This window comes from Mercurialis annua, linkage group LG6, assembly GCF_937616625.2.
Source record: "Mercurialis annua linkage group LG6, ddMerAnnu1.2, whole genome shotgun sequence".
NCBI lineage: Eukaryota > Viridiplantae > Streptophyta > Magnoliopsida > Malpighiales > Euphorbiaceae > Mercurialis > Mercurialis annua.
In genome coordinates this window covers 6,840,481-6,984,659 of record NC_065575.1, presented here as the reverse complement: position 1 = coordinate 6,984,659, position 144,179 = coordinate 6,840,481, and the positions used below count along the sequence as shown (strand labels likewise).

General features: G+C 30.6%; 12 protein-coding genes, 1 long non-coding RNA gene and 1 other non-coding gene across 24 annotated transcripts; 8 read left to right on the top strand and 6 right to left on the bottom strand.

The window, feature by feature from the left end:
• Window positions 1-7,017: 7,017 nt before the first annotated feature.
• Window positions 7,018-13,269, top strand: LOC126686306 (uncharacterized). Of its 2 annotated transcripts, none has more exons than XM_050380346.2 (4): window positions 7,018-7,168; window positions 7,782-8,170; window positions 8,560-9,628; window positions 10,014-13,269. In XM_050380346.2, exons 2-4 carry the CDS (start codon window positions 8,055-8,057, stop codon window positions 12,933-12,935), a joined length of 4,107 nt encoding a protein of 1,368 aa, XP_050236303.1. In that variant the 5' UTR covers window positions 7,018-7,168; window positions 7,782-8,054; the 3' UTR covers window positions 12,936-13,269. The 2 variants fall into 2 exon arrangements, with proteins under 2 accessions (XP_050236303.1, XP_050236302.1); XM_050380345.2 differs by having other exon boundaries at window positions 7,018-7,286.
• A 37,150-nt stretch (window positions 13,270-50,419) lies between these two features.
• On the top strand, window positions 50,420-51,269 carry LOC126686413 (PRA1 family protein G2). Its single transcript, XM_050380450.2, has one exon. The coding sequence runs from the start codon at window positions 50,524-50,526 to the stop codon at window positions 51,106-51,108; it is 585 nt and encodes a 194-aa protein (XP_050236407.1). The 5' UTR covers window positions 50,420-50,523; the 3' UTR covers window positions 51,109-51,269.
• A 637-nt stretch (window positions 51,270-51,906) lies between these two features.
• On the bottom strand, window positions 51,907-54,889 carry LOC126686411 (uncharacterized). Its single transcript, XM_050380449.1, has one exon. The coding sequence runs from the start codon at window positions 54,887-54,889 to the stop codon at window positions 51,992-51,994; it is 2,898 nt and encodes a 965-aa protein (XP_050236406.1). The 3' UTR covers window positions 51,907-51,991.
• Window positions 54,890-56,221: 1,332 nt separating this feature from the next.
• On the bottom strand, window positions 56,222-63,109 carry LOC126686138 (uncharacterized). 3 transcript variants are annotated; one of them, XR_007643792.2, is made up of 4 exons: window positions 62,827-63,109; window positions 62,355-62,725; window positions 57,683-58,074; window positions 56,222-57,053 (listed from the first exon to the last, which is right to left on the bottom strand). It is a non-coding gene; the product is annotated as an uncharacterized LOC126686138 (long non-coding RNA). The 3 variants fall into 3 exon arrangements; XR_007643791.2 differs by lacking the exons at window positions 56,222-57,053; window positions 57,683-58,074 and adding an exon at window positions 61,254-61,686; XR_007643790.2 differs by lacking the exons at window positions 56,222-57,053; window positions 57,683-58,074 and having other exon boundaries at window positions 62,248-62,725.
• Window positions 63,110-72,892: 9,783 nt separating this feature from the next.
• LOC126653872 (transcription termination factor MTERF5, chloroplastic) lies at window positions 72,893-75,410 on the bottom strand. Its single transcript, XM_050347863.2, has 2 exons — window positions 75,313-75,410; window positions 72,893-74,492 (listed from the first exon to the last, which is right to left on the bottom strand). Exon 2 carries the CDS (start codon window positions 74,400-74,402, stop codon window positions 73,227-73,229), a length of 1,176 nt encoding a protein of 391 aa, XP_050203820.1. The 5' UTR covers window positions 74,403-74,492; window positions 75,313-75,410; the 3' UTR covers window positions 72,893-73,226.
• Window positions 75,411-77,677: 2,267 nt separating this feature from the next.
• LOC126687494 (putative F-box/LRR-repeat protein At5g02700) lies at window positions 77,678-78,976 on the top strand. The gene has a single exon (XM_050382055.1). It carries the CDS (start codon window positions 77,678-77,680, stop codon window positions 78,974-78,976), a length of 1,299 nt encoding a protein of 432 aa, XP_050238012.1.
• Window positions 78,977-79,654: 678 nt separating this feature from the next.
• Window positions 79,655-81,237, top strand: LOC126686038 (uncharacterized). 3 transcript variants are annotated; one of them, XM_050380049.2, is made up of 3 exons: window positions 79,655-80,559; window positions 80,658-80,808; window positions 80,884-81,237. In XM_050380049.2, the coding sequence occupies exon 1, from the start codon at window positions 79,858-79,860 to the stop codon at window positions 80,518-80,520; it is 663 nt and encodes a 220-aa protein (XP_050236006.1). In that variant the 5' UTR covers window positions 79,655-79,857; the 3' UTR covers window positions 80,521-80,559; window positions 80,658-80,808; window positions 80,884-81,237. The 3 variants fall into 3 exon arrangements, with proteins under 3 accessions (XP_050236006.1, XP_050236008.1, XP_050236007.1); XM_050380051.2 differs by having other exon boundaries at window positions 80,881-81,237; XM_050380050.2 differs by having other exon boundaries at window positions 79,655-80,569.
• A 6,658-nt stretch (window positions 81,238-87,895) lies between these two features.
• On the top strand, window positions 87,896-91,703 carry LOC126686616 (WPP domain-interacting protein 1). The gene is made up of 3 exons (XM_050380748.2): window positions 87,896-88,143; window positions 88,334-89,565; window positions 90,850-91,703. Exons 2-3 carry the CDS (start codon window positions 88,428-88,430, stop codon window positions 91,548-91,550), a joined length of 1,839 nt encoding a protein of 612 aa, XP_050236705.1. The 5' UTR covers window positions 87,896-88,143; window positions 88,334-88,427; the 3' UTR covers window positions 91,551-91,703.
• Window positions 91,704-91,800: 97 nt separating this feature from the next.
• LOC126686617 (high mobility group B protein 10) lies at window positions 91,801-95,043 on the bottom strand. 4 transcript variants are annotated; one of them, XM_050380751.2, is made up of 6 exons: window positions 94,683-95,043; window positions 94,097-94,175; window positions 93,701-93,863; window positions 93,534-93,611; window positions 92,463-92,815; window positions 91,801-92,133 (listed from the first exon to the last, which is right to left on the bottom strand). In XM_050380751.2, the coding sequence occupies exons 1-6, from the start codon at window positions 94,877-94,879 to the stop codon at window positions 92,053-92,055; spliced, it is 951 nt and encodes a 316-aa protein (XP_050236708.1). In that variant the 5' UTR covers window positions 94,880-95,043; the 3' UTR covers window positions 91,801-92,052. The 4 variants fall into 4 exon arrangements, with proteins under 4 accessions (XP_050236708.1, XP_050236706.1, XP_050236709.1 ...); XM_050380749.2 differs by having other exon boundaries at window positions 92,463-92,824; window positions 94,683-95,042; XM_050380752.2 differs by having other exon boundaries at window positions 93,540-93,611; window positions 94,683-95,042.
• Window positions 95,044-97,165: 2,122 nt separating this feature from the next.
• LOC126653643 (photosystem I reaction center subunit V, chloroplastic) lies at window positions 97,166-97,744 on the bottom strand. Its single transcript, XM_050347579.2, has one exon. The coding sequence runs from the start codon at window positions 97,641-97,643 to the stop codon at window positions 97,179-97,181; it is 465 nt and encodes a 154-aa protein (XP_050203536.1). The 5' UTR covers window positions 97,644-97,744; the 3' UTR covers window positions 97,166-97,178.
• A 172-nt stretch (window positions 97,745-97,916) lies between these two features.
• TRNAW-CCA (transfer RNA tryptophan (anticodon CCA)) lies at window positions 97,917-97,988 on the top strand. Its single transcript has one exon. It is a non-coding gene; the product is annotated as a tRNA-Trp (tRNA).
• Window positions 97,989-99,507: 1,519 nt separating this feature from the next.
• Window positions 99,508-105,744, top strand: LOC126653515 (actin-related protein 8). The gene is made up of 12 exons (XM_050347423.2): window positions 99,508-99,941; window positions 100,043-100,131; window positions 100,459-100,529; window positions 100,700-100,767; window positions 101,000-101,061; window positions 101,573-101,670; window positions 102,350-102,431; window positions 102,787-102,929; window positions 103,807-103,955; window positions 104,235-104,368; window positions 104,752-104,870; window positions 105,433-105,744. Exons 1-12 carry the CDS (start codon window positions 99,613-99,615, stop codon window positions 105,508-105,510), a joined length of 1,422 nt encoding a protein of 473 aa, XP_050203380.1. The 5' UTR covers window positions 99,508-99,612; the 3' UTR covers window positions 105,511-105,744.
• A 2,591-nt stretch (window positions 105,745-108,335) lies between these two features.
• Window positions 108,336-111,149, top strand: LOC126653653 (GPI-anchored protein LLG1). Its single transcript, XM_050347589.2, has 3 exons — window positions 108,336-108,636; window positions 108,745-108,801; window positions 110,595-111,149. Exons 1-3 carry the CDS (start codon window positions 108,537-108,539, stop codon window positions 110,954-110,956), a joined length of 519 nt encoding a protein of 172 aa, XP_050203546.1. The 5' UTR covers window positions 108,336-108,536; the 3' UTR covers window positions 110,957-111,149.
• Window positions 111,150-112,448: 1,299 nt separating this feature from the next.
• LOC126687151 (phosphatidylinositol/phosphatidylcholine transfer protein SFH13-like) lies at window positions 112,449-117,962 on the bottom strand. 3 transcript variants are annotated; one of them, XM_056106229.1, is made up of 15 exons: window positions 117,745-117,962; window positions 117,184-117,280; window positions 116,767-117,073; window positions 116,540-116,639; window positions 115,944-116,210; window positions 115,365-115,442; window positions 115,179-115,283; window positions 115,039-115,088; window positions 114,865-114,961; window positions 114,643-114,741; window positions 114,446-114,556; window positions 114,207-114,351; window positions 113,611-113,990; window positions 113,448-113,522; window positions 112,449-112,750 (listed from the first exon to the last, which is right to left on the bottom strand). In XM_056106229.1, the coding sequence occupies exons 2-15, from the start codon at window positions 117,188-117,190 to the stop codon at window positions 112,730-112,732; spliced, it is 1,842 nt and encodes a 613-aa protein (XP_055962204.1). In that variant the 5' UTR covers window positions 117,191-117,280; window positions 117,745-117,962; the 3' UTR covers window positions 112,449-112,729. The 3 variants fall into 3 exon arrangements, with proteins under 3 accessions (XP_055962204.1, XP_055962203.1, XP_055962205.1); XM_056106228.1 differs by having other exon boundaries at window positions 117,764-117,962; XM_056106230.1 differs by lacking the exon at window positions 117,745-117,962 and adding an exon at window positions 117,417-117,507.
• Window positions 117,963-144,179: the final 26,217 nt, after the last annotated feature.

Here is a 144,179-nt window from a genome sequence, read left to right as displayed (position 1 = left end):
CAATGTGTTGCATGTCCCGTAGATAACTGTAATTTTGTGATTGTTTAAATATAATGCCATGCATTCATTATTTATTTGCATCGTTTTTAGTTGTTGACATTAGATGATTGTATTTATGTCTTCATTGGTCGGGAGTATGTTTGTTGACATTCGAGGTCGCCAACGTTGTTAGTTGTGTGTTGATAGTTAGATTTATTTCTTGCTTGGGAAAAGTAAGGAGTTAGTGTGAGGAGATTTGATAGGAGCATAATACTTCTAGTATTTAAGTGGTTTTTGCATCGTTTAGTTATGCTTTAGTATGTATTTATAAGTGTTTATGTGTCTTATTACGTGTGTAAGTGTTTCAGACATAACAGAGCGGCTGCAGAGCAAATGTAGTCAAAAAACACAAAGAATCAAAAAATTGTCGAAGTTGCAAAAGCCTTTAGTGAAGAAACGTTGGCAGATGAATTTTCATGTCTTGATCTAGAAGGTTATGTCTTGATCAAGACAATGTGGAAATATTTTATTGAAATTATCAAGAAGTGAAGATAAATCGAACAGCTTCAAGTTCTCGATCGAGAAGGGGTTGATCAACACATGATTCGATCGAGACATGTCCTTCTCGATCGAGAAGCACTTTAAATAAGTGTTGATAATTGAATTGAGGAGCAATAAGACATGAGGGAGTACCACTTTTTCTTTTGGGCCAACCTTAGACTTATACTAGGAGAATTCTCTTCTATTTTGTAGCCCTATTTAAGACATTTTATCTAAATTTAGGAAGACTACACTTAACATATTCCTACCAACTTTTATATTTCTTAGTAAGTAATATAATATTTTTATGGCTTTGAGCCATCTTATTCATTGGAATTTCCAGCATTTTTATATTTCAGCATTGTTGAGATCTTTGAATCTCTATTATATGAATAAATTTATTTTCTAATGCAACTTATTATTGTGGGTTTTACATCTTATTGTGAATATTCCTTAACTATGTCTTTTCATTGTAGTATTGCTAATTTATCCCTTAATATGTGTAGCTAATCTCCCATGTTTGGGGATTGAGATGAATTCTTTTATGTTATGTTAAGTAGTGTGCTTGAGTGGTTAAATATTTGTTCTAATTCCAGTTTCTAATATTTGTGTTAGATTAGCTACCTAATGCATGATTCAGTGTTTGCTTGATTTATTGAGAAATGATTAGGTGAATAGAATTTTGGAATTAGGAGTCTAGATTGTAATTTCATGAGAGTGGGTTAAGATTAGGTGACCATGCGTTTGTTGATTAATTGATGTTGAGTAATTGGTTGTGTTTAGTATCACGAGAGTGAGTTGGACATTAATCGATTATTAGTTTTTTCGTTCTTTGAGACTCGAGAGAGCGGAAACAGTGTTTTAGGCACAACTTAGCACTTGCCATACACCAACTCATACATGACTATGAATGCATGACATAGGAATACTTTCAACCCCAAAATGATTTTCCTTTATTATATTACTCGTTCGTTTTAATCGTTTCGTTTAAGTGTTGCTTTGTGCCTTTTAACTGATTGAAATTTTGTTAAGTGAAAGTTCAGTTTAATTAATTAGTTACTCTTTTAAAATTTGTAGTTGTTTAATTGTATTTCAAATTAAATCATTTTCCTTTGCTAAACAAGTAGGATTTTAACGTCGTTTTCGTTCTCATCGAGTCTCTCATCCTTGTGGGTCCGACAACCCGGACTTAAGTACATTTTATTACTTGTGACAATCCGTAAACTTGCAGTAAATCATCAACACCTACCACGTCCACGGCCTCGACATGACACCCAAACTGGTTCATTTTCTCTTCCATGAACAGAGGCCTCATCATGAGCCTCCTCCACATTTCGTGCCTCAGCATCACGAGCTCTTATTTATCGTTAGTCAGACATTCTAAAAAATTCATAAATCGTTCAATCTACTATTGAACCATATGTCAAAACTACCATAACATAATCACAATTACAACATAATTTATATTATTGACACACTTTCTATAATAAAGCTGGAAGTTTTGAAATTAAATGAAAACGTATCGAATACATGACTAGAATTCTATGTGGCGTAGTAGTTCCCAGGTATCAGACAACATTTAATACAACACGCACCAGTAATGACCTAAGATCCTAAACTATTACTCTAATACCACCTTTGTTACGACTCGAAATATCGGGCTGAGACCGACACTAGGGAATGTAGTTGGTAGCTTCAAAACCCGTAATAATATTAAAAATCAACTATAAATTTTTCTTTTTTTAAAAAACGTTGAAGTATTATATTCTCAACAATCTCGACATAACTTGAACATAACATCAATATCGCAACTAATGACAACACAATATTGAGATAAAACATGTTGTAAATACAATATTCACTTCAAACCAACACGCAGTATTTTAAACATCATCAACGTTATAACCATCCAAAATTAGAGTATAGAAGTTATAGACTAAGTCTATAATTAAACGCAACATATAATAATCCAGTTCTACTGCAGCGCTAGGGTTAAATCATTGTTTCGTTAAATTCCGTTTACCGGGCAATACGCTTGTTTTCGGCTGAAGCGTGCGATCGTACACACCACCGGTGTGCGAGTGCACTTCGATACTATCGAAGCCATATCTAATTCATAGCTTAAACTCAACAATTAACATAAATTATTTGTCAAGTAAAAAAATAAAAAATAATCATAAAAAATGAAAAATGAAAAATTCAAAAACACTATCAAGTATTTTGCCATTTTAAATTTTATCGCGATTTTTACTCCTTTCGTCCTAATAGAATTGTAAATTTTTTACTATAATTTTTTTGTATTACTTTAATTTAAACTTATGAATTAATATTTATTACTATTATTTAAATACACAAAGAAAAAAAAATGACTATATTAAACAAGAATATTGAAAGAAAAATTAAAAAAGCAATTATAATTTTTTAAAATTAATTGTATTTTTAAACTATGATATAAATAAGTTTACATTTCTATTAAAACAGAAAGTGTACTATAGGGATGTAAATGAGTCGAGTCAAGTTGATATTAAAAAAATTGAAATTGACTTGTTTATTTTCAAGTGAAAATATCAATTATTTTTCGTGTTTATAAAAAGTTTATGAGTTTAACAAATTAAATCAAGTTTTATTAAATTTTAACCAAAAATAAATTATTTGTCACTTGAATAAAAGTTTAAATACTATATTTATATATATATATAAATTTAAGTTATCCATAGCAATAAATTATCAATAAATATATAAATAAATATTTAAAGTTAAAAAAAATAAACCAATTTATATCCAACTAATGTATGAATATTCATATAAAATAATAGTTTATAAATAAATGAACAAATTTATTTGAAAATTTTCAAGTTGAATATTAGTAAAACTGGGATTGGTGTGTTTCCAAAATGAGCCTTAAAAGTGAAGTTCCGATCAATTTTATTGAGCCAAATTTTGAAAATGTCGGGAACCAGATTGAGTGTATTATCATCCCTAGTATAAAATCAGACGGATCATGGGAGGCAGCCGGTTTGATATTTAATCAGCGACAGTGGATGTTTGTTGCATAATGAGGTATAATGAAATATGGAAAGAAAATAAAGGACAAGAAAGGAAAAACAAGTTGTAAAATAGACCCCACAAATTTGATAAAAATCAAGAATAAACAAATCACATACAATTTGAAGTGTAGGGTAGGTATAGGATAGGACAGCTTTGTATTTGTGTTTCCATTATTTTTCCCACAAAATTTAATATATATTATTATTATATTAAATAAGATTAATACTCTTGCTATTTAGAAAGTGACTTTAATTTTACATATATATATATGATAAAAAAAACACATTAAATGAAATATGTATAAAGGATAAATACCCCTCAATTTAATGATACAAAATATTAAAACGATCATTCTCGAATGAAAAAAAATCAAACAGACAAATAAGGTGAAGACGGGCTAATAATCACCCATCCTTCTCTGCTTTTACCTTAAATTTTCATAAATTTTCTATATTTTCAAAAGTTTCCCTAAACCCTCCAAATTTTATGGAAAGCGCTCATTCATAGTATTTATGGATAAAACTACCCCTGCAAAAAAGTTTAGCGGCTGGCGACGCAAAAAAAAAAAAATGAAAACGACACGTCATCATAAATCCAAAAAACAAAAATATTCAAAATCCCTAAAACACCTTTAATTTAACCAAATCAAAATTAAACAAAATTTAATCTAACCAAACGCAAAACTCCCTAATCAAATCATCTGGCCAACAACCATCGCTCGTCGCCGTTCCGGCCACCACCTCTAGTCACCACCATCTATTCTTCAAGAACAGATTCACATCTGTTCTTAGAACAGATCTGGAAATCAGATCTATTCTAAGAACATATCTGGATCAGATCTATTCTAAGAACAGATCCGTTCGTTTTCTCAAACGAACTAAAAAGACGAACGCGTCTTCTCAGCTCGCCTGAGAAGACGAACGCGTCTTCTCAGTTCGCCTGAGAAGACGAGATCTGTTCTTGAGAATAGATGGTCACCGGAGATGACGGCCAACGGTAGACGGGGAGGTGGTGACTGTACCGGTGGCGCATGGATGATGGTTTGATTAGTTTGGTTAGGTTTTGGTTTAATTGGATTGAATGTGGTTGAGTTTTGGTTTGATGTCCTTTAGTTTAGTTTGGAAGTCTTCTTTGGCTTATTTCAGGGGTATTTTAGGTCTTTTAATTTTTTTGAATTTTTATGACATGTCAGATGACATGGCACTGCCAGCCGCCAATTTAATTTTGTAAGGGTGAGCCGCCATAAAGTCCGAGGGGTGGGGTTTAGGTAAGCTTTTAAAAGTATAAGGGGTTTAGAGAAGTTTAAGGTAAAAGTCGAGGGGGATGGGTGATTATTAACCGGTGAAGACAAATAAACGAGGTGAAGAAGAATTTCAAAGGAGAATAGGTAGACTGGATGAACAGACGAACATAGAAGGTGAAAAAGAAGATGGACATACACGACAAGTCTTGGGGATGGCGGATCATCGACGAGGTGAAGAAGAAGGAAAATTTATTTAGAATTATTTAGGCTTAAGTTTTTTTATTTTTATTTTGATAACAAATTTGATTTAAGTTAAAAATTGAAAAAAATTTAAAAAGATAATTCAAATTCTATCTGAATATTAGTTTAATTTTTCAAGTTTAAAAATATAAGGATTATAAATGAAAATTTAAAAATATTAAATGTCTATTTGAAAAATTAAATAAAATTAAGAATCAATTTAATGTTTTTACATTTTAAAATGGAGAATGTATCTAATTTGAGAAGGTGGGAGTGGGGAAATACCTTTTTAATACAAAAGAGATAAATTATAAATTTTTTTGAGTTTTTTTTTCAAAAATGATCAATTTAATATTTCGTGCCAAATTGAAGTTGTGAATTAATCCTTTGTTTAATTATATAAAATATATATTGTTGGACTTTAATTCTTTAGCTTCTAGAAATTTTAAATGTGTAAATGAGAAAATATTTTTTGTTTTTATTTAATAACTGAAAGTTTATGAAAAAATATGAAACAAATTAAATTTTTGTATACTATAATTTATCTATTAAATTAAGTAATTTTTATAAAAAATAATATAATTTTTTCTGTAATTATTGATAATATATATTTGAAAAAAATTATTAATTCCCCCCTTCACATTAGGTCATAATGTTAGTTCCCCACGACTTAAAATGTCAATTGTTTATCTTTTGATATTTGATTAAATTAAATATAAACTCTTTCTGTTAATTAACTCAGTTATTTGACCTAATTAAAGGGTTTGATTGTCAAAAATATAGTTCGTTTAAACCCTTAAACTTATTTTTCTTTCAAAAAATTCATAAAATTACTAAATTAAAATAATTCATAAATAGAATGAATGAAACATATTGTCTAATTCATTATAAATTTTAGATTTGTTTTACAATTCTATGAATTTGTAGATTTTTTTGAAGAAAAATAAATTTATGGACTAAAATAATATTTTAATTTTAACCAAAAGACTCTTTAACTAACAGAAGGAGGTACTAATTAATTAATTTAACCAAATGTCACGAGATAAATAATTAACTTTTAAAAGTCATGGGGTAACTAGTAATTTTAACCTAATATCTGAGGTAAATAATAATTATTACTATATTTTATAAAAAATACTAAAAATATATTTTACTATTTAAAACTAATAATAAAATATATATTCTATATACAATTAAGCTATGGGTGAACATATTCGGTTCATTTAATCAAAATTGAACTTTTTTTTTAAATTGAATTAACATATCAATTAAGTTTTTAAAATCAAAACCAAAAAATAAGCAATTCTAACAAAAATCAAACTGATCGAATAAAATAAAAAAAGAAATCAAATCGATTGGTAGGTAATTTGTTTAATTAGGTTAAGACTGATAAAAGTATAAAAAAATGAAGACAAAAGCTCAAAATTATAATTTATTCGATCATTCGATTAATTTAAATAATTCAAATCTCAAATTAATCCGATAACCAAAAACCAATAATTTTTTTATCAAATTCAATCCGACCGAATACGAATTTATAAATCGAATAAAACCTATCAAAAATTATAAATATAGCCGGTTGGTATTTTTGCTCACCCTCTAATTTTAGTTATTTGTCCATAAATTTCAACATACGAATAAAATTATGATACTACATAAATTTAAAAATAAAATTTACATTCTGAAATTAATAATAATCAATTAATTAAATAATATCTATAGGTGTATCTCTTAGCTAAAAAATAATACTACTATTAAAGAAAATACAAAAATCTCCAATCTATATCCGTTTATTTCTTTTGTGAAAAATAGAATAAAAAGTGGTAATATATAAAACGGATATTCAGAGAAGAGAGGTGAATCATGGGCGTAAAAATCAGTACTTTATTAAATTTGCTTTTATTTTCAATGAGAGAAATAAAATAATAAAATAATAAAATAAAAAACAAAAAGAAGAGAAGAAGAACCTGATGCCCTTTTGATGTATCAGTGGGTGGTGCTCCTCTCTTTTCTTTTCTTCTTTATTTCCTTTCTTTTCTCTTTCTCCTAACTTCTTCATTTTCTCTATCCCCAAATACAAACTCTTCCAAAAATATTAATAATTAAGCTTTTTTTAAGGTTTGTTTCACCACTAGCTCTTCCATTTCTTGATCTTCTTTATATTTTCTTGGTTCTTGATTCTTGTTTTCTTGCTTGTTTCTTGATTTCATGGTCTTTTAGTTTGTTTGTTTTGTTGGTAAGCTTCAATACTTTCAAAGTCTTGTTCTTTGTTTTTTAAAGACTTGTTCATGGAGTTTAATTAATCTTCTTCTCACTTCAAGATTTATCTTCAGTTTCTTGAACTGTTCATTACTATGTGAAGAAGAACACAAGAAATTTCATGGGCTTTCTTTGATTTAATTTTGTGCTTCTAATCTCTTTTATCACTCTTCATTCACTGATTTTCTTGAATAATCTCTCCATATATATCCATGATTATCACATCTTTTACTTTTTGACTCTAAGATTTGATGATTCTTGAAACTCTAATTTTTTTCCCAACACTTCTTTTACATAAAATAACAGTCACCCACTACACTTTTGCTTAATTTTATGCTTTGCTTGATCAATCAAACATAATATATGTCCATAGATGCTTCAATTTGACTCATACCCATCACATAAAATAACGTTTTCTTTTTGTTTTCATCTCTAGAATATTCAATTCTTGATGTTCTTGTTTGATTTGCAGGCTGTTTATAGCTTGATGGATGAAGATTCTAGTGGGTGGTGGTTGTCTGATCTTGAAAAATAGCTAGCTAATTCTTTGGGCTGTGGTTGGCTGTGATGGTGGTGGTGGTGGGGTTGATTGGAAAGAGAAATACTACAAATTAAATTATAAGAGAAAAAATTTAAGTTGTTGTTTTGTTTATGTTTATATGTTGAAGTTAAAGATAAGGCCCAGCTTTGGAAGTGGAAGCAATAGAATTAGTAGTAGTAGTAGAGGCTGTGAGTACTGTTTCAGATGTTATCCATTGATAAATCTCCACCTGCAGATCCCTCATCTTCTTCCCAATCTCCTCAGTTCAACTCCACAAATAGTGATGAGCCAGCGGTAGATCTACCTAAGTTCTCCATCAGGTAAAAAAAAAAACCTTTCAGGTTGATGAACAGTGATTTTATGGGGTTTTAATACATGGGTTTGGTTTAAGATCTTTTGTTAGGTCAGATCCAATGAGTTTTTGCATGGGTGATTGTTAAAAATTTGATCTTGATGATGATCTGATTCTTGGGTTCTATGTTTTTGTTTTTGTTTTCTTTCTTGATGAGTGTGATTTCATGTAGACTTTTTCATGCTTACTTCATTATATTTTTGAATCTAATTTGTGTTTTCTTGATTGTTTTATGATTTTACTGTTCATTATCATATGATATAAAGGTTTTATAGTTTGAACTACTGTAGATTTATCTTATTACTGATGCTGTTTTTTACCTAGCTTTAACAAGTACTGATTTTGTTGGTGATGCAGAGATTATGTATTTACAGCCCGGAGTAAAGATATCAAGAAAAACTGGCCTTTTTCTCTGGAAAATTTGCAGCTTTGTTTAAAACATGGCGTGAAGGACGTTTTACCACCGTTTCAGCTTCTTGATTCAGTAAAGACTCAGTCTTTTAAGAGATGTACGGTTGACAAGGAAAAAACAAGCAACTCATTTGATGATCCCCAGTTGAAAATTGATGAATCTTGCATAGATATTATAAGTTCATGTAGATCTGGAGAAGAGAATGATTTTCCATCCACAACTACAAGTGTTTCTCAATCTGAGATAGAGTCATCTGAGAAAAAACAATCTAGCTTGCCAGCTGAGGCTCGCCGGAAAACCACGGTTGCAGTTGAAGCTGCTGGGAACAACAAGACGGAGAGCGTTTCCCGTCCGGTAGGCAAGAAGTGTAGGCTGATAGTGAAATTTGGCTGCAACTCGGATCGAAACTCGGGGGAGGATATTGCTTCTAATTCTACTACTGTATCAGAAACAATGGCTTCCAAAGTTTGCCCTGTTTGCAAAACATTCTCATCCTCGTCGAACACGACCTTGAATGCTCATATTGATCAGTGCCTTTCTGTGGAGTCACCACCTAAATGGGCAGCTGATGATTCTAAGCTCACAAGACATAGGATTAAGCCGAGGAAGACGAGGTTGATGGTAGATATATATTGTACAGCTAAACCATGCACATTGGAGGAGCTTGATCGAAGAAATGGTACGAGCTGGGCAACGATTACGAGCTTACCTGCTCGAGAGAATGAGAGAACTGAGAGTGGTAATGAAGGGAAAAGGCAAAAGGTGTCGACAAATCATCCGGAGGATGTTGGTGATGTAGGGCCTGTGTATATTGATGCAAATGGTACTAAACTTAGGATTTTATCCAAGTTTGATGACCAACCATCAGGTTCTGAAGTAAGGAGATCTTTGAAAGAATATAAAGAAATGAAAAAGAAGAAGAAGAAGAAACACCTTGCTCAAAAACATCAGAAGTATTTGGAACTTGCTTCTCAAAGCAAGAAATTTTTCTCTCACAATACCCTTGGATCTCAGGTTCAACTCTTCTGCTATTTGTGTTTTTGTTTACGTTTTCATTTACAATTTTTGCTTCTCCTGATTGATTGCTTTAAAAATTATTTTCATGTCACCTTTGCATGTATTATTGCCATGAGAGACTTCATTCTGCTGTTCTTTTTTGGAGTAAAATATATATTAAATGTTCCCGATAAGCTAGATCTTTAGTCTTTGGAATTGATTTCATGCTAATTCTTTTGACATGCATAAGTTGATAGAAATATATCATGTTGCCCAGTCATTACAGTTCTTACTTGTGATGTGTTGCACACTTTGAATAATTAGTCTTATATGATTTTATTTGTGAAAATTTCGATAGCATGAATATTCAGCGATATATGGTTGTCAAATTTGCTTTAAACAGAATTCTGGAGGTGAAGACGAACGTCCGGAAGAGGAAAAAAGCTATGAGAAACATCTGATGTCAAAACAGCTCAAATCCAATGATTCGGGAACTTTAAGACCATGGGTTTGCTCCAAACAAAGAGGTTTTTCTAAGAAGACTGCTAGTCAAGAGGGTCATCAACCTGTCAGATGTAATTGGCATTTGCCTCGGGATTTGCTAGTCGAGGATAGTCGACCATATTTGGGCGATTCTCTTGCAGAGAGAACTCATGTTAAGAAATTTACTAATATATCTTCTTCTGGAAACAATGAGAGGACGGAGAAGTTAATTCGTAAAATCCAAATTAGCGATAAAAGGGAGCAGTTACCTGGGAATAAACTAATGGGAGATCGCTTCGTGGAAGACCGGACCAGCAAGAATCCGGAGAGCTCTTCTCCATCAATGAAACAAAATTCCAACCGATTGGGTAGATGCGACACTTCAGCAAATGATACCGGTATGTTGAGGCCTTTAAACTCTACAAGGAATCATGCATCTTTGTTGAGGAAGAAGACGATTTCAGTTCGTGAAGACTCGATCAATGGTTCTGGTATTTCTTGTATTGCTAGCTCAAAATCGTCTAGAAGTGCTCATGCAATTGTATCTAAAGCAATGAAGTTCTCGTCTTTTAGGAGAAACATTTCTGTCAACAACCAATCATCTAGGGATGAATCTATGCCTATTAAAATTAAAAAGTGGTCAGCCCTTAAGAAGCCTCGAGTGCGCTCCATGAAAAAGAGAAATGAAGAGGTAGTGAATTGGCATTCTGAAGTTGACAAACAACATGAAATGATGCTCAATGATGCTGATAGTCGCGTTGAAAGGAACAAAGTGGCTGAAATGGATTCTCTCAAGAGAAGCACTGTCCCAGAAACTAGGCAAGCGAGAAGATTGTCATGCTTTCGTCAAGAGAAGGAAGGGTCAGCTTTGAGGAGCTCAAAGTCTGCAACTCAATGTTATGATGATGAAATCCGAGTAAGTGCAGATTCCATTGGAGATGATGATGGTTTTCGATTGACAACTGAATGCTTGGACTCTTCTAGAAAACATACACATGTCTATATGGATGAGCGTTTTGTGGAACCATCTTCCAGAAATTGTGACAATAGGAGGGCAGCTAGTTTGATCAAGTCGGTAGATTCGGAGTTTTACAACCTCAGCAATTCCTTGAAGGTCCAATCTAATTATCGAGGGTTGCTATGTGGGAATGATGTTCCAGCAGGTCCGTCAGAGTCTGATTTTATCAGTGACCAAGAGATGTTTTCTGCCGATGAAGTTGGCCATGATTTGGCGGGACAAAATGTTGAAATTGAGGTGGACTTGGATGCTGAAACGGGACAAGGAAACTCTTTTCCGGAGGTTGATCCAATACCTATCCCGGGACCACCAGGGTCATTTTTGCCGAGTCCTAGAGATATGGGCTCAGAAGATTTTCAAGGGAACTCCTCCTTAACCACAAGCCGGGTTCATTCTTCTCCGGATCATCATGACGTTGTTGATGGAGATTCCTCGGATTCCCCAATGTCTGCAGCCTCTACCATATCCAATCCCTCGGCAGGTAGATCTGAATTCAAATATTCAGAACCATCATCATCCTTCGGACCTTATGCTGTTCAAGACAGTAGATCAGCATTTGCTAGTGCCGAGCCTTCACTGCAAAATGCAGGTTTTGTTCCAGAGTCGATAGGTGCTGAAATGGAAAGAACTAGTTTTGATGGAGACTATTTGAAACTTGATAGGATCTATATCGAGAAGGGATCTGTCAATTTCAAGAATGATAAACCATGCTGTTGCCAAAGGAAGGAGAGATTTAATCACGGCGTTACTTTAAATTACGAAGAATCACAACTATTAAGGCGACGAAGAATGACTTCAGTACCTGCTAATGGAAAGCAGACGGATTTCAACTGCAATCTGATGCCTGTCGAAATGGACGTGAGGTCCGAATTAGCTCCGCCAAGCAATTGCCCAAATTCCGGATCTGAGAATTCTCTCCCGGTGATTAAGCCACTGGCAAGTTCCATTCTGTTCAAGGATTCTCCCAATGGTGTAGGGAGGCTTTTAGCTCGTTCGGAATCTGATGCTGCCAGTCCATCTGCTTCTAATCCTATACTCAGGTTGATGGGGAAGAATTTGATGGTTGTTAACAATGATGAAGATGCATCTGTGCCATTTGGAGGGAGGACCGTTCAGAGTAACAATCAGCAAACCTCTAAATTTCCTGATTTCTCGAGAAACTCTCCTGATAATATACAGAATCCGGACTCTCACCCGTTGCATCACATGTGCCCCCAACCTCCTGTCGTTTTTGGTCAGAACTCGCATACAGCAGGAGGTCAATGCTTTGATGGTGGACTATTGTCCAACAGTTATAGAACCCAATCTGATTCTAGGCGGCTACCTGTGCATGTTCGACTGCCAGCTGGCATGTTTCATGACCAGCGGGCAGATTTTGGTTTTGCAACGGCCATGGACTGTCATGATTATAATGTTTCAAGCCGACATAATATGGAGAAAGTGGTAGCTACTCCTGACCGCCGCCATTTTCAACTTTCAGCTTCCTCCTTAAGTCCGGTTAAAGAAATCTTCATCATCGACAACATTCCTGAGAGTGAAAACAATGTGCTCCGCGATGTTGCCAAATACAGTGAAAGCAGGAGGGAGAGCTCGCATCCTTATACCTGTTATCAGCCGCAAGAACGTTCTCCGATGGGTGAATCGCCATTTCGTGCTGCCAGCTTTCATGCAACAACCCCAACTGAGCTAGGGAGCACATGTCCTATTAGGTGGAGTAGCATGTCGGAAAGTTCAAGCGTGTCGCAGCAGAGTCCTTTTACAGCTCCATCTTCCTCACCTAATCATCGAAGATCTGCGCTACACTATTCTCCAGGTTTTTCATAATGTATATGCACCTGGTTTAAATGGCCAGATGGATCCCACAGCAGAAACTAATACCGGTTTGATCAATGACCGGCCGGTGGCATAAGCTTTAGCAGTTGGGAGAACTCAGAGGGATGCATTTGTGATGTAGTGGATCATGTTGAGTCATATCTTAAGCAGTTTTAAAGGGTTCTGCTTAGGCAAATCTCAAACTTTTTTCTTCTTCTAAAGACTAGATAATGTATAAGCAAAATGTTGGAATAATAGTTAACAAAGGAAACTTGGCTGAAACACTATATAAAGAAATTCTCACCTTTGTGTTTTATTATCAATTTTATGCCATTTTTCTCTTTAAGAGCTGTTTGTTGGTGTCAAAACTACACATTGTATAAAGTTTCAAACCTTACTCATTTTGAATTTTTGCATGTCACTTGTTCTTTTAATTATTTGTTTCTCGTATATTTAAATTATTTGTTTCGCTAAAGATTTAAACTCAAGATCTAACAGTGTGTGATCTTATAGACTTGATACATTTCTGTGATTCTGTATCTATTTTAACTTTTCTTCTCATTCCATATCGGAATTAGGAAAATAAAACGGTTGATAACTGAAGAAGCAGAGTGAGATAATTAAAGAAAAAAACGATACCGTAAAAGATAAAGAGATAAGAAAAGATAACCGGCGATCGACGGTTAAAGAAATCGATGTCCGTCCCGTTCCTTAAGTTCAGCACAGTGCGTTTTTCATCGCCATTGGAATAATCCATGCAAAATAGCTAGGTAACAATTTTATTTTCTTGCTTCTATAATTATTATTTGGAACATAGGTAGGTGATAATTGAAGGTACTTTCTTGTCTCTAAAACTTAGTCTAAAGTCATGAATGGATGTCTATGTCTACATTTTGTTTTTATTTAAATAATGTTAGTGCCTTGGTGGTTGTATATCAGCCTGATATTGCCATTTTGGAGGATTGATAGATGAGAATAATTTATTGAGGGTCATTGTCATAGATTAACCAAAAAAAATAAAAAATACTAGTCATATTAAAAATTGTTTTTAAGTTCCTTATTATCTGAATAAATTACTAATACTTCAAACATAATCTACAAAACATTGATAATAGATATAAATAAATAAAAAATACTATTCGGTGTTCAAAATAAACTATTGTCGTTACAGAATCCGATAAGATCTATTATGGCGATAAATTATCTTTCGGAAATAAAACTTTACCGTTCCATTCCATCCCGTTAATTAAAAAAAATTGCCCGTAAAATAAAAAGCGACTTCTAAAATAATTCTCAAACATTTGTGAATAGGTGCATGCATAGTATCTTTGGTGTGTATGGTAATGATATGACTAATAGCTAGAAGTTGGCACATGAGTTGCCTTGCCTTGAGTACACTAAAGAAAAAAATAGTACTCAATAATAAGCATATTGCCAGCTTTATTTTCCATTATTGTATATGCTCCAAAACATACACTATTTCTAAATATATTTATATGCTTTTTTAATATAATTTTACTCTTTATATATCAAATTTACCATTTTATTTAGTTCTTTTTGGTATTATATGGTGGTGGGAGAAAAACTGAGATGGGTATTTATTGAAAGAGTTAGAAATTAAAGAAAAAGGAGAGATGTGTATGAATATTATTTATTATACGTGGATAGAATTGCAGAGATGGAGACCGACATATTAACTACAGTAAGATTTAAATAGGAAACTCTTTAATTTTAGTATATTATTATCATATTTTGAGGTTTTAAAAACATTTTTTAATGGAAGTTTTAGAAATGAAAAATAAGAAGAGGTCATATGTAATTTTACTTATTTATTTTGATGTGGATGTGAGGTAGTAGGAGAAGAAAATAACGTATAGATGGTAGGACCTTAGGGATGGGGTAAAACAAGAGAAAAAAATTAAAAAAATTAAATGAAAGTTAATGAATAAGGACAGTCCTTGTAGATTTTATCACTCAGTACCTCTCGATTTTCTTCCTGTCTGCTTTTAACACAATATATAAAAATTTAAAATTTAAAATGAAAAATTTGATTAATAATTAATAAAAATAATATTGAGGTTTTTTACTACATCCATGAGTGTTAATGGTGGTTGGTACTCTAACTCTAAGTGACAACCTGAAATAGAAAAAGATGAAATAGGAGAATGCGGAAAAGAAGTTGATCATTTATTCTGATGCTTAAGTTAGGATAATAATAAAAAAAAGAGTATGAGATAAACTAAAAGATGATTACTTAGGATTTTGATGTTATCTTTGTTATAATATTGATACTAATTGTGGAAATTATAGTACCAATTGTCATGACCGGTTCATAACCGCGTGCAGCAGAATTGAAATCATTTGATATTGTATTTAATTATAAATTTGATAAACAAATAATAGTATATCAAAATTAATAAATAACACAAAAGATTTACGTTCAGCATTAAGTAAGCATACATCTACGGACAAAATGATCGATCCATCCACTAATCATCAAAATGAGTATAAAATTAATGGAGAATCACCTAATAGAAAACATACCTAATAAATATGCCATTAAAAAAATCAACAAAATGTTTAACTCTCTACAAGAAGTAATCAAAAAAGAACAAAGGGTCAACGCGCCCTCTGAACTTGTGACATGGGGTCAATTAACGCAATTTATACTTTTTTGAGCAAATAGCCCCAAAACTCTTTATTTTTGGGTCAAATAACCCTATAATTTATATTTTTGTTTCAAAAAATGAATTTAGAATAATTATATCGCAATAATTAGGGAAGTATTTAATTACTTTTTTTGCATCTCTTACCTCCGATTTGTATTTTACGCGTTTTAAAAATACAATTATGGGGTTATTTGACCCAAAAATGAAGAGTTTTGGGGTTAGTTGTTCAAAAAAGTATAAATTGGGTTAGATGATCCCGTGTCACAAGTTTAGGTGGCTCATTGACCCTTTGTTCAATCAAAAAAGGTTAGAATTAACTTATATTCCTCACATCACATACCCCCTTCCCCCCTCATTCACATCAATGTTTAATCTACATTACGTGTTCGGTTTTTTGGCACTATTCTAAAAGATGAACAAGTTAGGATGTTTATAGTTAATAAATAATTTATTTAACATCAGAAGTATTAATTCTAATTAAATTATGTTTCCTAATTAGAAAATAATGACAAAATTATCCTCCATCTAAATATTTTAGAAATAAAATACTAATACAAATATGAATATGAATTTTAGATATATTACAACAATCTTTAAAGGTTTGTGCATGTTCAACAGAGTAAAAAAAATATTTGTGTATGTATCCTTGGTGCATGTAGAGTCTGTTTCACCAATCTCTATATTAATCAGTGAAATGTACAATTCAACCATATTTTTTTGAAAAAATGTGTACATGTATGGAGCTGGAGACGTTCTATTACAACAGAAAATCTATATTTTTTAAATTTTTTACGCTCTAATGTGGTTCGAGCTAGTTATATTCCAATTATAGACTTCACTTTGTATTAACTTAGTTATATCTTGATAAGGCGCTCCGCTATGCGCAAAATTATATATTATGTTGATAATGAACTTTGTTGTATTTTGTTATTCTCTTTGAAATTAATTTTTGTTTAAATTTCGAACTATCTATAGCTCGGAAGTTTGGGGGTTAGCTTAGGCTTATTTTGATCGAATTCGACATGTTGAACTTGATGATTTTTTGAATGATTTAGCGTTGTTTTTCTTTGTTATGTTATCACCAATAGTAAAATGAACAAATTAAGAAAAAGATAGAATTTCATGAAATGATAATGTATCAAAAGAAAATGGAGACAATACTAATGAAGGTTGATCCAAGTGGTAAGCGGCTTGATATCGCTTAAGTAAGGTCTCGGGTTCGAGTCTTGGAAATGCAAAAAATCCCCACTAGAAGACTCACCACCATGCCAGGTGCGCGATGCGGGTCGGATCTGGATTAGTCAGGGCGAAATCTTAAAAACCGGATGGGCTTATCCAAAAAAACAAGGGCTTTTTATATGTTTTACGGGTTTTTTCAGCCTAATATCTTTTATACGGGCCAAACAATTTCTTTATTTTTCATACCGGATTTTATTACTTTGTTGACCTAGAATTTTAAATTCTTCTCTTTTTTACGAACTTTCTTCTCTTAGCTCTGAATTGGCGGTTTCTTTTTCTTTTTTCTCTGAAAATAGCGGTTTCTTTTCTTCTTCTCCACACGATTTATTCTTCTGATAGTCGTCGCTCTTCATAAAGTCTCAGTGCCGCTCCACTGCCGCCTTTGTTGTGCCGCCGCCGTTTTCTTATTTTTGTGTTTTCTTTTTCAGATCTGAACCGGAGTTTATTGTCGGAAGGAATAATAGATATCAGAAGTTTTTAACGATTTTAAAAAAAAATTAAAGGCATATGATCCGATTTTGAAACGAAAAGATTCGCCGTTCTTCTTATTCTTCTTTTTCATTTTCAGATCTAGAAATTGTTTTATTAACTGTTTTTAAGTCACAGTAATTCTTTTACCATTAAACATGTGTAAAGATTATCTTTAAGGAATGTAATAATAATTTTTTTATGATTTTATGTAATGAAAATATGTTATTTCTGCAGTTTTACCATGTTTGGTTATATTTCTGCGTTTTTTTAATTCTGCAGCACGATTTGTTGATGATGGTAGATTGATAAAATTATTGTAATGTTTCAGTGTTGTTGATTTTATGTTAATTTTATGTTGATAATCGGTTGATATTTATTGCTTTTAACATTGACAAATAAGATAATGATGTCCGTGAAATAAACTAAAAAAATAAAAATTTAACTGAGACTAGATAATGATATGTTAGCATTGGGAAAGAAGATAAATAAAGATGTTGAATTATTATAATGTTACAATGTTGAAATTGTGTTGATTTTCGGTTAATATTTTGTTGATTTTAACATTGGTGAAAAAAACAATAATGATATTGCATTATTATAATGTTATAATGTTGATCTTGTGTTGATATTGTGTTGATGTTATGTTGATATCAACATATGTAATAAACTATAAATTTTTCAATCTTTTTTATACTAATTTTTATTTTTTCAACATTTTTTCAATTTAATTTCAATTTTTTTATTTTATTTTCACATATAATGTGTTTTTTTCGTTGATGATAAAATCAACTAAATATCAACATAATATTAACGCAATATCAACATAAGATTAACATTGTAACACCATAATAATTTAACATCATTATTTTCTTTTTCACAAATGCTAAAATTAACAAAATATCAACCGAAAATTAACACAATGTCAACACTATATCATTACAATAATTCAACTTCGTTATTTGTCTTCTTCCATGATGATACCATATCATTATCTAGTCTCAATCTAATTTAATTTAATTTTTTAGTTTATTTCACAGACAATATTATTTTATTTGCCAATGTTAAAATAAAAAAAAAAATCAGTTGATAGCAACATAATATCAACATAAAGTCAACATAAAATCAAAAATACTGTGATATTACAATAATTCAGCAATCAATCATCATCAACAAATCGTTCTGCAGAATTAAAAAAAACGCAGAAACACAAGAAAAATGCAGAAATAACATAATTTTATTCCATAAAATCACAAAATTATTCTACATAACATGAAATGAGTATTAGATTCTCTAAAGATACTCTTTTATACATGTTTAATGGTGAAAAAACAGTAAAAAATTAACAAATTACAGATCTGAAAATAAAAAAAAAGAACAAAAAAATTCAAATCTGAAATCAAAACGATAAAAGAAAGATGACGGCGAGACGAAGACGGAAAGGCGGAGGCGGAACGATGGAGGTGGAACGACGGAGGTGGAACGACAGAGGTGGAACAATGGAAGAGAAACGATGGAAATGGAACGGCGGAGGCGGATTGGTGCGAAGAACAAAAGGTGAGTTGAGAGAGAGAAAGGAGAGAGAAAATTGAGGAGAGAGAAAAATATTTGGTTTATGAGGATTTGACTTGGAGTAGAAAATATATTTTTTCCGTATAAAAGTAATAATTTCCAGCGTGGATGGTAGTTTTCATATTGAAAACTCTTACCCGTATAAAAGATATATTTTTGTAAATATTAGATGTTTATGTAAAAAGCCAAAAAAACAATGGAGACAATGAAATGTAGCAATTACGTACAGTATCTTATGGAAAAATCCTTAAGTGGAACTTGGGGCTTGGGGCCTGGCGCATCCGAGAACAAAAATTTCTGTTTTATTTTATTTTTATTATTTTATAAATAATTTATATATCTATGATTTTAATGCATATTTAGAAAATTATGCACATTCTAACGACATTTATTGTTTAATCTCTTCTACTTTTATTAACAGTAATTATTTTGATTATTCATTTTACTTGACTTTTAGAAACAACGAATATCCCATAAAAATAAACAAATAAATTAAATGAATACCAATTAGTATATATATATATATATATATATATATATATAATAATTTTGATTATTCATTTTATTTTTCTAAGAAACAATGAATATCCCATACGTTTTTAATTATCTCAAGACCTTAACATTATTATTCATTAATTTTTTTATCATTAAATAAAATCATAGTCATTGATCTTTCATTATATCTATTTTTAACTAATAATGATTATTAAATAAAATTAAATATAAAATTTAAAATATAAACAATTTACATATATCATAATCCAAAAAATAATTTTGGATGATAAATGTATTATTTATCGATAATATTATAAAACATTATTATACAAAAGCAATTTACAATCATTTTGAGTTTTCTGTTTATAGTAGGACAATCTTATAAAATCCAATTCATATTAGAAGCCATTTTATAAAAATACTTTTATGAATTTGTTTTATAAAATCTATTTTTTCAGAAGTAATTTTAAAAATCTACAAATATTATTAAATATATAGGAAAATTTCACAAATTTCTACATGAATTAGTAGTAATTAATAACAAAATTTACTTTAAAGGATTACAATGTTCAATGAAATGTTTTTTTTAATTAAAGGGTTATTTACCAAAAAATACCAAACCTTTACGGTTTGGGTCAATTTTAGCCAAACCTTTAAAAACCACCATATTTAGCCAAACCTTATATATTGTGTTTCTTTTTCAGCCATTTTTAAATCGAACCAGATTTTGTGCCTACATGTCATCCATGTCACTGCCAACTCAGCAAAACTAGCTGACATGGCACATTCACTAACCCAAATGTAACCAAACCAAAGACTAAACAAATAAAACCAAATCCAACTAAATCAAATCAATTCAAAAATTATCTAAAACTCATAAATATTTTAAAAAATAAATATTAATTTATATTTAAAATAAATGTTTTAAATAATTTTTGAATTGATTTGATTTAGTTGGATTTAGTTTTGTTTGATTTATTCTTTGGTTTGGTTAGATTTGGTTTAGTGATTTGGAATGTGCCATGTCAGCTAGTTTTGCTGAGTTGACAGTGACATGGATGACATGTAAACACAAAATTCGGTTCGATTCAAAAATGGCTGAAAAGGAGATACAACATAGAAGGTTTGGCTAAATATGATGGTTTTTAAAAGTTTGGCTAAAATTGACTTAAGCCGTAAAAGTTTGGCTTTTTTTGGTGAATAAACATTAATTAAATTATATAGAACATTCTAAAATTATTATTTATTATATAATATTTCTGAATTAAATAATACTAGTTTTGTATTACATGATACGCACATGACTTGCAACATGATTCGTCAATTTAAATATCAATTAAATTTATTATAATTATATCAATTTATTTTTTTTATAATAAATATTAAATTAGTTAGAGTAACTAGAAATAAATATAATACATAAATTTAGTAATTTTTTTGGTAATATATTTTATAAATTTATTATATTAATTTATTATAATTATACTAGTGTATTTTACATAGAAGTAGTCAGAGTTTTTATTTGATTAAGAAATATATTCATGAGTTGAATTAAGACTATTAGTTATATCGATTAGGCTATACTAATAATTAAAGTAGTATTTAGTGTAATATTATATTAATTTTAGTATATTATTTATTATACGTAGATAGAATTGCAGAGATGGATACCGACATATTAACTACAGTAAGATTTAAATAGGAAACTCTTTAATTTTAGTATATTATTATCATATTTTGAGGTTTTAAAAACATTTTTTAATGGAAGTTTTAGAAATGAAAAATAAGAAGAGGTCATATGTAATTACTTATTTATTTTGATGTGGATGTGAGGTAGTAGGAGAAGAAAATAACGTATAGATGGTAGGACCTTAGGGATGGGGGTAAAACAAGAGAAAGAAATTAAAACATTTAAATGAAAGTTAATGAATAAGGACAGTCCTTGTAGATTTTATCACTCAGTACCTCTCGATTTTCTTCCTGTCTGCTTTTAACACAATATTTAAAAATTTAAAATTTAAAATGAAAAAATTGATTAATAATTAATTAAAATAATATTTAGGGTTTTTACTGCATCCATGAGTGTTAATGGTGGTTGGTACTCTAACTCTAAGTGACAACCTGAAATAGAAAAAGATGAAATAGGAGAATGCGGAAAAGAAGTTGATCATTTATTCTGATGCTTAAGTTAGGATAATAAAAAATAAAAAAAGAGTATGAGAGAAATTAAAAGATGGTTACTTAGGATTTTGATTTTATCTTTGTTATATTATTGATACTAATTGTCGAAACTATAGTGCTAATTGTCATGACCGGTTTGTGACGATGTCCAGCGCAATCGAGACCATTCTGTACTATATTTAATTAACAAATAACAATATAGTAAAATTAGTTTCTAACAAAAAAAACAATACAACAAAATTAATAAATACCATAAGAAATTTATGTGATTAGGAATTAAAGCATATATCCACGGATGAAATAATCAAGCCACCCACATATCATCAAAAGGAGTATAAAATTGATGGCAAATCACCTAATGGAGAACATATCTAATAAAGATGTCATTAGAACAAAAATTCATAATGTGTTAACTCCGTATAAAAAATAACCCAAAAATATTAGAATTAACTTATATTCCTCGCATCACGTGCCCCTTTTGCCTTTTATTCATATTAATGTCTAATCTACATTATGTGTTCTCTTTGCCACTATTAATATTTATAGCTAGTAAATAATTCATTTGATATTAGAAGTATTAATTCTAATAGGTTTATATTTTCTAATTAGAAATTAATAACAAAATTATCCTTCATCTAAATATTTTAAAAATAAAACACTAATATAAATATGAATTTTAGATATATTACAACAATCTTTAAAGGTGTGTGCATGTTCAAAAGAGTAAAAAATATATTTGTGCATGTATCCTTGGTGCATATAGAATCTGTTTCACCAATCTCTATATTAATCAGTGAAGTGTAGAATTGTACCATATTTTTTGAAAAAATGTGTCATGTAGTTCTACAGAAAATCTAAATTTCTTTTATTTTTGCGCTCTAATGTGATTCGAGCTAGTTATAGTCCAAATATGGACTTCACTTTGTATTAACTTTTTTTTTTTTTTGAGAATCACTTTGTATTAACTTAGTTATATCTTGATAAGGCGCTCTGCTATGCGCAAAATTATATATTATGTCGATTATAAACTTTGTTGCATTTTGTGATTCTCTTTGAAATTAACTTTTGTTTTAATATCGAACTATCTCTTGGAAGTTTGGGGGTTAGCTTAGGCTTATTTTGATCGAATTCGACATGTTGAACTTGATGATTTTCTGAATGATTTACCGTTGTTTTTCTTTGTTATGTTATCACCAATAGTTAAATGAACAAATTAAGAAAAAGATAGAATTTCATAAAATGATATGTATCAAAAGAAAATGGAGACAATGAAATGTAGCCATTATGTACAGTATCTTATGGAAAAATCCTTAAGTGGAACTTGGGGCCTGGCGCATCCGAGAACAAAAATTTATGTTTTATTTTATTTTTATTATTTTATAAATAATTTATATATCTCTGATTTTAATGCATATTTAGAAAATTATGCACATTTTAACGACATTTATTGTTTAATCTCTTCTACTTTTATTAACAATAATTATTTTGATCATTCATTTTACTTGTCTTAGAAACAATGAATATCCCATAAAAACTAACAAATAAATTAAATGAATACCAATGAGTGTGTATATATATATATATATATATATATATATATATATATATATATATATATATATATATATATATATATATATATATATATATATATATATATAATATTTTTGATTATTCATTTTATTTGTCTTAAAAACAATGGATATCCCGTACGTTTTTTAAGGCCTAAATGCACAAAAAATCACCAACTTTCACGTGTTTTTGGTATTTGACACAAACTTTAATTTTGGCATATAAATACACGAACTATCAATTATGACCAACTTTCAATTTTAGGTGAAAAATGGTGTCGTTTTAGGTATTCAACGTTGCCGTTTTAGGTAAAAAAAAACGGTGCTGTTTTATGTCAAAAATGGTGCCCGTGTTATATATGCATAAAATTGATAGTTCGTGTATTTAAATGCCAAATTAAAAGTTCGTGTCAAATACCAAAACACGCAAAAATTGGTGATTTTTGAAGCAATTGAGCCTTTTTTAATTATCTCAAGACCTTAACATTATTATTCATTAATTTTTTTATCTTTGAATAAAACCATAGTAGTTGATCTTTCATTATATCTATTTTTAACTAATAATAATTATTATTAACTAAAAATTAAATATAAAATTTAAAATATAAACAATTTACATATATCATAATTCAAAAAATAATTTTGGATGATAAATATTTATTATTATTTTTGTCTTTGAATAAAACCATAGTCGTTGATCTTTCATTATATCTATTTTTAACTAATAATGATTATTAACTAAAAATTAAATATAAAATTTAAGAAATAAACAATTTACATATATCATAATCCAAAAAATAATTTTGGATGATAAATATTTTTTTTTTTATCTTTGAATAAAATCATAGTCGTTGATCTTTCATTATATCTATTTTTAACTAGAAATGATTATTAACTAAAAATTAAATATAAAATATAAAATATAAACAATTTACATATATCATAATCCAAAACATAATTTTGGATGATAAATGTATTATTTATTGATAATATTATAGAACATTATACAAGAGAAATTTACCATCATTTTGAGTTTTCTATTCATAGTAGGACAATTTTATAAAATCCAATTCATATTAAAAGCCATTTTATAAAAAATACTTTTATAATTTTTTTTACAAAATCTATTTTCTCAGAAGTAGTTTTAAAAATATATAAATATTATTAAGTATATAGGAAAATTTCAAAATTTCTACATAAATTAGTAGTAATAACAAAATTTACTTTAAAGGATTACAATTTTTAATGAAATATTTCTTTTTAATTAAATTATATAAAAAATTCTAAAACTATTATTTATTATGTAATATTTCTGAATTATCTTTTATAATACTAGTATTGTATTACATGATACACACATGGCTTGCAACATGATTCGTCAATTTATATCAATTAAATTTATTATAATTATATCGATTTATTATAATTATATCAATTTATTTTGTTTATAATAAATATTAAATTAGTTAGAGTAACTAGAAATAAATATAATACTTAAATTTAGTAATCTTTTTGGTAATATATTTTTATAAATTTATTATAATTATACTAACGTATTTTATGTATAATTAATATAGAAGTAGTCAGAGTTTTTATTTGATTAAAAAATATATTTATGAGTTGAATTAAGACTTTTAGTTATATTGATTAGGCTATACTAATAGTTAAAGTAGTATTTAGTGTAATATTATATTAATTAGATTTGTTATAATTATTTTAAAATATTTTAAAATTATAATCAATGTTAAATTAAGTAAAAAAATTATTGCATTAAACAATTATTGTATGATTGAGATTAAATTTGTTATATTAACCAAATTAGCTAGAAATTAATTACAGTTTTTAAAAAATATATTGTGAGTTAGATTAAATTTTTTAATTCTATTAATTTATTATATTAACAATCAAAATAATATTAAAGCATTAGCATAAAAGTGTATTTTTTTTTTTATAATTTCATAAATAGTCTTGAATGAGTTTTAACTATAATACGACACCTTTAAACTTTTTACATTCAGACTAATTCATCCTCGAGCCGGGTAGGTCCCTTTCGAAAGGAAAAGCTCTGATTCTAAATTTTAAACGGCTGCATATATGAATACGTTTTAAACCAGCAATCTCACTTAAGTTAGGAGAGCGCGTTACCAACTCACCTGCGTTTCGGGATTGGGATGTTTTTTTTATCTGTGCTATTATATGTAAGTATAGATTCATTAATTTGTTTAGTATAAAAAAACACAAACAAAAGCCTCTATCTTTTATGAGTTTTAGCTTTAGATCTTGACCCAATAGAGAATGTGTGGTCTAAAGAGCACTAAACAAAACATGATGGCCTTTATTTACAAGAAATTCTTTAATATGCGTGCCACTATGTACATTGAATCATGCATTTACCAGGCCGGAGCCAGATATATGCTAACGACATAAAATGGATTAGCATTGACATATCGTAATCAAATCAACTCATTTATAATGTGAAAATTTAACAAATTAAACAGGTCAAACAGTATTATCTATCTCTCTACATCGTTAATCCGTGCTCCCTCCCTTAATTTCCCTCTAATCTTTTAGTTTCTTCTCTAAAACTTGTGGGGGAGGAACTATGAAGTAAGTATGTCTAGTAGCGGACCTAGAAATATTTTATAAACAGTTTATAAATTTTAAGGCGGAAATATTATACAATTAACTTATATTTTTTTTTAAATTTGAAATACTAAAATAGTTAACTATCCACTATAAATTTTTCTAGGTCCGCCTCTACATATGCCGTAAAATACCTTATGAAATGATGTTAGGAAGCTGATATTAGTCGCATATGGCTTGAGAAGGGGTTAAGGCTGTTATGATGAGTGGTATTGTACCGCCATGCAGCACATGGAAGACCAAGTTCATCCATATGGAAGTATTTATATGTAGTTCTCAAGGTACATGTTTACCCTTTTAGTCCGTAATATTTAGCAGATGATTCCGATAGCAGCTAATGATTCTTCAATTGGGGGTTACTAGGATTTGAAAGTCTTACAAAAGATTGAAATCACATATTTTTTTTGCAAGACATGAAGTCATAAATATATCAACATGTTACTAGCTAGTTGTAAAATATGTCAGCAATGCAAGTATGAGCATGTAACTACCACTTGCTCAAGCTTTAAAATCTATTTTAATGGATTCTATTGAATAATCCGCTCGCTCTGAGATTAAAGATACAATTTTGGCCGTCGTAGATTGATTCACATTTTCTCCGCCTTACTCACCCATTTACAGAATCAAAAATGTCCCAACTACTCTTGAATCATGTTTATAAGCTTCATGCTTTCCTTAAAATCATTATTTCCGATAGATATAGAATTACTAGATTATTTTGGCAAGAGTTCATTATTTAAGCAAGTTAGAGTTAAATTAAATCTGTGCATAGCTTGTCACCCTCAGATTCAATTAAATTAACGGTTACGATTGGTGCTCATATACAATCTATTCTTATACCTGACTGAAGACCCCAATATTGAATGGATAATGAAGTAAATTGGCTATGAGTTTTTGTATCCAGATTGAGTCAAATGTAGATTAAGTAAGAAAGCAATCAACTCTTTCCTGTTCAGTCCATTCTCTACGAGATAAAGATCAATAACTTTGTTATCAACCCTTTCTTTTCTAATAAGCTATAGTCGAAGCTTAGTAATTTTGTGAGACCTTTTTGTTTGAAATGTGTGTGAACTCGTTGTTGCAATAAGTTTATTTTTTTTGGTCAAAGATGGTAATCAACTTTTTAAACTCTCAATTGTTAGTTGTTAGTTACGGAGGCGTGTTTCAAACTCACAACATCTTGATGCACTTAGAGGTATTTAATCATTTAAGTTAAGCCCACATTGCCGTTGTTGCAATAAGTGATTAATACTAGTTTGGTTCATGTTAGTAATGAAGTGAGCATTTTCTAATCAATCCATCCACTCATTCATAGCAACGAGAATTACAAGTCGCCTTTCTCATAAATTGCAAGTAGCGTTTTTAAAAGGTCTAATTATTTAAAAACTACCAATTTTTAACTCTTTTTTTCGTTTATACTTTGATTTAAGAAAAAATTCAGTTGTACCTCAATACCAAATTTCAAAAAAAAAATATGATTTCTTGAAAAAAACTAAATACAAAGGTTATTTTATACATTTTTTCTATTAAAAGAAATAAACAAATCCTTTATCTTTAAAAATATTTAAATATATCCTAAAAGCTAATTTATTTTTCAATTTAAAAAATAAAAATAAAAACGTTTCCGTCGAACCCGTCACCAGATTTCTTTGGACCCGCCGTCCAACTTCAAATCTGTTGTTGTCTTCCTTTCATGAAAGGAGGAAAATTTGTTCCTCCTTCTAAGGAGGAACAACTGTTCCTCCTTCAAACTGTTCCTCCTTCTTTTGAAGGAGAAAAGTTGTTCCTCCTTCCATGAAGGAGGATGGCAGCTCCTCTTTCCACGGCAGGAGGACGGCGTCGATGGGTCGGAATTTTATTTTAAATTTAATTTTGTTTTGTTTAAATGGTGTTTTGTCTTTAAATTTTAAAAATATATTGATAATTGATATAAAGTAAATAAAAAATTATTGTTATTTGTTAAATTTTGCGAGAAAGAAGGCTTTTTTGTACTAAAAATAAAATTAATGTCTAATTAGAATATAAGCTAAAAATGAAGGATTATTTTAAACTTTTTTTTCAAATAAAAAGAGGTCAATTTAATACCTCGAGGGTAGTGGTGAGACATAAAAACCAAAATTAGGGTGCAAATGAATTTTTTCCAAAGTCAGTGTATAAATGCAAAAAAATTAAAGGTGGGTGGTTTAAGTAATTAAGCCTTTTTAAAAAATTAAAAAAGAGCAAAATTGAAAAATAGATAAAAAAAAGTTAATTTTAATTAATTTAAATATTCTTAGACTACATGGTGAAATAGTTCGAAACATTGGGATGTAATCAGCCAATATATGTATCTGACGTGGTCCGGCTATTACGTATGTAAAAAGTTGTCTGAAAACAGATTTGGACTACCAAATACAAAAACAAAAAAAATTAAAATTTATTTTATATTTTTTTTAACTTTATAATTAAACTGCTACAAATTTGATATTTGAAAATTATCTCTTAAAACATCATTTACACATTATCTATATCTATATCTATATACTTATATAATTGAGAGGACCAACGGAGCTCTCACATTGATTCTAATTAAATGGAGCATTTTCGTAGTCTCCAACTTTATTAAAATACTTATTTTATTTTTATTGTTTTTAAAGAGTCTTCAACAAACTACTTATCTTTAATAATTAAACCTATTTTAATTTTTATTCATTATTTTTATTTTAGTTAGGATTACTACGTATTTGTATTTATTCAAAACATCTAATTTTATCAATATACAAACTCTCTTTCGGTGTGTACTTTATATAATTCCAAACTTTTTTAATTTGGTTACTACTAATTCCCCTAAACCAAGTAAATGGTTGGAATTAGGGCCGGCCACCACTTTCAAATTATAAAATCTATAATTTTAGTTTAATGCATATTCGATTGTATATTGTGGTATACATTAATTAACATTGTAAATTTGATGATTTATTTTATGACAGCATAAAGAAACTGTTTATTTTAAGAGTTCGACGACCTTCTATTACGGCATGGAGAAACTCTTAATTTTGAGAGTTCGACCTTTTATTGCGAAGCAAATGGATCGTTAATTGTGTGAAAATTCTAGCTCAAAAGATCAATCACTGAATTCATTTTTTATAATAAGATTATTATTTATTCATTCATTTGCATTTTATTAATAATATTTTGATATTTGTATAAACACTTTATAATCATTGTGATTTTTTTCTTTGTTTTTGCTTTTATGCAGTATAGAGACAATGGATCAACAACCTTCTTTTGGTATTTGTAACTTTCTCTATTTGATTTTGTAATATTTGAAAATTTATATCATTATTATTTTAATTAAACTGGCCACTGTTATGCTAATACTACTATTTTGAACTGTCTAGATTTTGTTCATTTAAATCCAATCGACTCAGAGATTTAAACCGATAAATTGATCTGTGAGTTTTAATCTTTATTTGTTTTAATATATAATATTAGTTTTGAGACACACTTAACTATGAGATAAGAATTTTGTTTGTTCTTTTATTAGGTAAAATGCAAATTACAGTATATCAAAACTGTGGAAAAATCCAGCATTATCTTTAGTATCCGTTTAATAAATTATTCATAGTTAAAACTAATTAACATGTCACTAGAATAATATGCTACTATTCAAAATTTAAAAGCACATAGTTTAAAATGAAAATTAAGCTTCATTATTAGTCGTAGTCTGTTAAAAAAAAAATTAATTAGAAAAGACAAACATGTTTAAAAAGTATCAAGAATACTATTTCTCCCTTCTAATATGGCATTCATCTTTTTTACGAACATTTAAATTCTATCTTACAATTAATTCAAAATTCAAAAAGCTTACCTTTTATAATGAATATTGAATTTTGTTATCAATTATAGAGAAGACAGATAATTCACGGTTCACAACAAGAAGAAATTACAACAAATTACTGAGAAATACAAAAAGGTTTTTTAGAGATAAATCAAACATTCAAAAAAGATTTTTCTGTAGAATTGAATAATAAAAATATATATTATAGATGTATAATGTTATAAAAAGAACAGTTACTTTGAACTAATCTAAGTTAGGATTGAAGAATATATTAAGTTTAAGAGTTTATATTATATATTTTTGTCAGTTTTATGATTATTTAAAACTTTATTTATTTTGTACCAAAATTTATCTATAATTCTTTTATTACGTCAATATCATCTATAATATTTAAATTTAAAATAATATATAAAATGATAAAATATTTTGTTTAGATAAAATTACTATAAAATAATTTTTTATATAATTATTAAAATATAATAATATTATATTTATTGAGCGCAATTGCACGAGTATTCGACTACTCTATATCTATATATTTATTTAACTGAAAGGAACAACGAAACCCTCTCATTGCTTCCAAAAAAAAAACATTTTCATAAGTTTACTTTCGCAAAGCTACCTATTTCACAAAATTAAAATAATTTATACAGTTTTATAACTTCAAGAATAGTATTATAAAGACTATATGTGATTAGTATTTTTATTAATGTGAACCACTCAACATTGTTAGCTATATGTATTTTAGAAAAATTAATAGTCTGAAGTTGGTTGCTTTTGTTTGAGTGTCCTTACTTTCACTTATTATCGGTTTTGTAAAAAAATGATGAAATTGTAAGAACAGAATATTTAGAGTACTAAAAATTCAATTTATCATATACTCCGCGTATGGTTACTCAATATTATGAAAAACATAATATGTATTGATGGATACCGAATCCTATTGTAAGTATAATGGAGCCGAGTTGCAGGAGATCCACTCTCAGGTGATACCGGACTCCCCCTAAAGATCCAAAGATATGAAGGAGACGCCGAATCTCTTAAGATTCGGTGACATGCTAATAAAGACCGAATCCTTAGAGATTCGAAGATATGCCTACAAAGACCGAATCCCACATGATCCGCCGAAAGCGCGTCAGGTCCGGGATTCGGGTAATCGACTAAGTATGGAAGTATTGTCCTATTCGGACACAAACACTACATATGGAAGGATAAGCTCTACTTTAGGAAGATAAGACTATTTAGGAAGACGTTCCTAAATAGGACTCTTATCAGATTAAGGTAGATCACGACAAATCAGGAGAATCTCTACGATATTGCCGAATCCCTATAAAGTAGGATTCACCTGCCTAATACAACTCTACTAGGTATATTCGACTACTATAAAAGGAGCACGAGGTATGCCTAGAATCACAATTACATTCATATACTCAAAACGCTGCTCAAAGCTCTAAACTGACTTTAGCATCGGAGAGTTAATCGGACAACCACCGTCCGGTTAGCTTCTACCCTGTTTTGCAGGTCTTACTCACCGGTTCAGAAGGCAGACTCCATCAATTGGCGCCGTCTGTGGGAAGAGCTTAACTAAACTTCAAAAGAAGGAGCTTTTTTGAACTCAAAAACAAATCTCATTGAAGAAGATGGCTTCTGAAAGAGTAAACCTGAAGAATCAAACGTCACAGAGAAAACGAAAAGCAACGGAACTCTCAACTCCTCCTCCAGTAACTTTTGACGGGGAAGACTTCGGGAGCTCTGGTAGTGGCCCTAATCGCAGGCCTCAGCCTCGCATTAGAAATAAGAACGGAAATCCTAAAGATCTATAGCGACTCCCAGCTGGTGGTAAATCAGGTCAAGGGAGAATATCAAGCCAAAGAAACAGGGATGATCGAATACCTGAGTCAAGTCAAAACACAGCTCCAACAGCTGGAAGCACAAGGAGGACAATGGGAAATCATTCAAATCCCGAGAGAGGAAAACACCGAAGCCGACGCCATCGCCAAATCAGCATCAGAACTCGGAGATCTATTCGCTAAAATGCAGTTAAAGGAAATTCTCGAATCGCCAAGCACCAGAAAAACAGAAGTCATGGCAATCGAGGAGGCCGACTCCTGGATGACTCCATTGATCAAATATCTAGACCGCGGCGAGTTACCAACAGACAAAGTCGAAGCCATTCGCACCATCAGAAAATCTGCCAACTACTCTTTTCACAACGGAGTTCTCTACCGAACCTCCTTGACTCATCCATCGTCTAGGTGCGTCTCGCCTCAGACAGGAGAATCCATCTTAAAAGAAATCCACGAAGGAATATGCGGAGCACACGAAGGAGCAGTCACCATAGCAAGAAAAACAATACTCCAAGGATACTACTGGCCGACCATCAAAGAAGACGCGAAAACATTAGTCAAGAAATGTGATAAATGCCAAAGACACGACAACATCAGTCGTATACCAGCAGTACCTCAAGGATCAATGGAGAGCCCGTGGCCGTTCGCCACATGGGGGATTGACATAGTTGGACCGTTTGAAACGGGAAAACACCAAGTGAAATTCCTAATCGTCGCAATAGAGCACTTCACAAAATGGGTAGAGGTAGCGCCTGTCGCAACCATCACTGCAGCCAAAGTAGAGGAATTCTTCAAGAACGAAGTAATATGCCGATTCGGCATACCCCACACTGTAATAGCAGACAACGGCAAACAATTCAATTGCAAGCGGTTCAAGGCATTTTGCAAAGGACTGATGATCAATTTGAAATTTACTTCGGTGGCGCACCCTCAGACAAACGGAATGACAGAAGTCACCAACCGAACCATAGCACAAGGAATAAAAAAGAGACTTTCTCAGTATAAGGAGAACTGGGCAGAAGAATTATACAGCGTTCTATGGGCATACAGAACAACTCCTAGAAAAGGAACTGGCGAAACACCTTTCAGGCTCGCCTACGGTACTGAAGCAGTAATTCCAGTAGAAATTGGCATACCCAGTATCAGAGTAAACTATCTAGAAGAAGAAACTAACGAGGTTAGAACAAGGCTATGTCTAGACCTACTAGAGGAAAGAAGGGATGAAGCGGCAGCCCGAGCCGCTACATACAAGAAGCAAGCTGCAAGATACCATAACAAAAGAATGAATTTTAGAGAATTTCAAAGAGGCGATCTGGTCTTACGAAACGCGGAAGTTGGCAGAGGTAACGCGGGAGTAAAGAAAATGCAGGCTAATTGGGAAGGCCCCTTCATTATAGAAGAAGCTACTGGCAAGGGCGCATATAAACTAAAGACAATAACTGGGTCCATGGTACCCAGATATTGGAATGTAGAGCACCTGAGAAAGTATTATCAATAGATTAATTCATGGCATGTACTTATTTCCATTTTTGAAATAAAAGGCGATTTGGCGATGAGAAGCAAATTTTATAGGCTCGCTCGAGACCTAATATATATAATTTAACAAGAATCGTTCGAATCTTAGTTAAAAACAATTTAGACTCGTCCGAGTCAAATAAATAAAAGGATCCGTTCGGACCTACAAATGAATCACAACAGCAGAAGTTTAGATTAACTTCTCAAAATAACAAGCGAGTTTAGATTAACTCTACAACTAAAGAAAAGCAATGGTCAAAAGATCATTATATTCACAGAGCGAAATTACAAAGGATCCGCCTACGATCCAATACAAAAAGAAGACAAAAGCAAAAAATACAAAAAAGCAAAAAATACAAAAGGGAGAAAATAAAAATTAAGCTTTCTTCAGAGCATCTTGTTTCTGCTTATCAAGCTTCGCCTTCACCTCCTTCGCCAAAGAAGCAGGATCCAACTGATTGACTCCAGAAAGATCGACGCCAGGATTCTGCTCCCGCAGCTTTGCCCCAATCGCCAACCGGTATTGAGTCATGACTTGGGAATAAAAACTCCCAGAGTCACCCAAACGCCGGCGGAGACGCCCCTCTTCTTTCTTCAGATCATCCCTCTCCTTAGTGAGAGCATCTGAAGAAGACTTTAGAGACTCGACTTCATCGGACAAAGTTCGAACCCGAGCCTCTAAGGCGGAAATCTCCCGAGTCTTGGCAGATACGGAGGACCTCAGCTGTTGGATCAGACCAGTCGCCTCGCCAGCTTCATCCTCCATCTTTTGCTTCTCGGAGAGCCAAGACTCAGAATCCTTCTGAAGCTTCTTCAATTGATCCACCGCATCTCTTCGGCGGCGCTCCAGAACAACGATGGACTGGACCACCTACAAAAGAAAGCAACAAATAAGAAAATTATCAAAGCAAATCACAATATAAAGTAAAAGAAGACAAACATACCGAAAAACCGCCGAGACAGGCGAACTCAGCTAAACTATCGCCATGTTCGCGATCAATGGACTCGATGTCCTCTTTTATCATAATATTCTCCATGCAAGCATGAAGAATGGCGACGTTTGAAAGTCGAGGCGGATTTTGTGCGTCCGCCCAAGCTGCAAACCGAGGTGCCTCCTCGATAGACACCCCAGAAGATTTCTTCTTCTTGGGACGCTTGGCAGAAGCTCCAGCCTGGTCCTCAGCAGGACGCTTCTGGCCGGCGGTAGGCAACCCCTTCAGAGAAGGAACTGATTCCTTCGAAGGAAGCAGAGGCGACTCGGAAGTCGCAGCAGGAACCTGATCGCCAGAAGCAGGATCAAGATTCACCGAATCAGGCGTCGGATTCGGCACGGCGATCGTAGATGGATTAGGAACGCCGCTAGTGACCTCGCCCATATCTACAGTCATATCGACATGAAAATTATCAAGCAAATGTTCAAGAGAAGTCGACATCCTACAAAACAAAACATAACAACAAAAGATTAGAAAAATACCTTCTAAGGGAAGACCCGCCAAAAGTATTTCACGGCGACTCAAATATCGTTCTAAAAGAACGCTGTACTTGGGCTTATCAAAACGACATTCCGACAACAAAGACGAGGCGAAGTCCCTCTCCCCATCAGCCAGATCAGGTACATCAGTAAGCGAAACTTTACTAGAAGTAAAACTCCGCGAAAAAGAAGAAAAAGAAGAATGTTGAACCAAGAAAAACTTAGGGGTCCAACCCTTCAAAAAAGATGGAAGACTAAAAAGAGACCGATTCGGTCGACCACCCGCAAAAATAAATTCCTCACCCTTTCGGCGGGAGAAAACATAAAAATAATTAAAAAGAGCAAGCGAAGGCTCCTGCATCCGAACCCTACACGATTCCATAAAAGAACAAAGAAGGCGAATCGCGTTCGTATGAAGTTGACCCAAAGGAACACCTAAATTATGACAGACCTCTACAATTAAAGACTCTAAGGGAAACCTAAGACCCGCTAAAAGCTGTTCATGAAAAATTACTATCTTGGAAGGCGAATCGGTGCTATGATTCGCCCGATACAATTTTGTCGGTCTCAGAATAACATATGACTCAGGAAAATTAAATTCCTCGGCATAACCAAGTATCTGCTCTCTTGACAAGGAGCTCCGGGTATATTCTAGCTCGTCACGAGCACCCTTCGCCCCCTCAGTTACTTCTGACATTTTAAAAAATTTAAAATAGGGGGGAAACACGGAGTGATGATGAAATTAAAATTCTAAAAGATCAAAAGAAAGGAAAAGACGAAGAACAAGAAGAACAAGAGGAATAAAATCAAAACTGCAAATTACCAAGAAATTAAATTAGTGAAAAGGTAAAATACCTCGCAAGCAAATATGCAGGATCGAAAGAAAGATAAGGAGCAACTTGAAAACGAGGAATCTTGAAAGCAGAAGAAGGAAACCCACAGAAAGCTTGAAGAAATCGAAAATTTAGCAGTTGCAGAAAAAGCAAAGATTGAAGAAGAAGGAAAATGAAAGAAAATGAGCAATTATATAGCCTGAACCAAAGAAACTGAAAAGACGAGATCCCATAATTACAAATAAGGACCAACTAATAGCGCACGAAGGCACTTGTCCTTCATCCAGTCATAACCCTCTACTGATAGACGACACGTGGCAACGCAGAATCTTACTAAAGATGAAACGTCGCCCACAAACATATTAAACGACTCGCTTAGAATATTAAACGACTCGCCCATATAAGGGAACTCAGCTCCAAAAGAGCTAAAATCCACTAAGGCATAAATGCCAAACTACTTCAGCTCACTTGCGGGGGGGCTAATGATGGATACCGAATCCTATTGTAAGTATAATGGAGCCGAGTTGCAGGAGATCCACTCTCAGGTGATACCGGACTCCCCCTAAAGATCCAAAGATATGAAGGAGACACCGAATCTCTTAAGATTCGGTGACATGCTAATAAAGACCGAATCCTTAGAGATTCGAAGGTATGCCTACAAAGACCGAATCCCACATGATCCGCCGAAAGCGCGTCAGGTCCGGGATTCGGGTAATCGACTAAGTATGGAAGTATTGTCCTATTCGGACACAAACACTACATATGGAAGGATAAGCTCTACTTTAGGAAGATAAGACTATTTAGGAAGACGTTCCTAAATAGGACTCTTATCAGATTAGGGTAGATCACGACAAATCAGGAGAATCTCTACGATATTGCCGAATCCCTATAAAGTAGGATTCACCTTCCTAATACAACTCTACTAGGTATATTCGACTACTATAAAAGGAGCACGAGGTATGCCTAGAATCACAATTACATTCATATACTCAAAACGCTGCTCAAAGCTCTAAACTGACTTTAGCATCGGAGAGTTAATCGGACAACCACCGTCCGGTTAGCTTCTACCCTGTTTTGCAGGTCTTACTCACCGGTTCAGAAGGCAGACTCCATCATGTATAAAGAAAGCAAGTAACTGATACAATTTGAAATTATGTATAAATATAAATATAATTACGATTTAGTTTTTACTTTTAAAATAAATATTAGCATTTATTATATATATTTTAAATTAATGTTTGATGATATATTTAGTATGTTCTAATTTTAATCCAAACGTGACGATTAATATGAACTTAATAGTTTTTTCTACAATATTATAGCTCACAATAACTCGATTCTAATTCAAATGATATGAATTAAAGTGAACCAAATTTAAAATTAGTCAATTCACATTTATCTAACTAACAATGAGAGATAATTTTATTATCCTCATGAAATTCCATCTGAAATATTACTTCTTGCATAAGTTTAAAAAAACGACTATTTCCTCCTTTGTATTTGAGTTTTTTTTTTTAAACTAGAACCTCCTTCATAAGGGAGATGTCATTTTTTAAAATTCATGAAAAGAGTAGTATTTTGGATGAAATCTTATGGGGGTAAAGATAATTAATCTTAAAATTAATTGCCATTTTTAATTATCTATATTATTTATAATATGAAAACTCAAAATAAGATCTAATTTATCATTTTTAAAATTTTAACAAAATAAATATAAAACAAAAAATAGTTTTTAAAATAATATTAAATTGATTCGCGCAATTGCGCGGGTCATACGACTAGTATTATAATTGAGAGGACCAACGGAGGCCTCTCATTGATTCTCAATAAATAAAGCATTCTTATCAGTTCCCATCTTTCTTAAAACATTTATTTTAATTAGATTTTATTTTAAAATTTTATAAATCATTTTAATTTACATCAAATAAATCAACTATTGAATTTGCCAAGTTAAGAGAACATGATTAACTTAACCTCAACTTCCTAATTTCCCTAACTTTTAAAATATAAATATAGATAACATGATTGCAATGTTAACGAAAACCCAAATGATTTTTTAGCACATAGTTAAACGTTGCCAACTATACACATAATATTTATCCGCCATAATTCTTATTTTTATTCTCTTCATGTCTATGATCCTTAGACAAAAAATCAAAATAAGTCATTAATCAACATGGGTGTCCACCTTTATTTTGATTTGCAGGTAAATATATGAACTTTATAGCTTTCATCTTCTCGGTTTTAGTCATTTATCTATGGTGATGAATATAGAATTATTATTATTATTATTTAATTCAGAATTAAATATATTTATTTGGTTAAATTTGATAGGAATGGACTATTTATGTAGAATTGCATGATTTTTTTCTAAAATAATCCAAAACAAAAAATATGTTTTGGTGTAGGTTTTACTGGTTTTCAACTATATTTTTTCCGTTCCATCATGTTTTTAAAAGCTTGAGTTTCCTACTTATCTATATATTATATAATTGAGAGGACCAACCGAGCGCTCTCATTGATTCTCACCAAATAAAGCGTTCTTATTGATTCTCACCAAATAGAGCGCTCTTATTGATTCTCACCAAATAGAACATTCTTATTAGTTTTCATTTTTTTTAAAACACTCATTTTAATTTATTTTTAAATTTACAGAGCATGATTCCAAAATTAAATCAACTTCCTAAAAAACAAGTAATCTTAATTGAATTTTTTACATCATCTTTCTCTCTTCTCCTATCGATATCACATTGGTTATTTTCTTCGAGTAATTGAGTTTCTTTAACAACAACTTCCTAATTACAATTAACCTCAATTTATTTATACTGTTTCATCAACTTTTTAATCCGATTACAAACAAAGTTTCTTAATCTGTTTCTATTATGGCACCATGGACAAGGACTATTATCTCAACAAATCCAGGTGAGAGTTAATGAATGGCTTAAGGTCTGAAAAACTTCCGACCTTTTAATTTTTTTTCAATTGCACCCTCATCTTGTAATTTTTTCAATAACACCCTATTTCGTATTTTCGGCTTTCAATAGCACCCCGACCTTGTAAAACAGTCAATTTTACCCTATTTTGTATTTTTGACTTTCAATAGCACCATAAATCATCAAATTAAACTCATTTATTGAGGACTTATTTGAATTTTTTTTTAAATTAAAAGACTTGTTTAAAAGTGTTCAAGTAGAAAAAAGTACGATTTCACCTTTAAATTTAGTTTTTTTGAAAATTTTCATCCTTATAATAATCAAATCATCTAATTTTTTTAATTTAGAGTGCTATTGAAAGCAAAAAATACAAAATAGGGTGCTATTGAAAAAATTACAAGGTGAGGGTGCTATTGAAAAAAATTTGAAAGGTCGGTAGTTTTTCAGACCTTAAGCTTTAATGAATACTATTTTATGTTAAGCAAACAGCGAAACTATTTGTTCTTTGATATTTGCCCGTGATAAATGAAAATAATCAATCGATATAATTTAGACGAGTTTAATGGAAACCAAATGAAACTCAGGGAGACATTAATAGATGGCTTAAATGCACAAAAAATCACCAACTTTTGCGTGTTTTTGGTATTTAACACGAACTTTTAATTTTGGCATAAAAATACACGAACTATCTGATTTTTGCAATAATAACACGAACATCATTTTAAGCATAAAACGACATCGTTTCCCCCATAAAACGGCACCGTTTTTGCCTTAAAATGACGTCATTTTTTGAAACAAATGCAAGTTTGGTCTTATATGCAAAAATTTAATAATTCATGTATTTTTACGCCAAAATTAAAAGTTCGTGTTAAATACCAAAAACACGCGAAAGTTGGTGATTTTTTGTGCATTTAAGTCTTAATAGATTCAATGGATTAGAGCTATCTAATTTGAGCAATTTTTTTAAATTTATTTTTTGACTAAATTGAAATACAATTTATTTATTTTTCAATTGAATTAGTTTGTCGTATCATTTTTATATTACATTAACCGACTAAAATGATTAATCATTCGTTTATTGTCGGTTTGTTATTGTTCGAATTTAGGTCAATTTTAATGAATAAAAAAATCATATAACTATGTCGAATTCGAATTGCACCAGAATACAAGTGCCAACAGTTTTCTAATGTTACTAAACTACTTAAATTCATAACGTTTGCTTTTTTTTTATATAGTTTTAACTATTTTTAAATCTCAATTTATAGATAAAGAACTTGCAAGTTGCAAGGAAAATAACAGTTGACAGAAAAAGAATTTTAATGAAAAAAAAGAGATGCATTGTCAGTAAATATTTTTTTTTTAGAAGAAATGTAGGATTTTATTGCAGCACTAGAAAATGTATTACAATTCAAGTATATAGCTTTTTGCGAATACATTAAAAGACAAATAAATAATAAAAGCCGCAATCCTCTTGCGCAAATCAATAAGATAAGAATTCCCGATGATAGCAATATGAAATCGAAAATTGCAAATTGTTGATAGAGCATCACAATGTCTTCTGGACGCAACTGATCTGGATTTCGTCAATTGGGCATTAGATTCAAAGTGTACTTTATCAAAATCCACAGCTCTGACAGTTTCAATCTGAATTGTTCAACTGGATTATATATTTGAATGAATTCAATTGAAAACCTAAAAATAAAATTCCATCATAAACGATTCAAATCTGCACCGCAATAGAAGATCCACAAAGGGAACATCAAATCCCATAAAAGGGCAATATAAAATTTCCACGGAGGAAAATATAAACTCCATAAAAGGAGAGATAAGAACAACCATAAATAAAAACATAAAATAACAAAAAACAACGATCATATATAAAATATATAAATAAAAACTAAATTAAAGGAAAACGAGACCACCGCCGATCAAAATATTGATCGGCGGTCGCCTTGAAGGAAGCCAAGCTTAGAGTTTGTTTTTTTGTTGGGAGAGGATGTGTGCGGCTAGGGTTTTTAATAGCAGTAAATTATTCACATTATCAGTAAATAATATAGGTAAGATCTTGAACTATTTATGTATTCATAAATGTGTGTGTGTGTGTATATATATATATATATATATATATATATATATATATATATATATATTCATTTGTATAACTTGCTCTATTAGGCTTCTTATATTTTTCTCGCAAATTTATCTGCAATTACTTTTTATAATTTTTTTAAAATACATATACGGACTTTACAAAATAATCACAAATATTTCAACTTTTAATATTATGTGAAGTAAATACATATATGAACTTTATAAAATGATCACAAATATTTCAACTCTTAATATTATGTGAAGTTTTATTTTCATTAATTTATATTTTCGTATTGTGATTTTTAATTATTATAAAGGTATATAATAATTCAGATTCTTCAAAAGTTATTGATTTAAAAATTATTTTTATATTTAAATTTTTTTATTTTATCTTTGATGGTTTGAATTTTCATATAATAAATATATTTGAAATAGTACTAGAACAAATTTGATAGAATGTATTTTACGTTTTTCTGTTTTTCATTTTCATGCTATGATCACTATTAAGATATTGTAATTGCTTATAGTCTAAATCTTATACAAAGATAGAATGGAGAGACTTGGATCCAAATTCGTTTGAGCTTATTTGGAATCAATTGAACAAATAAAATATTGTTTTTATGCATATAGTTTGTTTTATATTAAGCGAAGATATTCTATTGAATAATTTTATTTTGATATCTTATATTTTTATTAAAATTTTCAACACATATGTCATATCATATATGACTAAACAAATTTTAATCAAACATGGCGAAATGATGCATTTTATGAATTGAGAAAACATAATTGGTACAAACCAGTTTATATTTAGGGATCACACGTTTAATCAAACATGGCGAAATGATGCATTCATGACATAGCTTGAATGTGATTAAAGTTCAAATACTTTTTACAAATAGTTATAAGGTATAGTGGCACAAAAAAATATCAAAATTAGCTAATTGAGACAATTTTGATAGTGTTAATTAAAATGAATTTCGCTCGCAAATGTTGAATTTATTAAAATAATTTAACTACTAGAATTATTAGAATAAATTAATACTTTATTTTATTATATTAGTTCAAATATTACAAATTTTGTTTATTAACATTATTTTGTATTCATTTATTAACAAAATTATTATTTAAATATATTAATATGATTCCGCGCAAATGCGCGGGGTTTACGACTAGTTTCTTATAATCTTTTGTTATGTCCACATATTAACATGATCATCTGGCCTTTTTCCATAGCAATATTATTCATTCTTTTAAGGCCTAATGTCTTAAAAAACCCCGACCTTTTAGCCCCTTTTCAATCATACCCTGACGTTGAAAATTTGTCAATTTTACCCTATTTTGCATTTTTGTGTTTCAATTGTACCCTGAAAAATTAAATTAATGTCTTTTGCGTTTGGAAATTTGTTTAAAACATTCTCCATGTCTCACATATATTAATTGTATATTTTTAAAATTTATTTAAATTTAGTTAAATTAATTAAGAATTTAAATTAGTGTTAATTTGATTATGGTTTTTAGTTAGTTTTTAAAAATAAAGGACTTATTTGTACTTTTTTGAATAAAAAAGAATTTAATTTCATGTTTAGACTTAATTAATTGAATGATTTTATCATTTAAGTAAAAAAATTAACAAAAATTAAAATATTGGGGTACAATTGAAAACGGAAAATTAAAAAGTGGGTAAAATTGACAAATTTTCAACGTCGGGGTGGAATTGAAAAAAAATTTAAAGGTGAGGGGTTTTTGAGTGATTAGGCCTTCTTTTAATATGTTAATATGACACTAGAAATAAAAATAGCAACACACTTTAAAATTGTATGAAAGGTACTAATTCTATTTATTTTAGAAATATCACCATTATTTAAAGTAGGGTTGAGCATTAAACGGTTAAAATCAAAAAACCAAATCAAATCGAACCGCATTGATCAAAACAAAATATAATTTTAAAATTCGGTTTGGTTATGGTTAAAACTTTTAAAATTTCAGTTATTCGGTTCGGTTTTCGGTCATACCAACCAAACCGATGAAATTTAAACTACGTAGTTTTGGAGTTTTATACGTATATACAATTTATGTTACTCTAACCCTAAAAGAAAAGTTTTTTTCTCTGCTCTCAAGCTCAAACAGCCACTCTATATGTTTTCTCCATCGTTCTTCAGTAGTTTAATTTTTCTTCTTCTATTTTTATCAAACCTAATATCACTACTAAATCTTAATCTCATTCTATTCGAAAATACCATGTTCTTTAATTTTTTTTCTTCCTAGAGCCATTATTCTTCTTCTTGATGTGTTTCGAAGACCAAAATTGTTTAAAGCTTCTGGAAGTTTAAATCGTTGCTCCTCTTTAACAAAGTTTAATTTTTGAAATGTTTGATAGGTTTTTTTTTTTCAAATAAAATTGATTTGTATTTTATTTTCTTTTATTAGTTTATAAATTATCAAATATTACTTTTCATTATATATATTAACATATCTTTTTAAATAATTATGAAATAGATTATGCGCAGATGCGCATGCTTACGACTAGTTGAGAAATAATCGAGCTGGCCCATCTTGTAGAAAACGTCTGGGCTTAATCTTGAAAGGGGAAAAGTATTTATGGAATTTTACACAAATACTGGACAAATAGAAAACATTTATAAAAATACTACCCGAAGATACTCTTTAAAGGTACTATCTTTTTAAAAAAAATATAAAAATACTATCTTTTTGTATATAAAAATATAATTTTGTATACATTTAATACAAATTTCATATATAAATCAGATAATATACGTATGTAATTTTATTGTATATAATCCATATATAATACGAAACTTCAGATCTGACAAGCGGCGGCTCTGTAGAGTCTAACGATCAATGGAAACATGAAGAGCTGGCGAGCTGCGGCAACGACGTGGGAGACTGCTAGCAGCGTGGAGGGGCTGACGCGTGGCAAAGGGGCAACGAACCGAGGATATCGGCGGGGGGCAAGTTTTATAAGGTGAAGGTTGATGGTAATGATGGATAGTAATTGAGTAAGGAAAAAATTAGGGCTTGAAGTAAATAAAAAATGAAAAGGATAAAAAAGAGATGGTATTTTAGTAAATATGAAAAGTTTTATTAATATTTTTGCAAAGAGAAACATAAAATAATATTTTTATAAATATTTTGTCTTGTTATTATATATGGTGTAAATTTCCCAAATATTTATATATCCTCTAACTTTAATCTAAAATTACATAAATTGTAGATTTTAATTTGATATAACTGGGACCTTAAATCTGTAAATTTAATGAATATTATTAATTGCTTTGAAGAAAATATAAAGACTTAAGTGGCAATATACTCCTTAACTTGTAAACAATGGGCAATTAACACATAAATTAACTTTATGTGTAAATTAGTATATAAATTTGGTGATTATGGGCAATTTATCTCATTTTGACAATTTGTCTCCTCAAGTTGTAAGTTTATAGTTCCTTCAATTAGCAATTTACCCTCTTAACTTGTAAGTTAATTTGTCAAAATGGGCTAATTGCCCATAATCACCAAGTTCGTGTACTGATTTGCCACAAAGTTAATTTCTGTGTTAATTGCCCATTGCTTATAAGTTAAAGAGGAAAATTGCTATTTAAGTCTTAAATCTGTAAATTCAATGAATATTATTAATTGCTTTGAAGAAAATATAAACATGTACTATTAGTTTAAAGGATCAATATTTTTAACAATTTAATTAATTTTAACACTCGAATCTAGCTAGAATTTGAGACTATATATATGTTCTGAACAAAGTCTAAGAGCGTATGAATATTATGTGCAGACACCAGTTTTTCTGGATATAAAATGTAAAATGTAAAATGAATGTTTTTCTTCTATAAAAATATAAAATGAATATTGAAGAGTACAAAGAGAATTTCAATAAATAATTTATCCAAAGAGCCAATGATTTCTTCTAAAAGAATTTAGGGCTTAGATTGATGTTTTGCGATGAATTTACTAATTGAATTAAAATTATTACCGTATGTGACTCAAAGTTCGATTAATGGAACTCATTTCAAAATTAAAAAATAAAATAAAAATCAATTTAAAAATTTAAAAGATTAAAGATAAAAGCCTTAATTGAACAAACTAGCGATTAATGATTATTTAGCCACTTAATTAGCTCCGACGCATAATTTATAATATTAGATTTAAATAATTTAAAATAAATAAATGAGCCAATTATTGATAATTATAAGTAAAATAAATAAATGTTAAAGTAGTATGGATTTTTTCGGTAAAACAATATCTAATCTTTACAATAAATAATATATCTTCTAGTAAATTTACTTAATTAATATAAATAAAACATATTTTGATAGCTCAATTTAGTTTAATTATGATATAAAAAAATATATATGAACAAACTATGGTTTTTATATATTTAGAATAATCTATATTTATTAGTTTATTAAAAATAATATAATTTATAAATTGTCATTTATTTATATCCATATTAGTTTGGATTGAAAATAAGTTAAGCAACTAAATTTCATTTTACTTATCAATTAAGTCATATTATTATTTTTTACTAAAAATATTCATAACACAAGACTTATAATGTTGTAAACAATATCATAATATCCTTTATTTTAAAGTTGAAAGCAAGTGATAATTAAATAAGTTTAATTATAATAAAAATATTAATTTTTTTAAATGGATAATTTTTTTAAAATATTTCAGCATTAAAAATGTAAAATTCATAAAATTTTCAATAATTTAATATTTTAAATTAATTTTATAATAAATAGCTTAATCTATCTATCTATCTATCTATAACTATTTTATATGTGTGGGGGGGGGGACAGGAAAAATTACGTTAATAGGCTTCATTAAGGGTATAATTAATAATTAAAAGGAGATAAAGTAAATAAAAAATAATTTAAATAATATTAAAATATAATAAAAGGATAAGCATTTGAAACACTATTATCGCATATATATAAACACTAATGCCACATATGTGGTATAATTAATAATTAAGAGGAGATAAAGTAAATAAAAAATAATTTAAATAATATTAAATATAATAAAAGGATAAGCATTTGAAATACTATTATCGCATATATATAAACACTAATGCCACATATGTAGTATATTACATGTACAAGGAAGTAGAAACTTGAATTTAACATCAATCGTTAACATGTTACAATACAAGAGTATTAATGAAATTCTTTTCGTCTCCAACCAAATCATTTTCATACAGTCTTAGGGGTTCATAATTTTAAATTGAAATAAAACTTCATTTTTTTTTATAATTGGGAGAGGAGGGAGCGCTTGTGAGAGAAATCGAACCCACAACCTATCAGTTTGCTGCTCAGCGCTTAAATAACGGGTCATATAAGTACCACCCACTCACATGCTATAATATTAAATTTAAATAAAAATTAGTTTATAATTATTTGTAAAAATTAATACTATCGTATTTAATAATTTAATATAATATGCGGGAATTATAATAATATGATTCATTAAAGGTATAAAAATAAAAAATAATTTCAATATTAAAATAAAGTAAAATTATATACGGATTAGGATTGTTTAGAATTATTTGATTTTAAATTTGAAGTTTATTTCGGAGTTTACTTTTAATGGGAGAATATAATTCTACTTCTAAACTACTTATTGTTTAGGTTAGTAAAATACAATGTTTACATTGCATAGCATTAATTCTGTGAATAAATGTTTTCCGAAACTATATTTATATTATATTTAATGAAAATAGTAAAAATATTACTTTTTACTATTTTAAATTAAACAAGACTCTAACCTTAATAGAAATCTAAGTTAAACTGAACTTTCAAATTTTACTTTTCTACAAACACCACTAATAAAACACAATAATTACTATGCTAACATACCTTAATAAATAACAATGAGTATAATGAAATTGAAACGCTATCTTAATATTCAAATAATAGAGTTAACATCACATTCAAATACGTTTACTACAAATAATTTTTCTATAAAATCACCATAGTAGTTCATTCAACTTATTAAAATTTCTTACAGTATTATCTATTTAATTTTTCTAAAAGCTTTTATTTTATGTATTTTTATACTAATTTATTTTGCTTAAATTGATTATGTAGCTTTCATGGAATAAATGTTCGAGCGAGAGTTATTGTTCTCTAGCTAAAGAAGTTGTTGCCCTTGCTAAAGAGAAAAGAGGTATGTATTGTTATCTTTTTAATTTTTAAATTAAGATCACTCAATTTAATTGAAATTTAGAGTTGGCCAATTTACTTCTTTATGTGTATCAAACAAGAAAACAATAATTATAAAATTAGCGGTTCATTTTGATAAAATTATAAAAATATCATCACAAACTGCTGAGAGTGAATCACTTGAGCTTTCTTGCAATGGTAAATTAATTTCCAGAATTGAATTCGCCAGTTTCGATAATTCTCAAGAATTAAATGGTTTATGATTGAAGCTTGTCAAGATCTAATAATACTTTATTCATTGTGCAAAAGGTAATTTTTATTAATCCGAATAACTAATCTGTCTTTGTTTAATTTTAAGTTAAATGGGAATGATTTCTTAATGAATTTGTGTGTTTGTGTTATTTTGCTGTAGGCATGTATCGGTGAGGAGAGTTGTAAAACTGAAGTTTCTAAAGATTTGTTTGGAGTTTAATATATCATTTGACCTTTAAATTATACAATTTTATTCTCTGAGACTCTTAAACGTTTATGCTTCATAATAGATAAGTATTATTCAAAATTTTCTTTAACTAACTCATGTATAGATAAAGATCAATAGTATATTTATATTTCATGATTCGAGATGAAGTGAAATTATTGTTATATGTTGTGTTGTTACTTTCATCACCTAAGCATTGGTTCTTAATCTCCAAATCCAACAAAATAATAACGTATCACTGTTATTGTTCGTGTATTGTATGGAACAACATGTTATGCTTCTTTTCATAGTCTCATTTTCAAATTGATAAGGCATTTTATTATAAGTATATTTAGGAGCAAAGTAAAAACTATTTTAAAAGAGCAAATTTCATAACTAAATAAAAAATAAAAAAGTAATTAAAGTGATCAATATTTTAAAATTGACTCTATTATATATATATATTAAAAATTAATATTATATTTAATAATTTAGTTTTTATTTAATACTATAAATAACGGGTCATATAAATACCGCTCACGTGCGTAGCACGTGGCGAAAAACTAGTAACTATTCTATAAGTATGAAGGGGGGGGGGGGACAGGCAAATTTACAATATTAACCTCCAATAATTAAAATATTTACAAAGTTAAATACAAATTTAATTCCAATAAAATTTATAATTAAGAAGTTAATTCTAATATAAAAACTATAAATACAGTTAAAGAGTTTGACTACAAATTTAATTCTAATATAAAGACAATTAAAGAGTTTGGTTTTATTAAAGAACGTAACTTGAATAAATAGTCTTTATTGAAATTTAATAATTTACAATGAGTTCGAGTAGTTTGAGTTATATAAGGACTAATAATGAATTAATAGTATGTATATACCTATGTTTTATAGTTAGACGCCATTAGGTATTCATTGGAAAAAAAAAGCTCCAGATCAAATGATGTCGGTAGGAGAAACAGCTTGCACATACACTGTTATGAAATTCATGATGATGAAATTTATGGTATACCCTTAAGGACAGAGAAGATTTTACAATTGGTCAAGGCAGCCAATGTCAAAGTTGAATCTCACTGACCAGTTTGTTTGCAATGCTTGTGGATTTGGAGGGGGCAAATTTTTTTTCATCTCGAAGATATACGTCAGGTTTAGTTTTACTTATGTAATGAGATTTATTTAACCAAAAAAAAGTGTAATAATAAATATAATAAGATTCATATAAATTATTTTATAAAGTTAATAATTTATAATTAAACGGTAAATAGCAATTCTGCTAAATTGTGGGTTCGATTTTTCCCACAAACGCTCTCTTTTTTCTAATTATAATAAAAAAATTATAATTAAATTTGCACTATACTTCCTGCAAATAAATGTCCCTTATGCAAGTCCTATAGAAAACATGAGTTACTGCTTTTTTTCTAAATCGTGACGCTTTTAATTGGTGTTTCAAATAATAAGAATGATGTGTTTAATTTTTGTGACCTTATTTTAAATTTTTACTAACTGCATAGCTGTAGATAATTGAAAAATATTTTATTAAATTGTTAAAATGAAAATGGGTACCTTAAAATTACTCTAACTTTATTCATTTATATATGGTAATATAAATTACCAAAATATTATAAAAATTCAGTTAAGTTTTATTTGTTTTATTGAAGTCAAGTTCTTTAAATCTTTATTTCAAATTAAATTATTTGATTTTTTATCCAAATTAAATTCCAATTTCATCCTTGAATTTCTCCGAACCATGGACACACGCCTGCCTTAATTATTGATTTATCTTTTGAAATCAATCTAAAAATTTAGAGAGTTTAAATTTAATAAGGATTCAAAGAGTTTAAGTGTTTAACTACTATAAGAAAATTAAGGGTATAATTAAATACAAACTTAATAATTTAATTTAGACAAAAACATAAAGTGTTCGATAATACTAAAGTAATAGAATTGGTAGTTAGATTCTTATCATGAGCTAAAACACACCTAATCATAGTAAATCAATGTGATATAATGAGTTAGTAAACTCCTAATCAAACACCATTAACTCATAACAATAATTTATTAGACGTAAATTCTTTAAAGAATGTGTTTGTATAAAATTAGTATTTAAATAGAAAACTATTTCAGAAGGTACAAACAAATATCATTGCAGTAAAAGTAAGTACACAAACAAAATAATTACAATAATCAATTTAAAAAATACTATATTCAAAACTATCAAAAATTATACATAACTAAATACTTAAAATTTTAAAAATTATATATAACTGCACACAAAAAATTACAACCAAATCTATATTTGAATACCAAAATTATTATTAAATTTAAACTACAAATTAACGGTACGTATAAATTTAACGGGTCATATAAATGCCGCTCACATGCGTAGGTTTATTTTAATTTTAATTTAATAGTTTAATTAATATATATTATACATAACGGGTCATACAAATGTCGCTCACGTACGTAGTACGTGGCGAAACGCTAGTACTATATATAAAAGCACGGATGAGGGGGGGGGGACATGCACTTTTACGTTATTACCCTTAACATTGTTTTAACTATTAATATAATTAATCAACAAAATTAATAATCCTATCCTAATCCAACTCATAATATATTTCCTAATCCAATACAAATTCTAATTAATTTCTAATTAATTTAATACTAATTAAAAAATTCTAATCCAACTCATTAGATATTTCCTAATTCAATACAAACTCTAACTAATTTCTAATTAGTTTAATAACTAATTTAAATAATATATGATTATATAATAAATTTAATTTTTAATTATGATTATGTCTTTCTTTTTGAATACATGATTATACTTATATCTTATTAGCTAGCATATATGGCAAGACATAAACATTAACCTGGTTTTGATTTTCGTATAATAATACATAGGAAATAATATCACAAAGTTGACACCATATGATAAGAAAATATGTATTTGATTTGATAAAGGAAATAAGAATTTAACATGGATTAGAAAACTATATTATCTATAACATACCAAATATACCAAGACTTGATAAAATTACTATTTACAAATTATTACTTGCTAGAGACTATTATTACCTTAACTATTTACTGTTCTAATTGCAGCTATAAATTTTCGTGTGTTGAATTTACTATTTATGTGTCCATTTAATAAACCAATGTTATGGAATTATTTATTTAAAATAGAATTCTTTTTATATATAACTATTACTATTAAATTAGTTAATTGCTATAAAAATATTTTTTAATCTAACAAAAACTCTAAAAAATTTAATATCAATTATACATAAAACATATTGATACAATTGTAATAAATTTAATTTAATTTATATTATAAATCATAAATTAATATTATTTACATTGATTAATTTATTAATAAATATTGTCAAGTCACGTTACGAGCCATGTGCATAATACGTACTGCGAAATTAGTATTTTTAAAAATTTAAATAGTTAATTGCCAAAACAAGTCCCAATTTTGGCGCTTTGACTATATCTGTAACTGGGTCTCACGAGCTCCCCATTACAACAACAAACTTTACCAACTTATCCCAACACTTCTAGTCAGACGTCGGTCAAACTTCCGGTAATGACGCAACCAACCGCCGCCACCTCATCAACCTACACAACCATCCCAATCTCCTCCACCACCGATATCGTTTCCCGATCAGTTCACAACTTCACAACCTTCATCTCCACCCACCGCCCATGGCCCGAACTCATCACATCCGGACTCTTCTCCCGACCCGACTCCTTCTCCGCCGCGCTAACTCGCCTCAACCTCAACTTCCGCTACTTCCTGATCAACTACGCCATCATCATCACATTATGCGCCGCCCTTTCGCTCATTGGCACGCCGATCGCGCTGATCCTATTCGCGGTTATCTTCGGCCTCTGGTTGATAATTTATTACTTCAGGGAGGATCCGCTTGTGTTGCTGGGTCATCAAGTGAGTGATCATATGATTTTTGCGGGTTTAGCTGGGTTTTCGATTTTAGGGTTTTGGTTAAGCGGTGCGTTTTGGAGTTTGGTATTGGGGATTTGTGTTGGGGTTTTGGCGTGTGGAATTCACGCCAGTTTGAGAAATAATGATGAAGAGCAAGATGATTCTAGGAATTTGATTGGTTCTCGTTCTGGTTATGGGTCTAAATATGGAACTATCTCTGGAATTTGATTTGGGGATTTTTTTGTTTAGTGAATTGTGATTGTTTGATTTTTTGTGTGTTTGGATTTGTTTTGTTGCTTTCTGAGCTCATTTGTTTTCTTGTTCTAATTCTGCAATTGTAATTCTATTTTACTTAATTTATCAACAATTCTTGATTGAGTTAGCTTGAATTTTGTTTGTGCTCTAGCTTCTTTTATTTCACTTATTGTCTAACTATAATTTTGAATCCTAGAGGTGACTCAATATCCAATTTATTGATTACCTAACCTCCTAAAATATTTGCATATTTATGTATATACATATTATATATTGTTTTGTGTATATGTTGCACGGGAACTTCTCGAGTATTATATTATGGCATTCTGTTTTTGTTTTTGAAAATATTTTTTAAATTTTTAAATTTTATTCTTGTAAAATATAGTATTATTTTATCGTTTCTTATTTCAACATTTTGATTAGATTACTGAATTATAGATGAAAGTTTAAGATAGATTGATAGACATAGAAGGTAAAATCCATGGAGTTGGCATTGTTGAACTGATCCGAAATGTGTAAACCCCTCCATTCTGATATGGGACCTTAGCATTTTTTATCATTCAGATTCAGACAAAGAAATAACTATTGTCAACTACCATTTTTCTTTGTTTTTCTTGCCTGTCCTTTTCATTTCATATGAATGATCCTGTATTAAACTGTAGTAAATTTTTCGTTCTTGTGTCGTAAGAGGAATATTACCAGAATTTATGAGTTTTTAGAACTTGAATGGTAACATGCAAATTTTGATACAGCAAGCAGAATTATGAAAAGTAAAGAGAAAGCTTATGTTTATATTTCTAAGTGAAATGGCTACAATGTAAACAAAACTAAACTGAGCTCTCTGTAAGAGAGCATATCATATTTTGCTTCTCATTCTTACTAACTTTGCTAGTGTTTCTTGTGCAGCCAAGGTTTGAGCATGGCTGTGACCGAGCATTACTGTCCGGATACTTATGCAAGTCCGACATAATTTTTCGCCACTGTCGAAATGCCCGCCTCTCAGCAACAACTTTGCTCTGGTTTCAAGTAAGGTAGCCTTGAGCAATGTAACATCTTGCCATAAATATTCATCCACTCTTTGTTGACCCTGTATTTTCTTCTTCCAACACAGAGAATCGTGACACCAGTCTTGTATTTGCGACACGAATGACTTCTCGACTTCTTCAAGCACGGTAGTGCAAACTTTCAGAAGCTCCAGTGCTAAATTACACCTTGAGAAATTTGTGAAAGCTCTGATTGCTAGCGGAAGAGCTGTCCGCTTTATGTAAAAAACCATATCTGCTGCTTTTAGTTGGACAAGTGGGGGTTCGGATTTGAATCCGAATACAAGGAATGCAGTTGCCCATAGATGATCAAAGTTGATTAAGGGGTTACCAATTTTACTTGCTCCATGCACTGTGGCCTTGGCAGTTGATAATCCATCTTTTCGTCTTGCAAATACTTGAGTTATAGGATGGAACTGAATCCAACAGCCAGGTTGTCTGTTGGTTCGTCGTGCTAGTCCTAGTTTAACAAGAAGAATTGCTGACTCTTCTTCACTTTGGGGTGCTAATCCACAACCATAACAGCAAGCAAATGTGAGGCTTAGGCATTTGGTCCATTGCTTAATTCTATTTTCAATAGCAGACATACTCTTAGCTGATGTTGCCAGCAAATTCGCTTGAATGGGCGATGGAGCAAACCAAGCACCGACAAGAAGCATTCTTGAGGCGAGAAGATTCTTTGTGCCATTGGTTTGTTGCAAGACTATTAAACAGAATCGCAGAAGCTTCATAAGGAATGGATTGTTTTTACAGTATTGCTCGTCGTTTATGCTCATGTAGGAGTGCGCCGAAGAACCATCATCATCCGGAACTTGACTCACAGCTTCAAAAAGTGCCGATGGAGAAATTGAAAGCTCGGAAAGAAGTGAACCAATCACACACAAACCAAAGCTCAACCTTCCCAATTTTTCCTCAAACTTTTGAAGAAAATCTAGCTCCTCGCTCGGGTACTCATTTTTCCTTCTTCCTCTCATTAACAGCATTGCATCTGATAGTGGCAATGGCTGAAGCTGCATTATTTCAAAATTCATCACTTTAGGTAGTCTGGTAGTGATAATCACATGTGACCCTTTGGTGTTCTTTGGAATCAAATCATATAAAGTTTTTCCTTCCCACCATTCTGTTTCTGTCTCAAGATTGTCAATAATAAGTAAGTATGGTATGTCTCTAAATAACTCCCTTTTGACTCTCTTGAATGCTTCAAATTCTTGCTCTTCAAAGCTTCTAATTCTTTCCCTTTCCTTTTCACCATCAGCACTCACATCCAATCCTAAATTGCGAGAAAGATTCAATATGTTCTGCCTGAAAAATCTACTCTCCCCACCAATCCATAATACCATTTTGTATCTCTGAGAATATCTATAAGCAAATTCAAGTGCAACCTCTGTCTTTCCCATGCCTGCCATTCCATTTATACAAAACACACTGTTGCTTCCACTTTTTGATTTCTTGAATTTGGACTTTTTCGATGTTGAATTCCTCCCCGTTACTGGTTCCACCCAAGCTTCTAATGCCGGTTCTTTGCACTTGCCTCCGGCCAGCTCCAAGTTTATGTACCTAGTCTCCTCGCTATCCTCATTTTCGAAGCTATCAGATTGGCCACTGGTCTCTCCTTTTATGGCTGGAATGGAGCACTTCGGTTCAACACTATCCCCATATCCAAAGAATGCAGTCTCAATCTCGGCAAGCTCCTTATCTCGACCAACGAAATATTTGTTATGTGGGAACGGAAGCTCCTCGAATCCTTCTACTGCATCATTCTCAGCGACACTCTTTCTACCAAGCTTAGCTCGTAACGAACCGGTAACTTTAGCTATACAGCCTCTCCAGTTACCTTCATTAGCTTCCAATTTGATTTCATGAGAGTTGAGTAGTCCATCGATTGCTTCTTTCCGCTCTTTATCTATTGAATTGCAGTAGAGAAGCCCCATGATTTCAGAAAGTCCAGTGCCAAAGAAAAGCGGGATCAAATTCTTCTTTTGAGCAAAGAATCTAATCTCTTCTAAGCTCAGATGGTTAAGAAAGCTGGAGTTAGTCACTACTATAACTCCATAAGTGACTGAGCAAATAATTCTATCTGCAATCTCTTGACTTTGCTCACAGTATTTTGCTCTATCAGCAACAAAACAAGCAATTCCTTGAAGCTCCAGTTCAGATTTAAGCCATTTGCAGAAGCGAATAAGATTCGGATTCTGGCCGTGAAAGCCGATATAAACATCATAGCTGAGTTTGGCATTAGAAGCAGCCGGCGAAACAGAAGCTTTAAACGAAATACGAGGGACCGGAAAAGAGAAAGATAAGCGTGGAGGAGCAGGATCTTGAACTGCTCCTCCACAAGTTACATACTTGAGGCTCGAATCAGCCGGAATATCGTCGGAATATTCATACTGGTCAGTTGGAGGAGTGTATGAGCTACTTGGTATGTCATGATCAGATTGTGATGTATTATTATTATTATTGTCTGGAGGTGGAGTTGTGTTTACAGTTATAGCTCTTGGTGATATATATGGTGACTGAAGAGCTGAAACAAATGCAGATGATGGTGGTGACACAAGAGGAGAGCTGTAAGGGGATGATTCAATGGAGTTTTTCAAGTTTGGAGATGGATTTGAAGAAGAAACATGAGTTAAAATGTGATCTTTACCACTTTTCTTGGAAGAAGTTGAAATCTTGATGGTGAGTCCATTGGGATTCTCTTGTGGATCATCCATGGCTTTGAGTGATGATTTTCAAGAAAATCTTGAATATGTACAGTTGAAGCAGATCTCAGTTCTTTGAAAGCTCAAGAAAATCTTGGATATGTACTTTGTAGTTGATTCGGTTTGAATACTGTCATCAAAAACTGAAAGTTTTTGATAAAGAAGGCTTCAGAAGAACCATATTTGGGTGGGAATAGATTCTTGTGCTGCTCCCATTCAACCTGACAGAAATAATCAAGTGAGAGTGAGAAAAAAAAGGATGAATGCAACAGTAGAAACAGCTAAGTAATGGTAAATTACAGTCTTACAGTGATGAAATCAGCCTCTCATCTCATGGTGGTGGTGGGCTCCTCCTAGTCAGAATCAGACCCAAAACTGTAATTTTTCTGCAGCTTGACCTGAAACAATGGACGATCATCAAATTCAGCTGCAAAAATTCAATGTAAGTTTGAAACTTGTGGAAAATGATTAAACCCCAATAATGGTACACCTCAAAGTAGAAATATTAACCTCTTATTATCTGCTATACCCTAGCTTGACACCCTGAAAAAGAAAAATAACAATAAAAGAGTCTCCTCTTAGTTTATCTAAAAATCAAGCTGTACAGAAGGGAGAATCTAGTCATGTATGGGTTGGATGGATCTCATTTGTGCAAGTTTTAAAATTTTAAACTTAAAAAATTATATATGTGTGCCATACATTAAGCTAAGTGCATTAAAAGATGGAGAGGGTTAATGGGGCTGCTGCATTCTAAATTATTATTTAAAATGTTTGTCTTGGGGTTTGCCTATTTTCTTTTTGTTTTATGTGTTGTGCACTGTGATTTTAAGAAATATTTAAAAATTAAAGGTCAGAAAGAACCCAGAGAGGGAAAAGGGCATTGGGAGAGGAACCCTAATTCAGAGCTTTGTTGTATGTAGGTAATGGGTAATTTGACATTATAGAATATTATTTTATTTAAAATTTAGGTTTCCCCTATGTAAATGATATGTATGTACTTGTCTGACATAATTTGATACTATTATTATGCACTGGAAATTGGACCAAAGACCAGTCCAAGTAAACACTCGGTACATTTTTATGTATCATTACAATGGTAATAGTGTTAATGTTCTTTTTTTTTTTTTGAGAATTATTGTTTTCAAATTTCAATAACAAGTTTTTACTGTTAAATCAGTTAATGAAGATTCATATTATCTTTAAAAAAAAAAAAAAAAATTGTTGAAAGAAACATTTTTATATTTAACATTCTATTTTATTTTACTTCTTCAAATGAGGTGTTATAGGGATGATCGAATGATAAGGGCGTTTAGGTTAAATTTTTATTGTTATTTAATTAAGCCCACACTTGGTTATATCCATATGAAATAAGAAGCAGAAAGAAGCTCTCTCGATACCTTACTATAGCAGTCGGTTTTCCGTTGCTAGAGCGTTTTCCAAGTGCGTTGAGCCCAAACGAGAAAGGAAGGTGTTAGTGGTTTATCACTAGGTCAATAATATTAATCTCTCTTTTTGTGCTATTTTTGGAGTGGCTGGAACATTATATAAATAAATTGGAGCTAAAGTGATAACATTTTATTGGACAATTTGTAGCTCTTTTGGAAGTGAAATTGCATTATACTAATTAAAGAACTGAATTAATAAGTTCATTAATTGAAAGAGAATTTTTACCATAAAAAATGCAGTATCTACTGAAGAAAATACCCCACTTAGAAATTGCATGGGCAACTTGATTAAAACTGCAGCTCTAGCTCTAGCTAGGGCTAAACAACTGTCAACAATAATATGACGAACAATGTCCTTTGCATCATATTCCACAACTATAGACGAGCAGCTGATAAGAGCAGATAGTAGTAAACCACACCTGACAACCATAGCTTCGGCAATTCCAGTATATATCACACCATTCAACACACAAACTCCACACTGAAGCACTAAACAAGACGAGTCTCTGCAAACAGTGCTTTTAATAGATATTTGTTATCAATAGAAACTACTTCGTCGACATTGATTTTAGATGGAAGGTTGGGGAGGAGACTACCAAAACGCTACAACCACCTGATGGGGATGCCGACTTTGAGCAACAACAACCTTGGAGATCATGGATGGAATGCAACTAAACATAAAAGGAAACGCCATTCTGGAGTTGTTGAAGACTATTTTATTCGGGTCGATCCTATAATTCAAAAACTCAAAATGAAAATCCTAATATCTTCTACCTTTAGAGAGTTAAACTAGCTTCCGACCAATCTACCATGGAAGCACACTAGCACAAGGCAAAGAACCATGACATATACGCTTGAGAAAGTAAGAGTGAGCATTCGATCGGTTCGGTTAAAATCGAACTGAATATTGCCGCACCGACCAAACTAAAATTGCAGTTTATATAACCGAATCGACCAAACAAAAAGCATTAACTGATTCTGTACCGGAATGTTTTCCAGTCAGTTTGATCGGTTCAATTAAATGGGCTATTTATGGACTTTTTCAATTAACTTTTTCTAAAAGTTTATTAAAATTTTATATCCACTTTTACCTTTTTCTGGATTAAAAAAAGCTGCAAATTAGCATCCACTACCGCAAAATCAACATGTAATCAAGTGTATGATATTAAAAGAGAAAGCGATTTTTCTTTTATTTTTGCAATTAATTTATTGCAAATAATTTACCTACTAATTGAATCGATCAATTTTCGGTCTTTAATAGATGAGTGAAAATTAATTGGTTGTTTGATGGAATAAAGATTATCAAATAAAGTTAGAAAAAAAAGTGCAAGGGTTGGCAAATGAAAAGAGAAATTGATACCTTCTACATGGGTGAGCATAGTCCGGTTCGGTGTGCAAATTCCCAAAATCAAACCAAACCAAATCACCCCTATAAAATTAAAATCCAAAATTTATAATTTTGTCTACGGTTTTTTCGATTCGGTAAATCAAAAATGTCGGATTTTTCTGGTTTGGCTCGGTCTGTTCACCGATTCAAAAACATACAAATTTAATAATAAATTTAAAGCAGAGATTAGAAAAAAAACTAAAAATGAAAAAACAAGAATAATTATTCTCTCTATAATCACAGATTCAAAATGCATATAGCAAATATTCTGGTTCAAAATTCGTCGCCAGTCTGACGATAAAGCAGCAACCCTCATCACCACCGGCGTCACATGCATGAGCCGATCTTACCCATCATTAGCCGATCTCCAAAAACAAAAAGAAAATAAATGAACAAAGATGGATCTATGGACAAACAAAACGATTAAAAAATATAAAAATAACAATAAATTGAGTTGATATATCTAATAAAGTTCATTGACTTAAGTGGCAATATACCCCCTCAACTTTTAAGAAATAGGCAATTAACACATAAATTAACTCTGTGGGCAAATCAGTACACGAACTTGGTAATTGTGGGCAATTTGCTCTATTTTGACAATATGTCCCCTCAATTTGTAGGTTAATTGTCCCTTAATTGGCCATTTGCCCCCTTAATTTATAAACTGATTTGCAAAAATGGGGTTGATTGCCCATAATCACCAAGTTCGTGTACTGATTTGACTACAAAATTAATTTATGTGTTAATTGCTCATTGCTGACAAGTTGAGAGGGTAAATTGCTACTTAAGTCAAAGTTCATTTATTTCTCTGTTGGTTAAAATTTTGCAAACAAGACCGATGATCCATTAATGAAAACGATGGAGAGAAAGATGAGATTAAAAAACTAGTAAAAAATATAAAAGAGGGCTATGAAGGTGAGGTGAGAGAATTGAGAGAAGAAAAAAGAAAAGGTGAGGAGAAAAGAGATTAGAAAATTAGGGTTTTATTTTTAAGCGGGCTATTTATAGTGGCATGTATACCTGATAAAATTAGAGAAATTTAGGAAAAATACTCCTATTTTTAAAATATTTGTAAAATTTACCTCACAACCAAAAAGTTACAGAAAATACTCTCGGTTTTATTGTGTTTTATATTTTTACTTTAAAATTTAAATTAATTATTCTTTTACTCTTTTAATTTAAAATTAATACTCTGTATATTTCTTCTTTTACTCTTCCTTTTCTCTCGCTGTTCTGTTTCTCTGAAAGGCAGAGGCGATCTCCGACGGTGAAAGTGGAGGCGATCTCCGGCGGCGAGGTGGAGGCGATCTCCGGCGGCGAGGTGGAGGCGATCTACGGCGGCGGCAGTGGAGATGATCTACGGCAGCGGCAGTGGAACGGGAAGCTGTGAGTGGATGATCTATTCGGTTACATCTGCGGCAGCTTTTATCTAATTTTTTACATAATTGGAGGTTTCATCTCATTCTTTTTGGGTAAGCTGTTATCAAACTTCATTTGTAGCTTGTGTGCTTCATGGGTTATTTCTATATCTGATCATGGCTATAAGATATAAATTTGTATCTATGTCCTCTTTCCCAATTTTGGACAACTATCTGGACAGGTTAAACTCGCAAAATACCATAATTCCAATTCTTATAGAAATCTAGTTTTTATATATATATTACTCAGTGCTTATTACTTATTATTTGTAGATGCTTGGTATATTACTTAATACTTTACTCAGCGCTGAATTCAGTCCTTCATATTCAGCCTGACGCAGAATTTGAATCGGTTACTTAGGAAGGTGAATTACATATTATGTATTTTACATATTAATTGAGGAATTTTTATATTTTGCAAGGGAATTTTATTGATTTGTATGCTCCTAAAAGGATATAACTCCAGAAAATTGTTAACATTTGTATCTTTTAATATATTTTTCTCTTCGTGCTATAAGTAAGCAGACACTTTTTTGCTCCTTGGTGTGTTACTGGACATAAGTTTGCAGAAATCGTATCAAATGCGTTCATCATCTTCTATCCCCATGGCCAAACAAAAGAACAATAATTATTTTCTCTATGATTAAGGCTTTAGTTTTCAAGATGTTCAATTTTTTTTAATATTTTTTTGTTATGATAATATAATGATAATGTAATTACCAAATTATGATAACATGTGTAAAATAATTTTGCTATAATAAGACTTTGATAATATAATAATAAAGTTAAGATAATATTGTAATAATGTTATCTAATTCTCCATAATTTGCATGATAATATTATGGTAATATTATGATAATTTAATGATAATATGATGATAATGTAATGATAATATTATCATATGATTATCACTGCATTATCATAATATTGTAGAGAAAAATATTTTTTATAAAAAAATATATCTGATTATCATACGAGTATCACTGTATTATGATGTAGTTATCATAACACTATAAAAAGAAATTGTAAAAATAATGTTTAATTATCATATCATTATCATATGATACCAAGATGATAATATTTATGGTATCTATATGATAATGGTATGATAATATCTATGATAATGTTATGATAATATCTAAGATAATGTTATGATAAAATATTGTTTGATTATCATGCCAATATCACTATATTATCATGTCTTTATCATAACACTATAGGATGATAATTAGATGATAATGAAGTATGATAATTATAAGATAACTTACGTAAAAAATAAATTATAGAAGGATTCATGATAACCAGATGATAATATCATGATAAGGTTATGATAAGATTATAATAGTGTAACGATAATATTTTATGATAATGTAATGATTATATTATGATAATGTGATGATAAGATTATGATAAAGTACATAAAATAAATTTGTTATAATAAAATTATGATAATATTATAATAAATTTATAATAATATTATAATTAGATAATGATAATATTATGATAATACTACGATAATACTATGATAAAATTATTGATATTATTATGATAAGTTAATGATAAAACATATAAAAATTATAAAACAATTTTACATCATGAAGTTATATGATAATATTACTGTAATATATTATCTAATTGTGCACAAATTAAATAAAATTATCAAAGTAAAAACTATGATAAGGTTACGATAATATTATTCAAATATAAAAAATATGATAAGGTGATAATAATATACTGTAACTATGGTGTTTTTGTAGAGATTTTTATGGTGCTTTTTTACGGTGTTTTTGTACTATTTGTATGGTGTTTAAATGGTTAAATACATTATAAAACATTGGAAATGTACCATAAATCAATTCGTTGTTTTCAAAATCAGTAACATTAAAAAAAATTATGAACAAAAAAAAGACAAAATAATTATTATGATAAGACAACTATAATATTATGATAATATTATTTAACTCTTCATGAATTATAAAAAAATAATGATAATATCATATGATAATATAATAATAAGGTGTGTAAAATGAATTTTAAAGCATAAAATTGCTATATTCATTTTTTTTCCCGAAATACCCAAATTTTCGATACTCAGGTTCATATCAATATCATTTTCAATTACACAATATGAGCTGGCCAATAATTATGCACAAGCATAAATATAATATTTTATTATTTTGAGGGTTTAAAGTTGTGAGAAATAGATAATTAACCTAATCCTATTTTATAAGCTAAAGCAATTCAGCTCAGCAAGGATAATTTGCATCTAATCTAACAATCAATTCTCAATTTAGGTCACAATGCCAGGGAATTAGAGAGCAGACGCCACACCGCCGTTTAAGCCACCATGCCAGGGATTTTGAAAGCAGACACCACACCGCCGTTGACACCTTTAATACCGCCGCCGCCTAGCATACTTTATCTCCACCGCCGCCGCCTAGCATACTTTATCTCCACCGCCGCCGCCAAAGCCTCCCTTCAACGGCTCCGCAAATGTCTGCTAATGTATCCTCTAGCATCGCCAAAGCCCAAGATATCCTCCAACGCTACAAACATCACCTGTCATTGTCAACCACACTTTATGTTATTGTTTTTGAGAGAGAAAATACAGATTGTCTATGGAGTAAAATTATAAATAATTAGATATTAAGAGTAAAAAAATAAAAAAGGTAAAACTCTGATGTATTTTTTGTATCTTTTTTATCTTGAGGTAGAATTTCCTATTATTTTCTTTTTTTAGGTAAATACCTAATTTTCTCATAAAATTATGTTGTATAATTTTAGTTTTTCGGGTTCGGTGACCGAACCTTGAAACTAAACCGAAATTGAAAACCGCTATTTTTATAAATTTTAAACCAAACTAATTCATATTAACCAATTTTTTATTTGGTTTTGTTTTTTGGTTTGGTTTAATTCGATTTTTTTGGTTTGGTTCGATTTTTTCTCATTCCTAACTGTTAGGGTTGAAAGACTAAGGATGTTAAACATCTACTTAAGCTTTAAGGCTTTAAGAGTTCGAGTCAAGCTGAAACGCTGTGTTTTAGTTAAAATTCAACATTTCAGTATTTAGTCATTTCGGTTATAATGTAAAATTTAAATTGAAAATCGAACCAAAAACGAAAAACCAAAAATTTATAATTTTATAACCGAACTGACCCAATAACACTTTACCATTGAATCAAAGCGACCAAAAATCACCGATTCGGTCGGTCCGTTCAAATGCTCACCTTTATAAGAAAGTCCTGAACTTTGGGTTGAACTAGGTATGTTCAAATTTTGTAACATATCTTATTGCTTGCAGGGCCACTCTCTATAATATTGCAAGCTTGATAATACCCAAATGTTACTAAAAAAATTGTTCTTGCTCAACGGCCAAAATAACTTATCTAGAGAGGGTCTATTACTGATCGGACTTTTCAAAATATCTTCAATTTCTTGCGAGGAGAACACCTGAGAGAGTTTACCTTGATCCCAACTAGCTGTAACAACATCAATAAGTAAACTAACCATGTAATCAGCTAAAATATTGAGCTGTCTAACCAGCTTCATATAATTTGTCGATGAAATCAAATTCTCCCGCTGCACATCAACTGATTGCCTATCAAAGTAATAACTGAATTAATAAGCTTATTTTCTTTTAAAATACTGAATTAATAAGAAATATCATCCCAAGATAAGAAAGATTGGAGGGGTGGTTACCTCAAGTGTTGGTTCCTCTTAAAATTCCATGAAGCATTTTCGGGTTGAGAATCATCATCCCATAAGACTTTGGATCCTCCTTAACACTCTTTCTTAAAGAGACGGGTCTCTCATGATTGTCACTTTTGCTCTTGAGCTCTTTCACTTTTTTAGCGAGCCTCATGATTTTTTTCCTAATTGCTATTTTTTTTATTTTTTTCAAGATGAAGAGCACTTGTTGAAATCTTGAAGGCAATGTTGTTTCTCCCTTGCCTTCTCCTTATAAATTTTTTTGATATAAATTTTTTACAATTTACACTTTAGTTATATAAAATAGAATTTGGCTTCTATCCAGATACAGTTTATATAAGACAATTAGAATTTGAATTCTATTCGTACCGAATTTATATATAAATTGAAATAAATATAAAGTAGTTATTAAAATTAAAGAAAATAAGTAGTTTAATTAAATTGGGAACTAACCAGAATACACTAACAGTCACAGACATCTTAGTAAAAGGTCTCATATTCGAGTCTCAATCTCCCCCTTCCTATTTATAAAAAAAAATAGCATAAATGATATAATAATGGTGTGTTTGGAATAAATTGGAATATAAAAGACTATATCCAGTTTAATGAGTCGACCAATACAAATTAAAAGGCGTAGCTTTGCAAAGTTTACAATACAAAAGTGTAAAAATATTAATTAATATTTTATTTATAGCGTATAAATGCAAAAAAGCTGACTAAAGAGAGTAATCATGTAAGAAATCCTAAAGAAAATTCTATAAGTGTCAGAAGTGATAGTTGTGGCATCGTTCCACCATAATGATGAGTTTCGTAGACAATGTATTCAACGTATATGGCATGAATGACATAAATGTTTACACATATATATAATCACTAATACATACCAAATGTTGTAGGAGAAATTCTTAGTTAAACTCAGTCTACCACGTCATTCATAGACTAAACCAATCATATTATAACACCTCATTAAAATGAGGGTATTCTTGTAATATCATTATTCAAAAGTGTATGCTAATAACAAACGAAATTACAAGAATACCCTTATTTTAATAGGTGTTATGATATTATTGGTTTACTCTACAGATGACGTGGTAGACTGAGTTTATATAAGAATTTTTCATGTTGTAGATACAATAGTATTTACCCCGTATATTTCTGCTAAAAAAATAATAACAAAAAGAAGTTGCCTTATCGCTAACCAAGCAATGTCTAAATATCAAAGTGCATATTGAATCATAATCTTCTATATTATATTGGATTTTCACCAACTTGTATAAGGTTGTAACTGCTATATGACAGAACATTTAAGCTAATCCTGTGGCTTTAGTTTAATATAAAGTGTGTGGTTTTGAATTTAAATTAAATATCTTAATTGTATGTGGTTCTGAATTTAAATTATCTGTTTCTTTTAAAAAAGAAATTAAAATAAACTCTAAAGTTTCCAACTACAGAAATCATGTATTCCATGCACCTCCATTGCAAACTTCTCCAATTACTTATATGATAATTGGACTATGTGTCAAGTACTCAAGTGTCACACTTTGACCTTCAGGAATTAATTATTACATGAAAAGGCAAAATAAAAAAGAAAATTATGACGACAAAATAGCAAAAACAATAAGTAAAAGAAAAGGCAATTTTAATTCAACCTTTCATCTAAAGACGTTTATTATCAATTACAATTAATATTTTTAATTTTAAAGATTTATTATAATTATATTTCACTTCTAATGAGTAAAATACAACCAGTACTGTTTGAAAATAAATAAAATAGTAGTAGTATTTATTCAATTTTTTGTTTTATTAACGTATTCAATATATTTTAAGAGTTTATTGTGGTACCAATGATTATAATTTAAATAGTATAAATATTGAACATCAAATCGCTAAATTGTCTGTTTAATTCTCCCACAGACGCTCTCTTCTTTAATTATCAAAAGAAAAATAAAATCTGATGTGTCTGATATTTAGTCTGTGAACTTACTTTGGCTGCTATTCCATACCTTTTGATAGCTAAATTTCACCTGCCTTTTTATTGTTTAGCTAGCCAAATGTGTGCATGTTCCAATAATCTATAAATGGTACTTTAAGTTGAAATATATAAAAATAAAGGTGGCTTAGCATGAAATAAAGGTGGCATTACGAGCTTATTTTCTCATTTAATTATGCAGATATTTTAATTTATATATTTATCATGAAAAGGTGGTCTAAGTATAAAATAAAATTATCATGAGAATTTTAGTGATTAAACCACATAATGACTATTCAGCAATAGTTTATAAAGCTGTTTTCTTAATTGCCAATTGGACCAATGCTAAGAAAATTGAGTTGAGGGTCTATTATAGGGTGCATAAAAATCGTATTCACTATAATTCATAACATTCAATATAAAATTATCAAAAGCTGATTTTTTGTTTAACTTACCAAAAAAACATTTTATTCGCTTTTAATTAATCGTTAAATTAATATAATTTAATTGTCTAAATATTTAAATTTTAATTCAATTCAATTTTTTGAGTTGAGTTCACATCTCTAGTTATTATGTGGCAACACATGCTTTTTGTCAAAATTCAGTTGATTTTGTCAAAACTAAAGCGACAATCCCAAAACTGAATCAATCGATCCATCAAATTTCAAAACTAAACCAAATGGATAAGAAGTTCTAATAGAAAAAATAGGTTGGTAATTCGGTCTTTGGTTAAAACCAACATATATGCAAAGTAATATTAAATTTTTGATTTATTAAGTGATAATTCAAATTTTGAACCGAACCAATAATCAATTTTTTTATTAAAACCATTAAACCCAAACTTATAACTTAGACTTATCCGACTGAAAATCATCAACTTGATTGGTTAATTTGGTACTTGGATATTTCGCTCATCCCTTCAAAATGGTGATTAAGATACAATATATTGTTTAATCACCAATTTGAAGCATGAAATTGAAGAAAGTAGTCAATAAATTATAGCTCAAATATATTTATGTGATGTCATTATGTTAAGATCGTGAAATTTTTTTATAAACACTAAAATCTTCTTCCCCAAATGATAAAAAATAATAAGAAACTATAATTTTCAATACGATGATAATAGTATGATAATATGATATCTATATGAAAAAAATACATAAAAATTATGATACCTAGATGATAATGTGAAGATAATAGTATGATAAGATTCTTATTGATAATAAAATAATAATAGTATGATAATATGATACTTGCTTAAAAAAATTATAGAAAATTATGATAACAATCTGCTACATATGATACTAATAATGGCATGATAATAAGATGACAATGCAATATGATAAATTGATAATTATATGATAAGGTGAAATTGTAATAATCATATGATAATGTAATACTGTGATAATCATATGATAATGTAATACTGTGATAATCATATGATAATATGATACTAGACAATAGTGAAGTATGATAAGGTTATGATAATTGGATGATAACGTACGTGAAAATATAATTACAAAACAAGTCATGATATCAATGATAACCAAATGATAATTAATTAATCAAGTTATGATAATATGATACCTATATAGAAAAATTACATACAAATTATGATAACTAGATGATAATGAAGTATGATAAGCTTATGATAATTGGATGATAAAGTACGTGAAAATATAATTACAAAAAAAATCATGATATCAGTAATAACCAGATGATAATTAAATAACAAAGTTATGATGATAGTATGATAATATGATACATCCATGGAAAAAAATTACATAAAAATTATGATAACGAGATGATAATGTGAATTATGATAAGTTTTTTATTGATAATAAAATGATAATAGTATGATAATATGATACTTGCATGAAAAAATTACAAAAAAACTATGATAATAAGATGATAATAGTCTGCTTACGATACTGATAATGGCATGATAATAAAATTAAAATATAATATGATACATTGATAATTACATTTTAGGTGAAGTTGCGATAATCATATGATAAAGTGATAATCATATGATAATGTGATACTGCGATTTTATCTTATATTATCCAGCAGTATGATTACATTATCATATAATAATTCGCTTTATATGATACTCGTAATGACATGATAATAAGATGGGAAATGGAAATAAAATAGATTGTTGACATTCATTTAATTTTCTGATAAGTTTGCTTTAAAATTTAATATTTATAAAAAATGGAAATACAATTTATAATCTCCAGTTAATTTAAAAAAGAATAAAAAAAAATTGAATGTATAAAAGAGAATTTAATGAACAAAAAAAATTGAAAGAAAAATAGTTCTACATAATTATGAAAGACCTAAAGAAAATTTAATGAATAAAAAAGAATTGAATTTAAAGTGAATGAACACAAGAGGAGTGAATGGAAAATAGTTTTGTATAATATTGTGGAAGATCTGGACACGCACGGAGGGAGGGAGGGAGGGAGGGAGGGAGGGAGGGAGGGAGGGAGGGAGGGAGGGAGAGAGAGAGAGAGAGAGAGAGAGAGAGAGAGAGCATGTGTCATGTGTGTGTTAGAGTAAAATAATAAATATTCAAATCTAAAGAGTAAAATCACAAAAAAATCAAAACAGTGATGTATTTTTGCCATTTTTTCCGTGTTGAGATATAAAGTCTTATTATTACTTATTTTACGTAAATTCCAAATTTTCTCAAACAAATAGGTGGACCAAAATGCTTAAGCCTCCAAATGTGGTGGGCTTGTAAGAATTAGCTTATAAAGGTTGGTGGTTACATTTGACAAAATTTAATTATATTACTAAAAAGTTAAAATTTATTATATTTAAATTTAATGAATTAAATTCACATTAGATGTTTTAAATTTGTAAATATACTTTTTTTTATCCAAAGTATTTAAAAAAATGCATAGTTAAACATTATTTTAAAAGAATGTTTTTCTTTTTAGTCCAGTTTAGTTTATTTTTTTTAATTTTTTCAACTTTCATTATTAAGAGCATATTCATTACAATGATAATCAAGTCCATAATACTAAAATTTAGGATTTTTTATGAAACAGACGACAATAGTACAATACTATATATCTTATGCTAAATTTAAAATATATTAAATTTGATGTCAAGATATTGGAATAAATGAAGTATATATATAAAAATGCCAACAACGATATTAATCTTACCTTCTTTTTTTTGAGAAATTTAGATATTTACCTAAAATAAGAAAATATTTATAAATTATACCTCAAAGCGGAAAAGTTAGTAAAAATACATCACGTTTCTAATACTTTTATGTTTATACTCTTTGTGTCTAAAAAATTATAATTTTACTCTACCTATAAATTATACCTCAATCTCATTTCACGAGAGGGTCACGGGTGGTTAGTGATGCTAATTTTATTAGGCGTTATTTGTTTGGAAAGAAAGTGGACTTGCAAGGAATGGGATTGAGAGTGGAGTGGAATTTTGAGAAAGGAATAGAAACAGTAGGACAATGATTTAAATTTTATGATTTGTTGTTTATCTTTTGGAAAAAATGATGGGTGGAATCCAGTCATCACCAATATTCTTTAAATAAGCTGTGCTATTTATAAACTATGAAATTTATTTATGGAAAAAAAATCGATTATTAATACTTATTTAGTTCTGAACTATGTTATTATTTTATTTTATATGATATTTAATTACATGTTTTTTTATTAACATAAGTTAAACGGTATGTAAAATTATACTCAGATGAAAACACATGCTGGAAATTAGAAATGGAAAATGAAAAAACAAAGAGTATGAAGAAAATAAAGGAATTCCAAATCCTTAAATTTTTAATTTTATCATAATCTTATCAATAAGATGATCCTAATTTTTTTTCATAATATTTGCTTAAATTATTTTATGTAATTTGTGCATAATTATATATAATATTTTCACATCAATATAATAACTTTATAATAATATTATCATACAATCTTATTTTGTTCAAAATTAGTTTACGTACTTTATTATAAATTTATCATAATAACATCAACAACATTGTCATAATATTATCATAATCTTATCATAATATTATGATAAAATTAATAATAAAATTATTTTACGTACTCTATCATCACTTTATCAAAATATTATTATAATTTTATCAGTAATATTATCATATTATAAATAAATTATGTTTAATTAAAATATATATTTTTTTATTAATTTTAAATTATATACTACTATTTATTTAATATAACATTATTTTTACATATTTTATCATTAATTTTATCATAATATTACCATAACCTTATTATAATATCTGCATAATCTTATCATAATTTTGCATTTATTTTACATAAATTAAATAACATTTTTATAGTATTTTTATAGTATTATCATGAACTTATCATAATGTTATCATAGCATAATCATAATGTTTATATAATTTTATCGTATTTTTTACATAATTATTTTACGTAATTTATATAGATCAATTCAAATTATTCAATGTTATTGGAATCTCATGTTTCTTTTGATCCTCCATTATACTTTGTTCATTCCTTCTGTCACAAACAATATAAGATAGCTCGCACATGACTTTATCATCATGTAATAATCTAAATCATTAATAGACTAAACAAAGAATGAATCAGTAAGTGATGTACCTTAAACCACCGCATAAGCATTAAATGAATCTGCAGAGCATGAAATACACAGACCACACAAACCCCAAATAAACTATAAAATCCAATAAAATCAAAAGATACAATAAATCTTCTTCAATCAATAGACCCAATAAATGCAAAGCAAATGATTACATAAAAACATATTAACAATCAATGATTGGAAAAGGTTCGTCATAAAGGTAAAAAGAAACAAATTAATCGTATTAATACGCGAAGAATCAATTACAATTAACATATTCAAAGGGTGAGAATAATTTTATGACATTCATGAAAAAAAATTGAAAGAAAATTTTAAAAATAATAGAGCCAACGAATCTGAATAACAGAAAAAGAAAAAAAATCTCGAGATCCAATTTTAAACAAGAGCGGCGACCATAAGGACGGCAGCGGAAGCGGCGTTAGAGGCGGCACTATCGAGGAAAGAAACGATGGGGATCCCGCCGGTTGCTACTGCTTTACCTTCTACCGGTCGTGATCGCTGTTCTTTCTATGGATGTTTGCGGTGGTGATATGGAGATTGCTACCGGCACCGGCGAACGAAGAAGTTGTAGTAGAAGACCTAAGTGAAGACGAGAGAATGAAGGAGAAAAAAAAAGTAAAGGAATAAAAATTAAAAAGTTACAGAGTATTATTAAAAACTATATGGAGTAAATAAATAAATAATAAATATATTAGAGCAAAAATATAAACATGGAAAAACAGAGAGTATTTTGTTTAACTTTTCAGCTGTGAGGTACGTTTTATAAATATTTTTAAAATAGAAGTATTTTTCCTAAATTTTTCCTTTTTTTTCGTACCATATTCTTGGGCTATTGATCAGTGAGAGCCATTTCAATTTTTTTAGTGAGAGCCATTTCGAATTTTTTTCCTGAATTGCCATCACGTTCTTACAATTTAAATGCAATAATTTCCTTCAATATCTTATTTATATTTTTAATAAGGATATGAAACCAATATTGATTCTACATTCTTCTAACCAAAGTGGCTTTTCACATGAAGCATATAGACATATAAAAGATAAATTCACTTAATCAATGAACCTGATTATATCACATGTATTTTACTAGATTAAATTCATAACTATCTTATGACTATCTATTTGGTATCACATTAAAATTGATTTACAATATACATCCTGACTAATATTATTGTAAATTTTAGTCGTGAATAAAAGAAAAATACATTTTTTTAGGAATGACAATATATGAAGGCTTAATTGCATAAAAAATCACCAACTTTGCGTGTTTTTGGTATTTAAAATAATCTTTTTTTCTTAGCATAAAAAATCACCAACTTTTATTTTTTGACATATTTATTCACGGGATGTGAAACGGCACCGTTTTGAATATAAAACGGCGCCGTTTTGCGCTTAATTTTTCAAAGGAAATGGTTATGAGGACGAATATGCCAAAAAAATTAAAGTTGATGATTTTTTATGCCAAGAAAAAAAAATTATGTTAAATATCAAAAACACGCGAAAGTTGGTGATTTTTGGTGCAATTAAACCATATATGAATATAATGCATATATAAATTGATGTTACTTCATTTGAGGAACGTGGGAAACAAATCTAGATGTTTTTTCAATTTGTTCGATTTTTTATATTTCTATAGGCAAAACCTATACGGAGGCCCCTCTACTTTACCATTTTTATTCGAGAAGCCCCTACCTCAAAGTTGCTCACGGCTGAGTCCTTTTACTTTCAAAAATCGCATTTTTAGGCCCTTACATGGATGGAAAATGGAAAGTGAAGCCCACTCTCCGTTAATTAACGGAAAAATGTGACGTGGCATTACAATTTAAGGATTATTTTGTACAAAATCATAATTTAATAACCAATTAGTAACACAAAAACATATTGATGACAAAATGATACTTTTGCCATCATCTTCTTTCTCTGGATCTCTGGTTACAACGCCATTTTTTTCAAAACTCAAATAAAAATATCTACAGTTTTAATTTAATAAACTCACACTGGTAGTGTAAAATTAACAATAATTTCTTCAATAATCTGTATAATCAATTGAATTGCAAATGCTATGATAACCAAAACACAACAAAATTCCACAAAATAAAACTCCCGCTCCTCCACCGTCACTTTCTCACAGTAGCCACCACCCTAATAATCTTATTCTCACACCAGCTCAATTCTACTCTTCCTCCACCGCTCAATGGCCACCACTCCCACCACCGGCAAGCTCTCCATCAGCCCATCAAACACTTGTATCAGCTGGATTGGCACCGGTGTAATGGCCTGTTCTATGTGTTCTCGTCTAATCAAAGTCGGCTTCTCTCACCGTATTCAACCGCACACTCTCCAGAGCTCAACCTCTGCTCGACATGGGCGCCGATCTCGCCGATTCGCCATTCTACGTCGCCAAACAATCTGACGTGGTCTTCTCTATAGTTGGAGCGGCGGTGGCGGTGGTTTCTTCCTCGAACTGGGATAAGATGTGAGTATAGGCTTCTCCTCCATCTAGGTACTAAAAAAAACAATCTGGATACTCAAAAATACTAAAAAGAAATGATCTTCATTGAGTTTCAAATGAATTTAAATGAAATTTGAGATTTGAAATTCTGGAGATTTTATGGAGAAATTATATTTAAAGATGGAGGAGTTTGATTAGGTAGTTATGGTTATTGGGAAATCATCAGAAAATCGTAATTGAGTTTTGAGATTTGATAATGCAAGAGAATTAATTGAAGAAAAGTAGGTTATTTTTTCACAATAATTTGCTGAAGAAGAAGAAGTGAAAATGAAAAAATACACCTAGGTCCTTAAAATTTATATGCATTTATGGGGATTAAAAAAAGAAAAATGTCAGAGTATTTTTTTTTTCACACTCTCAATAACGGAGAGTGAGTTTCACTTGCCAATTTCCATCCACGTAAGGGCCTAAAAATGCAATTTTTAAAAGTAAAAGGACTTGACCGTGAGCAACTTTGAGGTAGGGGCTTCTCGAATAAAAATGGTAAAGTAGAGGGGTTTTAGGATGGATTTTGCCATTTCTATACTATAATGTAAAAAAGAAAATATATCATATGTTACTTTTATCTTTATCAAAATTAGTTCACTCAAATGACTTACTTTGATATTATTCATATAACTTGGAAATTGCCTTTCTTATCTTTGCATAACTTGTGTGGTACAAATCAACTTTCAATTATACGCTGTAACATACAAAAAAGACCGGCAAATTCATAACATAAAAAAAGAAAATTGGCTTTAACATCAACACTTAGCTTTTCTAGATATGAATTGTTGTCATACATTAGGCAGTAACGAGCGTGCGCTAAATTATCTGCAACTCCACAACCACAGTCGAAGGTAGCCTACGCCTCAATTGACGCAGCCTCTTCGAGTTGGCAGCATGCACTATTATCTTCTTCATTGAAGAAGCAGCATAGTCAGCTAAGATTGAAGGCATAGTTCACAAGCGAATCTGCACTTCTATTAGCTTCAGGAAAGAAACAAATACAAGAGAGATCTACCAAATCCAAGTCAGTCATTGATGAATGCTCAACAGAATTTTATTCCAAAATTTGTCCCTAAGACTAGGACTACAATTTGACTTCATATAACAATTTACTACATGAATGTATAACTATAGATAAGTGGCGGCCCGTTTAACAGATTTTTAACCAGAAACACAAAGAGCACTTACCAATGAACTAATGGTCTGGAAGGAAGAGTCCTCTACATCTTCACAAGTCACTGTGCTCCTTCAAAACTAATTAAAAAGCTAACTTGCTCCAGAGTTTTCTTATTCTTCTCCCTCCTCTTCTTTTTCAGAAAATGATTCTAGAGTACGACCTTCGTAAGCTACCAACAACTCAACTGCCTCATTTGGAAATCTGGCGATAAACTTCTGCATGAACTCATCCTCTGTCAAATTTAGCACATTGATAAAGCTAGGCTGTTTCTTCAATAGCTTTTTTGACTTGATAATCTCCAATACTTTGTATCGCGGAATTACTCTTTCTTCAATGCTCATCATTAATAGTGTAGGTTTATAAACTAACACTTCCTTCTTAAACTTGATTGTGTTCAAAAAGAAGTCGATTCCCAACTTCAACTTCTTTTCTGAAGATCTTAGCAAATTTGGTTGTTTTCTAAACATTTCTCTACATTCATACTCTGAAAACTCAAAACTTTTCAAGATTTCAACTTTTTTAGTAAATGTCTCATCACTCATGCAATTAACAGTGTATAAAGCATAAACCAACATCCTTGAATCTACTGAGAACCCCATATTCACAACCCTCGAAACAAGTTCTCTGAGCGCAGATTCTTGCATAAGAAAAAACCGAGGCTGCCTCCTCAACAACATTGACAACTGAGACCCAACTATCCCACAACTCTCCAAGAATGCTACATTGGATACCAACCTCGATTCAGGGTATTTTGAGATAATCCAATAACATCTAGTCAAAACTTTTAGCAAATCCTTATTCTCCTCATCATTCAACAAAAGTTTCTTCACAATTTCAATTCGAGGAACCAACTTTTTCTCCAAACTAGCAGTTAGAACTGTGGAATTCTTGGAAATGAATTTACCTAGTTCATAACCCACAAGACCCAAATCTTGGAAAAACTTAATTTTTGGTTTGAGAGACTTGTCTACCGTACTAAACAGAACTTGCGGTGATACACGGATAGCAGATCGAATATGGGAATCGGAGAAGCCAAGATTTTGGAAAAACTGATAAACAGATTGCGGGGTTGCAGTCGACTTGATATGAGAGTAGCGATTAGAGATCGTTAGAGCTTGAGTTTCAGATAATTTTACGGTTTTTATGAGGTAATGGAAAAGGTTAGGATTCAACACTTTTGAAGTTGGGGCAAGTGAAGAGAAGATAGCAAAATTGAATAAATGTTTAGCATTGGCGAGAAAATTGTATAGAGAGGAAGTTGAGAAAGGTGACTTAACAGTTTGCATTTGAAAATGCAATAAGATTTAGGGTTTAAGGTCCTAAAATCATGTTCCCAATCCAAAAATCACAGTATACTTTTCAAGTTCACAAATTTCCTGTACCAAAATGTCCGAATCAGCATAAAATATACAAACAAATAAACAATAATATCAAAAATAACAAAACTTTGAATTTCAATTTCAAATAACCAGTGAAAAAAGATGAGAATTCCCTAGACTCACGACAGTGCAATTTCTAATCTCCGACTGATGAATGAAAAGCAATAGAATAGGGACACAAAAGGATAAGCATGATAGGGTATCGAAGGTATTTGAAGTTCCAATATGTAATAAATGGTCATCGATGCCAATGATTTACCTCCAAAAAATAATTTTTTTGCTTACATAACATATGATCCACGGAGTTGAGCATCTCTTAAAAATTAGGATGAACTTCACTATGTTCCCAACTTAAGCTTAAAGTCTTAGTTGCCTTAAAATCTTTGTTTGCATTTTCCCATCTTAATTCGTTGAGTTTCGGCTCTTCTAACTGATATATTTCAGCCTATGTTTTGTTTTAGACCAAGAATTAGTTAATTAAGCTGACTCTTCTTAATTAGTTATCAAATTCCATCAACATAAACCAAGAATTTAAATTTTGATAACTAATTAAGCTGACTCTTCTTAATTAGTTATCAAATTCCATCATCATCTAATAACAAAAGTCAGCAACATAAACCAATAATTTAAAATTCAATTCAATTCCAGTTCTATTATCAATTTCTTCGCACATTCTTTCAATTTGCAGGAAAAAAATTTTAAAAAAAAATTCAAACAACACTTCCCATAAAGTTAAGTTTAAAAATAGAACAAACAGCATAAGAACTGTAAATTGATAACTTTAAAAAAGGCTACAGAATTCCAGAATTGCTTATACCTGTTGACTCAGTGAATCAGTGATTCGTCTTCGTAGAGCTAAAACTGCTAACTGGAAAATACTATGTAAATGGAGAAAGGATGCACGGAGTATTTGTGAAACGACAACCATACGACATCGTTTCATTGAATATCTAAAGTGGACTGGATGATGAGACTTTGAAGCCCAAACCAAGCCCATGAAAGAAAAATATAGAGGGAACTATGTCAAATTGGGGTGATCATAGACTAGTTAACCGGTCCATGAAGGTCATTTGTAAACCGATTTATAGTAGTACGGTTTTTAAAATTAAAAACTTAAACCTAAAATTTTAAATAGTTAACTACTAAATTGGTTAATCATTTAAGGCGGTTTGATTCTTCGATTTTACGGGTTTTAACCATGTAACTATTAAAAATTAGATACGAAAAAGATAAAATTTTAAATATAATCTAATAATTAAACTTTAATTATATATATCTATATCTATATATATATATATATATATATATATATATATATATATATTTTATATATTTCTAATTCAATTAGATAAATATTTTATTAAGAAATATATATTCCTAAATTAAATATAGTCTAATAATTAAACTTTAATAATAAATATATATATTTTATAAAGATTATTTTATAAATACCGCGAAAAATAAAAATATTTACAAAGATACTGCTTGCATTTTTTTAACAGAAATATTAAAAATAATTACAAAAGTACAATTTTTCAAAAAATAATTACAAAAATACAGTTTTTATATAAAAATTCGTATATAAAAATGCAGTTTTGTATATAATCCGTATGTAATCCGAATTATATACGTTTTTTTTTTAAATATCAGATCTGAGAATGAGAATATCTCTGAAAAACGGAGAATACAAAGATGAAGCCAAATTTTATATATAATACATATTGTATACAATTTTAAAAAAATCAGATCTGAAAAAATCAGATCTAAAATTTCAGATCTGATATTTTAGGATCTGATTTCATATTTAATCGACAAAGTAGGAACAGAGAAGGATGAAGCGGCAGCGGGCGAAGCGGTTGCGGCGAGCCGAGGGAAAGCGGCAGCGGTGTGAGGGATAGCGGCGGCGAGAGGGAGAGCGGCGGCGTGAGGTGAGAGCTGCGACGAGGAAAAAGCGGGGGCGTGAGATGAGAACGGCGGTGGCGGTGGAATGATGGTGAATAAGTGTTAAAGGAAGAAAATAAGAAAATAAATTAGGGGTTTGAGAGATGTAGAAAATGGAGAAGATGAAGTATAAAGAAAGGAAATATTATTTGTTAATAAAATAAAAAAGGTGGTATATTTGGAAATATAAAAAACACTATTGTAAAGAAAAAATATAAGGTATCATTTTTTTAAATATTTTACCTTATTATGATATAGAGTGTAATTATTTCTATTTTATATATTTCTAATTCAATTACATAAATATTTTATATCAGGATTAGTGTCATAAAAATTCACTAACTTTACACATTTTCTCATTTTAATTATGTTATATTAAAATCGTCATTTTTATACATCAACTACCAATATTTCTCAAATCTATACACCGTTCAAATTTCTGGCAAAAATTGATGACGTGTCACTGTTCGGTCCGTTGTGGCAAATCACTATCTGATTGCCAACTCATCAATTATTTTTGAACGGTATATAAATTTGAGAAAAATTGATAATTTATTTATGAAAATAACGATTTTTAAATGGCGTGATTATAAAGAGAAAACGTATAAAATTAGTGAATTTTTATGATATTAATTTTTATATAAATAAGTGAATCATGAATCTAACCCATATTGTGGGGTAATTGATCCTGATGATCATTGAACTTTTGAGTTTTTCATTTCAGTCACTAAACTATTTTTTTTATCACTGAACTTTAATCTTTTTTCATTTTGATATTTTCTGGCAAAAAATGCTTAGGTGGCAACCAATTTTTTTCTAACCTAAAAACTTGCCATATATGTATAATTTGACCTAAAACTCATTTTTAAAGTGAAATTATGTATGTGTAATAAATTTTCAAAGTAAAACTAGTAAAATCTGGTTGTCACATATTAATTTCCGGCTGCCACCTAAACATTTTTGGCCTGAAATATCAAAATAAAAAAAAATAAAGTTCAATGATCGAAAAAAAAAAAATAGTTTAGTGACTGAAATGAAAAAACTCAAAAGTTCAGTGATTATAAAGAACAATTACCACATATTGTGTTCTAAGGCTATACTATATATATCTCAGTCGATGTAGAGTCCAATTCCTGAATCCAGATTGAGTTTCTGGGAATATAAATTAGGTCAAGTTTGGGACGCTATATATTGCCTCCATTACAAAACTATTTCTTCATCAGGTAATTTCGGCAGTAAATATGGGAAGAACGAAAGCTTTCAACAAAAAGAAAATAAGAAGAATGAATGACTTCATCAGCCAATTGCCGGACGAAATCCTGCACAACATAATTTCGCATTTGTCGCTAAATGAAGCGGCGGCAACAAGCATCCTCTCCGCCAGATGGAGACACCAATGGAAAACCGTTGATTATCCGACTTTCGACATTGATCTTCCGCATTTAATCTCCATATCGACACGCAACAAATCACTCGGAAAATCAAGAATCGTCAGTTTAGTATCCGCAATCTTGGATCAATATCAAGGCTCCATTATACAAGAACTCAAGATTCGGTTTCCTACTACCCAGGTGGTTAGTTTCTGGTCTTCCGAAGATATGAGCCCATTCTTTTCTTGGATTAACACAGCTTTTCAAAGAAGAGTTAGAAATCTCGTGTTAGATTTACAAGTATTTGTTCTTAATCCTATTGATTTAGATTTGCTTCCTTCTAACTTCGTCTCTCTCGTCTCTCTTCGCCTTGTGGGCTTCAAATATTTACTAGGCGACGCTTTGATCCACTGCTTTTTATCGAGTTGTCGTTCTTTACAAGTATTGTGCATCGACCGATTTGTTGGTTTGGAGAATCTGAAGATTTGCAGTTCAGAGCTTAAACGCCTTACTATAAGCGATTCGTATGTCAACTTTCTTGAAATTTCAGCACCGAGTCTCGTATCTTTCGAGTTTAGACACATTTCGGGGATAACCGTGTGCTTTAAAGATGCTCCGTCTCTGAAGCAGATATCATTGGAGGGATATAACTCTTACGAGCATCTTCTAAGTAAAAATCTAAGTCCGATTTTGGGTATACTATCTCAGCTTGACTCGCTTGCATTAACCCAACGTTATGACTCAAATTCAACTCGTAGACGTCGTATCAGAAATTTTCCTGTCCTCAAAAATCTCAAGCAATTGCAGCTTTCGGAGTTTCGTCTCACAGAGTTTTATTACAGGGATTTGGCCTACACGCTTATTCCATTACTACAAGCTTCGCCAGAGTTGCTTAAATTGTCACTCATCAATTTCCAATACTCATTTAATCCGTTGAAATCAGTGCTGAAACCCTTTCCTATGTGTTCACATCGTCATCAATGTCTTGAGGTGGTGGAAATAGTCGGATTTGGAGGTTCGGACCACGAGATAGAACTTGTCAAGTTTTTAGCTGACTATGCTGCTTCTTCAATGAAGAAGATAATAGTGCATGCTGCCAACTCAAAGAGGCTGCGTCAATTGAAGCGTAGGCTACCTTCAACTGTGGTTGTGGAGTTGCAGATAATTTAGTGCACACTCCTTAATGTCTAATGTATGACAACAATTCATATCTAGAAAAGCTAAGTGTTGATGTTAAAGTGAATTTTTCCTTTTTTATGTTATGAACTTGCCGGTCTTTTTTCTATGTTACAGCGTGTTATCGGAAAGTTGATTTGTACCACAGGTTGGATGTGTAGCGTTCAATTGAAGATGAGATATAGCGTTCAATTGAAGATGAGATATGATGAACCATGAATTTAATACAGTTGCTAGACTATAAATTCTATTTACTTTCCAGTTCCACCATTCTATCCTGACTAATTCTATGAAGATATGACTAATTGATCGACACAAGTGATACATGGAGGACCATGAGCTTGGTCTTCACCAGTGATGCTCTCAACTAAGAATCACAGATCCCGCTTGCATATGTAAACTAGAAACAAAAATCCAGAATGCTCATACCTGTTGTCTCGGTGAATCAGTGATCCTAGTCGATGCACTGTTCTATGTGCAATAACAACAACCCTACGACATCGTTTAATTAAATATTTGAAGTGGCCTGGCTGATGAAGCTTTGAAGCCCAACAAAGCCCATGAAGGAAAAATATGACCGTTGTCATAGAAAATGAAACAATTAAAGAAAACAAAAGGAAAGAAATCTGACCGTTGGAAGTAACATAAATGTAACCGTTAAACTAACATGAACATCATCAATCAGACGTTTTTATCAGCAATTTAAATATCTGGAAAGCAAAAATAAATCTTTACTTTACTCTTCACTATCAATCTCTAATCTTCAATCTCTAATCCTCACTTCAATCTTAACTGCACTTTGAAATATCTCTTTTTTTTTGTTTCTTGATTATAATTACTGTTTATTTCATCTGTTTATCTAATTTATTTGAAAAATGGCCGAATTAAAAGATAGCCATATAGTAGAAATCCCAGTAGATGAAGAGCATCAACAGAAGCAGCAGCTTTGTATGATAACAGCAGCAATTCAAAACCACCCATTAACTGAAATCTCAACCAGTCCAGGCCATTATCTTCTTCTCAAGCTCTGGCAGAGAGAAGAAGATCTTTTCAACAGAAGAATTTCTTCTAAAGAATCAAGAATGGATTCTATTAAACGCGAACTCTTTCAACTTTGTTGCTTCTTATTTATTTTCCACGGCTTGTTTTTAACCATCTTATTTACTTCTTCTGATGCTGCAGCTAATACTAATACTTGCAAAAAATGGTGGATACCATCTCTTGTTTCTATTTCTACTTCACTTGTCTTTATTTTTCTGGTTCAGCTTAAGCTTTTCAGGTACTGGAAAGTTTCGAAGCAACTGCAGAGGGAAAGAAACGATAACAGAGCGTTGATTCGGTGTATTCAAGAATTAAGAATGAAGGGCTCAACCTTTGATCTGTCTAAAGAACCCCAATGTGCAAAAAGAATGAAGAGTTCAAGTGTGGAGATTAAATGGAAACCAATTACTTGGTTTTCGCAATATTTAGTTACTTTTTCTCTTGTTTGCTTCTCGGGATTGATTTTTCCTGCTTCAAAATTCATGCTCTGTGGCTAATCTGCAATATGTACTGGGTTTGGTTTTGCCTATTCAAAAGTAATGCCAAGTTAGAATTTTTAAGTCACAGTTCTAGATATTAGCTTATTGTGGTTTTAGCAGGGGTGATAGGGTTTGACAGAATGGATTTTTTGCAGGTTGCATGACATCTTTGAATAAGTTATAATTACGAAGGGTCGGAATGGAGGAAATATGGAATCGTAGGACTCGGGGAGTTTCCCGTTGTGTGTATCTGTTAGCTGCATTGATCATTTTGATTAAGAATACTATGGCATCAAATACTCTAAGGTACTAATGGAATGGTCTTTGTTTCACACACTTATTTGGAATTCATATTAACTAATGTCTGTTGAACTTTAGCAGATATTTTGTGCTGATAATGGACAATATTTGATCACTACAAGGGGATGAATCATTTCGGTCCGACTTGGAGGCCAACTCTTTGAGGATGAAGCAATGCGTTCTATACTTTATATGAATTTATATGCTTGACAAGAAGAGTAATATTGAGCTGAAGCAGCAGAACTCAGTCCGAACTCAGTAGTAGAACTCAGTCACCACTCAGCATACTATGAAGCAAAATTATGTATTGGTTTTGAATTAGCTACACAGCTTGTGCGCTAATTAAATTGATTGATTATAAGACGATGAATACTTAAATTGATTGATTATAGGACTATGGATTCTTTAATTAATAACATATTTCTTTCGGATTTATTTGAGCTTGTTTTAAGTATATCTTACATAGTAAAATTTTAAAAAAAAAATTTAATTATTTAATCATATTTTTTATTTATAAAATAAACAAATTCTAGTATTTAATTAAAACAAAAATTCCGAGTCAATCCAATCAAACCGATCGAACTATGAGCTAGTTTGATCTCCGGTCCGGTTTAAAAACATTGGTTATATTGATAAGGAAAAACAATGGTCCTTTTTAGACTCGGAAATCCTGCTTATCTCTATATATTGCTTCCATTCTATACGAATTGGTCATCTGTTAATTTTGTGAGTAAAATTATGGGAAGAATGAATGCCTTACCAAAAAAGTATACAGGAAGAATGAAGAGTTGCCTGAGCAAATTTCCAGACGAAATCCGTCCCTTAAGCATGTATCTTTGGAGGGATGGACCTCTTATGAGAATCTTCAAAGTAAACATATAAAGGATACACTATCTCAGCTTGACTCGCTTGCATTGACACTATGTTATTCTTTAAATATAACTCGTAGCCATCCTATCACAAATTTTCCTATGCTAAAAAATCTCAAGCAATTGTGGCTCTCAAAATTTTATTATATGGATTTCGGCTACATGCTTATGCCATTGCTACAAGTTTCGCCGGGATTGCTTAAATTATCGCTCATCAATTTCCGAAAATCATTTGATCGGAGGAAATCAGTGCTAAATTGCTTTGCTATGTGTTCACATCGTCATCAATGTCTTGAGGTGGTGGAAATAGTCGGATTTCAAGGTTCAAACGAGGAGATAGAATTGGCCTGTTACTTAACTTACTTTGCTGCAGCTTCAATCAAAAAGATAATAGTACATGCTGACAGCTCAAAGGGGTTGCTTCAGTTCACGCGTAGGCTACCTTCAGCTGTGGCTTTAGTGTTATCGTCATAATTTAGTGCACTTTGTTTTAGTATCGTTTTGTTGTTTTAAAATTGTGTCTTATGATAAAGGATTGTTTGCTATTCAGATGATTAGCTCATTGAATATCATATCCTAATATTGGTTCTCCAACTATCATTTACATCAATAAAGAGTTATATTTCATTTAAAAGCATTTGTGAAAAGATCCTGCCTAACCATTCCAGTATGAGTTAGGATCCGCATTTAATTTATAGTCTTCCTCGCGAATGAAGAATCTACAATTTAAGTATATGAAACTTCCGACATTTGAAGATGGAATTCTTAGTTGATGAATCTTCTCCCGTAAAAGTCCAGCCCGAGCCCACCAAATGAGCTCCAACCACACCGATTCAACAACTAGTTTGTCAATCTTTTGGTGCGAATACTTTGATACAGGTCTCAAAATTATGAAGACAATGCGGGAAAGTGCAGATAAACATACAAAACGAATAATTAGAACTCAAAGAGGCTTGTAAGATAAGTAGAATCATGGCTAGGCTAGCATTTGGACAACAAAGAAAAGGTCTATTCAATTCTCTAAAGCAAACATGAATAATAGCTAAGCAAGCTATGGCTAGTTTAACAACAGCTAAATCTAAATTGCATTTGTAAAAATCTAAATCAAAATCAAAATTAACTATTGGTTAGGTTCTGTTCAAAACGAATTATTAATTTGGTTCTGTTTCAAATGAAATTATTAATTTGGTTCTGTTCAATGCCATTTCTTTTCAACCCTACGAGTCCCATGTTCCTAAATCAATTAGAAGACTCATAATTCAGATCCTTGCAAGGTTATACTGAAAAAGATATTTGGTAGCCAAGATACACTAATATATGTGGTAGACACTAACAAGATAACACATCACAATATACAAAGGAGGAAACATAATTAACAATGAAAGAAACCAATAATACAAGGCAAAATAACATGCCAAGTTTTCCATGCTTTGCATATGCAAGAGAGTCTATCAAATATGGAAAATAAATAGGATTATATTCATATCTTTTATTTAATTTCAAAATCTCTAAAAGTATTACCAGCATAACGAGTAACAGAATCCTGGATGAGCAAATAATCTTAAACTTAAAATTGGATTCGAATAGTATCACTATAAGTTGATACTTTCATTCATTTTGTACAAATTACAATATGTCACAGCAAGGTTCGTGTTTGAAGATAGTACTCAAACATGTAAAAAACTTGAGAACTAGAATAGAGTTATTGTAGTTGTGGATCAAACTTAAAGCTCAAGTTAATACTTGCAATTTCCAGGGGTCAACTTCAAGAATGGCATGAACACACAATAAAACAACATACTGATCAATTAGCCGGACATTGTTCTCTTTTCCATGAAAACCTGCATGAGGAAAGTTGAAGATAATTCGATTGAGCTTCCGCATCTTCAAATCTGAGCGAAGTCTCATTTTGGCTGCATCCACTCCATGCTTGAAATATTGATGCTCTGAATTACAATAAACTTTCCAAATCTGATATTCATGACAATATCAGCAAAGCAATAGAAGAAATAACAAAGAAAAGAACAAAAGCAGTTCTAAAACTGAGATGACAGATTAAAGCTTATCCAACGTCAAAGAATTTACGATTAAGACTAGAAAATTGTTGCCCGTGTGTGTAGTTTTGTAGAAATATATACATTGTCCGACCTTGTATTATTATTCACATTACTCATTAGCGATGCAACTATCTCAAACTAAATCTACTCTCTAGATACGAGATTATGATAGTATTCAAACCGTAACTTGCTTAGGACTCAAGTTAGTGGTTTCAAAGTTTTGGAAAATACAAATATGTTATGTTTTGACTTACTAAATAAATTTGTTTTTAGCCACTTAAGCTGCCATTTTCCAATCATTCTATTGTAGTTCTAGTCTAACCTGATCACAAGTATTCCACATAGTCTCCGTAATACATAAGAAGAAAACAATAGTGTGAGAAGAAAGTTAAACACAAACTAATAGCTCATCATATTATACTAATTAAGCTTTGTGCAAATTATACCAATCTTCATAATATGTAAAGCCATGACGTTAATTTCTATTAGACTCCGATTAGAGAAGTAATAACAAAATCATCACTCAACTATAATATTAAAAATATCATCACTTAGTCCAACACTTGTTTCAAAAAAAATTCTTGACTAAATCGGGACTCCCACAAGTACTTCAGTACTTCCGGTAAATATTGAGTTGATGTTATGAAATGGGTTTATTACAAACAGAAGGATAATCAAGCTTGGTGCTGACTATCCAAAAACAGCAGCATATACTAAACCCTATACCCATGTGATTACTTTTTCAAGAAAAACCACAAGTCGATTCTTTCGTATACACATAAAACCCAAATGAAATTTAGTCACGATAAACAATACCATCGACTGAGTTCAATGTCCGACTCAAAATTCAAAAACATAATAAAAACAGCAAAGAATTCATTGAGCTAATATTGACGTCTATTGACAATGCTCTAACAAATCCTCCTGAAGCTGTGCAAGGTTCACTGGATCACTTCGTACAATCTAAAATCAAAATAAATATTAATTATTATAATGTTAATCAATGGTAAGTAATCCTAGTGAATTATTAAGTTAAAACATATTCAAACAACTTACTTTTCCACGTATGTCGCCACCAACGTAATTGGCATTAGATTTAGTCCATGTCGTCAAATCCCTAGTTCTAATCCTATTATCATTCAAAGTTAATACGCAACCATACTATGTGGTTGTATGATTATGAGCTTGGTCTTCATAAGTGATGCTCTGTAAGTATGAATCAGCATTTTGTATTTTCCTTCAATATCTTATAAATATTCCAATTTAAATTTAATATTTTCCTTCAATATCTTATTTTTATTTTCAATAAAGATATGAAACTGATATAAATTCTACATTTGTCTAACCAAATTGGTTTTCACATGAAGCATATGGACATATAAAAGATAATTTCATGCAATCTATTAACTTGATCATTTCACATGTATTTTATTAGAGAAAATTCATAGGTATCTTGTGATAATTTATTTGATATCACATCAAATTTAATTTACAATGTCTTAAATAAAAGAAGTGTCAATGTAATAAAAATTCAACAACTTTACACGTTTTCTTAATTTAATCACGTCTTTTATAATTTGTCATAAAAATACACTTTTTTTTCATATCCATACACGATGTTAACATGATACTCAATTATTGGTTAAAAATGACATCTACCTCAGCATATTACACCAATGAATGAGTGTGTATGGATTTGAAAAAAAAATATATAAATTACATATAAAAATAAAAGACCCATAATGATTTTTTCCATCTTCATCTTCACTTCATCTTCTTCACCAAAAACACCATCAGCTACTGGTGTAATCGATGTCTCACTTTTATTAACTACCTGCAACTCCGACACCACGGTATCCAACATCACCTAAGCAACAAAAACACATTTAGTACATACATACAATACTCTACTGTAACTAAACACAAATAAAAAAGGCTAAACCTATATTGAGATTCCTAAACTATATATTTTTAGTTTATTAGATCCCTTAACTTCTATTTGACTTTTTCGGAACCTTAAACTTTCATTTTTTAGTTTATCAGGTCCTTCAACTTTTATTTGTCTTGCTCAGGTCCCTAATTGTTTATTTTTTGATTCATTGGGTCCTTAAATGGATCTTTATTTAAGGACCTAATGAACAAAAAAATAAAAATTTAAGGACCACGTCATTATGGACTAAACATATCACATTATGACACGTCATTAAAATAAGAATCTAGTTGACTAGCATTAAAACTGAATAAAATAATTAAAATTTAAACAAAATCAAATCGGAAGATCATATTATCTGATCTTTAAACAAGCCGGCAGTCGGGTGAACATGGCCCATCGTAGGGGTGAGCAAAGTTTTGAAAAAACCGACCGAACCGGTGAATTTTGGTCGGTTTGGTTCGGTGATAAATTTTCATTCGGTCGGTTCGGTTAAAAAAAATATAAATTTTCAGTTATCGGTTAACGGTTCGGTTAAGAATTTAAAATTTACAGTTTAACCGAACCGACCGAATACTTAAAATTTTAAATGCTTATTATAAAAAGTAGGTTGATATCTTTTTTGAATTTAATTCTTGCTATGGTATATTGTTTGGATTTGTGAGAAAATGCTTGATTTCTTTCTAATTTTCATAGAATTCAATTATTTGAATTTATGAAAAAAATTAATTGATCTTTAAAGCATATGTAATTGAAAAAGCTCATAAAAACCCATAAATAGCCATTTAACCGAACCGACCAAAAAAAAATTCAGTCGAAACAGATTCGGTTAATGTTCTTTGTCCGGTTGATTCGGTCAAAAATATTACAACATTCGGTTTGGTCGGTTTGGCTATTTTTGGATCGGTTTTAACCGAACCGACCGAATGCTCACCCCTAGCCCATCTTCTAGTTGTTCAGGGCATTTCTAGGGATGGCAATGGGGCGGGGTGGGGGCGGGGAAGCTATCCCCATCCCCGTCCCCACTTCTATGGGGAATCCCCGTCCCCATTTATTTGATGGGGTTTAATTCATCCCCATCCCCATACCCGTGGATTCCCCATCTCCATGGGGATCCCCACATCCCCGTCTAATTCTAATATAAATATTTAAATATTTTTTTTATTTTTATGAAACATTTAAGAAAAAAATATGATCTGTTCAATATTAATAATAATAAAAAATTATAAATTAAATTATCCAAAAATTAATTAATCATCTAAAATATTCAGCAATTTTAAATATTAAAATAATATAATTAAAATAAAATAAAAAATCGTTAAAAATCATTACTTAATATTCTGATAATTAAATAAAATTATTAAAAATTATGACTAATATATTAAAAAGTATAATAAATTATATAAAAGTAAATCGGGTCCCCATAGGAACGGGGATGGGGATCCCCATGGGGTGGGGACTACACTCCCCGTCCCCTCCCCATCCTCGTGGATGGGGAATAATCTTCCCCCATCCCCGTACCCATGGGAACAATTGGTAAGGATTTTCCGCCCCATTAGGGGCGGATCTCCATGGGGATCGGGGAATCCCCTCCCCATTGTCATCCCTAAGCATTTCTCTTTCAAAAGGACATTGAGAATTTGACTTTTTTTGAGTGTAGGTTATTACGAAAGAAAGTTGATCATTGGTTTCTTAATAAATTTGAAATTGATTCTTCAGAGTGGTTAATGAATAACAGAAATGTGAATTATGATATATGTAAAGTAGACCTGTTCATGGGGTGGGCTTCGGCGGGCTCGGGCCGGGCTTAGGCGGGCTTGACTTTTTTAAAGTCAAGCCCAAGCCCGCCCAAGCCCGGTTCGGGCTTTTAATATACTACCCAAACCCGGCCCTAATACACTATTTTTTCGGGTTTGGGCCGGGCTTGGGCGGGTTTACGTTGATTTTCTATGATATTGAAAGCCCAAACCCGTCCATAAAAAAACGGGCTTTTTTCGGGCTCGGGCCCGTGCCGGGCTTGAGACCAAATATTGGTGTCCAAGCGCGGCCCTAAGAGGACGGGCTTGGGCAGGCGGGCCGGGTACCCAAACCCATGAACTGGTATAATGTAAAGTATCTTAAAAAAATTTACTCTTCAAAATGTGGTGGCAAATTGGTAAAAATGAAGAAAGAGAACAATAAATTGATGGGAATATTGTAATTTGTAAGTTTGCACCTTCTCTCCACTTCTAGAGGAGTGAGTTTGTAAGGGAGTAGATGTGGGGTCCCCCTCTTCCCATGTGGCTAATCTCATCTTGTCTAATGCTCTTTCATTTTCTTTTTTAATTTTCTTTTACATCTCATCATCATACTTCATTATTCAATTATTCCACTCCTATAAAATTGCAAATCCAAACATAGTTTAGGGTTTCCTTTCCTTCCAAATTTTCATCATCATAATTTCTCCCAAATCTTCAATTTTTGTGGGTTTATGGACATCTAAAAGGTACTTCTCTTAACTCTTTTTAATACCATTTACTTGGTCAATTCTAATTAGTTTTTCTTTTTTGAGAAAAATTTAATAAAGATGTGATCTTTATTGCTGTACTGAAGGGAATTTAATTAAATTTGATGATAGGAAATGATGTAATTTAAAGGATGTTTATATTTTTATTATGTTTTTGTTTTGTTTCCAGATTATGGGTTGATTTGAAAATGATAGTGCTGGAATGATAGTTTATTGTTCTTGATCTTGATCTAAAAAAAAGGACCCTTTTTTCCCTAGACTTAATGGATTTGGAAAGGGAAAATTCTGCTAATGAATCTGTTGAAGACAATGAATTAAACACCAATCAATATAGTGTTTCAAGTCTTGATCATAATGATACTAGTAACAAGGTTAAGATTAACGGGTCGTATTCGGAAGAGGATCGTGGCGTAGATGCTAGCAGAATTGTTGATACTAATGCTTCCTCTATTGATGGAGAAGTTAGAGAAGGAATAGGAATTGAGCAGGGGGTGGATTTGGAGAATTCGAAGCCTTTATCAGCTAAATCTACAGAGGAGGAGTCGCCTCCTTTGAAAGGATATGGATTGAGAAAGTGGAGGCGTATTAGGAGAGATGTTGTTAAGGATGCTAGTGCAAATGGGGATCACGGTAAAGTTTTGAAAAGAGGATTGTCTATTTCTGGAAATCCAAGCAGAGCAAGGAATTTAATGTCAGCTTCTGATGTCGTACAGAATAGTGAGGGTTCTGTTGGATCAACTAACTTATTGAAAAACTTGGGTGTTCTTGATGGCTCTCTGATTTCAGAGTCTAATTTGGAATCTAGATTTGCTGTTGGGTCTGGTTTTGCTGCAGGTGAAGATTCCGAGAATAGTGAAGATCGAAGTAGCAGGTCGTCCACAGCAGCCAGTGCTCCAAGGTTGAAGTATGATACCCCTGCAGTTTTGGAGTTTGTGCGGGAGAAGAATAGGGTCAAGAATTTGAGTGGGAAGAATACTGGTAGCTCGACTCAACGAGTCCAACAAGGAAAAGGACGGGCTGAAAGCAGTAAGAAGCATAGAGGAGAAAGGGTCAAAATCGAGAAGGAAAACTCTCATTCCAGCATGGAATCTGACTCAAGAAGCTCCAACTTTGTCTTTTTGCAGGGTGCTGGTTCTGTGACAAGTAACGGAAATCAAAGCGAAATGGCAATGTTTTATGATGGGGAAAACAGTGATGATGCCCATGCTGGGGAGCAACATTTTGGTGTTGGGCAAGTGAATGCAGGAGAAGATGGAGATGGTTCTCAAGATGATTTAGCTGCTGATGCTTCTTGGGAGGGTAAGGATGAGAAAAGCAACAGCCATCGGTCGTCAAAAGATCGCGATCCTTTGGTTGAGTCTATCCTTACTCTCCAATCAGTACAGGAAGCCCTTGAAAGTGGTCAGTGTACTCGATTTATATTTTTTCTTATTAAAATCTTACTTGCATCTATAGTATCGAAGATGCTAAGTTATCTTGCATTAATATGTTTAACCTTTCTAACTGGAGTACCATCTGGCCTACGACTCACATGACCAAATACATTTATTACTTATTCTATCCATTTTAGTATGATTGCTCATCCATCTTAACATTTATTATCTCTTATAGACTTAATTTAGATACATGTTGCCCTTTTATTGCGCAACATTCATTCCGGTTCTATTGCAGTACTATGAAATTTTCCTTTTAACCTTATAGGAATCTTCCGGTCACATAAAATTTTGTGGCACAACCTCCATTTTAACCATCTTGCTTTAATGCGATGGCTAACATCACCTTCACAATCGCGATGCATCCCGATTTATTCCCTTAAATTAAAATATTACAGAATGTATCTTTGCCTTACCTATTATTTACTAAAAAAATAAAAGTTCGGGATTTTGATTCTCATCTGCTAGTGAGACACATGGATCTTAGCTGGAACTTACGCTTGGTAAAGTGATTTAGAATGATGAGTAATTGCTATGCTATTGATATGCTTTTGAACAAGGTTATTAATGTCTTGACAAAGATCTTTCCATTACACAAAAAAACCTTTGTGCTCGATCACAAAAAGAAATTTTCGGAAGTTAATGAAAAAGGCAACATGCTTAGGGCTCAATTAGATTTTACATGATCTGAATGCATGCATTGCTGTGTGGTAATTAATTGTGTTCCAAATCTAGACTAAGCATCTTTCACGCTAAAGATGCATTATCTGTTACATTAGATGGTTCGACTATAATATGTTTGGTGTTTCCTAGTTTTCTTGATGTTGCTATTGTTGTTTCTATAAATACGTAACATATACTGGTTTTACCGATAACATAGATAATTTGTTTTAGTGAAATAGATTAGAAAGTTTAGTTAAAACAGTAATTGCTGCTAGGATTGTATTATTGTTCGGCCGTGCTTTTGGAAGTGAAGATTCCATTCCGGGGACTTTTTGTTTCCTGGCTTCTTTAAGGTTTATGCTCTGGTTCCAAAAACTTTATAAAATGTACAAGTTGAAGTGGGTGCTGGATTTTCTTTCGATGTTTGCATACAGTTCTGAATTTTCAGTTTTTTCTTTAGTATGTATGATCTTCTCAGGATCCAGAAAATCTGTATGTTTTCAGTGAAAGGATCACTGGTTGTAGTTGGTGCAATAATTAATGTTATTGCTGTTTATTGAATCTAATTGAGGCTACAATTTGCTTGCAGAGGTTAAAAAATTAGGGGAAATTGGGAAGGCTAGCAAAGATGAAGTAGATACCATTCACGGACTCCATGAATCGAGTTTGTCTGAACAGTTTGATTCAGAAAATATCAGACAACCAAATCTGTTGGAGTCTCAAGTGTCAAGCTTGACAGAAAATGTACAATATCTCGAAATTAGATTGGAGGAGGCAGAGGCTAAGCTCAAAGCAAAACAGTCCATTGTTGCAGAACTCGAGAATAGCTTGATCAATGGCAAGTCAGCGAGGCAAGAATCAGAAAGCACCATAGAGCCGCAGCAGGAGAAATCTAGAGAAATTGAAAAAACCGAGCTTGAAAGCATTTACAAGAAAAAGGTCGAGGCCGAAATTGAGTATCTGACACTAACAAAGACAATACAAAAGATGAGAGTTGCCTCGGGTGATCAAATGAGACTGTACGAACAGCAAGAAAGTCTGGCTGGCGAACAAGCCAAGATGCTGGACAAAATTGGAGATACGGAGAGGAAGGCGTCAATGCTCATGAAACAAACGGCGGAAATGGAAAAATATCGAGGGGATATTTTAGGGACGGAAGAGGTGTTGAAGATGCAGAGGCGAGTATGTAAAGTTACTTCATGTTTTTTTGTGCAGCTGGTTTTGCTTATGTTGGTCTTGTTGTTAGTGTTGCAGTTATCACCCCAATCTGGGGTGGTTGTGCCTACTTAATTATTATAGAATTATAGGTCTTTTTTGTCCATTTTCTATTTTTTGTAGGCAAAGATACGAAGGTTAAATTTTGATGTTAGAACTACTTTTTCTTTTTTGGTTCTCTTCTTTCTGGATAACATGGAGTTGTAACAAAGTTTTCAGATTTTGTCATGCACATTTGTAATTTATTGGTTTTAATATTTGTTCTGGCCTGAGCATCCTTGATATAAGAAATCGGAAGGATTATTTTATAATAAGTTATTAATACTTAAATCAAAATCTGAAGCTTCTCTATTCAATCTGATTAGAAGAGCAAAATTCAGCATATGTATGTGACAGCATTTCATCTCCTGCTTGTTAACAACTACAGACATAATGTCATAAAAAGAAGACGCTAATAATAATGAACAAGTTAGACTATAGCTACTGTTCCAAAAAAGAATAGTTAAACTAGAACTACAACCAGCAGCAGCAACTACGATCCTACACTAAGAGAACATTGATGATTGGTACTCAGACTCTATTGAGCATATGAAGATCGGTACTCCAGCATTTCCGTCCTGTACCTCTCCATGTCCTTCAAACCTTTCTCCTGATAAACCTGCATCACAACAATGGAAAATTGCAGGCGAGGTGAAAACTAAATCATTGGGCAGATTTTAGTTTCTCAGCGTAGAAGCATAGTTTATTACAGTATTAGATTCTATTCGTTTATCATAACTTGTTAAAGCCTTCTAAAATAAAGTTGGAAAAAGAACACAGAAACTGATATCTGCACGTAATACTTAGCACATAATATTACATTTTCTCAGATGAAATGTGTAAATGAATGGATTAAAATATGTGTTTGCGTGAGCATACGTGTGTTGAAACCACCGTAACATCATTAACAGTCCAACATAAACTCAGAATGGTTTAGTTTGTGCATACTTGCTTTTCTGCCTCTGTTAGGCTGTTCCATAGGACACCAATCTTCTTGCTAATGAGTCTCTCTTGCCCATGGTGTAAAGGCTTTAGCCGGGCATAATGCTCAGCAAAGAAGAAATTGTAGCCACTCCTATGTGACTTGGGCCGAGAGGGATCACGTAACAATAACCGGGATCTTTTACGGTGCCGGTGATGGGGTAAATCTACAGTATGAGAATTCTGAGACACGTTGAACGAGTTAGGAATATGATAGAGGACGCCTTTGAGATGTTCAGAGCCCAAGGTTACAGTAACCAAATAGCCATTATCGAATTTTCCATCAATGATTCCATTCACAGAAGAGCCAAGATCCAATTCTGGACTTCCTACGACCACAAGAGTATTAACTTATCATCATGCAAGATAATATAATACTTGTATATACCCAATAGTCTTAATTGCTCAGCTGACAAACAAATAGCAGCAGGAACTGCAATGTAAATAGTACAAAAACTGAATTTTTTTTAGGCAAGATAATAAAAGATCATCCTTGTTGTTTCCTACATGTGATGGGGGGCTTTGTACATCATTACATAAAAAGGCATCAATCTATTTATTTAGGAACTCAAACCGTTGTAAACGACTGGGGCTGAGTACTTTATTTACATAGACAATCCAAAGAGTTGGCAACAAACAAGTAAACGATAAAGCATTTAGGAAGCTCCAAATAAAACAGAATTCAGCTACACATAACCACAGAAAAGAAATCACAATTAGGGAGAATTCTTTAATCCGGGCCTCAGACATGGAACATGTAGACTATTTCACTCAACAGCTAAATGCAATGCCACAATATCTGGAAATTAATACTAATAAATTTCTTCTACCAATTAATTATGCGGGTTTGATCAAAATCTACTGATTTATCTCGAAAAATTATCAGAACGGCTGATCCTATCAAAACTTTGACATTTCTACCACTATAAGTAGTCAAAAATAAACTAACACACACGGACATATGCCAAATAATATAGAGCTATTACATAACTATGGAAGTAGACTAGTGCTCTTGATTAAAAATCAAGACTGACTCACCCTTACCGTGAAGTTGGTTTGGCGTGCCACCTTCATCTAGATCTGCAGATCCATTCTCAAGATTCTCATTCACAACATCTGTGAAAAGGAATGAAAAAAGTTTATATTTAAATGTAAATATGCATGTACCAACTGATAAAAAAACTACGAGTATCATGTCTATCTACCTGACACTGAGACTGAAGGGACCTGTTTGTGGAACTGATAGACCTGCTCGAAGTGGTAAAGTATTGATAGGTAGTACTTCCTTAAAACAAAAGATGCACTAGTAATTGTTGACGGGAAATTAAAGGCTGCTATCACATCCTTCCATTTGCGATCTCTAATCACCTGCAATTATGTCAAGACCATAAGAAAGATACCATAAAGTCATGAATCAAGCAAAACGTCTTCCAACTATGAAAACACACTTGACACTATTTTTAATTCAACTAATAAACCACACTTGACACTATTTTTAATTCAACTATGAAATAAATGAGGTTGCAGACAATTAAAACAGTATATCGCAAGTTATATTAAAACTCCTTCAAGTTTCAAAATAGATATTCTAAAAAAATTACCTTCTCGAGGCCGCCTCGAGATGTTACCTCCACAAAAAGATGGTGAAGATCAAGAGCTTTTCCTCCCACAGTAGGAACCCTATGCAAGAAAAATTGGCAAGAAGGATGTTATTCCATGCCTTCATCCAAAGTTTATATAAAACTAAATAAATCAACAAATAGATAAAATGAAAGAAAAGCCATAAATGTTTTTGTATCACAAGTCATCCATTAAAAATCTAAAATAGAAAATAGCAACAAATAGATTGACATAAAAGAGGCTATTTAAACCACCTGACCAAAAAATCAAATTCATTATTACTCATAAAGCAATTAATTCAAAAGAGGCTGCTAACAGAATTATCAATCAACATGCAAATACTAATTAAATCTGCAAAATCACAAAATATAACAAGACAGTTACTTTACTCTAATTTAAAGAAAAGATTGAAACTTCACACACTCATAAACAAGAAAAATCAGCCAAATTAACTTCAAAAAAAAAAAAAACATATAAAAACTCGAGCAAAATAATATCTAACACAAACCCAATAATTAAAAAATAAAACCCAGATAAGAGAAATGTAAAAAAACAGGTGACACTTACATAAATTTGGTGCCAAAAGATTGATGAAAAGCTTTAAGCTTGTCCCAGAAAAGATCTGAACTTTGAAGAAGATGTTCAAATTGAGCAGTGGGTGAAGGATAAGACTTGAAAAGTTGGCTACAGTGTCTGCTCTCACTCTCTATTTCTTGAAGTTGCATAGAAATAACTGTAGTAGGAGTTGGGTTTTGGATAGACATTTTTTTTCTTTGTTTTGTGTTGTTGGAGGGTTTAAGACAAGAAGAGAATGTAATAATAGAATACTAATTTTATTTCTGTTTTAATAATGTTTGTTTTTTCTTTTATAGAAGGTGATATGATATGATGGATCGGATAATATTAAGTAAGATTTTAATTGTTGTATTTGATGAGAAACTATAGAATTAGGGAGAGAAAAACAGAGATAATGTTGTATTTAGATTAGGTCAGAAGCAAGATGGTGACATTTTTAATTTTTGCGATTTTTTTTTTCAAATGCCAGTGCAAATAAGGTCATTTTGGTGAATTTGTAGACGCAAATTAGCTTATTTTCTTTCTTTTTTTTCTATCAAAAGACAGATTATATATTAAGGAAAACGAGGTTGTAATTTACAATTGTTGAAATACATCATAAATCAAAATTATATAAAAAATCTAAATTCCTATAATCGACACACAAAAAAAAACAGAAAAACAATATAAATTAAGAAACATAAATTTTACAGGTGTTAAATATCCAGAAAGCAAGTGTTAAGAAATTCCTGAAATCAATTGCATCTTCAGAATTTCTATTTATTGCTTGTTCCGCTATTAAAATACTTCAAACATAATTTTTAAAAAACTGAATTTGAAATTTGAACAAACAGTAAAAAAAAAACTTGAACGATCTATAAATCTATATAAAATAGACTGCACATAAATTGAAACACACCAAAACACAACGAAGCAATTTATTTAAAAAATATTATAAATATTAAATAGACGAGTTAAGAGACGATGATATCCAATTAAAAGTCGCGAAAATCATTGTTCCCTACACTTAAAATAAAACAAATAAACAAATAAACAAACTTTCTTTAGAAAATTCTCTCTCTATTTTAGAGAGAAGCACCGCTTGCACCATGATAGCAATAAACTGTAGCTTATTTCCTTGACTTATTACAATGAAGACCTAATTACTTAAAAACCACTTATCTTACAACTTTTTTTCATTTATACCACGATTTAGAAAATTTTTTAATTGTACCCTATTTTTGATTTTTATGTTTCGTTTGTACCTCAAGAGTAATTTTTTTGATAATTTAATTAATTTAAAAATGAAAATATTAAAAATAAGATACATAAATAATTAATATTAACGTTTTATCAGAATATAAATTAAAAATGAAGAAGTAATTTAAACTTTTTTTCAAAAGAAAATAGGTCAATTAATAGAGTAGAAATGAAACATAAAAATCAAAAATAGGGTACAATTGAAAATTTTCCTAAATCATGATATAAATGAAAAAAAATTATAAGGTGGGTGGTTTTTAAGTAATTAAGCCTACAATAAAATGCTAATTAAATTAATAAAGTAGGGAAATCCATTAACCTATTAAAAAACCCATCTAATTTCAAAAGTACGCTCTCAATTGAAATTTTGTATCTTTGTCCAAAACATTAAAAAAGAATGGCTAATAGATTAAAAAAATCACCAACCTTTGATTTTTTTTTTTAAAGCAGTCCGACGTTATAAAATCAACAATTTTACACTTCTATATTTTTTAATTTTTAATAGCAACATAAATTAAAAAACTTAGATGATTTTATTACTAAAGTGATGCAAATATTCAAAACATCTAATTCAATTTAAGAGTCATATCACACTTTTTTTATTTCGATAAATTCAAACAAATTTTTTAATTTAAAAAGAAATTCAAAACATTCTAAATAAGAATTTATTTAGACAGATATAAAATTAATTTTTAAATCTAATTAAAAATTAAATTAAAAAAACGATATTTCAACGCCTCCAACTCCAAATCCGCCATTATCTTCGTCGAATCCGCCGCCGTGACCCCGCCCTCGTCCTCTATGAAAGACGACGAGCTCAATGATTGTATTGCAGCTTTCTTGATGGAATCAGTGCGAATTACATCCGCAAAACTCCTATGATCACGTAGCTATGTGTAAGAATTGCAGTAGATTTGCCAATTGTCATGATGTTCAGCTGAGGTATAGCCTAATTCAAATCAATCTCTGGATATGGTCGAAGGAATCCAAAACAAATGCCTTGAACGATTTCACTTTTTTTAGAACAATGACATTTCTATGCAATTTGAAATAAGTAAATTGTATTGACAATTTAACCAAAAAATAATTTCAACCTGATCTCACTACAATAATCAAAAGCAAACAACAACCAAATTCCAAGCATCAACAAAACATCGATCACAAAGAAATATTAGAGCATTGTTGAAGAATTACAAGACATAATAATATAGTAATAAAACTATACAAATCAAATAAAAAAAACTGCATTTATTTAGGGAAAAAGCTAGGATCATAGCCATTACTAGCAGTAGCCAAGATATAATAAGCAACAATATGACCAATAGAACCCCATGCAAGAACGTCAACAATATTAAACCCTACTGGATCATTCGATTTCAGAAGACTAACGTATTCCTTAGCACGAACATCTCCGGCCTCAAAATGCGACACTCCGTTTTGCTCCGGCACTTGTTTGGCCACATTTTCTCTTTGGAAGTTAAAGAAAACGAATCTCCCCAGAAACAGAGACAGCCCAGTGCTTAAGCTTATGACCAGTGACGGACTCAGCTCAGCTTTGACGGCGAAGCTCCTCCGTGAGGTGGTGGTGGTGGTGAGGCTTGGTAGGGCGGTTTTGGCCTTTGTGTGGCGGAGACCTTGGAATGAGATGGTTGATGGGGAGATTAGACTGTGGGTTTTGATTGTGGGTGTGAAGAGGAAGGTGGAGGTTGCCATTTTTGTTGGAGGTTGATGAGGAAATTGCAATGGAGTGTGTAATGAGTGGGTGGGTGGTGGATAAAGATATGGTTAAGATGATATACTTTGGAAAAATTGGATTTGTGAGGTGAGGATGTGAATGAAATATGAGTGAATGATAGACCAAAGATTTTTGGAGGTGACTTGGCTTTACTTTATTGGTTATTTTTGGATTACAGGATTCTTTGTTTTAGATATCAACAGAAACAATGTGGTTTTATATACTTGTTTTTGAAGTTTAAAACAACAACCGGATCCGTGGCGCAATGGTAGCGCGTCTGACTCCAGATCAGAAGGTTGCGTGTTCGATTCACGTCGGGTTCAATTCCCTTAATCCGGAGAATTTTTTTTTGTTCTTTGAATATTATATTTTATTTGAACAATTAATGAGTTACTTCATATGTTATTTAGATTATATTTTATATGGACAACGAATAAAATATATCATTTTTAACTATTTTTCTTTGACACCTTCCACTGGATGACTAATTTGAGCATATGCCTTTTAAGTTTTGTTTCATTTCATTTCAACAACTTATGAAATAGTTTATTTATTATTTATGAAAATGACACATCCACTTATAATTTCAGCTTTAAAATATAAAAGAATTGAAATAAATGGGGGTTTCCACCAAATTAATGAGTATGACTGAGAATATACCACACTTTGTTCGTCGTTCTTTCTATTATAGTTGATCAATTGTAATTGGATAAAATATTAAAAAAATTCAAACTTTTACGAATTGTTGTAATTTAAATTTAAATTTTTAATTTTTACAATAATAATCAAATTACATTATTTTTGTAGCAATAATAGTCAAATTGATGACTAAACTTGTTGTTTTCAATTAAAATATTAGGTTATTATTATATTTTGATGTATAATAATATAGGAAAATTCCTAAAAAATAGCAAAAAATTCACATAAAAAGTGCAATTTGGATATTATTGCAATAAAATAATGCAATTTGGATATTATTGCAAAAATTAAAAGGTTTGGATATAATTTCAACAAGTCGTAAAGGTTTTGTTTTTTTCCTTCCAATTAAGTCTATATATAACTTCTGATGAATACGAAAACTTTAAATATTAGTAAAATATATTATTGGGGTGGAGGTACAAATACAATTCTATTAAAACAGAGAGAACAATATTATAAAAATTAATTTTTTTGTATAAAATTATAATAATTTATTAAAATTTGAATTTATTTTGATATCAGATCTTATATTAAATTGTGAGATACATATTTAACCAAATATAATTTCGACCTTCCTCTAAAAAAAGTAATTTCTATCTATACATGGAGGACTTAAGTAGCAATTTACCCCTTCAACTTGTAAGCAATGGGCAATTAACACACAAATTAATTTTGTTGGCAAATCAGTACACGAACTTGTTGATTATAGGCAATTAGCCTATTTTGGCAAATTAACTTACAAGTTAAAGGGGCAAATTGCCAATTTAAAAGACAATTAACTTACAAATTGAGGGAGTAAATTGCCAAAATGGGGCGAATTGCCCATAATCATCAAGTTCGTGTACTAATTTGCCCACAAAATTAATATATATGTTAATTGCCCATTGCTTGCAAGTTCAGGGGGCATATTGCCACTTAAGTCATACATGGAGTATCACTTTGTCACAAAATCCGGTCTCAGCTCAGCAAAAGAAACTTCATCTCAGGAACAACACGAGAACAATCGCACCCGAAAACCATGACGGCATGAGCCAACTAACCAACTTATCATTTCCCTGATTCCTCGATTTCCACGTGACATCCTCTCCTCCTTCCACGTCATCACCTTCTCTCTCCATATTTAAAGTCCACCATACACTCGCCAACACGCACACATTTCTCCGTATTACTCTCCACTCTTTTTGGCCTTTTTCTGTTTGTTTCCCTAGAAACCAATAAAAACAGATTCTCCCGGCAAAAAATCATTCCATGGCGACTGTACTCAGAAAAGCATGGGATACGATATTAAACCGGGCGAGTTCAAGCTCTAACTCACTGAGTCGCAATCCGAGTTACACGGAATCATCATCGACGGAAGCATCGCTAGGAGAATTCGATCGAATTCCGATGGATATAGTGATTCAAATAGTGAAATCATTAGGTCCAAAAGAAGCTACGAGATTGAGCGTATTATGCAAGTCGTGGAGATCGGTCGTATCTGATAATCGCCTCTGGATTTACTTTCTGCAGAATTATCACGAGTCGTGGGACTCGGTGTTCTTCTCCGAAACTCAGCTCCGATCTGGTTATCCGATCCAGTAACTTTTTTCTCTCAACTTTTGTTTTACTGTTCAGCAAGAAATGTTATCTACTTGTGTATTTTTTTGACCTTGTAGTTAATTAATGGAAAATTGTGTAGGACGTACAGTACTCTAATGTCAACGGAATTGTCATTTAGGCGTATTTATGGTCAGCGAGAACAAGTTCCTGGTTGTGTTATTATTGATGGTGAGTGTTTTGTTTGTTTAATCAATTTCTCAACTGAGCTCGGTTTCGAATTCGAGATACTAAAATTTTAATCCATTTCTTAATTGTAGGCGACTTTTTTTCTGAGAAATTTATTTTTACTTAGTTACTTTGAGTTTAATATAGTTAGAGATAAGGTTTGTATTTACATTAATGGGAGAGGATAAGTCGTAGTCCTTTTTAGGCGTAAATTGTTGATTTGCTAATGTGATGAATTGCTTACATTTTAGGCTAGTTTATACTTTCTTGCTAATGTTAATGGTAATAAATTATGTTAAATGATTGAGATTTGGGTTGTTTATAAAATAGGTGGTTCAGGGTATTGTAAGTTTGGTTGGAGCAAATATGCGTGTCCATCGGGACGGTCAGCTACATTTTTGGTGAGCATTTGAGTTTAACTATGCAATTTTAGAGGTTTGTGGAAGCAATAAGTAAATATGTAAAATCTTGTTTTATCTAAATTTTATTGCTTTCCTTGTTGATAGCTTCTTTTGGTTCTGTTTCGGTTGGCATTATAAATGACAAGTTTGATTTTCTTTTGATGTTGCAGGAATTTGGTAACATCGAGTCCCCAATGTACTCTAGGCTTCGCCATTTTTATGCTACTATCTATAGCAGGTTCTTTAATCAATCAACATTGTCAAATATTGTAGTGCTAAATGATCCTATCTTATTAATCTCTCTATCAAAGTTTCTTCGGGAAAATTGGAAGTCCATATAACAGCATTATTATTACCTTTTCTGATACCACCGCTGATTTCAGTTTCATGCCATTTTTTTGTATGTTTTCTAGTTACATTTTTGTTTGCTTTCCTTGTATAAGTTGCTGATAGTATTTCTGTTTTAACAGAATGCAGGTAAGAACATCTACACAGCCAATTGTTGTGTCCCTTCCAATTTGTCATTATGATGGTTAGTTTCTACTTAACATTCATGATATATTTTTCTGCTTTTGGAAATTAATGGGATCACAATTCTTACAAAAAAAAGAACAAAGAAAAAAAATGGTTGTCATGAATGCTGCCACCATCTCTGTTTCTTATTCAAGTATGTAGTTTTTGGCTATTTTATTTAAACCTGCAGTTGTAAATAGATACCCTCTTATGAGCCTTTTGAATTAGATAGAAGATTGAGTTTCTTTTACATTTCTTGACACTAGCTATATTAGTTTCAACCTCATGAAATTGTGTATTTCCATTTTTTTGTTGTTGGCTTTCTACGCCAACTACATTGGGGTTGTGGGTGCATCAACTTTCCAAAGTGGTTTCAATTTCGCTATTTGAAAAAAAGAAAAAAAAAAGTTTCTTTTGATGTTAAGATTTGTTCTATACGCAAGAAGTTGAAAATAGTAAAATTAAAGGTTGTGATCATAGGATTCTTGGTAGTTGATTTTGTTGATGAATTTCTTTTTCTAAATCTCCAGACACTGAAGCTGCCAAAGCATCTAGACGACAGTTAAAAGCTGCAATAAAAGCTGCACTATTTGACATGAATGCTCCGGCTGTCTGTGCTATTAATCAGGTGTGTTGTGTTCTTTTTCTGTTTTTGTTGTTTGTTATCATATATGTAATGAATTCAATGTCAAGTCAAATAATTAATTAACTCAAAATTTTAAACTGTGAAGTGAGACTTTAACATTGATTTTATATATCCTTTAACACACTCCCGCATGTGAATGTCTATGGTGTTTAAAGCGTGAACAAGTACTAACACACCTTAGCTTGTGCTCAAATATTTCATTAATTAAATAACTGTCAAGAATCAAACTCTAAAACTTTCCTGATAGCATTTCAAATTATCAATCAATTCGAAAGATCAAGTTTGGTGAGATCAAACTGTGGTTTTACCATCTCTAACAATATACACTGGTGGTTCTCCTTTTAAAGATAAATGAGGGAAAAAACAAATGAGTTCCTGTGGTCAATTTTTTCTTTTCATGTTTTGTCCTGCATACTTATTTTAGTAAGGAGATGTGGAAAAGAAAAAAAATGATTCAAGTAGTCTCAATGTAGAAATTTCTTCAAGCTTGGTGCTTGTTCCAAGCAGTTGCATGCTATGCTATCTTGAAACATGAATTTTATTTTCTTTTCTTTTGAAGTCTGCAATGCCGAACTCAAATTGTTCCTCATTTTAAAGCAAATCAGAATTTAATGTTTCAGTTTGTGCACATTTAATGCATTTACATAACAATGTTGGGCAGTCAACTTTAGCACTCTTTGCTGCTCGGCGAACTTCAGGAATTGCTGTTAATATTGGTTTTCAAGTCACATCTGTGGTACCAAGTAAGTGATTACCTTGTTTTAACCTCCAAAAAATCCTCATAACTAAATGGTTTATGATTAATTTAAATCAAGTCAACTTAAAGTTCGTCTTAACTCATTCTCCATGCTTATTATGTGATACACCTCGTGCATTCCTTTCCTTTATGCTAAGACCATCTCCTCATTAAAATATTGCATCTTCTTCTTGATTTTTCCTTTTCCATATTCATTATTGTTTCAATTCTTATCTGGTGTATAGAAGTTATTCAATGCTTTCCATTTACTGTTTAGTCTCTTTGTTCTCTGATATCTCTTTTAGCTTCAAAAGATTATGGGATATAAAATTTTTGGGCTCTTTGACTGCTGCATTTTATAGTTTTAAATGGCAAAGTAATGCGCAAGGTGGGTGTAGAAGTCATTGGTATCGGAGCACTGAAGGTTACAGGGTTCCTTAGAGAACAAATGCAACAGAACAACATTAGCTTTGAATCACTGTACACTATTCGCGCACTGAAAGAGGTATAGACTTGTACTGAGTCATTCACATTGATAGGCTGCAAATTTATAACTGTTTGATTGTTCTCTTTCTCATATTTTTGGTATAGGTTTCCTTGTCCCAATGATTACTCTTCTCTCTGTTTCCTGGTCTTTGTATAACAGTTTTAGATCATTCAATACTGTCCAAAGCCATATTAGTTTTAGTGATGGACCTTTTAGAGTCTCACGGATTGCTTGGTTGAAGGATAAGTAGAATAGGGAAGTAGTAAACTTTTTTTACTTAGTTTGTTTTATTTATTTATCGAAAAATTGAATCACCAACTTCCCTTTGACTAGAAAAATAACTTCCTTAAAAGAATCTAGATAAGCTCTACTTTCTTAGTTAAATGAATAGTTAAACACAATAATATCCTCAAAATGTAATTGTTTTGATATATGAGAATATTATTATCTTTATTACTATCCAAGTAATAGCTTTGTGGATAAATTAACTCCGGGTGCAGTATACTCCCCAGAAAGTACACAGTTTTGAACCAAGCCGGCCCTTAATTAGTGAAATGATCGATGCACCTTATAAAGTTGTTCTTCTTTGCACATTCCTCGTGGACTTTTTCTAGTTTCCATATTCCAATCCCTGCAATCAAGCTTACAAAGTTGAAACTTGTAAAATAATGCACGGTCCCATGTTTTTTTTTTGACACGATTCTCATATGTCCAACCTACTTAGTTGAACTTTATAGAAGATAAAAAATGTGTTCTTATTTTGAAAAAATTGTAGATGGCTGGTTGATTGCGTACAATAGTTCAAAGCTACAAATTTGCTTTTTGCTGATAACCAGCATTGAATTACTGACTTACTTCTGATTGCTTCATTCTCTGTTGCAACGTAAAATTGCAGAACCTTTGTTATGTAGCTAATGATTATGAAGCTGAGCTATCGAAAGACACAAAAGCATCATTAGAAGTCCAGGGTGAAGGACAGTTTACTCTATCAAAAGAACGTTTTAAAACAGGGGAGATCTTGTTTCAGCCACGTTTGGCAGGAGTGTAAGTACATATGATAAAAAAAATTACGATAAAGCATGCTTATAATGATTTACCTCTTTAATGACATTGGATGATTAAAATTTCTCTCAAGGCATTTCAATTACATCTCGAGAATGTTTCTTTCAAGATCATACAAGACCTAGTCAATTTGCATTCTGGAAAAAACTATGCATTCTGTATTTTTGTTCACAGTAGTAGAATCAGATTCATTTTTATAATTGTAACAAATCGTAAAGCTCATGCAGTTGGTTAAAATGATTCATTTGCTACATGGCACAGGCGTGCAATGGGTTTGCACCAGGCAGTAGCACTTTGCATGGACCACTGTCATGCTGCGGAATTGACTGCAGATGAATCTTGGTACAAGACTGTCGTTTTGTCAGGAGGTACCGCATGTTTGCCAGGCCTAGCAGGTAAAACATTTAACAATTATGCATCTTTTCTCTTCATTTGGGAAAATGGAGGTTGAATTGAGTTTAATCCGACCAATTAGGTTCCCATGTATATGTTAATGTCGCATAGATTCACAAATTTATAGTTTCAGTTCGAATTTATCTAAATTTTCTTATTATTCTATTGCGATTTGGATCTATTTGACCTCATTTTAGAAAGTTTTAGGTCCTTGACCTTGATTGATGAAATTGAATTTATTTAACTCCACGATATTTGTGAATCGGAATGACTCTTCAATTAAAGATAAAATTATGTGTTCAGGTGCCGAAAGAATTGGAGAAACTTATTGTAATGGATGAACTTTTTATACTATTATGTTTTGTTTTTTGCTGCGTGCTTTCAGAGAGGCTAGAGAAAGAATTATGTGGACAGCTTCCTGAATCTATTAGCCATGGGATAAGAGTTATTCCTCCGCCCTACGGTGGAGACACCGCATGGTTTGGAGCTAAGCTTATAAGCAATGTAAGTCACTATACCTCCTCAGGATATCCAAAAGTGGGAACACATTTTTGTTGAATAGTCTCCAGCTAGTATCATGAATCATAATCGAAGAATTGATACGGAATAAAATAGACATTTCATATAGAATAACGATGAGTTATTTGTAAAAAAAAAACTGCATTTCACCTTTATAATTTAAGTACGCTTTTTGAACGTGGCATAGAAAACCAAATTTTTTTTTTTGGCGTTTCTATTCCAAAAGCATCATTCGGTGTCTTTTTTTTATTCATTAAAAACGCCAAACACAACCTTGTTTGGTGAAGGGAAAAATGCTTTAGGACTGTAAATGTCAATTACGAAAATGTTAAAGGACCATAAATGTCAATAAATGAAATATAAGTCTTTTTGTGCAACGTTTTAAATAAAAAATATTAATGTTATGAAATTTTAGTTCTGTAATTTTATGAAATAAATATTTTTCAACAAAAATTAACTATCGTATTCAGCAAACCAAACATTTTTCGTCGGTCATAAACTATTCTTTCCTCTGAAATATTCTCATGTCTTTGTTTTTACGATACAGTTGAGCACCTTCCCTAATACATGGTGTGTGACAAAGAAGCAATTTAAACAGAAATCAAGATTTAACCTGGCATGGTAACTGCATTTTTCCCAGGTGGAAGACCTTTCGAGGTTTTTTCTCGTATTATTAGAATATCAAGTCGTAAATATTTGTATAATTTATCCACTTTTCTTTTTCTTGTAAACTGTATTCCTGCTATTACCAATTTGAGCAATAAACGGTCGAGTTATACTAATCATCATTGTAAGAAATGTATGTTATTTTTGGACAATAAGGATTTATTTAAATTCAATATAATATACTTTATAGGAATGATTCATTTGTATTTCACTGCAAGGTCATTGAACTTAGTTTGGGCAGTTATTTAGTTATAGAATTGGATGATGTTTTGACAATGTACAAAGTGTAAATGTTGGTTTGCTAATAGTTTGTGGCGAACATTGAAAAAAATGTATCTTTGTTCACGTACTATATTCAATTTGTTCGATAATTCAAGTATATTGGTTTGTTTAAACGGACATGTACGACTTTTAGATTCAAAATTTTGGACGAAGCATAGTTTTTGCAACTTTTTCAAGTAAATTAAAAAAAGGGAGCATTTTGAAAATAGAAATTCTAAGCATGTAAATGGTGCACGAGCTTTGTTCACGGTTAATTTGCACCGTTAAAACTTCACTTTAAAATTCTGTTATATCGTTTCATTCTTTCTTTCAAATAGATCAAGTATTGAATATATATTGTCACTTTGATGCAATTTAGCATTTGATTTATTAAAACATATTTAACTTACCTTGAATTTGTGAAAAAATAAGAAAGGAGTATGCTAGTGTGAGTGCTTTAACTTAAATTCGAAGTGTTTGATTTATTTCTTTAGCACAATGTATTTTTTTACATTTTGTGATACGATAAGGAGCAATCGGATTAAGAAAATACTGATCTCTTAGAGCATAATGTCGTATTTCTTTATTTTTTTATATTAATTTATTGTGGACTAGCTTTGCAACGATCTTCTTATATATATTTTTTCGTCCACAGCCTGCCCGGTAAACTTCGAGTTCCAGAACTATACAATCATCACAAGCCAATGTAAAGGGCCTAAGTACCCTCCTAAAGCATGCTGTGGAGCATTCAAGAAATTTGCTTGCCCTTTTGCGAAAGTCTTGAATGACTTGACGAATGACTGCGCATCAACCATGTTTAGCTACATTAATCTCTACGGAAAGTACCCTCCCGGTCTTTTCGCTAGCCTATGCCGGAATGGAAAGCAGGGGCTCGAATGCTCTGCTGCACCGCCATCGCAGTTGGCTGACGATAAAAATGGTCGGGTTATGCGGAATCCATGATAAAAAAAAAATAGTCAGGCTTATGCAGAATCTATCCCTACCGGTAATGGATATTTATAGTTTAAGATATTTCAAAAAAATCTCGAAGTAATCCAGAAATAAAAGGCTCAAAATGTTGATTAAGTTATTTTGTATCAGTAATTGTTTCTTAATCACTCATGAGCATATTTTGCATGAGCATATACTAAAAGAATTTAATTTGTATATTGGTTTTATCGTTATTTCTTGACTAAAACAATTTTAATTCATATGTGTAATTAGCTAATTCTATTAACAATAATGTGCGAGTTGGAAATTTGATCAAATTATCGATACCTACTTGCTCTATAAAAGATGTAGAAAATGTGATGTTTGAACAAAAACTGATTATCTAAATGATACTACATGTTTTCTTGATTTTGGTAAGTTGGGTCTATACACGATTAAAAAGAAGGCTTATCCCTTAAAAACCCCTCACCTTTTATCCCCAATTCGTTTGCACCCTCACGTTGCAAAACCACCAAATATATCCAAATTACGACCTTTCACTTTCAATTGCACCCTCAAACATTAAATTGATCTCTTTTCACTTGAAAAAATAGGTTTATTTTTATTTTAAATAAAATATTAAGTCCTATTTTAAAATATATGCTAAAATTTAAAATATTAATTTGAACATTTTTCAAGTGAAATGAGGTCAATTTAATGCTTGAGGGTACAATTGAAAGTGAAAGGTCGTAATTTGGGTATATTTGGTGGTTTTACAACGTGAGGGTGCAAATGAAATGGAGGTAAAAGGTGGGGGGATTTTAAGGGGATAAGCCTAAAAAGAATCGGTAATCAACAATAACAAAAGATTGATTCTACTACATGGTCTCCAAGCCTAGCATTGCAAAAGTTTGCACACCTGCCTCATAAATTAACCTTATTAATGGTTGATTGAAAATTTATTTATTATATTTTAATTAAATAAATATATTTATTATACGCAGTACATTGACAAAATTAAAAAGAACAAAGGATCAACACGGCCTTTTAATTTGTGTTTTGAAATCAAATAAATAATTTTAATTATTTGAGTCAATTAGAGCCAAAATTTTAATTATTTAATTTTTAAACAATATTAATATTTTTATACAGCCGTGTGTCAACATCAAATGACAAATCTTTCTGTACTCAATTTTTTTTACTATCGACTTTTAAAAGATCTCTCTCTAAACAAGTTTCATCCATTGAAATCACAAATTTAAATTACTACTAGAAACTGTAAATTGATAAATTCATCCATTCACCACGTAACAATTAGCATAATCATATTGAGAAATAATTAGCTATAAACTTGTTAATGGGTTAGAATTTTCAGACAGGAAAAGAATATCTTAAATAGAATGTCAAAACGCAGTCGTTAAAACTTAAAAGTCCAAAACAGACATAACCCGAAACGGTATGCGTGGCTAGCAGTTAGCTGTGCGTATGACCCACCATCAACTCTGTCATACAAATTAAACATTATTAAATTTAATTAATCTGTCATTAATTTGACTACTAAATTTAAGTACTTAAGAAACTGAAGAAGCAAAAAAAAAAAAAAAACTGAAGAAGCAATTATCAGCTGGGTTTGACGCAGTTTGCGCGTAAATTTGCTGTAGCCCACTTTCCCCTGTTCTTCTTTTCAGAGTTGAGTTGAGACCCAAGTCTCAGATCTATCTCAAGTTTCCAGCTTTATTCTTTCAGACAAGATCATTAATTACATTTACTACCCAGAAGAATTAAGCTAAAAAAATGGAGTTCCGTTTGTTTTCTACAAGTCCTTATTGTTTCTTGATGATGATGCTTCTCTTTGCCGCCACCTCTGCTTCTTATGCTTCTACTTTCATTTCAGGTATTGTTGAATTTTTTTTGAATTTCTGATATTATGGTTGTTTCAGTTGATTGAACTGTTTTATAAGTTGGTTAATGCTTGTATTTTGTGGGTTTGATTTGGATCCAGATTCTGTTTTGGATGGTCATGGTTCTACTGGCAGGAATCTGCTACAAGCTAAGAAAGGTTTTGTTTTCTTCTTCTTATTCTTTAATCATTAGATTCTACTTTGATCTTGGAATTCTTTTCTGGATTTTCTGTGTTATTTGGTTATGGTTTGTTATAAAATTGATGAAATTTGTTTTACCAAGCAAACTATGTTGTTAGGAATTTCAGTTGGTTCTTATTTCTCTTCTAATCTAGTACACTATTAATTTAATTGATCACTTTATATTGTGTAACAAGGAGTTGTTATAATCTTGTTTGTTTTGTTTACATGCTGCCTTTCTTGGATTTAGTGTTCGTGAACATAGTTAATCACCAATGTCGATATGTTCGTCCCGGTTATGAAAGCATTCATGTGCTAAAACATTGGTGTGCTTTTTATTGGTCGTTGAGATCTTCAATCATTTAAGAGAGACGGAAGATAAATTTTAGCTCTTCAGAATGAAATAGCAAATATAACCTACTGAGAAAATGGAACCGTGACTCGATTGACATAAAATGCCTATTGATTTTGTGGATATTAACCCAGAGCTGATTTTGGCTGAAAAATGTTTGTGTTCTTGAACTGATAATCCTATTGTAAGCATCAGTGTTTGACGCAGTTCCTTCTGAGTTTCATTTCTCCGTGGAATCGGAAAGAGTAACAATTTAGAAAGGGCTTTCCCCTACTTAACTTAGTGCTCTCAGTTCAATGCGTTATTACCAGTCAAGAATGTCTTCTTTCAGAAGAAAACGTGAAAAAACGGAAGAGGAGTGAAGGAAGTTTGACTGAGAAAAGAAGTCAACAAAGGAAGTAGCCTAGGGGAAATAGAAGCCAAACAAACCTAACCTCTATACATTGTCGTGGAAGCTTTTCCTAGGAAAGATTGTGAATCTCGTTATCCAATCAATTAATTCTCAAACCGGGAAGCTTATGTAAAATGAATGAATAGGGGTTGGGGGAAAAGGGGGGAAGCCGAAATGGAAGACTTCACTTGCTCCCTCTAATGCTCATGCTCGTTTAGCAGACAAGGCTCGTTCTGTATTTGACTTGCGAGCCAGAGCATCATTGATTTTTTCTTATTTCGTTAGATATTGTATTTGTCATATCTATTGCAATTATGAAGTCGAAAAAATTCATGTGGGAACTTATAAAAATTGAATGCTTTGAAATATTTCTTTACAAGCTCTAAAAGTAATTGAGATGAATAGGATTTCAAGAAGAAATATATTGTGTTCATAGTTTGAGATTCTGGTAGTATGGAATATTTGATTGATGGAAGTTTTTGTAGGGATTGCTTATAATTGGATTGGTCAAAATTCTTACTTAAAAATGAAGCATAAATACTGGAATTTCCATTTTCTATATAACTTTTAAGTTACAGTAATTATAAATTTTTTATCATTGACTGGTACCTGGTCTTGTGCACTCATCTAGTATTATTGAAAGTCACTCCGCCTTTCTAATTTAAGCTAACATTGATTATGTGTCTCCTGTTCCGGTGAGCAGCAGTCGCAATCTTTATCAATGATAGCTTTATTATTTGATAAATTCAAAAATTGGCAACTTATATGCATTGATCTTTAATCTCTAACTATTCATTTTCCATTGATGCCTTTAGACCTGATATGTTTGATTTATTTCTTTAGCGCCAACATGTTCTGCATTTATTCTGCATTTTTGTGATATGATAGGGAGGAACATGATTAAAAATATACTCATCTCGTATAGCATGATGTCGTATTTATATATTTTTATTGTTTTTTTTTTTGCATAACCTTAATGTGGAATAGCTTTGAGACGATCTTCTTATATATATTCTTTTCGTCCACAGCCTGCCCAGTAAACTTTGAGTTCCAGAATTATACAGTCATCACAAGCGAATGTAAAGGGCCCAGGTACTCTCCTACACCCTGTTGTGAAGCATTCAAGGAATTTGCTTGCCCGTTTGCAGAAGTCTTGAATGACTTGACAAATGACTGCGCATCAACCATGTTTAGCTACATTAATCTGTACGGGAAGTACCCTCCTGGTCTTTTCGCTAGCCAATGCCGAGAAGGAAAGGACGGGCTCGCATGCCCTGCTCCACCGCCATCGCAGTCGGCTGATGATAAAAATGGTCAGGTTATGCAGAATCCATCCCTACTGCTATTGCTCACATCTGGAATCCTTACGGTGTTAGTTCACTTGTTTTGAAGGCTTAAAATGTTGATTCAATTCTTTTATACCAACAATTATTTATTAATCACGTATGAAAGTATTTTGTATGCATTCCGATTAAAGCCATTCCGCAGGCATATACTGAAAAAATTATCTAATTTGTAAATTGATTTGTGATTGACATCATTATTTCTTGGATATAGTTTGTGTCATGACACACAAGTTTAAAGATGGTTTAAACTACACGAAGCTTGACTGGCTGCAAGAGGCCTCACTCTTTACTGAAAACAGCTCCCCTTGTTCATTTGCCTTATGTTCGAGATCTATGAGGCATGAAAATTTATTGAGTCTTATGTTTCGATGTTTCATTTTCGTTTCAAAAGCATTTCTGAAATTCTGAATTTCAAAGACCTCCATGATTGCTTGAGTATTTGAGATTGGTATTTGAGAACTTTATTTTAGCAATCTTGAACGGAGATGGCGACTGTAAATCTACCCTTTTCTCTCGGTTTTGTTGTTCTGTACTTCTGTAAGACAAGAATGAATGGTGTACTTGGAACTATTTGCAAAAATATCAATGTCTTGCAAACAAAGTGTTATTATAGTGATTTTTAAACTTGTGCGTTGTGATCAATTTATTCATATTTGACCATTTTAATCAATTGAGAACAAAAATGTTATTTCTAGATCAATTAAGATAATATTAGATCATTCGAATTTTCAAACTTGTTCATTTCATCCTTAATTGGTTTTGAAAATAAAGACTATGGTCCTTTATTGGTTTAAAAATAAAAATATTATTTTAAATTGTTTAAAATGATTTAAGTGTGAATTAATGAATCATGACGTATAAATTTAAAGATCAGAATTACCATTGGTCGACATATTATAGATAATTGCTCACCCTGCCTCTATTTAGTAGATAATATAATAATATAGTGGGTTGGAGTTAGACCATCCATTATGGATGGGATCCATATCCATTAAAGTGATCAGCATTCAACACCACTAATAATTTGTCCACAAATTTATAGTTAAGGATACTATTTACAATTTACTCCATCCCCTTTTAAAAAAATTAGTTTCTAACTTTCTATTTTAAAATGTCTTATTTTGGAAAGGTATCATTTTTATTTTTAGAGTAATTTCATATCAAAAAACCTATTTTTTATTCTTCTTAATTAAACTTAAATTAAATTTGTATTAACTTTCACTATCAATACTAAAAGTAAAAATATCATAATAAATATTTTCCTAATCTCTAAATGGAATCAAATGAGACTTTTAAAATAAAACGGAAAAAACATATAATATAACACCGAAACCAAAACACCAAATTAAAAAATCTGAATTAGATGTTACGGAATTTGAAAATGAAAACAAATAGCGAACCCCGATAAATTTTCATGCAACACAATTATCAGCCAGGCCATTTATACTAATCATACAAGCCAAATATAAACTATACATGCTTTGCATACAAAAAGAGAATTGATTGGAAGAAGAGAGGGACAAGAAAATATAGAAGTTATGGTTAAAAGGCATTTGATTTACTATTTCTGTCGTTTCTCTACATTGCAGAAGCTAAGCTTTTTAAGTCATGTAAGGACTGACTGTAAAGGGAGATTATAAGGTTTAAGGGGACACAGGATTGACAAAAAAAACGGGATTCACCGCCTCATCTTACTCTAAAAGAAAACGAGAAGGGTCCTCCCTATGGCTGTTGCTTTCATATATTCTATCTGTGCAATTTCAATCTCCTCCTATCCCCAATTTCACCACTTTATAACTTGTTACTGCTCATCATCTTCAACAGAACAATCTTCTTTGCTGCACAAAACATCCCCCATCAGCGTTTCATATAGACTCGAGTAAAAAGACAATAACGACTTGTATAACAAAATTTCAGGACCATAAAACTCCTATGTTATACGGAAACAGAAATATTGAGACGAAAAACAACGAAACAATATTTTTTAGTAGAAGTGTTTCCAAAAACAAAACGTGGGACTCGACAAGTTTCTGTGCAACATAGCTCGACTCTTGTGCCACAGAATTATCATCCTATTCAACATGGTAGCCAGATATGTTGCGTGGTAGCAACTCCATTAGGACACACCCCTCTATTTTGCTCGTTAATTTTCAATATTATATTTAGTTTCATTTTGAAGTTTAGTATTAAAATTCTAGGACTTAAATAGCAATTTACCCCCTTAACTTGTAAACAATGGGCAATTAACACAAAAATTAATTTTGTTGGCAAAACAGTACACGAACTTGGTGATTATGGGCAATTAGCCCATTTTGGCAAATTACCTTACAAGTTAAGGGGGCAAATTGCCAATTAAAGGAACTATTAACTTACAAATTGAGGGGGCAAATTGTCAAAATGGGGTAAATTGCCCATAGTCACCAAGTTTATGTACTGATTTGCATACAAAGTTAATTTATGTGTTAATTGCCCATTGCTTAGAAGTTGAGGGGGCATATTGCCACTTAAGTCAAAATTCTAGTATCAGCTACTTACCCTGCATCTAGACTCCTTTAAATCGTCGAGCACATCAGCAATCTCAAGCTGTTTTACAATGGCAGCATGCAATACCTGTAAGAACAATATAGCATGGCCATTATTATTTCATTCAAATGTTCAGCTGCCAGGTATTTAAGGCTGCTAACTTAAGAAAGCATACCCTTTTTGTTTTCTCCAGATCAAACTCCACAGACTTTATCCTCTCTAGAGATTCCATTAATATTTGCTCTTTTTCTAACGGGATCGCAGCAGGCTTGTTTGTTATTTCCTGGACTACTTTCTCCAAACTCTGCAGACGTTCCATACACGGACGAACATGGTCTTCAATTACAGTTTCAACAGCTGTTGAATGACTATCAGCAGAATGCTCTATGAGATTAGATGGAAAAACATTGTTCTGCCTTCTCCAACATTCAAATGGCAGACTATTGAAATATGCAACTAATTTGTCCAGAAATGACACCAACATTCTAGCTACACCCACATTGTGCCTTCTCATAACTTTTTCCTTTACAATGCCCAACCAGCGTAAGATGTTGCCTGAAATGAAACATAAACAAATGATTTAAGTCTAAAGACAGCCACAACATTCGAGTGAAACTCAACCAAAAAAGAAGGTAAACCCTCAGAAGCATGAATTACAACAAAAAGTCAGTTTCAAACATACAGTTTATGAAGTAAGCCACAACCTTTATTTGATAGGAGAGAAATGACAGAAAATTTGACAATTTGCCGTAAGAGTGCACAAATAAATACCTTCCACATTTGGGGCCACCTCACTAGGAAAATGACTGGACTGATTCGTTTTAAGTGATAAATCCAAGTAGCTTTGTCTGTTCTTCTCAGCAACAGGAAAGCTATCATCACAGCTGAAGTATGCATTGGGATCTGAAGCTCTGACCTGCAAATATTCCCATACAAGATCAAATCAAAACTATACAAGATTATGAGCACACTAACATTAGAGTGAAAATGAACCAGACGAGACTGCTTACCTCCTCATGCACAGGGTCCAAACGTGAAAACATAGAATTGTGTTCAGCTGGAGATGAGGGATCATCATTATCAGATCCTGATTCTGCTGCAGATGTCTCACTAGTTCTTCCCTGAAGAACATAGGATGCGTCAAATACCCAGCAATGAGATATGCTAGTAATTTTGGTATAGTTTTCATTCAATGACTGACACTTGCCTTCTGTGCGTGTGTCTGAACAGATGAGTCAAATTTCCGCTGGTTAAAGGATACTCTGGTGATTTGTCTAACAAAAGTTGCTTCCCCATTATGTACAAGCTACAAAAGGTATAATCTAGGTCAATTTGCAAATACAAATTCCAAAAGAAGGTTCAAGACTAACTTTAATCATTAATGCACAAAGAATCAAGAATTCAACTCATAAATTTATGGTTAGCTAACCTTCATTACTTCAGGATCATCCCATGGACCTTTAGATCTAAGACACCCTCCTTCATCAGAACAAGGGCAAGAACCACCCAAGAAGTCTGGCAATTGACTGAAAAGGAAGAACACAAATTTATAGATGCTACCCATTGAAAAAGTGAGACAGAGTTAAAAAGAAAATCAACATACCTTGAGTCAATTACTTCCAGTAACTTGGGCAAGGACTTGGGATCTAAAACCTGTAAATTTTGGAGTGAGTATAGTTAATAAATCATAAGATCAAAAAATTTAACAATCATAAACTATAAGCTAGCTATCATATTATCTACCTGTATCTTCGCGATAGTCTTTGCATCTAAAAATTTCTGAGCTGCAGGCCAAAGCATCTTTTTAAAACCAGGACCGGCATTAACAATATACATTCGGTGCAATGTCTGAAAAATTGCATAACATTCAGATACCAATTAAACAAACTAACAAAGACAATAAAACATTTTCTTATAGAACTTTAATACCTCGGGGTAGAAACTGTTATCTATCTTTGTCATGGTGGCCAAAAGATTTGCAGCTGTCCGTGTGAAATTCTTAATGCCCTGTTTTTAACATAACATCAATGACCAGTTCAAACTCTGCATAGAACCAGTTGCAAGAAACATAAAGAACCAGTTACTGAAGAAGGTAAAACGTATTTATCAACATTCAATTAAAAAGCTTGATTCCCTTATCTTTTCCCATACCCAGAGACTCCAGAAAAGAATTAATACATGGAAATTTGAAGATGGGTCATAAATGCTTGATTTGATAGTTCACTACTCTTACTTTCTGATTCTTTGCCCAACAGATGTTATACGGAGATATCCAAAAAAAAATCTAAATTTGAGACTAGGACTCCTTTAGAAAGCATTTAGAACACATTCTGGAATTCACTTTGCGCTTCAAGATGTAAGTAAGGGACATAAATAGTTGTAGCTACTAGCTATAAAGTGATGCAGATTTCTTATTATAAAATGATAGCAAAATTAAGCTATAAATTTAGAAGTACGGAGTGAGAAAAAAAATCATTTTTGAAAAATTTAGGATGCAGTTCGACATACCAAGCCATTCACATCAAGTATGGTTGTCGTTGAACATATCTGTCTCTTTGCAGCTATTGAACATGCAGGGAATTTCTCCAATAGAGCTCTCTCAAACTCTTGAACATGGTACTTCATGTATCGATCTATATTTGTTATTCTCATCAGCCTACTGGGATGAGCTTTTCCAAGTCTTTCAATGTAAACTGGCCGGCCTTCCTTATCAACACCATGGTACCCCTGAGGGTAATATTGCAAGACCTCGTCGAGTTCTTCAAACTCAAAATCCTAACCATTGATCACTAGTTCAGTTTACTGCTACATTTGAATAGCAATTGATAACAATAGTAAAAACATCTGATATAAGTTGTAATCCCATGGAAAATATATGCTAAATATAGGTAAAAAAGAGACGTCAAATACTGCATTGAGAAGATTTTTGCTCGTTAAGAACTTTTACATACTGATGCAACTTTGAGTCTCTGTATTTGACCAATATTCTTCTAACAATGAAAAATGTGCATGAAATAAACTCCTCCAGTTAAAAGAGTAGAGTTTTACATGCCCCGAGTCAACCGACAAACATGAAGTTTAATGACATAACTTAATCACAATACCTCCAATATGGTGTCTGTTCCAAACTCCTTCCTCCAATTAAGCATTTCTTCCCACATATGAACTGTTTTTTCAATGTTAAAATCTCTAGCTTTCAAAAATCTACAAAAGAAAAAGAACTGTGAATAAAATAAGCAATTCCGGCTCATTCCGGCTCATAACATCCCCGTCATATTTGCTCAAATTGAGAAAAAAAACACATTTCTCTGAAAAAAATTGACGGACTGACCTAAGAAGACTATGATAATCATCATGCCTAGGAGGCAACAAATTTCTCTCAAGAAGTATATGCCGCAAATCTTGTACAGCGCTTTCCTCCTTCTCATCCCGAATATCCTCAATGGAAACAGAAGAAACTCTATAATCAATTTTCTTTTTCCCTCTCTTCTTAAGAGAATGAGTGAACTTATTAGAAGCATTCAAAGCCTTCTTCTTGAGATTGCCGATTTTCGATCTCCTCCTCTCGTCTTCCGAGTTCTCAAAATCAGATCTTCTCTCTCTGATTTCATCACCACTAGCCCCAATTCCCTCCAACCCTTCAATCAACAACACAAAAAAACAATCAATCCACAACTATCTATAGCATCATCTAAAGCATCAAACACTATATATTATAACAAAATCAATATAAAAGAGCTAAACATACCTGACATAACTGTGAAGTGAGCAAAAAAACACCCTTTATTTATCAGTAGGTAGCAAACAGATTCAGTGCAGCAACCCCAAAGATATTAAACTACAACCTAAACAAAACAAATTTAAAATGAGATTATAAATGAAAAGTAACTGAACAAAAACACATTAAAACCAAGAGATCTGAATATCAGCAGCTATAAAAACTTCTTGAAAAAGCAAAAAAAATGCAATCTTGTAACATACCCACTAGTTGAATTAAATAAATATTTCCAAAAGCTTGATTCTTTTTGTATAGTGAATAAGAAGAAACTAATAACTACACCATCCAAAACTATTGAAAAAAAAATATAAAAAAATAAAAACTTTTGATGTAGAGTATTAAAATGAGCTCTAAAAAACTCATTAATGGCAAATGAAACAGTAGAAACCGTTGGGCGAACAAATAAAGTACATCACATAAACAATCAGTTGTCACATTTATTATTACAAAAATAAAAACAATGAACTGGTCCAATGCCGACACTGAACTGGTCCAATGCCGACACTGAACTGTACGGATCTTAATTCTTACCCTATTTAATGAAACGTACCGTTTTAGAAATCATTGACGAAGAAGAAGGAGAAGGAGAAGGAGGAGGAGGAAAGGAATTGAGTAGAATCTCTTTTTTTTTCTCGAGAAAATGTGAAACTTTCTCGAGAAAAGAAAAACAAGCAACAAAAAAGCAGTACGGATCTGAGACTATTATGCTATGTGATTGTTTTTTGTTTTTGCTCTCTACTTCAACTCTCTCTGTTTAATGAAACTAAAATTCTGCTGTTTTTTTTTATTATTTTTTTTAAGATAAAAACAAATGTGATTTTATATTCTGAAATTAGTAAAAAAAATTAGAGAGAGAGAATAATAAATACAAGTGGTGAAGGTTCAAGATACTGTGTATTTTAGTATTATTTTTTTTACTTTTGATTTAATAATTGTTTCTGTTGAGATTTTCTCTCAGTTTTAGTTTTGATTTCTATTTTTACTCTACTACGGAAAATGTAATTAATTTAAATTTTATGATTATAATAATAGAAAAAAGTAATATATAATTAAGGCAAAGGATAAAAACAACCCTCGAAGTTTTTCTAAAACTACATATTATTATTTTCTAGGTACAAAAAAGCCCTCTCAGTTTTTCATCGAACAAAAAAGACTTTCCGTTCATAAAAGTTAAAACTCATCATTAATTGTCGAAATGTCATCGATAAATTTATAGAAAAAAGTTCAAAAATAATTTTAATATCTAAAATAATTTGTCAATTTATATTTATAAAAAATTTAGTCTTATTTCACCCTCTTCTTCCTAATTAACTCTAATTAATTAAAAAATTTTATTAAAATCAAATTCGACAAATCAATCAATTATATCTAACTATTTAAAGCCAATAAAATTATTAAAATTCAATTAAATCTTTTAAATTTCAATTAAAAAAATTAAAAATCAATTAAAATCAAATTAAATTTAGTTAAAACTTAAATTTAAGAACTCGAACAAACGTCCTCGACTTTTTCCTGCAACAGTCAAACCACCGCTGACACACTAAAGACCATATGTTCTCTCGAAACTGACCATTGCCGGAACACACCTTTTGTAAACAAAAGATAAAAGTGATTTGTTCTCTTTGAGAATAGACTGGTCTGTTGAGAACAAATCTCGATCTGTTCTCAAAAGAAAGCAGATCACCGGGTTCATTATCTTTTGAGAGCATACCGGCAGACGGCCTCCAAAAGTTTGCCGAATGTCGTTTTTTTAATTGTTTTTTATAGTTTTGATAGTTTTTAAACAAAAAACTCTTTAAATGATTAATTTGAAATATATTGTAGGTATTTAGGATCTTTTTTGAACCTTTTTTTAATCAATTTGACTCTATTAAATGCATATATTTAACGGAATGGTTTTTTGTCCCATTTTAAAATTTTGAAGGGTCTATATGTTCAGTTTTGAAACAACAAAGGTTTTTCTTACCCAAAAAAAGGGGTTGATCTGTACATTTAAAAAAATGAGAATTTTTTTGTGCCCATAATTAACTATTAAATTAAGTTTGTATAATATAATAAAATATTTTATTAATATTTGGTGAAAATAAACAAATAGTGTAGTGTCTCAAGATATTTAGATTACTTTAAATGATACAATTGCTCTTAATTAATTACTTCTACTTTATTAGAAATTCAAGGAAGTTTGAGAAAAATACACTTAAAAGTTCAACCAATTTCAACAACAACAAATAAACAAGATTAGTAATTAATTAAATAAAAAAAATGAATAATCTAAATATTCTAAATTTAACTCTACAATGATACTTTGGTTTGTTTCTTCCTGGTTAATGATAAAGTAATGTGATAAAAGAAATATACTCATTGTCACACTGCCTAAAAAACACATCAAAATTATAGACTTTTATAATTTTTTACTATATAATTATTTAATGTAGTTACTAATTCTCATTTTCTTATATATAATTTTTTCGATATCGGATACATGAGATATCCTGGTCTAAATATAAGACGGCATAATATTATACTAATATTCACTCAAACCGGATTAGTCCATATAGTAAAAGGTTAAGATACAAAAATAACCCTAATATTTACCATGTGTCTCACATTCCCTCCTAATATTTTTCGAGTCACAAAAATGATTCTAACGCTACTAAAGTGGAACGATATACCCTTTATCTAACGATAGCGTGTTTAATGTTAACTCGGCTGATATGGCATACAATTAGTCGTTTCCATAATGTTTTACAATTTTAAATATGCTTCTAACATTATCAAAATGGAACAAATATAACTCTAACGTTATTAAATAGAATAAATTTACTCATCGTCTTACGATGGAGGGTATATTTATTCCAGTTTGATAAGATTAGGGTCATTTTTTAGACTCTGACAACATTAAGGAGGAATGTGAGCCACAGGGTAAATATTAGAGTCAATTTTGTACCTTCTCCTTATAATAAATTAGCTCTAACTCTAAACGTTAAGCGGTTTCGTGGTTTAAATTTGCAATCTCATTTAAATCAGGATTACGTTTATCTACTCACATGCATCTTTAAGAAATTATACATTTTAATAGATAATAATCTATACTAACTCACTAGTAATTTTAGAAGAAATAATTTCAGAGGGTATTTTTTTTTTGAAACATGATTATTTTAGCATCTCTTTTTAACTTGTTTACATTGCATATATTTTTATTTACTTGAGGTGCATGTTTTAAAGTTCTAGTTTTAAAAATATCTTTTTACTTTTTTTACATTTTGTCTTTTTTTTACATATTTTTTTATTTTTTTATATTTTCTGATGGTGTTTCTTATAGTGTTTTTATAGTATTTTTTTATAGTACTTTATGGCGTATTTGTATGGTTTTTTTTAGTATAAAACACCATAAAAATATCATAAAATACTAATTAATTTGACTTTTACCCTTTTAAATTTTTTAAGTATATTCTTTTTTCTTTTTGGGATTTATGGAGTATTAGCATTATATAGATGTATCAATGGGAGTCTAAATTCAAAAGTGGACCGACCAATTGAAGAGGGTAGGGGTTGGTGTTTTTAAGAAAAGAAAGCAAAGGGCGTGCTATCTCCATTTTTCACCTTTTTAGTTGTTTTAGTTTACTCCTTTAGATTCTCGTGTCTTCCGCTTCACTTAATTATTTTAGTAGTATTTTAATACAATTACAATCACTATATATTCAATAACAAAAAAAACATGAATTGTACTAATAAGTAATTAAAAATCAGACTAAACCGGTAAATTATACCGTTGAACTTAAAAAATACGATTAAACTGGTTGAACCGCCAGTTAAATTGGTTAGGCATGCTCTCGCTGAGAGGAAAAAAAGAGAATTATTTCTCATTTTATGGTTGATTTGTTAATTCTTTTGGCAGCCGATAATTTTCAGTTCAACAGTTTTTTCGTTCCTCCTATTTGAAAGTTCAAACTTGCTCATCGAGTATAATTTTTTTGTTGGTTATTATCTGTAACCGGAGTTTTTGCAATTCACCGTTCGTAAACAAAGTTATTATGGTTTAATTACTCAAAAATATCTCATTTTTTCGATTCTTTTTTGTTTATGGGCTCACCTTTCAAAATTTTCAGTTTTAGCCCATTTTTTATTCACTTTCAATTGTTGTCATTTGTCCAAATTAAGGTGGAAAAAAATTCAAATATGTCGTTTATATTCCTTCATATTGTTCCAGTATGCATATTTATTATAATAATTTCACAAATGAAACAATATGAAGGAATTTTTTTAATCCTTTTTCACTTCAATTCAACACAAATGGTTACAATTGAAAGTGAAAAATAAAAAATAAGCTAAAATTGAAGATCTGAAAGAGGAGGCCATAAATGAAAAAAATAATATGGGATATTTTTGAGTCATTAGACCAATTATTATTGATCCTTTTTTATAGGTTGTTTTTTTGTGTCTAGAAGTGGACTTCTAATTATATACTTCTTTCGTCCTAAAATAGTACACTTCTATTTTTATTTTTAGTCTCAAATAGTTGTCCATGTTTTTAATAAATCACAATTTAAAGTGTTGATTTTTCCATATTACCCTTATTTAAAATTCATTATTTAATGCCATTAGTCTAAAAATTAAATTAATCATAATATTTAATAAGAATATGAAGATAAAATTATGAAAAATAAGAGCATTTGTTTTATTTTTTAAACTGTGTGAAAAGAAAAAAATGAATTATTGTTTTGGAACGGATGCAATATTTCTTTACTCCTATTATGATGGATAAATTTAAAATTTTATCTTCAAAAAATGCCGTATTTTTTGGATTATACTTTTTTTTATTGCTCCCTTCTAAATCTTTTCAGATAATTAAACTTTATCAAAATAACAAAAATTTTAAAAATCGGTTAGTTTTTTTTTTTGTCTTTGGGACTTACGGAAGAGCCACTGAGTTTTCAAGATCGAGCATACTCAAATTGAGTCTAGCATTTTATTTCATGAACTAGTGTTTGATAAGTGCAACTTAATTTATCTAATTAAGTTAACAAGTGTTTAAAATATTAAGTAAAAGATATTGCCTTAAATTTTTCCTAAGAAATTTAAATTGCCTTCATTTTTTTATAACCATTTAAACTATACTTTTTAAAATATATTTTATCATAAATAATATATTTCTATAATAGTATAAGTTATATTTTTCAGATGAACTACAATAAATAATAAAAATCCACAAATTTAATCAATTTAACTATATAGAAAAGACCTAATGTCTTAAAAAAAAACCTTACATTTCATCCCCTTTTCAATCCTACCATGACGTTGCAAATCAGTCAATTTTATCCTATTTTGCATTTTTTTCATTTCAATTGTACCCTAAAACATAAAATTGACTTTTTTTTTATTTGGTAAAAATTCTCTAAATTGACCCTTTTTGCATTAAATTAATTTTTTATATTAAATTGACCATTTTTTAAAAACTTTTGTCAAATAAATATAGATCAATTTTATGCTTTAAGGTACAATTGAAATGAAAAAAATGTAAAATATAGTAAAATTGACAAATTTTCAACGTCAAAATAGGATTGAAAATGAGATGAAAGGTCGGGTTTTTTTTAAGACATCAGGCCTATAGAAAACTAAGAAGATTTGAGATATTATGGTATTGCATTCCATTTGTTCCATTAGGTCAAAAGCTGACCTACGTACTGTCATTATACCATTTATCTATAGGCTGGTTGGTTTTCCAGCAAATGCCCAACTTCACCATTTTTCTCCGAGCAAAAGGTACATATTGGTTCTCCAATTTATGTACAATTTTATATAAAATCTTTTTTAACAAAGATGATATTTCCATCATATTATGCTCAATTATGGGGCTCGGGGAACCCACTTTTTTTGCTCAATAGAAATATATTTTAATGGTTTAAACATTGATTCCATTATATTGTTTATTGTTTAAATTTTCAACGTATTTTTCGCTAACTTATTTTTGAAATGTTATATAGTTATTTTATAATTTATAAAATTATGTTGTTTAATTCATTTAATATGACGGACACGTATGTTTATTTAATAGTAAAATGAAAGTCAAGGTATAAGTTTTTCTTAGAATTATTCAGAAAAAGCAGTAAGCTTGTTTTATTTTTAGGCATTTGAGTTGTCAATGTTTTTAAGTAGTGCAAAAAAATTTAAATATTTTGAAAAGATCATTTAAGTCCTTTTAATTTCTTTTTTGAATGCTTAACCCTTATGTTTTAGTTACTTTTTTGTTTTTTATTCTGTAAGATGTGAGTTTATTTACACTATTTAAAAATTGAGAGTTTAAATGGTAAAAAAAAATAAAAGGATTTATTTGCACTTTTAAAATAATTTGAAAGATATTTTTTTTCTGCCTGAAATGAATAAAGTGTAAAACAATCTCCACCCTTGATTATAATGGTTGGTATTATTAGGGGATCATGCCAGTTGGTGAAGATTGATGGCTATGGAAAATGAGAGGTTTGGGTTTGTTGGTGTTACATTTGATAATGACAAAATATGGTTATTAGATTTTGTCTATAAATATAATCGAGTTTAGATTTCTGTATTCTCGTCATGTTATTAAACCTTGTGAATATTTATATTTTAAAATTTAGGTTATTTTTTAAAAAACTATTATATCAAATAAACTACTACTCCCTCCATTCTGAATTAGTTGTCGCTTTAGAGAAATTTTGTTGTTCCATAATACTTGTCACTTTAGAATACCAAGAAAGCATTTATTGCTATTTTTCCACATATATCCTTTATTAATTCATTGGAAGAATACAAAAATACAAATAAAGAGTCATACTAATTAATGTTAACAAGTTTCAAGAAGGGCTAATTTAGTAAAAATACTTATAATTTTAAACATATTTATTGATTTCTTAATTTGTGTGAAAATGGCTAAAGCGACAACTATTTCAGAATGGAGGGAGTAATATATATCAAATACTGCTAATATTTGCTAATGCCTGAGAAAAAAATATCATTATATCCTTTGGATATAATATATCTTTTTTATTCTTTATTTTATGTTAGTGCTGTATGCATTTTATAAGATATTCAATTAATATATATATATATATGGTCCGAAATTAGTGGATTTAATTGGGGAAGAGGAAGAGTAAACGCATCACCTTCAAACACACAGAACTATGCATGCTACACTTTTATTGCAACTCCATGGCGGTTAACGGCAGTTTATTTGGCGGCGGTTTCTTGCAATTTTGTGACTCCGACGGCAGTTTCCTAGAAGTAAAAAGTGTGGTTCATATACAATGATGATGATGATGATTATGTCGAACGTCTCAATAACTTTCAATCCTCCAATCTGCTGGAACTATGACAAAGATAAGTACTTTTTTTTATCTTTTTTAAATATCTGAATTTTATAGTCCTGTTTATATTTATAGCAATAATTTATGGAATTGCATGATTAGAATTTTAAAATAAATCACTATTTCTGATTTTAATGATAAAATCAAAGAACTCTTTTTCCATATTTGAAAATTGTGAGGAAAATTATGTCTATTGGGATCTTTATATTCAATTTTACTTTCTATCCTAACTTAATTTTCTTTTTCATTACTTTTTCTTGTTTCAAAGATAACTATTGAACTCATTTCTATAATTTTCAAAAGAACAGAAAATTCATAATGATCGCAGTTTGGTGAAAATAAAGTTTCAATATGAAATTTAAAGTTTGTGATGTCTGCAACAAATCCATGGCGATGTCCGTCTGTATTCATGTCTTGAAAAACCCAAATCAATCTGTTGGTCTGTTGTTTATAAAGTTTATATTCTCAAATTTACAAAGTTCATATTTTATTGGGTTAATTCCTAAAAAAATCACGAACTTTACACGAAATTTCATTTTAATCATGAACTTTAAAAACTGTCATTTAAAGGCACGAACTTTCATTTTGTTTCAAATCTATCGCCAAAGTAAAATCCGATATATTTTATCGAACCAAAAATTCCTAATCCTATATATTATAACTAAAAGATAATAAGAATTAATGTCGATTTATAATTTGGGTCTTTCATTAATGATTTATTGAAGAATTTAGTCAACAAAAATACATTGAAATGATAGATTTAAAACAAAATGAAAGTTCGTGCCTTTAAATGATAACTTTTAAAGGTCATGATTAAAATGAAACTTCGTGTAAAGTTCGTGATTTTTTTAGAAATTAACCCTATTTTATTTACATTGATATAAAAATCTCCCAATTTTATTTCTTTTCAAGCCTAAAATTAAAAAAAATATTTTGATAAAAAACAGTAAGTGAATGAAATGGAGAATTGTAATTTGGTGGTAAAAAAGCGTTCCCTACCTTTGGAACTCTTTTTCCGTGATTGTTGGCCAGTTAAAATGAAAAGGAAAAATCGGAGAAGAGAAGTGTGTGATTTGAAATTCCAGCGGTGGCGATGGTGATAACGATTACTGCCTTATTTTCTTCCTTTTCAGGTTTGATTTCTAACACTTATCATTAGGATTAGGTTTCTATTCATTTATTTTATGTACATTTTTTAACAATTTCAATTATTATGGTGATACTTTATGAATTTTTTTAGTCATTTTTAAGAAAAAATTCATCCCCAATTGGGTGTTTATTGTCCCTTTATGGGTGTTTATATCACATATATGCAAGAGGGGCTTCTCAAATGGCCCCTCTAGCTCACTTCCTTCCTCGACTATCTCATTAGACACCGCTACAGTCAGGTAAGATCAAATTACTTTTATTTTTGTTCTTAATTTAAATAATCAGGTATTCTACTATGGTGATTGTTGCTCTGGATGATCTCGATACTTCAATTTTTACTTTCCTACAAAATGAAGGTAATATTTATAACACATTAGCCGCTACCAACTGTAAGTAATTTCTTTATTTTTTATTATTTTATGTTTATTATTCATTATTGCTACCGTTCGTTTAACAAATTATCCATATATTGGTATTTAATTTGTTAAATGAATGTGTAATTGGATGGCTCAAATAGTAGCCGCGAAGTCCACTTTTAGTTCTTTTATTTCAAGAGGGTTTCATCATCTTCATGAGATGGCCTTTCTTATTATATATTTATATATTGTTATCTTTGGCAAAAAAAAAAAAAAAATTAATATATATTACAAAGCACCATTAATAAATGCATGATTAAAAAATTAAATACTCTCTTCTAGTACTATTTAAAAATGACATATTTTATTTTTACATATCCTGTCTAAAATATTATATCATATTTTCAGTGTCATTTTATATGACTTTCTATTTTTACAATCTAAGAATTACAATTCCATATATATTTTGCAAGATCATCACCGATAGAGATAAAAAAAAAAGAACTATTTTGTTAAGTTATGTGTAAAAAATATTTGTTCTTTTAAAAAAGGAATAACAAGAGTATATTTTATATTTTTTAAATACAAGAAAAAATAAATGAAGGGATTTTTTTTATAAAATAAAATAAAATGAGATTGGAAGAATATTAAAAATAAAGAGAGAATAATAAAAAAGAAAAAACCACAATTTATAATTATAAAAAAAATATTATATTCTTGTCTTAGTAATTCCTTTTGCCTTTACTTTTAACTGGGGTGAATTACTGATTTTTCTTGGAACATTCATCAACCTACTATTCATAATTAGTTAACCTAACAGAAGTAATAAGAGATTTGTTGATTAGCTAATGATCATATTAGTAATTATTTAAATTTGACTATTGGGAATAGTGTAATAATAAAACAAGAACAAAGATTCTCAAATCTCAATCTAATGGATCATAATGCCATAATTGTCTGCTGCTGCAACGCCTTCAGTTATTAATGCTTTCAAAGAAGAATGTAAAAAAAAAAAAAACATTTACATTAATGCAGTTCCTGCACAATTTACAGTGAAAAAGGCAATTATAAAAGATATGATTAATAGAAAAGTCGAAATATATAAGAAAAAAAAAATACTTCAATTTGTTTATTACTCCTAGAAGAAGACTTCTTAATTCCTTTTGCGAATAAACTATCAAATTAAATTTTATCGTATCTTTTAAATATAGTTTTAGTTAATGTTGATTTTGAATTCTGATTCGTGCACAATAAAATAATTAAATTGAGATCTTAGAAATAAACAGCTTTTAAATTAATAATTATAAAAGTACTATTGTGAAAAGAATTATTTTAAAACTAGCCGAAAAATATAAATAATTTCAAAAATATTATTTTTTTTACTTAACGGTGCGCCATTTACCCCTATTAAAACTGCCATCACTGATCATTATCGGACCACTGCCAACCATTCGATTTTTATGATTAGTCGCTGGAGTTCGGCGATGGACTTAATGGATTTAATATTATTGTATCAAATTATCAATTAATGTAATGAAAACAATTCAAATTTAAATGGGATTTAACATAAACTTTAGATGGATTTTATGTGGAGAAGATAGGTTTAATATTGCTATATTCATATTATATTAACAACTTATAAAATTTTATAGACCTCGTCTGAATTTCAGGTGAATTTTATATTATTATATTTATATCGTATTTCATTCAAAATTTAGATGGTTCTTATGTAAGATACAAATCAATTTTATATTATTTTATATAAATCATTCAAAATTTAGATGAATATTATGTGAATTTAATGTTAATATTCATTTCAAGTGAACTTTTAATAAATTTCATAATAATATGAGATAAATTGATATTTAAATTGGATGTAATATTATACAATCTCGTCTTTGTCATTCAAAACGACCAAAATAATATCATTTGTCTGAAAATAAACGCCTAAAACAACACTTTTGAAAGTTTGAAAAGGCCGGAATGCGAGTTAAGAAGTTTGGTAGATTGTAACTAATCGGAAAAAAGTGAAATGTGGAGATATTTAATGGCAATAACTCTTATATTCACCAATGATATAATCTATAAATTTGTTTAAATTTATCTAATTTTATTAGATTTTTTAATAAAAATATTAAAACAGATTTTTTTTTGGATAAATGATGGTTTATTAAGCTCAACCACAAGCAGTGGAAGGCAAAAGATCCAAAAATGGATCAATCAAAAGGAATCAACAAAAGAGTCCAAACATCTAAACACATCGTTTCCGCTATAAGAGAAATGCGGATGAAAAGAAGAATAATAAAAAACCGCCTTGGAAATACAAGAGTAAGCTAGGGACTCATACGAAATCTCTGAATCATTAAAAACTCTGTTATTCCGAGCTTTCCACAACTCCCAAATACCAAAGAACCAAATAAGATGCCAAATATTCTTGAAGGACGGATGAGAGATAGAAGACCAAACGCTGAAAAAAATCTCTATCGACGGAGGCGTAACCCAAGGAATATCACATCTATTCAAAAAATAACACCAAAATTTCCAAGCAAACCCGCAATGACAAATAATATGAATGCTTGATTCCTCCAAATCACACACCAAGCAACCAATAAGATCCGGGTTTAAAATACCCCTTGCTACCAAAGAAGCATTGGAGAAAATTCTATCATGAACTAGAAGCCACGAAAAAAATTGAATGCGGGGCGGAGCTTTCATCTTCCAAATTAAAGGGAATAAATAGTTGCTGGAATTAAATGAAGTGACCTGTTGAATACTGAAGGAGACGTCCCTTGGTCTGAATGTGGGCTTCCCTTTCCAAAAGAAATAATCCAACCTGCTGTCCCTTAAAGAAAAAGACGAAGCTTCCAAAAGAAGGACATCCAGCTGCTGCAATTCACCTATCCTGAGACGCCGGTTCCAACTGAATTTGGAAGAAGACCACGACTGACCAGGGCTAACCAGCTGCTCTCTAGCTGAAATAGATTTTGTTCTAGACAAGGCAAATAAACCTGGAAATCTAACAGCAAAAGGAGTAGAACCCGTCCAAGAATCAAGCCAAAAGGCAATAAGCGAACCGTCCCCAATTTTAATAGAGACCCCCGCATTAAAAATCGACCAAATTGCATGATTAGAAACACAAATTTTGTAGATACCTTTCCAAATGTGAGAAAGAGAATTAAAATTACAATTCTCAAAATCATGCCAAGAACGAATCGCACAGCTATTAATCACCACATAAAACCAAAGAGAGTTACCTCCAATACGAAGCTTCCAAAGCCATTTACAAAGGAGACTTTGATTTTTAATCCGAAACGGAATCAAATTGAGACCCCCTTGAGCAAAAGGAAGACAAACTCTATCCCACGAAATCTTACAAATGCCTTTGCTATCCGGATTACCACACCAAAGAAAACGTTTCATACAGCGATCCAGTGAAGCAATAATTGACTGCGGAATAACCAATGAACCCATAAAATACACTGGAAAGCTATGTAAAACAGCCTTAATCAAAACCAACCTCCCTGCAGGAGAAAGTAAATTACCCTTCCAAAGGGATAATTGATCCTCAAATCTAGAGACAACCGGCTTCCAAAGAGCTGCCTTAACTGGCTTTGTCGAGAGAGGGAGACCCAGATAAGTAATAGGAAATTTCTCAATTGAACAATTGAGAATATCCGAAGCAATAATGAGAGATTCATCATCAACATTAATACCAAGAATTGAACTCTTTTTGTAATTGATAGAAAGACCCGAAACAAGCTCAAAGCACCTCAGAATTCGCAACAAGTTTCTGATCATGTCGAAGTCGTGAGGAATAAACAATAAAGTGTCGTCCGCAAATTGAAGAATAGAGATAGGGTCCTCATATCCATCAATTCTGACACCATCCAGCAAGTTAAGCCTGATAGCCTCGCTAATCAAAGCCTTAAGACCCTCCACGGCAAGAACAAACAGCATAGGAGATAACGGATCACCCTGTCTCACCCCCTTCCCCATAGAAAAATTCTTCGTTGGACTACCGTTGACAAGAACTGAGAGCTGAGAAGAATCAAAAAAAGACGAAATCCAATTCATCCACTTGGAGTCAAAATTCATTCTAGCGAGCATCTTCAGAATAAAATCCCAGGAAATACTGTCAAAAGCCTTTCGAAAATCTAGCTTTATAATAAAAAGCTTCTCCTTCCGCCTAGAAGCAATATGAATAATCTCTGAAGCTAACATATGACAGTCATGAATATTCCTTCCTCTGATAAAACCAAATTGATTATCTGAGATAAGCTGAGGAAGCAAAGGAGAAAGCCTGTTTGCTAACACCTTAGAAATCAACTTGAAAATACCATTAATCAGACTAATGGGTCTGAAATCCGAAATATTAGAAGCTCCCTTAAGTTTCGGAATGAGAACAAGAAAAGCAGTATTGATACCTGGAGGAAAGGAACCGGTACTATGCAACTCATAAAAGATCTCAAGAATGTCATTTTTGAGAGAAGGCCAAGCTTTTTTATAAAAGAAAAAATTAAATCCATCTGGACCAGGAGCTTTATTCTCATCACAGCATAATAAAGTCCTTAAAATTTCCTCTTCAGAAAATAAAGAAGACAATGCCGAAGCATCAGAGTCAGACAGCCTTCGCAAAACTAGATTGTCAAGGGAATAGGGAACGGCCGAATTTTTTCTGTAAAGTCTCTTGTAAAAATCGAAAATCTTCTCCTTGATTTCAATCGGCTTGTAGTAAGTAACATTATCTACCGTGATCTCTGAAAGAACGTTACTTCTAGAATGAACCGAAGCGATAGAGTGAAAAAATTTTGTATTCCTATCCCCAGTGAGGTTCCAGTTAACTCTTGATTTCTGATGCCAAAGAGATTCTAACTGCTTAGAAACTCGATAGCTCTCTACTTGCAGAGATGCAAGGCAAGCTCTATCCATATCTGATAAGTCAGAAAAATCCGCTGAAGATTCTAGAGAATGAATGGACTGATGAATCCCATCCAATTTCCCATTCAAATTCCCAAACACATTGAGATTCCACTCTTTGATTAAATTGCGAAATGCACGAAGCTTCGCAACAAAATCTCCAGGAACCGAAGCTGTAACATTCACCCAGGAAGTCGAAACGAAAGACTTAAAATCCGGATTCTCCCACCAGGCATTAATAGATCTGAAAGGCTTGGGACCCCAATCAATTTTATCCTCTGATCTAAACAAGAGAGGGACATGATCTGAATAATTCCTGGGCAAGGCAGACAAGGTACAATTCGGCCACTCAACCAAAACATCAGCTGAAATAAAGCATCTGTCAATTTTAGATCTCGAAAAAGAATTCTGCCAAGTAAATAAACGACCTTGCAAAGGGCAATCAATCAAATTAGAACTAGATATGAAGTCTGCGAAAAGTTGCATGGATGAGGAAAAAGAATTGCAGTTCAATCTTTCAGAAGGAGAAAGGACCTCATTAAAATCACCAAGGAGAATACACATCTTGTCCTGCACTATTTTTCCCAAAATAAATGGCCAAAAAACAGCACGCTCACGAGAACAATTACTAGCATAGATACAAATAAGACGAACAGGATGAGAATTCCACATAAAATCCAGAACAATCCATCTATCACCAATCTCAGAAGAGACCAAAGAAAAAACCTGATTATTCCAGATACAAATTAGTGATATTAAAACAGATTAGCGAGTCGTATTTGTATCATGTCTACCCACTATATTTAATATGATTACGATCAACACAAACATGCTCTAATTAGTAACTGTGTCGAAACGAACACGTCACAAAAATTTAACAAGTCATGGGTGTCATGTATGCGTATAATTCGTTTAATACAGTGCTAGGTTATAGTCATAACAACACAATTCATTTAATCTATTTATTATAAATGAGTTGAATATAAATCATATCAATATGTTAATATTTAATTTATTTATTTTTTAGTTTAACTATCAGGCATTTTAGATGAGTTTTAAACATGAGACAATATATATAAAATGTAATAGTGCCAAAAGTCAAACCTTTTCGACTTTTTGAAAATATATACAATCCTTTAAAAAGTTATAAATTTATCCAAATTTGACAAATTCCTTATAAATCTATCTATTTTACCAAAATTGATTTAATTATGCCTATAATAGCAATTGAATATATGAATATTTTTTCAAAATTGAAAAGAAAAAAAACTATCAATTAGAATGTCACATGATTCAGATAAATCAATTTCAAAAATTGAATAAATTTCCAACGAATTAACCAAATTGAGATATATTATAACTTTTGAAAGGTTTGTATATTTTTCAAAAGGCCAAAAAGGTTTGCTTTTTTGATTCCATTAGGCCTATATTTAAACTTTCTACATTCAAAGTAAATACAGAATATGAATCATGTTAACACAACACATTTATTTAAGAGGAATTTGCATAAAACACTCTGTTTTTAGATTTATTTGTTTTAAATACCTCAATTTTGAAAATTTATATTTTTACTCTCTTTTTGTAATGTTTCTATCTCTACCCCAATTAGAATTTTAACTTATTAGCATTTATACTCCACTCATGTAAGACACATGTGCGCTTTTATTTTTTTTTATCTTTTTCTTCATTTTCTCTCTCTCCTCCCTCTTTCTTCCTTTTCTCTCTCTTCTTTTCTCTTTCTTCTCTTCTCCATCTTTCTTTTCTCTGCAATTTCTTTTTTTACGTTTTTTTTCATTTTAATGAAATTTCTTAACAAATTCTATACAAAAAATCAAGATAAAGAAGAGTTCATTGTGAAAAATTCGACCTAACTCGTGTCAAGACATAACGAAGTTTTCCGTCATCGCCATCACCATCATTGATTTTTTTTTTTCAGAATCTTCTTCTTCTTCTTTCTATGTTGTTTTAATTGTAGTATCGGTTTTTGGTATTTTTTTCAATATTTTTTGAAAAAATCGTTTTTTCTTCATTAATAATATTTTGACATAGTTTTCAAATGTTTTTAAATTAATTTTAATAATTTGTTGGAAACTGTTTTTTCGAAACTGTTTTATACTATTTGAAATCTTTATAAACGGTTTGAAACTGTTTTGTTGAAACTGCTATTTTTAGACTGTTTAAAAGTGTTTTTTTAAAAACTGTTTTACACTGTTTGAAACTTTTGTAAACGATTTGAAACTGTTATTTTTGAGACCGTCTTAAAGTGTTTTTAGAAACCGTTCTAAACTGTTTGAAACCTTTATAAATTGTTTGAAACTGTATTTAGATAAATGTTGCAAATTGTGTTTTATGAAACTGTTTGGAACCTTTATAAACTGTTTGAAACCATTGTAAACTGTTTGAAGCTATTTTTTTGGAAACTGTTTGATACGCTTGTAAAATGTTTGAAACTATTGTATAATTTTTTTAAATGATAATAAATATGTCTATTAAAAATTGTATGAAACTGATTGAAACTACATTTGAAACTGCATTTGAAATTGTGTTTGAAACAGTTAGAAACCGTTTTTAATAGAGCAAATAAATAAAAAATTATCAGTTTTCTTTATTTTTGGAGAAAGTTATGATCGTTGGATTTGAATTCCAAGTGAAATTTGAAGCGATTTGATTACGAATTAAAAATTCGAGCGGATCAGAAAATATATTTGAAACTAGCTATAAAACTTTAAAAATAGTAATAAAATCACATAAATTAATTTTTTAAAATGTCATGAGCTGAAGATTAGACTTGATTTGTTGATTTGTTATTTTTTAAAAAATAAACTAAAAAAGATGAAGAAAAGAAGAAGAAGAAGAAGAAGAAGAAGAAGAAGAAGAAGACACTGTAAACAAGTGGAGTAATTTTTAGGTATAAAAACAAATATAGCAGGGTATAAAACTAATTGGCTGACACGGGTAGGTAGGTAAATCAAGTTCAAATATTATGGTAGATAATTGCTAATTTTTTTCTTATTTAAGTATTTCCCCAATTCTCTCTTTATTTAATTTGTCTAAATGGATCAAACATGGATAACACTAGCTCAAAAAAATTAGCATATTATTGATAATGTGTTAAGTGTATATTTTTCATAATATGATATCTATTTTTTTTAATTAAATTGAACTCTATATCAAGTTACAGTCCGCCTTCATCACAAAATGTGTTTGATCGAATTTACGGGATACGACACGACACTTTATAAATTATCTTAAACCAGTCGAATGGAATATGTATCATTTCCAACACGATATACCTTAAGCATGTAACATGGACAAATTGAACTGTTTATGATACAAACACGTTTAGTTGCAAGGTAAATTTGTTATTTTTTTGTGTTAGTATTTTCTTAGTACTATCCATTTTGACTCATTTAGTTCTAAGAGTATTTATCCCAAGCGTTGGTTATATCATGTCATATTTACAACAAGCCAATGAGCATTTGTAATTGATTTTTTTTAATTTTTTATATTAATTTTTTATATGGCTAACGTATAATTAATTTATTGTAGGAATAAAATAGCGCAACTGCGTGCAATAATTTTTCTCAGTTGTAATATAGTTTTAAACCGAAACTTCCAAATTGTATGGACATAAACGAGTATATAGTATTATGATGATGGGCTGAATACATAGTTTGACCTTTGAATTTGTACCCTTTTACCCATCTAACCCTTAAATATAACGTCTCCTCTATCGAACCTCTGAACTTGTCAAATAATCCGATTTGACCCCTGAACTTGATAAAAACGTAAACATTGAACCCCTCCGTACACAATTTCTTCTAGAATGTTTCAAGTGACAGGTGGCACGGAGGAGTTCAATATTTACGTATTTATCAAGTTTAGGGGTTAAATCGGATTATTTAACAAGTTCAGAGGTTCGATAGGTGAGACGTTAAGTTTAGAGATTAGATGGGTAAAAGGGTACAAGTTCAGGGGTCAAACTATGTATTAAGCCTATGATGATGGGTAGTGGGTTGGTTTTGCACAAGTCATCGTCTTGTTCATGCTCTTTGCATTAATAGACATACAGAAGTCCCATCCACATCATTCATTGAACGCAATTATGATCAATATACTTTGCTTTCTGCTACAACTATCCAAACATGTGTCGCCATATTACTTCAACTTTGCATTCTAATACATAATGGATTAATTTTCATATATTTATCTTTAATCACTTTTTTTTTGTCAAAGGCTAAAATTTTCATTAATAATAACGAAAATTACATAAATGAATGGTTTTTCAATAAACTAAAAAAAACCGTTCTGAAATAATGATAAATGTTGTAAATACAGCTGTACATACAGTCATCGATAAGGGCTTTTCAAACCATTAACTGGATCACCTAATACATTTATGGTTCAAATATTGAAATAGGATCTTCAAACCGCTCAATCCTTGAAACTTCAAGCTCTTCAAGACCCATCTTCAATCATGAAATCAAAAATTAGATCTAACAAAAAACCAAATACAACATCAAAGAATATCTCCCAAATCTTACATCTATAAGAATATGGATCTAAAGTTTTGGAAAAAGCTATAGAATCTTGAACGATCTAAAATTTCGGATCAAAAAGTTGCGAAAGACCTTAAAAATTTATTCAACCAACTAAATCCAAACAAACAAACACCTTAAATAAGATTTATTGAAAAAAAAATAGATAGATTTATAAATAATAGTGATATGGGCGGAGAGAAGATGATTTTCCGGTTAACCGGAAAAATCATCTTCTCCCACCCTTGAAAAAATGAATGAAAAAAGAAACTCTTTTGTTTTTAGAGAGAAGGGAGAGCTTTTATTTTTAGAGAGAGAGTTGGTTTTTTCTTCTTTAATCACTTATCATTCTAAATTGTTTATTCAATGTATTGAAAAACTACTCATGTAATTTTTATTATTATATCAATAAAAATTTTAACTTTTGACAAAAAGTAAATTAATTCATCAATATATATTATATAAACTTATTTAATTAAACATGTCATATGAACATTCAATTAATAATCTTACAAAAACTATGTTCATATATATATATATATATATATATATATATATATATATATATAGTGGGAGATTCAAAATTTATTTTATAGGAGGATAAAAATAAAAGTCTACATATAAAAGTTGATAAACTAAAATTTTAGAAAGTTTCAAGATGAGAAATATTATATTACTAAATCTATATTAATTGTATTTTTTTACTATTTAAATTTATAGAGTGGGAAATTGCCAGCTATTCGTTGCATATGTAAGTCTGTTCATGCATGTTGGTATGATCCCTATTTAATTTAGTTATTGATGGATACCGTATCCAATTTTACATACAATGGAGTCGAGTCGCAGAAGATCCATTCTCAGACGACACCAGACTTCCGTCCGAAGGGCAGAATCAAACAAAACCAGCGGCCGAATCCATAGGATCCGCCTCGACTAGAATATAACATCATCCGACAAGATAAAGACCAAATCCCTGAGGACTCGGACAAATCGCGTCGACCCTGAGATTTGGACAAATCACTAAATCTACGCATATTCGGAGTATCTTTCCTATTTGGATATAAACTCCAACTTAGGAAGATAACCTCCAACTTAGGAAGACGAGACTATTTAGGAAGACGTTCCTAAATAAGATTCTTGTCTAAATAAGGAAGATCACTCTTAATCAGGATCAAACCCTATAGAGTAGAATTCACTTTTCTACTACAACTCTGCAAGGTATACGTTCGACTACTATAAAAAGAGTTTGAGTCATGCCTAAACACACAACTTACAATAAATACGAATATTCTCTCTTAAGTCTAAACTGACTTAAGCATCGGAGAGCTAATCGAACAAACCGTCCGATTAGCCATCTATACTGTTTTGCAGAATTAATGCCGTCGAGATGCCGTAATTCATCAGTTATAAAAGTTAAATCAAATAAATAATTTTTTTGACAAAGATATATAATTAAATATGTGATATTTGATCAATTTAGAATAAAGGAATTAATTCATCAAAAAAATAAAATAAAGAAATTAAATGACTATAACTCATAACCCTATTCAATTCGTAGGGGTAAGCAAAATGTCTGAGCAAACGTTTTCACTGACCGAATCAAAAACTTTCGGACGGTTGTTAGAATTGAGTTCGGTTAATTTTTTATTTTTATTTTGATTATTGGGCCGGCTTTATTTTTGATTTTGGAAAATCAAAATTAACCGAACCGACTAAGTAACCAAATATTTGAGGCCTTTTTTTGTAATTTTGTTGGTTTAACTTAACCGACCGATATTTCAAAACAATTTTTCGGTTTAAGTTAAAATTTTATATTTGATCGATTGATTAATTTGATTTTGGTATTTTTTAGGTTTGGTTTTAACTAACCGGACTGAATACTCATCCATATCAATTTACATTAAATGGATCACGTTGACACGCATAATTCATTTAATTTTATACTAACTTATTTATATTGATACAAATAATTAATTGTTTTTGTGCCGATTTATTATAATATGTCAGGATATGGACACTGCCCTTCCTAAAATGCACCATTACAATATTGGAATAATTAATATTACTCCATGAGTTAAGGTCCGAATTACTGTTTTTTTTTATAAATTTTATAAATTTATTATTTTTTCTCACCTTTAGTTTTCTTTAACTAAAATTCTCTATTTATCCGGGTTTCAATTATATAGATTATAAATATGAGGGAGAAAATTATAATCTTTTAAAACTCATGGAAAAAACAATGTTTAATTCGAACCTAAATTTATAAGGATAAAGTATTTATTCTTACAATTTTTAATTTTTATTGGTATTTTAAGAAAAAGTAACTTTAAATTTGTGATTTAAACTCTAAAATGGAATAGAAATTAACAAGTATTAAGGTGAGGTTCAATTTTCAAAAAAATGGAAAAATTAATAATGCTATAGATACACATTTGTATTAGAGGAAATATGATTTCTATATAATTTACTTACAAAAAAATTTAATTACATATATATGAATAAGAATAAGATCTCATGTAGTAGATTTAAATTTGAAAGGATGAACCAATGTTAAAAGAACATTAAAAAAAAACAAGAGAATTATAGTGCAAAAAGTATATCTAAGATTTGTTCATAAAGAAATATATACATAAAATCGTGTAACATGTTGGATTCTTTTTATCTAGTATTTTTATACTAATGCTTGAGTGTATTTCTGTTACACTTAAAAATATGTCATATGCATTAGATATTCCTTTTTCTAGAAATTTTTATGGTCCTAGTTTTTCACTTTCAAAATTTTATTCTTATTTTATTCCTAGTTAATTCTTATTATAATTTGTAGAGGCGGAGCTATACATGAGCATTCGCCCTAATCAGGTCTGATCATCGGTTTTAACTTTTTAAAGAAAAAATTCCGATTTTAACATATGTCCTAATTCGTATTAAAAAATTCATTCATTTGCTTTCCGATTAATTTTTTTGAATACCTTATTTAGATTACATTGTTCTTCGATTATGCTGACTTTTTTTTAATGTATTGACTTGTTAGAGTTTTAAATATTTTGCGGGAGGTATATTGTTATCAAATTATTAACCCAAGCCTTCAATTTTAATTACTTGAAAGTATCAACAAAACTTTTACTTAAATCCAAGCTATCATTTTCTTGATAGCGATATTATTATTAATACTGACATGCACATGAAACATTTACACTTATATAGCGTAACGTAGTAATGTTTAGGCTCTTTCCCACAATTAATCAATGATGTTGACCATTCTATTTAGTAAGTATAACCTAAAGTTTTCTTGAAATAAGAGAAATAATTGAAATGAGCGGTCAATTTTCCTTACATTTTTATCCAATTTGCATTTTGATAGTCCATATTATTCAAAATGTCCATTTACTGTCGGTGCCAAAATAAAAAATGGAATTCCACCAAATTTTTCTTTAGCATAAGTATTATTATATTCCACCTATTATTTTTATATAAATTTATTATTTTTAAATTCAATCTGAATTGTAGAAAGTTAGTAGTATTTAAAAATCTTGTGTTTTAAAAATTGATTGATTTATTTTTAATTCAAACTATGTCAATAGGAGTAATTTTATTATATTTGTGATTTATCCAATCTGAATTCTTCGAATTAATATAGATACTAATTGATTAATTAAAAGTATTGTCTACGATCATTATTTCTTAATTTAATTGAGTGGATTATTAAATTGCTTTTAGTTAATGTAGATCAATCAAATCTTATGTGACGAGTAAAGATTAATTTATTAGCTGTAATGGTGCATACCTACTAATTGCAAGAAATTAAAAAAATTAAAATAAGGACAACCACATTTTATAGATGTCACAATTTCTTACACATCTTGGAAGATCATTTTTACCAAACAATTGGCTAATTAAACAGAAAACTGTAAGCATCTCTTTGAAATATTTGAGCCATTTATAAATTAAATATTTGTTGCTTATTTTTCATATCAAAATATTTATTTAATGAGCAAATTACTCTAAGATACCTCACATTTATCATAATTCACAGTTTGGTACCTCTTATTTGAAAATTAAACGATTTGATACCTCAATTTTGATTTTATAAACTATAAGACCATTTTATTAGTTCCGTTAATAATTTAAAATTTATTTTCAAACGATTTGGTACCTCAGTTTTAATTATTTAAACGATTTGGTACCTCAGTTTCAATTATGTAAACGATTAGGTACCTCATTTGTAAGCTATTTGGTACCTCACATTTCATTTCGTTAACGATTGAGTACCTATATTTAACAGAAGGGCCTTATAGTTTACAAAATCAAAACTGAGATACCAAATCGTTTGATTTTCAAACAAGGGGTATCAAACTGTGAATTATGACAAATGTGAGGTACCTTATAGTAATTTTCTCTTATTTAATTTCCACAGGTAAAATCAGTGATACAATGGTTCAGTAATTCCAAATTAATCCAAACAAAAAGAGTGTAAGAAATACAGTACATAATTTCAGAAATGACACACATAACACCAACAAAGTAAGTACATATATAAATACCACATTGCGTTACCAGAAAAATAGATAGAAAATTCATTGAAGGTTTATTTCATCCCACTAACTTAACATAAAAATTAAAAATTAAAAATAAAATATATATAAATTCATATTTTTTAAACAAAGAAAACTTATATTTTTCCAATTGTAGACCAGTTTATACACTGGTCAGAGGTTGGCCTTGATGAACTATAGTGTAAATTGACTAAATTTTGATAAATTGTTTTTATCAAAAAATAACAAATTAGATACTTTTAACTTTTTAAAGCCAATAAGAAAACGCTGGTAGATGAAAAATAGACGGTGTTTAGATAAAAATACGTGATAAAAAAAAAAAACTAAAACATAATAGATGACTGGCTGATAAAAGAAATCGCTTATCTCTTTATAGATGTCACATATGTAAATGTAAGAGATTTTTAGAAACCTAACCTCTTATATTTATAAAAATGGTGAAAAGAAAAATTAATTTTAAAACTATTCAAAATAATTATTTATAAAAAAATTACATTCTAAAAGACATACTAAAAATCACTACTGGAGTACGGACGTTAGAGTCTGACGATAAGTTTTGGTGAATTTTATATCTTTTATATTCAAGTGATAATATCAACAATCAACCGATTAACATTTAATAAGTCAATGGTCAACTGATTTAAAGTCAATAACCAATAGTCGTCAAACGGGAAATTATATATAGATTTAGTCCACCACGTCATCCATAAACTACGCCAATTATATTATACCACGTCATTAAAATAATGGCATTATTGTAATTTCGTTGGTTATTTTTTACATTTTTTACTAGTGATATTAATATCATTATTTTAATGACTTGTTATAATATTATTGATTATGGACGTAATAGACTACATCTATATAATAATTTCTCATCATGTGACCATTATTGACCATCACAATCCGGCCAAATTGTGACGACCGATCATCGGGTTCCAGCCACAGGCCACCGACGACGGAGCACCGCATGTTAGCGTTGGACTGCCACTACCCTCATTTTGAGTAGTAATATAAATAAAAAAACAAAAATAACTAAATGTATATAAAAGTAAAATGTTTTACACCTTGAATGTACGTTAGTAAATAAATTTTAAAAAGGTTTAAATCTATATATTCTCTCTCAAAGGCACAAGAAGATAACCAACTGCAGCAGCAGCAGAAGAAGAAATTAAAGAGAGAGGGAGTGCGAGACGGTCGATAGTAAAGTCACGATCAAGAAGACACAACACAAAACACCAAAATAGGCCAAGATTCAGAAAATTTAATAACAAAACATTACATATTTCGTTTTGCTGATCAGTTAATAGTCCTTTTCAGCCATTATATATTCTATATAATATAAAATAAACGAATTAAATACAGTGTATAAATAGTTCGTCTGGTCTCTTCATTCTTCTTCCACTTTCTTTGTAAGTATTTAAGCAGCAGCAGCGACATATTTGTCTCAAACCCTGTCGGTTTGTGTTTCTGCTATAAATACAAAAAAATATTTCACTTTTATTCCTTTATTTATTTTAGCTCATCAAAATGTAAATAATAATTAAAGAATGATCATCACTCTAATCTAATCCAACACTACCCGTGAGTCTTTTTCTCTGGTGCATGCTGACATGTCCTGATCCTAGCCACCTACTACAACATTCGTATATTTATTGATCAGGACAAGAAGATGGAGACAAAACAAAGAATAGTTAAAAATATTTGTAGTAATAAAAGTAGGGTTCGAGATTTGAGAAATGAAAGTGAATGAATCTCCCTTGTTTGACGCCATGTTTTAAGTGGACTCCATTGGTCAATCAACTGATCCCTAAATATATAAACAAGTATTCTTCATCTTTCTTTGGAAGTTCTTTTATAATGTTAGAAATTTAGAAGAAAATATTCTTCTTTTATTTATGTGATAGCTATAAAATAATAAATAATACTATTACATAGTTAAATAATACTATTACATTGACAAGACATTTGTTTTTCAATTGACAATTGATTTTTCTTAATGATATGTAAACTCGAGATATATCGTAGTTGGACTATTTTTCTGTTCATGTAGTGTGATATTACCATTATAGATCTATGAAATTAACTAGATTGTAAAAGAAACAACAACGGTGTTGTGGTTATGGATTGAGATGCACCTTGAATTGTTTCAATTAATAGAGAGAATTCTTGTCCTGCTGTTTCCCGTTATTGCAGAACAAGAATGTCTGCAAAACAATATATACTTAGGTTTTATACGACTAATACAGATGGAAACGTGAAAGTTCAAAAGAATTACGAGGTAGAATGTAATTTTGTTTCAAAAACAAGAACAAAATGATTGAATTCTTATCTCATATTGAGAAGAAAGAAGTTGATCTATGAAACTCATCATTTTATTCTATATGGCATATTATTTTTTATATATTCCAATTTTGAGTTAATTTTCAAGCTACTAGATACGATGTCATTGAGATAATTGTATAATATTTATCTGTAAATAAAAAAACTTTAATTTTTTAATTTCCTCCTATATTTCAAAATTAAACAAAAATTGACGCTTTCAATGGTGACCACTTCACAATTATAGGTTCTTTCAATCTTCTTCTTGTTTTTTTTATTGCTAATGTTCACTGCAATAAGATGTTATTAAAACATGTTAAAGAGATGAACTTTGGGAATTTCTGTTATGTCCTATTTTTATAATGAAAATACGTTATTATATTCATCACATGCATTCAATGTGTGTGATTATTAACTTAAGCTTCATAATTATATAAGAACCTACGAGAACTAGGATTCCTTTTTTTTTTTTCAGTTTTAAATTAATCAAAATTTTAAGGCAATTTTAAATACTCCTTCCATTTTTTTAGTTGTCCATTTAGCTAAAATTGTACTCCCTTTTACTACAAAGTAGGGTTATTTGAGTATTTACTCCCATAATTTAAATACAATTTTAAATATAATACTCCCTCGGCCACGTGCTACGCACGTTAACGATATCTATATGATCCGTTATTTAATATTATAATTATATATTCTTTTAATAATATATTATTATTTAAATTTTATTAGACTTGTGTTTTTTATTTGTTTTTATTTAATTATTTTATTAAATTTTAATTTCTTTTATTGAAAATGTTAAATAGTTAGAATTAAACAATAAATTTAATTTTTGATATTGTTGTTATTAAAAAAGATAATATGATTAAAACAAATTTATATTATTTTTCATAGTAAATAACTAATAAATATAAAAAATATGAAAGCTTTAACACAAATATTATAATATGATTATTTAATATTAATGAAACTCGTTATATTCTTTTATATATAATGATATATCTGTGCAATTCTTTTTAGGATTATGAATTTAACACATAATGATAGTTATTGCACAATTGCTTTTAGGATTAGGAATTTAATATATAATGGTAGCTAGTGCGATAATTATTTTTAATATGTTTCTTTTATAAATTAGGAATGTCATCTTTCTATTTGTTAAGCACAAATCTTTTTATATGTCACAATTAGGAATATCAACTTGATAAAATATGTAAAAGATATTTTTGTCCGTGAATGGAAGTGTTCCCCCCGCGAATACACTTTTATATTTGTTATAGATACTCCCTCCATTTTGTCTTAAATTATGGAAGTAAATACTCAAATAATCCTACTTTGTAGTAAATGTTTGAGAAAATTACACCAAATCACCCCAAAACTCAAAACTTTGTATAAATCACCAATTTTTTTTTTTTTTTCAAAAATCCCTCAATTTTTCAAAAAAGTTTTCATAACTACCTTTTTATAAATGTCATTCCTATCTTATCCCTATTGTCTATTTTTCCACTATTTTCTTTCTATTTACTTATGAATTATTATCACATGATTATTACCCATGATCCCTACATGCTAATTTAATTTTAACCGGCTCATTTATTTTTTGTTCACACCTGCACACCAATTGTTTTTCATGGTCCCCTACCTGCTATTTGTTTCCCCACACATGCTCATTAAATATTTGTCAAACCTGCTCATTTTTTTTTCACGAAAAAAAATACCAACAATCATTAAAAATAATAGTAAACTTTGAGTTTATAAGACACTAAATTAACATTGAATTACATTATGTTT

Coding starts and splice junctions, on each gene's coding strand:
- LOC126686306 (XM_050380346.2), top strand. CDS start 8,055: ATGTTATCCATTGATAAATCTCCACCTGCAGATCCCTCATCTTCTTCC. Junction 8,171..8,559: donor CTACCTAAGTTCTCCATCAG/GTAAAAAAAAAA, acceptor TTGGTGATGCAG/AGATTATGTATTTACAGCCC. Junction 9,629..10,013: donor ACAATACCCTTGGATCTCAG/GTTCAACTCTTC, acceptor TGCTTTAAACAG/AATTCTGGAGGTGAAGACGA.
- LOC126686413 (XM_050380450.2), top strand. CDS start 50,524: ATGACGCAACCAACCGCCGCCACCTCATCAACCTACACAACCATCCCA.
- LOC126686411 (XM_050380449.1), bottom strand. CDS start 54,889: ATGGATGATCCACAAGAGAATCCCAATGGACTCACCATCAAGATTTCA.
- LOC126653872 (XM_050347863.2), bottom strand. CDS start 74,402: ATGCAAACTGTTAAGTCACCTTTCTCAACTTCCTCTCTATACAATTTT.
- LOC126687494 (XM_050382055.1), top strand. CDS start 77,678: ATGGGAAGAACGAAAGCTTTCAACAAAAAGAAAATAAGAAGAATGAAT.
- LOC126686038 (XM_050380049.2), top strand. CDS start 79,858: ATGGCCGAATTAAAAGATAGCCATATAGTAGAAATCCCAGTAGATGAA.
- LOC126686616 (XM_050380748.2), top strand. CDS start 88,428: ATGGATTTGGAAAGGGAAAATTCTGCTAATGAATCTGTTGAAGACAAT. Junction 89,566..90,849: donor ACAGGAAGCCCTTGAAAGTG/GTCAGTGTACTC, acceptor ATTTGCTTGCAG/AGGTTAAAAAATTAGGGGAA.
- LOC126686617 (XM_050380749.2), bottom strand. CDS start 94,879: ATGTCTATCCAAAACCCAACTCCTACTACAGTTATTTCTATGCAACTT. Junction 93,864..94,096: donor CTCGAGGCGGCCTCGAGAAG/GTAATTTTTTTA, acceptor ACATAATTGCAG/GTGATTAGAGATCGCAAATG. Junction 92,134..92,462: donor TAACAGAGGCAGAAAAGCAA/GTATGCACAAAC, acceptor GTTGTGATGCAG/GTTTATCAGGAGAAAGGTTT.
- LOC126653643 (XM_050347579.2), bottom strand. CDS start 97,643: ATGGCAACCTCCACCTTCCTCTTCACACCCACAATCAAAACCCACAGT.
- LOC126653515 (XM_050347423.2), top strand. CDS start 99,613: ATGGCGACTGTACTCAGAAAAGCATGGGATACGATATTAAACCGGGCG. Junction 100,132..100,458: donor TGGTTGTGTTATTATTGATG/GTGAGTGTTTTG, acceptor TTTATAAAATAG/GTGGTTCAGGGTATTGTAAG. Junction 102,930..103,806: donor CTATTCGCGCACTGAAAGAG/GTATAGACTTGT, acceptor GTAAAATTGCAG/AACCTTTGTTATGTAGCTAA.
- LOC126653653 (XM_050347589.2), top strand. CDS start 108,537: ATGGAGTTCCGTTTGTTTTCTACAAGTCCTTATTGTTTCTTGATGATG. Junction 108,637..108,744: donor TGCTTCTACTTTCATTTCAG/GTATTGTTGAAT, acceptor ATTTGGATCCAG/ATTCTGTTTTGGATGGTCAT. Junction 108,802..110,594: donor TCTGCTACAAGCTAAGAAAG/GTTTTGTTTTCT, acceptor TTTCGTCCACAG/CCTGCCCAGTAAACTTTGAG.
- LOC126687151 (XM_056106229.1), bottom strand. Junction 114,962..115,038: donor CTGGAAGTAATTGACTCAAG/GTATGTTGATTT, acceptor CTTCCTTTTCAG/TCAATTGCCAGACTTCTTGG. Junction 114,557..114,642: donor TTCAGACACACGCACAGAAG/GCAAGTGTCAGT, acceptor TATGTTCTTCAG/GGAAGAACTAGTGAGACATC.